Source organism: Schistocerca piceifrons, chromosome 9 (assembly GCF_021461385.2).
Source record: "Schistocerca piceifrons isolate TAMUIC-IGC-003096 chromosome 9, iqSchPice1.1, whole genome shotgun sequence".
In the NCBI taxonomy this organism is placed as follows: Eukaryota; Metazoa; Arthropoda; class Insecta; order Orthoptera; family Acrididae; genus Schistocerca; species Schistocerca piceifrons.
Window position 1 is genome coordinate 57,401,095 of NC_060146.1, and position 144,179 is coordinate 57,545,273.

The window sequence follows — 144,179 nt, forward strand, 5'->3', positions numbered from 1 at the left end:
TCTTGGTCACCTTGCATTGCACTGCCACTTCTGCTCCACTCGACCGTGATGCAGCTGCCAACATCGTCATTTGACCTCGAACCCTGGATGGCTAGCTGACTGCCCAGACTCTTGGCAGCCCTGCACTCGGCCTCCACTGCAAGTACTCTCGCTGGATCAGTACTCCAGAGCTTGATCAAGTTCTAAGGTCTCCCCAGCCGTGGATTGCAGCGGCTCAAGGCAACAAGTCGAAGTCCTTCATCCTCCAGTGTGGAGTTCGGGGCTCTGTGTCGCCTTACCATCTCTTGGCCGCCTTCCCCAGTACAACAGCAGATGCCACGGCCGGATCTGCAATGGGCTCGGTTGCAGTGGACGTCCACGGGGTCTGACGCAACATCAGCAGACTCTCGATACTTGCTGCTGCCGACGACGGCACCGCTGAAAGAACAGCTGCACTGGCAGATGCTGTGGTGCCGTATTTCCCATACTTTATGAGGTCGAAAATCCCAGTTACCAACACCCATCGCCAAGAAGACTGAATAATACAATACTGGCCATTAAAATTGCTACACCAGGAAGAAATGCAGATGTTAAACGGGTATTCATTGGACAAATATACTAGAACTGGCATGTGATTACATTTTCACGGAATTTGGGTGCGTAGATCCTGAGAAATCAGTACCCAGAACCACCACCTCTGGCCCTAATAACGGCCTTGATACGCCTGGGCATTGAGGCAAACAGAGCTTGGATGGCGTGTACAGGTACAGCTGTCCATGCAGCTTCAACACGATACCACAGTTGATCAAGAGTAGTGATTGGCGTATTGTGACGAGCCAGTTGCTCGGTCACCATTGACCAGACGTTTTTAATTGGTGAGGGATCTGGAGAATGTTCTGGCCAGGGCAGCAGTCGAACATTTTCTGTATCCAGAAAGGCCCGTACAACACCTGGAACGAGTGGTCGTGCATTATCCTGCTGAAATGTAGGGTTTATCAGGGATCGAATGAAGGGTAGAGCCACGGGTCATAACACATCTGAAATGTAATGTCCACTGTTCAAGGTGCCGTCAATGCGAACAAGAAGTGACCGAGACGTGTAAACCAATGACATCCCGTACCATCAGGCCGGGTGATGCGCCAGTATGGCGATGACGAATACACGCTTCCAATGTGTGTTCTCCACGATGTCGCCAGACACGGATACGACCATCTTATGCTGTAAACTGAACCTGGATTCATCCGAAAAAATGACGTTTTGCCATTCGTGCACCCAGGGTCGTCGTTGAGTATACCATCGCAGCGTCAAGGGTAACCGCAGCCATGGTCTCCGAGCTGATAGTGCGTACTGCTGCAAACGTCGTCGAACTGTTCGTGCAGTTGGTTGTTGTCTTGCAAACGTCCCCATCTGTTGACTCAGGGATCGAGACGTGGCTGCACGATCAGTCATAGCCATGCGGATAAGATGTCTGTCATCTCGACTGCTAGTGATACGAGGCCGTTGGGATCCAGCACGGCGTTGCGTGTTAGCCTCCTGAACCCACCGATACTATATTCTGCTAACAGTCATTGGATCTTGACCAACGCGAGCAGCAATGTCGCGATACGATAAACCGCAATCGCGATAGGCTGCAATCCGACCTTTATTAAAGTCGGAAACGTGATGGTACGCATTTCTCCTCCTTACACGAGGCATCACAACAAACGTTTCACCAGGCAACGCCGCTCAACTGCTGTTTGTGTATGAGAAATCGGTTGGAAACTTTCCTCATGCCATCACGTTGTAGGTGTCGCCACCGGCGCCAACCTTGTGTGAATGCTCTGAAAAGCTAATCATTTGCATATCACACCATCTTCTTCATGTCGGTTAAATTTCGCGTCTGTAGCACGTCATCTTCGTGGTGTAGCAATTTTAATGGTCAGTAGCGTAGTAAATTATAAACAACGAAGAGCATTTGTATCCACAGGCTGCCTTTTCTGCTCCAACCCAGTACGGAATGTCTCGTCCAGCCGGCAGGTGTGGCCGAGCGGTTCTAGGCGCTTCAGTCTGGAACCTCGCGACCGCTACGGTCGCAGTTTCAAGTCCTGCCTCGGGCATGGATGTGTGTGATGTCCTTAGGTTACTTAGGTTTAAGTAGTTCTAGGGGACTGATGACCTCATGTATTAAGTCGCATAGTGCTCAGAGCCATTTGAGCCATTTATCTCGTCCACTGCAAGTCATCCCAACATCCCGTCACAGTGCTTTCTTCTGTGCGTATGCCCAAATGTTACTGATGCGTGCCCATCGAGCTTCGGGTCGATTTTGCAGGCTTCGATTTCTCTTATCTGCATAGCGCGGCTGCCACGTGATTTAGATGTGTATGTAAGGGGAACGAAAAAAGAAAAATATTACAAGGAGTAAATTGCTTCCTGGCGATGTGGTTCGTGTGGGGCCAGTGGCATTACTATCTGTGGACTGGGCAGGCAAACAGTTGTCTGATAGTACTGTAAGAACGACAGCATTCACTAACATTATTGTGTTTAATGTGATTTATCAGTGTGCTTAGTATCGAGTGTTGCCGATCACGCACGCCATCCTGCTTTCTTATTAAGTAGTGGAGTTAGTATTCTTGTGACCCCTTATGTCAGTAGCTGTTCGTCTAAGGTGGGCCGCTTAGCTGCTCGGCAAATAACGAATATTTAATGTGACTATGTTGCTAATAAGAAGCGTTTGTTGCTAATTTCGGTGTATTAACCTGTACGTTAAATTAGTGTCTCCGCCTGCAGTCGTGGTCGTTTCTAAGGTAGATCCAATCGTTATCCTATTACTGTTTAGGAAGAATACTTGGCAAGCTCGGCCACAATTGTCAGAAGTTGAAAATTAAGCTTCAATATTCAGATTTTGGTGTGCTTGCTCTGTTCAGTATTAAATTTAAAATTTCCTGAAGTCGTTCTTGAGAAACTAATTTAATTCGGCAAGGGACTTAATTCTTATAATTTTATTTTGCTGGTTTCATTCTATTTGTGCTTATACGAGGGCTATTCGGAAAGTAAGGAACGATAAGTCACGAAATGGAAACTACAGTGAAAATCAAAACTGTTTTATTTGCAACAGGTAGTTACAACTTCCAGCTTCTTATCTCCATAGTCGCCGATTAGACGTTTGTCGTAGCGTTAAAACCAACTTTCCAATACCCTCCAATTCTCTACACTGGCCTACAGCTCGTTGTCTGTGCCAAAATGTCGTCTTCATAGCCAGCGGTTCACGTGAGCAGAGATGAAGCTCGGAGGGAGACAATTACCGGCTGTATTGTGGGTAATTAAACATTTCCAATTGAAAACAGCGCAGGAGCATCTCCATCGCCCCTGCAAAATGCGGCTGAGAATTGTCTTGAAGAAGAAACCGCATGACAGTTATATAATGTTGGCTGCATAGCTTCAGACGAAATTCCACACCAGGCCCTCGTACTTGACGGGAGACACTATTGTTCTAGCTATCTTTATGTGCTCCCTGTGAGCCGGCCGCTGTGGCCGAGCGGTTCTAGGCGCTTCAGTCCGGAACCGCGCGACTGCTACGGTCGCAGGTTCGAATTCTGCCTCGGGCATGGATGTTTGTGATGTCCTTAGGTTAGTTAGGTTTAAGTAGTTGTAAGTTCTAGGGGACTGATGGCCTCCGATGTTAAGTGCCATAGTGCTCAGAGTCATTTGGATCATTTGTTCCCTGTGTGCTCAGAACTAAACAGAACGACGTAACGCGATCTCAGACGTACTAGAGACATTGCCCAACACAACTGAGCTAAACTTCATCGGATTTTCACTGTGGTTTCCATTTCGTGACCGAGCGTTCCTTACTTTCCGAATAACCCTCGTATTTCGGTGTGCTTGCTTTGTTCAATATTAAATTTCAAATTTCCTGAAGTCGTCGTTGAAAACCTGGAACAAGCAATAATTTACTTTTGCAGGAGATTTAATTCTTATAATTGCATTTTACTCACCTCGTTCTCTTTGTTCTTGTATTTTGGTGTGCTTGCTCTGTTCTTATCAAATTAAAATTTCCTGACGTCGTTCTTGAGGATGTGGAGCAAGCAGTAACTCAATTCCACAAGAGACTCAATCTTTTTATATTGCCTGTTTTAAATTTTTCATTTTAAATTTGTGATGTAAATTTTAATTTGAAACATTATCTGAACACTATGAGTGTGCCGTGTGTTGGTGGAAGGCATTTTCCTCAGTCATTGTGGCCAAGTGCTAATGTAGTTGCATGTTTTGCTAATAAAAAATGATTTTGTCAAAACATCTTGGCGCTTCCAATCCAGGAACCTTGTTTCCTCTCTCGACCGGCCCTAAGGTCAGTTACCCTTCGCTTTGAGGAAGGGATTTCAATTACTTGCAATTCCAGCTTTAAGAATTGGCCAGGTGCGGGTAGGAGCCTCGCACGGGCAGTTCCGTACAAACTCAATCATGTAAACAGACAGTTCGTCCATTCCGGATTCGAGAATCTCGACAATTTTTGCCTGTTATCGACACTGATTCTGGCAAGATATCGGCCTCAGGGATACCAAGACTTTGGAGAATGTTTTAATTTCAAGCCTGACGTCGGATAACAAACGACAAAAGTAATATGTCTTTCGTGTGACATAATTACAAATTAACAATTTTCTTATTTTTTCCTTGAATTGTACCGTACCGTGAAACCTTTCTCCCTGCCAAATTTCATGATTCTACGTCAATCGGAAGCATCTTATACATTTACACCAGTGAGTATGGCAGTTTCAGAATATGTGACATAAATGCCGCATATTTTGATTTCACTGATTTGTAAGCTCAACGTTTCTCTACGCCACCAAAGGACGATAGGCCTCAGTGACATAAATTTCAGCTCGATACGTTAACCTGCTCATGACAAAAAGTTGTCTTAACAGACGGACTGATAGTCTTATAACAAAGACAAAAAAATTTTTTCACGTGATGTAATTACCAATTTCCTGATTTTTATATTTTATTATTACTGTACTTTACTACTAATACTCACGGTACACTCGTGAAATGGTAGTACGGAAAAATCCCCACTTCATCGCTACCTCGGAGATGCTGTGTTCCATCGCTCGTGCGCCGACTATAACACCACGTTTAAACTCACTTAAATCTTGATAACCTGCTCTTGTAGCGGCAGTACCCGATCTAACAACTGCGCCATACACTTGTTGTCTTATACAGGCGTTGCCGAGCGCAGCGCCGTATTCTGCCCGTTTACATATCTCTGTATTTGAATACGCATGCATATAACAGTTCCTCTGGCGCTTCAGTGTATTTTGCATATTTTCACTGAGTAACGTCTGATGAAATAAAGTTCTGAGATAACTAACCTTAAGAAAGAAAGTGTGCGGCCGGCCGCGGTGGCCGAGCGGTTCTAGGCGCTTCAGTCCGGAACCGCGCGACTACTACGGTCGCAGGTTCGAATCCTGCCTCGGGTATGGATGTGTGTGATGTCCTTAGGTTAGTTAGGTTTAAGTAGTTCTAAGTTCTAGGGGACTGATGACCTCAGAAGTTAAGTCCCATAGTGTTCAGAGCCATTTGAAGAAAGTGTGCATCGCTTAAAAACATGCTGTAAGAATAATATGTGGCCTCACAGGCCGTCAACTTGTAGAAATGTGTTTAAGGAGTTAGGTATTTTGACTATTGCCTCACAATATTATTCAGTCATTGTTGTAAATCATCCACTGCAGTTAAAAAGGAACAATGATTTACATAACTGAAATACCATCAAATCTCCGACATCGCTGCGGCCGGAAATGGATCCTCCACGAACGGGACCAACGACGACTGAAAAGAATCGTTCAACGTGACAGAAGTGCAGCCTTCCTCAAATTGCTGCAGGTTTCAATGCTGGACTATCAACAAGCGTCATCGTGCGAACCATTCAGCGAAACATCATTGATATGGGCTTTCGGAGCTGAAGGTCCACTCGTGTAGCCTTGATGACTGCGCAACACAACGCCTTGCGCCTCGCCAGGGCCCATCAGCATCGACATTGGACTGTTGATGAGTTGCCTGGTCGGGCGAGTCTCGTTCCAAAATGTATCGAGAGCGTGGGCGTGTGCGGGCATGGAGACAACCTCATGATCCACGGACGCAGCATGTCAGCAGAGGACTGTTCAAGCTGGTGGAACTGTTAAGGTTGGTGGAGACTCTGTAATGGTGTGAGCGTGTGCAGTTGAAGTGATGTGGGACGCCTGATACGTGTAGATACGACTCTTGACAGGTGAGACGTACGTAAGCATCCTGTCTGATCACCTGCATCCATTCATGTCTATTGCGCATTCCGATGGACTTGGGCAATTCCAGCAGGAGAATGCGACTCCGCACACTTCCAGAATTGCTACAGAGGGGCTCCAGAAACACACTTATGAATTTAAACGCTTCCGCTGGCCATCAACTCCCCAGACGTGAACATTATAGAGCATATCTGGGATGCCTTGCAACGCGCTGTTCTGAAGAGGTCTCTGTCCCCTCGTAGTCTTACTGTTTCGTGAGCAGCCCTGAGGGATTCATGGTGTCAATGGCAGGTGTACCAGTTTCTTCGGCTCTTCAGTGTATGTCTAACTACTGATTTCTCTGTCCACAAGATTAGCAATTGTCTGAAGTGCAAATGTGAATGAAGTAAGTTGTTTTAGGAATTAAAAGTGTGATTGTTCAAGTTTATATTTTCATTAATACAGACATCTAAAAATTGTTGATTGGACCGTGCACGGCTCGCGTTTATCCCATTTATTATTTGTCGTCTTCTATTGCGGTACGGCCGCTTCGTTTTCTTATTCCATTTTCTGTCGTCACTAACTTCCTGCCTTACTTGCCCGTGAGCAGCAGCAGCAGCGCGTATCGATAAGTGCACTGTCGTACCATCTCTAGAGCGACCGATAGTATTTCTGGGTCGTTGTGTGTCTGGCAGTCTGTTCAGGACAGACCAGCAGTGCAGTCGGGGGACGGAGCGCCGGTGAGGCGCCGACAGCCAGTGCTCGCCGACCGCTGGCGACACACATGAACAGTCCGACGCAGGGACATTGGGGCGGGACGACAGTTGGTTGGTCGTTTGGTTGGCCGTCTCATAGGCCGACGTATATTTGGTCTTTCCACCGTTTCCGGGCCTGGGCAGTCGGTCTGTTGGCGTGGAGCAGCAAGGAATTGTCCTCGGGACGTAGTTTGGCTGGGGCCGCTGGCGGTCACTACGCGGTGTCGAAGTGTGTGGGGCTGTTCCCATTGCTACGATGTTCGTGGCTCCCCAACCCTGGTCGTGAAAGTTGAGTTTTGACTTAATCTACCAGCAAGTCACGACTGTTCACAGTGTGTCGTTTGGAGTTCGTTGTCGGCTGTTGTGATATTCCTGCGAGCAACAACGTGGTTTTCAAGTTGGCAAATTCTAGCCACCCTCCGGTGGAGTTTCACTGTATTTGGTTATTTGAATTGAAGTGCACCAGCGGAATCCTCTGCCTTGTGGCCGTTAACGTTCCGGTTACCTGCCCTGGCCATTGACGTAAGTTTCAGGCAGTGTAGTTTCCTCATCGTGTTGTTGTTGTCCAGCATGGTGTGTAATTTGACAGCTCCATGTATGATTGGTTATGGGGCGCCAATATCTTCTACGTTGTTCCGTTGAACTCCCTGTTGTGACCTGGTCGGGTGAAGTGGAAGTTATCTTGTCGGTAGGTCCGTTGACTGTCGGTCGGTTGGGCTGTCGTCGGATTGTGAATGGTTGGCCGAACTGCCTGTCTCGTCTAAGCGAGCATTAGTGTTTGAATTCCAGGGCGACCCTCGAACATCTGAGCGGCCTTGGGTGTGCTGCCTTTTTTTAAATTTTTTCTTGCTGTTTGTACTTGTATGGCTTCTAAGCCGGCTGGTGTGGCCGAGCGGTTCTAGGCGCTACAGTCTGGAACCGCGCGACCGCTACGGCCGCACGTTCGAATCCTGCCTCGGGCATGGATGTGTATGATGTCCTTCGGTTAGTTAGGTTTAAGTAGTTCTAAGTTCTAGGGGACTGATGACCTCTGATATTAAGTCCTATAGTGCTCAGAGCCATATGAGTTCTAGCCGATTTTTATTTCTAAACTAAGTTTGTTTTGCCCTTAAGGCATAAGATTCTTTAGGCCTTCAGCGTAATTTAAAGAACTGTTTCACGCAAGACCTTTGCATTTTAAAGGTTTTAATGTTGTTGAATTTTAAGTGTTGGGCCTTCTGCCGATTTTGAGGGTGAGTAGTTTTGTTCTTAAGGCCTTCAGCCTAGTTCAAAGAACTGTTTCAGGTAAGGCCTTTGGTATTTAAAAAAAATTAATGTTATGGAGTTTTAAGTGTTATGCCTTCAGCCGATTTGAATTTAATTTGTTTGCTCTTGAAGTGTCTGATTCTTTGGACTTTCGGCCTGCCTAAAGGACTGTTTTAAGATAAGGTTTTGACTTGTAAATTTCTGATTATGCTTGCGTTTTAAGTTATTGTCCTTCAGCTGTTTTTAAATGAAAGTGGCTTTCAGCCGGTAATTAAGTTCCAAAGATTAAAGTTGTGTGTTTAAAAAATTTTTTTGGGTCTTGTACTGTTTGATCAAATAATAAAATTGTATGTTCGAGTGTAACTGACAGCCCCTTATTTTGGCCCCTCTCCACAATGTAAACTACCTGTCCTGTCCCGCAGGTTAAGCTGGGCGTTTCGTTGATGTTTCTCCGTGGTTGTTTCCTCGCCATGAGTTACACTTGCCATTTGCGTACCACCTCCAAACGCGCAGAACTGCATATGTTGTGTCTTTTTGAAACTGAGAGTCAGATCATCCGCAGAAAACCACGCAATAATACTTTTAACGACATTATGTACCATTTCTTCTGTTGCTGTGTGCGTGTTTTTCATTGATGACAATATGTCATCAGCAAGAAGAATTAATTCTGCATGTTGTGTGTTAGACAAAAGGTCGTTTACATATATGAAAATGATGGACGTGAGATAGAGCCGTTTGGAACCCAATAATTCATTTCTCATTGACTGAATTCTTAAGTATAATTTTCTGCATTCTTTTAGTCAGATATGGGCTTATCATTGCTTAACTATACCATCAATCCCATTGAACCTCAGTTTATCCAGTAGAATATTGTGAAAGACACAGTCAAACATCTTAAAAAGTCACAGAAAATAACTAATGTTATTGTCTGTAACATTTGGTGAGTATGCATTGCCAGTTGAGCAACTCTTCTGTAATCCAAAGTATGGCTTACTGAGAATATGTATTGTGGAATACATGACCTCAGGTATTTGGAAAATGAAGTCAGTAGTGAAATGGATCATATCTCCAGTTACCTTTCCTAAAAAGGAGTTTTACAAAGGCATATTTCAGTCTTTCTGAAAAAGCGTACTGAGTTAGTGCTGCCTTGCATATTTCAGAAAAGACTGTGCTTATTTTATGGGAACAAGACTTTAATACTCTTCGACCCCATCAAATCCAGATGACCTCTTATTTTTGATATATCTTAATTTCAGAAGGAGAAATGGGTGAGGCATCCGTATTTTTGAATTGCTCATCATAGCCTTTTGGCCCTTCTCTTGGAATATTTGGCCCCATACATTTGTATTACATTTCAGAAATTCTTATTAAAAACATCTGCTATCCGTGGCTAATAATTATAGCTCTTCAATTTAAATGGGATGGTGATGTTATCCTCTTCCGTGGCTTGTTGTCCTGGCTCTCGATTTACTACATTCCATATAGTCCTACGTCTAGGGGTATCAAGTTGAAATTTATATCAGATAATAAGGTCTGCTGTCCCTTGGCGGTGTAAATAGTGATGCCTCTAAGTCAGTGCAGCCAAAAGATACGGTCCTATATGTCACATCTAGATACTCGCAAACTCGTTCATCGAAATCTGTGGATGAATTATCTAGCAGTAAATATGTGATTGGAAACCAACAGGTGGCGGGATCGAATCTCGGCTGGACTGCGGATTATTCAGTTTTCTTTTTAAACCAGCATTCACCTCTCAGCGATATGAGGTCAAATTAAGGCTTGTGTTTGATACTTCTCTTTGCCATGGATACTCACGAGTATTGCCGAGCCACGAGTATGGTCATTTTCACAAGTATCTCTGAGTTCTAGGTAGAAGAACTGTTCACTAGCATTGAAAAATCAGTACTTAAAGAGTACTGCAACAATGTTTTTCGGTTCTGAAATTATAATAGCTTCACACGCAAAAGTGGAATGTTGTTGTTGTTGTGGTCTTCAGTGCTGAGACTAGTTTGATGCAGCTCTCCATGCTACTCTATCCTGTGCCATCTTCTTCATCTCCCAGTATCTACTGCAGCCTACATTCTTCTGAATCTGCTTAGTGTATTTATTTCTTGGTCTCCCTCTACGATTTTTACCCTCCACGCTGCCCTCCAGTCCTAAATTGGTGATCACTTGATGCCTCAGAACGTGTCCTGCCAACCGATCCCTTCTTCTAGTCGTGCCACAAACTCTTGTCCCCAATTCTATTCAATACCTCCTCATTAGTTATGTGATCTACCCATCTAATCTTGAACATTCTTCTGTAGCACCACATTTCGAAAGCTTCTATTCTCTTCTTGTCTAAACCATTTATCGTCCATGTTTCACTTCCATACATGGCTACGCTCCATACAAATACTTTCAGAAACCACTTCCTTACACTTAGATCTACACTCGACATTAACAAATTTCTTTTCTTCAGAAACGCTTTCCTTGCCATTGCCAGTCTACATTTTAAATCCTCTCTACTTCGACCATCATCAGTTATTTTGCTCCCCAAATAGCAAAACTCATTTACTACTTTAAGTGTCTCATTTCCTAATCTAATTCCCTCAGCATCACCCGACTTAATTCGACTACATTCCATTATTCTCGTTTTGCTTTTGTTGATGTTCATCTTACCCTCCTTTCAAGACACTGTCCATTCCGTTCAACTGCTCTTCCAAGTCCAAGTGCAATATAAGGTTCTATACTAATTAAAATAAAAGAGTGGAAAGTCGAGGATGGAATAGAAAAGTAGATTCTCTGCATAAGTTAGAATAGTGATCTTGTAATTGGTACAATACTTTTGGACAGACTATTAACAACATTTATTACAAAACCAGCCATATTAGACTTATCTTCAAGTGGCCACTATTGAAATGTACCCTTACAGTAATCAACTTACACTTCCTTCTTCTGTAGCACAGCTGGAGCTAGATATAGCTAGAACATCTCTTTACAATTTAAAATTTTAAAAAGCAGTGGCGTACAATTATTCACGAAAAGTATCTGAAAGGTTATCAGTCGCTGCCGCACCTCATAGACGAACTTCAGCTGCCAGGCGACGCTTTATCGAAACCCACCCGATGGCTACCTGCAAGAGGGGGTCTTCACTCCCACAGAGAACTTCTTTGTGATGTCGTCTAGGTCCGCTGTAACATGAAAATCTTGTCGGAATACTTGTGTTTATCAATAACAGAGCATTGGAAAATAATGGAAAAACTCAAGCAGTATGGATGGTAAGCATGCATTAGTCTTGAGTTCATTAACTTAAAAAACCTATGCATGACTCCTTTACACCACATTATAAGCTGAGATTATATAGAGGGGTCACTTCAGCATCCAAGTTTATCAAAAGGCTGCTATTACATGTACTGTATCCCTGTCTTTCTTAACTACATTTGACAGACTCCAAATCACAGTGCAGTTTGGTTACTTTTTATGCACAATTTACTACAACAACATAGCAGGAGTGATCACTGTGCTATGCTGCAATTACCACATGCATAAGTTATGTACATTGACGTTTATTTCTGCAGGTTACTTGCATAATGCTTTATAAAGCTATATTTAATAGCAATGACAGAATAAGTAGTTCAGTTAATAATTATAATGTCCTGTAATTCAATGTTTACAGCTAAATATTGCACTCTGTTTCAGAGATCATTATCTGATGTAATGTGGAAGAAAAATGTATAACACACACACACACACACACACACACACACACACACACACACACACACCTTTCTGATTAGTACATACAGGGTGAAAAGTATTTCAACCGACAAACTCTGGGAGGTCGTAGGGGACAACAAAACAAATATTTTTCCCTAGTGTCATTTCTTCCTGTGAGGATTATTTAAACCGGTGGAGCCGTATTACGTTCTTCAGTTGTAGGCAACTGCTGTCCACCAGTGTAGTAGTGCATTGTCTCTGTTTACTAATGGAGCGATACACCTGGGGTGAGTACACTGATATGGTTGGTGCGTACTACGTAGCGCACCACAGCGGACGAGCTGCACAGCGGGTTTATCAACAACAATATCCTATTCGCCGTATCCCGCATCATACGACCTTTGCTGCTGTGTACCAACGTTTGCGTGAGACCGGGTCATTTAGCAGATTACCTGGACAGCCCATGCCTACCATAGTAGTACATGTTTATATGCCAACTAGTTCCGCAGATGACGAAGACTGATGAAATGTATGATGAGAAAAAAGAAATTATTCAGATAGTGACGGGAGAGGAAAATTTAATAGTCATGGCTGAATGGAATTCGATAGTAGGAAAAGGGAGAGAAGGAAACGTAGTAGGTGAATATCGATTGGGGGGAAGAAACGAAGGAGGAAGCCGCCTGGTAGAATTTTGCACAGAGCATAACTTAATCATAGCTAACACTTGGTTCAAGAATCATAAAAGAATGTTGTATACATGGAAGAATCTTGGAGATACTGACAGGTTTCAGATAGATTATATAATGGTAAGACAGAGATTCAGGAACCAGGTTTTAAATTGTAAGACATTTCCAGGGGCAGATGTGGACTCTGACCACAATCTATTAGTTATAAACTATAGATTAAAACTGAAGAAACTGCAAAAAGGTGGGAATTTAAGGAGGTGGGACCTGGATAAATTAGGAAATGAGACACTTAAAGTAGTAAATGAGTTTTGCTATTTGGGGAGCAAAATAACTAATGGTGGTCGAAGTTGAGAGGATATAAAATGTAGACTGGCACTGTCAAGGAAAGCGTTTCTGAAGAAGAGAAATTTGTTAACATCGAGTACAGATTTACGTGTCAGGATGTCGTTTCTGGAAGTATTTGTATGGAGTGTAGCCATGTATGGAAGTGAAACGTTTGGACAAGAAGAGAATAGAAGCTTTCGAAATGTGGTGCTACAGAAGAAAGATGAAGATTTGATGGGTAAATCACATACCTAATGAGGAAGTATTGACTAGAATTGGGGAGAAGAGGAGGTTTTGGCACAACTTGACTAGAAGAAGCGATCGGTTGGTAGGACATGTTCTGAGGCGTCAAGGGATCACTAATTTAGTATTGGAGGGCAGCGTGGAGGGTAAAAATCGTGGAGGGAGACCAAGAGATGAATACACTAAGCAGTCAGAAGGATGTAGGTTGCGGTAGGTACCGGGAGATGAAGAAGCTTGCACAGGATAGAGTAGCATGGAGAGCTGCATCAAACCAGTCTCAGGACTGAAGACCACTGCAAAAGAAACGCACCAGTTGTATAGAATTTGTCACAATATCGCTCAGGAGAACACCCAACAGCATTATCAGTCAGTGGCAGCCAGGCTAACTAATTGAAAACGGAATGAAGTTGCGACCTTTCGTTTCCTGTTTTCGCGACGTCCTTGAGGACGTCCGCTGCCGTCGACCCTGCTCTAGCTGTCGCGAAACACGCCCTATTTCTTTAGAACACACGACTAGAGACAGAAAGTTAATATTGACAGGACATGTACACTCATGCTCATAAATTGAAGATAATTGCAGAATGTGGTCCAGACAACGTGGCACTACACAAAACTGGCGCTAATAGCATAGCCACATAGGGAACACACACGACACAGATCTGTAAGTCCACGGTATTGGTGATAAGCTGAGAAAACCGTCCAGAAACACACGTGCTACGTAACGCCACTGTTTCCTGCGCGTGTACCCCGTCATCGATATGGGATATGATCACCATGCACACGTACACAGGCTGCACAACGGGTTGGCATACTCTGGATCAGGTGTTCAAGCAGCTGCCGAGGTATAGCCTCCCATTCTTGCACCATTGCCTGTTAGAGCTCCTGAAGTGTCGTAGGGGTTTGAAGACGTGCAGCGATACGTCGACCGAGAGCATTCCAGACGTGCTCGATGGGGTTTAGGTCTGGAGACCAGGCAGGCCACTCCATTCGCCTGATATCTTCTGTTTCAAGGTACTCCTCCACGATGGCAGCTCTGTGAGGCCGCGCGCTATCATCCATCAGGAGGAAGGTGGGACCCACTGCACCCCTGAAAACGCAGGCATACTGGTGCAAAATGACGTCCAGTTACACCTGACCTGTTACAGTTCCTCTGTGAAAGACATACAGGGGTGTACGTGCACCAATCATAACCCCACAGCACACCATCAAACCACGACCTCCATACAGGTCCCGTTCAAGGACATTAATGGGTTGGTATCTGGCTCCTGGTTGACGCCAGATGAAAACCCAGCGAAAATCACTGTTCAGACTACATCTGGACTCGTCCGAGAACATAACCTGGGGCCACTGTTCCAATGACCATGTACTGTGTTCTTGACACCAGACTTTACGGGCTCTCCTGTGACCAGGGGTCAGTGGAATGCACATTTCAGGTCTCCAGGCGAAGAAACCATGTCTGTTCAGTCGTCTGTTGACTGTGTGTCTGGAGACAACTGTTCCAGTGGCTGCATTAAGGTCCCGAGCAAGGCTACCTGCAGTACTTTGTGGCCGTCTGCGGCACTGATGGTGAGATATCGGTCTTCTTGTGGTGTTGTACTCTGTAGCGCCTGGACACGTTTCCTGTCTCCTGGAATAGTTGCCATAATCTTGAGATCACACTTTGTGGCACACGGAGGGCCCGTGCTACGATCTGCTGTGTTTGATCGGCCTCCAGTCGCCCTAGTATTTTACTCCTCATAACGTCATCAATTGTGTTATTTGAGCCATTTTCAACACGCAATCACCATTAGCACGTCTGAAAACGCCTGCACACTTACTCGCTGCACCGTACTCTGACATGCACCAACACACCTCTGCGTATGTGGACTGCTGCCAGCACCACCGTGCGACGACCGCAGGTCAAATGCACCGCATGGTCATACCCCGAGGTTATTTAAACCCGGAAACCGCCCATCAGAGCGTTGTTTCACCATGTGTCAGCATTATCCTTAATTTATGGGCATCAGTGTACATTAGTATATTCTGCAGAAATAATTAGGATTTGAACCATGTCGTCTCGTGGGTTCAAGGGCAACACGGATATCGCGGCGTAACACTACCTACGAGTAAACTGTGTCTGGCGCTCTCGTTGTCGCTATAATCCGAAAATAATGAATCAGTGCGTCTTGAGCAGACATGTAGGATGCCTCGCAGACGCATACGCAAAGCGTACCATCAAATCAGTTAGTTTGGAACAGGGCGCGTTATTGGCATGAGAGGATGTGATGGATCCATCAGGGACCACCCCCCGAGAAGATAGACACGTCAGCCGAATGGCGATGAAGGGCAGATCTGCGTCCTCCTCCGCTCTGACGCAGCAATGGAGCAGCGTAGCAAATAGTACACTGTCAGGGGTCACAGTAATCCCGTTGATAACAGCATGTGTTGTTTGCGCGTCGTCCACTTCTCCGCCTACGTTTGGCGAATTGTCGGAAACGTGCTAGACGGCAGTGGTGTATAGAACGACGTCACTGGGGAGAGGGATGGCATCAGATAGTGTTTTCGGAGGAACCTATATTCTGCTTGTTTAGGTAGGTTTAGGAGTAGGTTTAATAATGAATAAAAAACATAGGCGTGCGGGTAAGCTACTACAAACAGCATAGTGAACGCATTATTGTGGCCAAGATAGACACGAAGCCCACGACTACTACAGTAGTACCAGTTTATATGCCAACTAGCTCTGCAGATGATGAAGAAATTGATGAAATGTATGATGAGATAAAAGAAATTATTCAGGTAGTGAAGGGAGACGAAAATTTAATAGTCATGGGTGACTGGAATTCGAGAGTAGGTAAAGGGAGAGAAGGAAACATACTAGGTGAATATCGATTTGGGATAAGAAATGAAAGAGGAAGCCGTGTGGTAGAATTTTGCACAGAGCATAACCTAATCATAGCTAACACTTGTTTCAAGAATCATAAAAGAAGATTGCATACATGGAAGAATCCTGGAGATACTAGAAGGTATCAGATTGATGATATAATGGTAAGACAGAGATTTAGGAACCAGGTTTTAAATTATAAGACATTTCCAGGGGCAGATGTAGACTCTGACCACAATCTATTGGTTATGAACTGCAGATTAAAATTGAAGAAACTGGAAAAAGGTGGGAATGTAAGGAGATGGAACCTGGATAAACTGACTAAACCAGAGGTTGTACAGAGTTTCAGGGAAAGCATAAGAGAACCATTGACAGGAATGGGGGAAAGAAGTCAGTAGAAGAAGAATGGGTAGCTCTGAAGGATGAAGTAGTGAAGGCAGTCGAGGATCAAGTAGGTAAAAAGACGAGGGCTAATAGAAATCCTTGGGTAACAGAAGAAATATTGAATTTAACTGATGAAAGGAGAAAATATAAAAATGCAGTAAATGAAGCAGGCAAAAGGGAATACAAACGTCTCAAAAATGAGATCGACAGGAAGTGCAAAATGGCTAAGCAGGGATGGCTAGAGGACAAATGTAAGGATGTAGAGGCTTATCTCACTAGGGGTAAGATAGATACTGCCTACATGAAAATTAAAGAGACCTTTGGAGAAAAGAAAGCCACTTGTATGAATATCAAGAGCTCAGATGGAAACCCAGTTCTAAGCAAAGAGGGGAAAGCAGAAAGGTGGAAGGAGTATATAGAGGGTCTATACAAGGGCGATGTATTTGAGGACAATATTATTGAAATGGAAGAAGATGTAGATGAAGATGAAATGGGAGATACGATACTGCGTGAATAGTTTGACAGAGCACTGAAAGACCTGAGTCGAAACAAGGCTGCGGGAGTAGACATCATTCCATTAGAACTACTGACGGCCTTGGGAGAGCCAGTCCTGACAAAACTCTACCATCTGGTGAGCAAGATGTACGAGACAGGCGAAATACCCTCAGACTTCAAGAAGAATATAATAATTCCAATCCCAAAGAAAGCAGGTGTTGACAGATGTGAAAATTGCCGAACTATCAGCTTAATAAGTGACAGCTGCAAAATACTAACGCGAATTCTTTACAGACGGATGGAAAAACTCCGTAGAAATGTTGGAACACGTCGCATTTTGGTTCGCCGAAGACAGGGGGAGCGGCAACACAGTGATTGCTTTCACACAAGACATACAGCGCCAGCTCAACGCCATATGGTGTGGGGTGCCATGTGGTACAACCACGAATCACATCTGGTGCGTGTCCAGCGCATTGTGACCAGTGAATGACATTCTGCGCACCGTAGCCATACCCTTTCTACAAACACCCCACACGCCATTTTTCAGCAAGACAATGCACGACCGCACATCGCTCCAAGAACACGTGCCTTCTTCATGTCACCGTATGTCTATCTTTTGCCCTGGTACGCCAGATCACTAGACTTGTCGCCAATCGAAAAAGTGCGGGATGTGGTGATACGACAACTGAAGCGCAGTGATCCAATGCCAGCCACCACAGATGAACTTTGGAACAAGATGAACGCAGCATGGGTGGTTATATATGAAGACAGTAACTGTTTTCGAAAGAACAGATCCTGGTGATGACCGTACAGCTTTTCCCTGGAATAAATGATGACTAACTGAAACCCTCAGCTGCCGACAGGTGTTGTTGATATACCTCGATGTGGACAGCTGAAAATGTGTTCCCCCTACCGGGACTCGAACTCGGGATCTCCTGCTTGCATGGCAGTTGGAAATGTGGGTCTCACGGGAAGCGTGCAAGGGATAAGTCGCTGCAGTCGCGCTATTCATCTGTGTCCTCGGTGGCTCAGATGGATAGAGCGTTTGCCATGTAAGTAGGAGATCCCGGGTTCGAGTCCGTGTCGGGGCACACATTTTCAGCTGTCCACGTCGAGGTATATCAACAACACCTGTCGGCAGCTGAGGGTTTCAGTTAGTCATCATTTATTCCAGGGAAAAGCTGCATGGTCATCAGCAGGATCTGTTCTTTCGAGAACAGTTACTGTCTTCACATATATTTAGTTAAAGGCTACCCAGCCATTGACCTTCGTCTGTGCGAATGCGCACAGATTGCCCAAACTCTTACGGGAATCGCCAAAGTGTGCGCGAATAATGAGTGGATGGGCAAATGTCTATAAGGTACATTACATATGTAGAATTGTGGACTGTTGGGAATGTGAGTCTCACGGGAAGCGTGCAAGGGATAAGTCCCTGCAGTCGCGCTATTCATCTGTGTCCTCGGTGACTCAGATGGATAGAGCGTCTGCCATGTAAGCAGGAGATCCCGGGTTCTAGGTCCGGTCGGGGTACACATTTTCAGCTGTCCACATCGAGGTATATCAACATCTGTTGGCAGCTGAGGGTTTCAGTTAATCATCATTTATGGGTGGTTATACGACAGGACGCCATTCGCGCCTATGCGTGTACATGGCGTCACGCATGGGGAAGGTTATCAGGAACCATGGTGGGCAACAGAACACATGTTGAACCAAAATGAATGAAATGCTGATAACGTACATGTACCTGTACATGTGAATATGAACATCCTATCCCATGTCGTTGAAGGTGTTCTGTTTTTCTGAACATCAGTGTACATCACGATCGCTAAACGAAACGTTAAGTGAATTTCAATCGACAGTTCTAGACGTATTTAAAGTTTCAATTCAAATTGTTGGAGAAGGATATTCCGTCACCACTATTATGTGACAGATTTTAGTGTTAGCTATACGTGTGTCTAGTTTCTCCACTGAAAACCTTCTCCAATTATCTGTTTCCTCTACGACAATGCACGGCCCCATATTGCTCTAAGAAAACGTGCATTCTTGATGTCTATGGGCAGCGAAAGATAACGACATGATTCAGTTGATACGTAATCACCCATCTCGAACGTCAGGACTGGCAAAATATCTACCATCTGTTCCCCATACCGTGGTGGATGACTACCTGTGCTCTAGATTGTTATTGAGACCTCTACATTTCTAGTCTGGAGGACGTCAGTTTTAGATTAAATGTTTCAGCTAATAAGTGCTGCGGTAACTCATTGACTGGCTTCTGTCCCGGCGTAAGCATCGTCGTCCTCCTCTGTTACTAGTTCTTTCCTCCCTGCTGACAGCACTGTCCTATTTGACATTGCTTTCTGGTGCGGCTGTTCGCTACTGTTATTTTCGTTCTAACATTACGAAAATTTTGTATGTCAAAGTAAGCTCTTGTATGAATGAGGAGTCTCGCGGCGATAACATTGAATAAAATGTTCTCGGGTTTCCAACCGCGTCAATTGCTTAAAACTACACGAGCTTTCGGCCAAGCACTCCTTGGCCATTGTCAAGTGTTATGACTGCCAGTGGACTGGTGGTGCGCCCTTATATACGCTAGCTGCCGGCTGTGACGTCACTGGTGCCCGAGACATTGCCATATATGGGCATGTTTTGAGTCGGCGTTCAAATGGTTCAAATGGGACTCAACATCTGTGGTCATCAGTCCCCTAGAACTTAGAACTACTTAAACCTAACTAACCTAAGGACATCACACACATCCATGCCCGAGGCAGGATTCGAACCTGCGACCGTAGCAATCGCGCTGTTCCGGACTGAGCGCCTAGAACCACGAGACAACCGCGGCCGGCGAGTCGCCGTTCGATGTGCCCTCTTCAACCGCGCGATCGCTGGATCCCACGCAGCGCTGAGCTGCAAACCACCGTCTCTATTCAGGGTGTTTGCGGTAATTTTTATTTCAATAGCTTCCTTTACTAAACTGTCCCAGAAGCCGTTAGTGCGAGCCACGACAGAGGTATCGTCAGATTTTATGTGGTGACCGTTTCCGAACGCATGCTCAGCTAACGCAGATTTCTCTGGATAGCGTAGGCGATAATACCTCTCATGTTCTTTCCTGCGTTGTTCCACAGTGCGCACTGTCTGTCCGATGTACTTCTGGCCACACTGACAAGGTATTTCGTAGACTCCAGGTGTTCTGAGACCTACTGCGTCTTTAACTGATCTCAGTAATTGACGGATTTTCGTTGGAGGCCTGAAGATTGATTTGATCTTGTGTCTTTTCACCAGGCGGCTTATCTTGCCCAACACAGAGCCACAGAATGGCAGCAAAGCAAGTTTCTTTTCCTGCTCTCCATCGGTGGTCTTATTCTGAAATCACTTCTTTCACTTGATGGGTGCTGTAGCCGTTGTTCCTGAAAACCTTGCGTAGGTGGCTCAGTTCATTGGGCAGGTTATCGTCGTCTGATATTACTCTTGCACGATGCACCAATGTTTGCAATACTGTGGGCTTCTGTGAATGCACTGCACTTCCTCGACGTCCTTGTCCACCGTAAACGAAATGGGTGCCTTGGCCACAGGGTCTACAGAAAACCCACCCACACATACTTGTACCTGCACGCCACCAGCCATCATCATCCAGCGCTGCGTGGGATCCAGCGATCGTGCGGTTGAAGAGGGCACATCGAACGCCGACTCTAAACATGCCCATATATGGCAATGTCACGGGCACCAGTGACGTCACAGCCGGCAGCTAGCGTATATAAGGGCGCACCAACAGCCCACTGGCAGTCGTAACACTTGAAAATGGCCAAGGAGTGCTTGCCGAAATCTCGTGTAGTTTTAACCAATTGACGCGGTTGGAAACCCAAGAACATTTTATTCAAGGTAATCCCCTGTGAGTAATGGGATTCTGCTGAATATAACAGCGCCTGGTTTAACAGAATTCAACCCTGTAGCTAGTGGTAAGCCGAAAAGTGGGGCGTGCCTTTCCATACGCAGACTGGATGCACCTCGTGTGATGAACAGTCGAAATATCTACTGACTTCCTGTTGACAAGGAGTTATTTTCGGCATCATATGCGTGAAAGTACTCTCTAAAATTAAATTAGAACAACACAATTTATTGAGCCTATGACTTTCCGTTTCCCTGTAGGTTCTGATGTTACAATTTATTAACTTCTTATAGCATGAATACGTCTATTTTCTTTGTTGAAACTGTCTTAAATATATGATGTTTTTCTTTGCTGTTGCCGACAATTCACACAAATAAATCATATAAATAGTTTTTGCAAACGACTTGTTCAGGGTAACTAAAAGCATGGAAGCCACCAAAAAATTATGCAGGGATAATGAATTAGGCCTATAACGTCCATATCTTCTTTTGACAAGCATTAACGTAATATGGCTACGCATTGTCAAAGCCTGTATTGCTTTTTGCCTAATTGCACAAATAGGCAGCAGCAAATTTAGGTATCGCACCGGGTGACAGAAATTCACGCTGCGCCACTGGATAAGTAAACGCTGAAAAATTATACGTGTTGTCTGTTTTCCCGCCTCTTTTTCCGACGTTGCAGGTATACAAGTTATGTATTTTAATTACCGTCTTTTGCAGCTGTAATGACAGTCTTGTTAAGACCAGACGCGTTTCGCTTTATCCTTGAGCATCTTCAGTGGCCACTGTAAAAACCACATTGTTGGGTCACTGAGGATGGGAAACGCGTCTGATCTTAAGACTTTCATTCCAATTGCAAAAGAAGGTATTAAGCTATACAATTACAAAATTATTTGCATTTATCAAGAAGACACTGTCGCAATATCACCAGTGCAAAAGCTATGTGAACACACTGGGCAGTTTAAGGTCTACATATTGATACATCCAAGTTTCAATAAATGCAAGTTAAAAAAGAGGAGTATATTCATACAAACAGTCACATGAAATTAATAGTACTTACTTTGGCTTGTTTCACCTTCTCATATACATATTCTGAATACACTGGTGTTGGAACAAACTTTCCAAAACCTTGAACAGCCTTCAAAACACCTGCATCAACACACACTCTCCCATTAACTATTACATATTCTGGAACACCATGACATTCCATTCCCTGAAAAAATTATTATTTTTAGTAACACAGTCAATGAGATCTCGCTCTCAAAAGTACTAAATGTAATAAAAATGTGCACAAAATATCTGTTTCTTATTAACTGTGTAAGGACAAGGAGTCTGGTAAGTCTCTTTTACAATTTCATGCCCCTCGACAGGAATATGGAGCATCATTTCATATTCACCTTCCCATTCTGCTTTGCGAAGCATGGCATACTGACAGATGGGAGTGTATGACATAGTTTTTGTATGACATTGTTTGATAGGGCTCCATAGGTGGGAGACATTAGCTAATAGCTCAAAAACAAAGTTTCTGTTTCAAATAACGGACAGCATCATACAGGAAAACGACTTCTTTCAAGAAATGTTAAGTCTTTATTGTGTAAACAATATTTAGGCATACAATCTAAGAAGTTACATCAATATTGAAGAAAGGTAGTAGGAGTAATCCACTAAATTACAGGCCCATATCGTTAACGTCGATATGCAGCAGGATTTTAGAACATATGTTGTGTTCAAACATTATGAATTACCTCGAAGAAAACTGTCTATTGACACACAGTCAACATGGGTTTAGAAAACATCGTTCCTATGAAACACAACTAGCTCTTTATTCACATGAAGAGTGCTATTAACAAGGGATTTCAGATCGACTTCGTATTTCTGGATTTCTGCAAGGCTTTTCGCACTGTACCACACAAGGGGCTTGTAGTGAAATTGCGTGCTTATGGAATGTCGTCTCAGTTATGTGACTGGATTTGTGACTTCCTGTCAGAGAGTTCACAGTTCGTATTAATTGATGGAAAGTCATCGAGTAAAACACAAGTGATTTCTGGCGTTCCTCAAGGTAGTGTTATAGGCCCTTTGCTATATAAACGATTTTGGGGACAGTCTGAGCAGTCATAGGTTGTTCGCGGATGACGCTGTAGTTTATCGACTAATAAAGCCATCAGAAGATCAAAACAAACTGCAAAACGATCTAGAAAAGATATCTGAATGGTACGAAAAGTGGCAGTTGACCCTAAATAACGAAAAGTATGAGGTCATCCACATGAGTGCGAAAAGGAACTCAAACTTCGGTCACACGATAAATCAGTCAAATCTAAATGATGTAAATTCAACTAAATACCCTGGTATTACAATTAAGAACAATTTCAATTGGAAGGAACACATAGAAAATGTTGTGGGGAAGCCTAACCAAAGATTGCGATCTATTGGCAGGACACCTGGAAAATGTAACAGATCTACTAAGGAGACTGCCTACACTACTCTTGTCCGTCCTCGCGGTGTGGGATCCTTAGCAGATAGGACTGACGGAATACATCGAAAAAGTTCAAAGAAGGGCAGCACGTTTTGTATTATCGCGGAATATGGGAGAGTGTCACAGATCTGATACAGGATTTCGGCTGGACATCATTAAAAGAAAGGCGTTTTTCGTTGCGACGGAATCTTCTCACGACATTCCAGTCACCAACTTTCTCCTCCGAATGCGAAAATATTTGTTTGACACCGACCCACATAGGGAGAAACGATCACCACGATAAAATAAGGGAAATCAGAGGTCGTACGGAAAGATACAGGTGTTCATTGTTTCCGCGCGGTATACTAGATTGGTATAACAAAATTGTGAAGGTGGTTGGATGAACCCTCTCCCAGGCACTTAAATATGATTTGCAGAGTCTCCATGTAGATGTAGATGTAGATGAATAAAAACCACCCACCACGAACGAATTATCCGAATGGGACGGAAATCGGTGGATGTGATGTACTGGGTGATCAAAAAGTCAGTATAAATTTGAAAACTGAATAAATCACGGAATAATGTAGATAGAGAGGTACAAATTGACACACATGCTTGGAATGACATGGGGTTTTATTAGAACAAAAAAAAAATTACAAACGTTCAAAAAATTTCCGACAGATGGCGCTTCATCTAATGAGAAGAGCAATAATTAGCATAACAAAGTAATCCAAAACAAAGATTATGTTCTTGACAGTAAATGCTCAATATGGCCACCATCATTCCTCAACAATAGCTGTAGTCGAGGAATAATGTTGTGAACAGCACTGTAAAGCGTGTCCGGAGTTATGGTGAGGCATTGGCGCCGGATGTTGTCTTTCAGCATCGCTAGAGATGTCGGTCGATCACGATACACTTGCGACTCCAGGTAACCCCAAAGCCAATAATCGCACGGACTGAGGTCTGGGGACCTGGGAGGCCAAGCATGACCAAAGTGGCGGCTGAGCAAACGATCATCACCAAACGCGCGCGCAAGAGATCTTTCAAGCGTCTAGCAATATGGGGTGTTTTTTTTTGTTCTAATAAAACCCCATGTCATTCCAAGCATGATTTGTCAATTTTTACCTCTCTATCTACATTATTCCGTGATTTATTCAGTTTTGAAATTTATACTGACTTTTTGATCACCCGGTAAATGTACGCACAAATAACTTATTAGAATTTCAGAACAATTGCATGATTTATTTAAGAGAAAGAGCTTCACAAATTGAGCAAGTTTGTAACGCATTGGTACATCTCTGGCTCTAATGCAAGGAGTTATTCGGATTAGCATTAATTGACAGAGCTGTTGGATCTCCTTTTGAGGGCTGTAGTGCCAAATTCTGTCCGACTGGTGCGTTAGATCGTCAGAATGCAGAGCTGGTTGGAGGGCGCTGCCCGTAATGCTCCAAACGTTAGCAATGGGGAAAGGGCCGGCGGCCGTGCTGGCCGAGGTAGGGTTTGGAAACAGAAACACAGGCAGTAGAATGGCTCTGAGCACTATGGGACTTAACATCTGAGGTCATCAGTCCCCTAGAACGTAGAACTACGTGAACCTAACTAACCTAAGGACATCACACAACACCCAGTCATCACGAGGCAGAGAAAATCCCTGACCCCGCCGGGAATCGAACCCGGGCCAGGCAGTAGAAACACCCATCGTGTGCAGGCGGGCATTATCTTGTGAAATGTAAGCCCCGGACGACTTGCCATAAAGGACAAACGGAGCTGTGCTATAAGGGTGTCGCAGAGGCTCAGAGGGCCGTAGACACGGGCTCACAGGCAGATGCCGTGTTTCTTGACTTCCGCAAGGCGTTCGATACAGTTCCCCACAGTCGTTTAATGAACAAAGTAAGAGCATATGGACTATCAGACCAATTGTGTGATTGGATTGAAGAGTTCCTAGATAATAGAACGCAGCATGTCATTCTCAATGGAGAGAAGTCTTCCGAAGTAAGAGTGATTTCAGGTGTGCCGCAGGGGAGTGTCGTAGGACCGTTGCTATTCACAATATACATAAATAACCTTGTGGTTGACATCGGAAGTTCACTGAGGCTTTTTGCGGATGATGCTGTGGTATGTCGAGAGGTTGTAACAATGGAAAATTGTACTGAAATGCAGGAGGATCTGCAGCCAATTGACGCATGGTGCAGGGTATGGCAATTGAATCTCAATGTAGACAAGTGTAATGTGCTGCGAAAACATAGAAAGAAAGATCCCTTATCATTTAGCTACAATATAGCAGGTCAGCAACTGGAAGCAGTTAATTCCAGAAATTATCAGGGAGTACGCATTAGGAGTGATTTAAAATGGAATGATCATATAAAGTTGATCTCGGTAAAGCAGATGCCAGACTGAGATTCATTGGAAGAATCCTAAGGAAATGCAATTCGAAAACAAAGGAAGCAGGTTATAGTACGCTTGTTCTTCCACTGCTTAAATACTGCTCAGCAGTGTGGGTTCCGTACCAGATAGGGTTGATAGAAGAGATAGAGAAGATCCAACGGAGAACAGCGCGCTTCGTTACAGGATCATTTAGTAATCGCCAAAGCGTTACGGAGATGATAGATAAACTCCAGTGGAAGACTCTGCAGGAGAGACGCTCAGTAGCTCGGTACGGGCTTTTGTTGAAGTTTCGAGAAGATACCTTCACCGAGGAGTCAAGCGGTATATTGCTCCCTCCTACGTATATCTCGCGAAGAGGCCATGAGGATAAAATCAGAGAGATTAGAGCCCACACAGCGGCATACCGACAATCCTTCTTTCCACGAACAATACGAGACTGGAATAGAAGGGAGAACCGATAGAGGTACTCAAGGTACCCTCCGCCACACACCGCCAGGTGGCTTGCGGAGTATGGATGTAGATGTAGATGACAACTAGAGGTGTCCTCCTATGAAATGAAATGACACCCCGGACCATTACTCCTTGTCGGGCGGTACAGTGGGCTACAGGCAGTATGGTATCCCACCAGTGACTCTGCAGTCTCTGGACACGCCTTCGCTCTGAAATCTCATCGACTGGAGTAGAACTGTGTTCAGGGATGACTCCCGCTTCCAACTGAGCTCTCAAGCTGCCCTGGACAGCCGTTGGATTCCAAGCTGACTGTCCACCCGCCATGCGACCTGACAACCAGAAGCGATGTCCTGGAGTGTCATTCGATTTCATAGCAGGATCCCTTTGTTTGTCATCCGCGTCACTCTTACAGCACGACAGTATGTCGAGATATTCTGCACCCTGGTTTGTTGTCCTTCATGGCAAGGTGTTCTGGGATTATGTTTCACAAGACAATGCTCGCCCACACACGACGAGCCAACGCGTAATGGAAATATTTTAGATCTGGTAACCACGAACAGACCAGACCTCATCGACGGTGTCAGTGTTGGGACAGGGATTAGTGATCATGATGTTTCATTACGACTATGATTACGAAAGTTAAAAAGACGGTCAAGAAGGCTAGGAAAGTATTCTTACTTGAAAGAGCAGATAAGCAGTCGTTAGCATCCGACTTAGTAAATGAATCGACTTCATTTACTTCTGGTACGACGGACGTGGAAGAATTATGGATAGATTTTAAACACATTGTAAATGACGCATTGGACAAGTATGCGCCGAAAAAGTGGGTTACGGACGGAAAAGACCTACCGTGGTTTAACAGCGCAATTCGGAGAATGCTCAGGAAGCAAAGACAGTTGCACTCGCGGTACAAGAAAGATCGGGAGAATGAGGACAGGCAAAAGTTAGTAGAGATTCGTGCTGCTGTAAAAAGAGCGATGCGCGAGGCATTCAACCACTACCACCGTCATACCTTAGCAAAGGTCTTGCTGAAAACCCAAGGAAATTCTGGTCTCGGTAAGCGGATCGAAGGCTTCCATCCAGTCACTCACTGATCAGTCTGGCCTGGAAACGGAAGACAGCAAAACGAAAGCTGAAATTTTACATTTAGCATTTGAGAAATCTTTCACGCAGGAGGATCGTACAAACATACCGCCGTTCGAGTCTCGTACAGATTCCCGTATGGAGGACATAGTGATAGACATCCCTGGGGTTGTGAAGCAGCTGAATACGTTGAAAATAAATAAATCGCCAGGTCCTGATGGGATCCCAATTCGGTTTTACAGAGAGTACTCTACTGCATTGGCTCCTTATCTAGCTTGCATTTATCGCGAATCTCTTGCCCAACGTAAAGACCCGAGCGACTGGAAAAAAGCGCAGGTGACGCCTGTACATAAGAAGGATAGAAGGACAGATCCTCAAAATTACAGACGAATATCCTTAACATCGGTTTGTTGCAGGATTCTCGAACATATTCTCAGTTCGAATATAGTGAATTTCCTTGAGACAGAGAAGTTGCTGTCCATGCATCAGCACGGCTTTAGAAAGCATCGCTCCTGCGAAACGCAACTCGCCCTTTTTTCACATGATATCTTGCGAACCATGGATGAAGGGTATCAGACAGATGCCATATTCCTTGACTTCCGGAAAGCGTTTGACTCGATGCCCCACTGCAGACTCCTAACTGAGGTACGAGCATATGGTATTGGTTCCCAAGTATGTGAGTGGCTCGAAGACTTCGTAAGTAATAGAACCCAGTACGTTGACCTCGATGGTGAGTGTTCATCTGAGGTGAGGGTATCATCTGGAGTGCCCCAGGGAAGTGTGGTAGGTCCGCTGTTGTTTTCTATCTACATAAATGATCTTTTGGATAGGGTGGATAGCAATGTGCGGCTGTTTGCTCATGATGCTGTGGTGTACGGGAAGGTGTCGTCGTTGAGTGACTGTAGGAGAATACAAGATGACTTGGACAGGATTTGTGATTGGTGTAAAGAATGGCAGCTAACTCTAAATATAGATAAATGTAAAATAATGCAGATGAATAGGAAAAAGAATCCTGTAATATTTGACTACTCCATTTGTAGTGTAGCTCTTGACACAGTCACGTCGATTAAATATTTGGGCGTAACACTGCAGAGCGATATGAAGTGGGACAAGCATGTAATGGCACTTGTGGCGAAGGTGGATGGTCGTCTTCGGTTCACTGGTAGAATTTTGGGAAGATGAGGTTCATCTGTAAAGGAGACCGCTTATAAAACACTAATACGACATATTCTTGAGTACTGCTCTAGCGTTTGGGATCCCTATCAGGTCGGATTGAGGGAGGACATAGAAGCAATTCAGAGGCGGGCTGCTAGATTTGTTACTGATAGGTTTGATCATCACGCGAGTGTTACGGAAATGCTTCAGGAACTCGGGTGGGGGTCTCTAGAGGAAACGAGGCGTTCTTTTCGAGAATTGCTACTGAGGAAATTTAGAGAACCAGCATTCGAGGCTGACTGCAGTACAGTTTTGCTGCCGCCAACTTACATTTCGCGGAAAGACCACAAAGATAAAATCAGAGAGATTAGGGCTCGTACAGAGGCATATAGGCAGTCATTTTTCCCTCGTTCTGTTTGGGACTGGGAGAGAAAATGATAGTTGTGGTACTAGGTACCCTCCGCCACGCACCGTATGGTGGATTGCGGAGTATGTATGTAGATGTAGGTGTGGTTTCAGGTGCTTGTTTTCATGCTTGCCAAACCCTACCTCGGCTAGCGAGGTCACCAGGTTTCTCACCAACTCAAAACGTCTACAGCATTAACGGGAGGGCCATCCAATGCGCTCCTGATTTTCACGATCTAACGCTCGAGTTGGATAGAATTTTTCACGGTATCGTTCAGGACATGCAACAACTCTCTCAATCAGTACCAAGTCGAATAACTGCTTACATAAGGTCCAGAGGTGGAAGCTTTTTCTCTCGAATGAACCGTACAATTTTTCTGAAATTGTAATCATTTCTTTGTAGATGTACATCACACCTACCGATTTCCCGATAATTCCATCGCGATGTGTCGCTTTTTGTCTTAGATTGAATTTCATGTTGATGGTTTTTGGGACAGCAACGAGCCACAAATTTACTTTCAGTTCCTTTATTCAAAGGGTACCGTTACCGGTTTCGAATCGTTGTGATTCATCTTCCGACGGTTTACACGTTTTCCTTATAACATGTGGCGTGTTTTTTTACAGATTAATTGTCCTAAAATATAAATAACACATAATTATAAGCACTCCACACACAGATGATTGCGTTACAGATTTTCGTTGCATGTGACTTACGTGAGATGTCGGTTTGGAGTGTTTGTTTTCATAACATTCGTCCAACAGATGTGAATACATTCCCACTGCATTCTTATTGTTGCACACGTAAATTTTTCTCACTGAACACTTTAGATTTGTCACAGAGAAGATTTCTACCACGTACCACATGTTTAGATACAAACAAAGAGCTTACAAACATATGAGTAACAGAGATGCTATGATATATCGTAACATTTGAAGATGTCCTATGTTTGGAAAGGATCATATTTTCACTTACGCAACTGAAATGCATTTTACGCTAGTACAGGGACATTGATTTTTTTTGAGTTGATACTGTTACATTAATTATAAAGTTATTCCTTTTTTTTTTGCTGTCCCAACAGCATCAACATTTGTCTTCAAATAACAGCCACGGTCTCGAACCATGTCATCATATGACAAAATTGCATGAATTTCATGTTCTGTGATTAAAAGAAGTCGATAGCCTATACCGTTATTATATTTTTGTAATTCAAATGTGTGTGTATACACACACACACACACACACACACACACACACACACACACACATATATATTCCCGGCAGTCTGTTGCAACAATTATGCTTATAATAAGTTGTTGAAAGTCGTTTGTCGTGGAAAAACTGGCGACTTCGAACATCATTATGTTTTCCGCAAACAAAGTTGTATTTCACAAATGTTATTAATTGTCTTCATAATGTTAACCACGTATAGTTAACGGAAGACGTAGAAACGATATTCCGAAACGAATACGTATAGCGTAAGTCAAACGTTCGAATTAGAATAGAGATCCCACGAACACAAATTTGCTGTGGCAGGTATGAAATATAAACTCCGATACTCGCTCGTTACACTTGAAGGACAGATGTTGAATGGGCCGAAACGAGCCGCCGCATAACAGCGTAGTTGCCTGCTAACTTCGAAAGAAGGTAGATGCGGTCGCTAGCGCAACTTATAACATCGTCGAAAACCAGTACGGACGTGAGAGCTTTGGTACACCCTGTTAAACAAACGGAAAAATGGAGGCGGTACAATTGGAGAGCGATCTGCCTTCACCAACATGCATAAGCAATTCATTAATATATATATATATATATTTGAATTACAAAAAACTAATAGTAAAAAAAAAAAAAGTTGCATGGCGCAAGATTCGATCCAGCGACCTTTGTATTACGAACCCGGGCGCTTACCGCTGCGCCACGACGCTGTAGGAAATTATTATTCGTAAAGAGTATTTCACCGTAACGGTTTCTTTTAACTGTCGATTTTCTCGACAACGACTGAGAAGTGCATCTTGGTGCTTTGCCACATTACACCTCTGGCCATGAGCTTCTATTATGCGCAGTATGAATCGAAACTGAATTTCACAATTGGCGGCCTCCCCTTGTGAGAGGAGTTAGAACACACAATAGAGGCATTAGGGCACTGATAGTCCCCTCATTTCATTTCATTAGGGACGTAAATATGTCAAACAAATTTAGTAAAGCTATTTCTACTGTACACTGCACAGTGCCTTGTAAAGTGGAGATATAAAAGTAATATCTACATATAAAAGACCATATCCAAATTGATTGACTTATTACTCGGCAGCCGGAACCATTAGCGATAGAAACTTGAAATTTGCAGAGAGTGTTGTTCTTATACTATAGGCGTCGTTTTAAGAAGGGATTTTTGAAATTCCATCCCTAGGGTGAAGAAATAGGGGATAAAATGTGTTTCGAAAACCGGTCGATATTAAGGCAATTTTGAAGGTAGACCTACCAAAATAGATATATGGTTTCTTGGCCAGAAATAAAGAAATATGCGTATCAGTATTTCTTGAGATTCAAGCCCTAAGGGGCTAAAATAGTGGAAATAAATGATTATTAAAGACTACTAAAGTAGTTTAAAGCTAGATCTATGAAAATTGGTATTTCACTTCTCTGTTAGAAATAAAAAAGAAACACCTTGCACTTTTTTTTTGCACTCATTCTCTGCGGAGGTGAAGTAGGTGGGGTGGAATGTTGTATGAAAATATTTCATTGTGAAAGCATTTTTAGAGCTACTGGTTTCAACAATATTCGATTCAAATTGTTTCTCCCACATATATGTTCTTTCTCCTTCTACATAATTAAAAAACTGTATACATAACAATGCGCTGTTTTGTTTTCTTCCTCACTATCGATTTTACACAAAATAAGAAAGTTTTATTTGTAGGTTTTCGGCTTATGATCAGAATATTATCTGTAAATGCAAAACTTTATAATCATGCCCATTCACAAACTAAAAATGTGTGAGATATTGTCATTGAAGCTACTGTACTCAAACATCCAGCAGCTGGAGTCTCTCTCATACTTCAGATACCAACGATCAAAACCGATTTAATCATTCATTTTAAGCGACTCCAGTTCCCAGTCAAGGTCTTGCTTGCAAAGTGAATAAGAAAAACTCATGGTGGTAGAGTGGGAAAAGAAAGTGGACAGAGGGGGGGGGGAGGGGCAAGAGGAAACGGACATACAGGGGAGGAGGAGATGAGTAGAGAGAGAGGGGGAGGAGGTGATGTACAGAGAGAGAGGGGATGAGGAGGAGGAGATGGACAGAGAGAGAGGGGGAAGAAGAGGTGGACTGAAAGAGGGGGTGAGGAAAGTACATCCAGTTCCTACATGTATTTGACAATTGAAAAGCATTGCTAGGTTTGCTAGTAACTGCGTATACAAAGGACAGAAAGTGCAATCTCATCCCCTCCCCCCTCATCTGCCCATCATCACCACTGAGAGAGGGAGGGAGGGAGAGGGAGAGGGAGAGGGAGAGGGAGAGGGAGAGGGAGAGGGAGAGGGAGAGGGAGAGGGAGAGGGAGAGGGAGAGGGAGAGGGAGAGGGAGAGGGAGAGGGAGAGGGAGAGGGAGAGGGAGAGGGAGAGGGAGAGGGAGAGGGAGAGGGAGAGGGAGAGGGAGAGGGAGAGGGAGAGGGAGAGGGAGAGGGAGAGGGAGAGGGAGAGGGAGAGGGAGAGGGAGAGGGAGAGGGAGAGGGAGAGGGAGAGGGAGAGGGAGAGGGAGAGGGAGAGGGAGAGGGAGAGGGAGAGGGAGAGGGAGAGGGAGAGGGAGAGGGAGAGGGAGAGGGAGAGGGAGAGGGAGAGGGAGAGGGAGAGGGAGAGGGAGAGGGAGAGGGAGAGGGAGAGGGAGAGGGAGAGGGAGAGGGAGAGGGAGAGGGAGAGGGAGAGGGAGAGGGAGAGGGAGAGGGAGAGGGAGAGGGAGAGGGAGAGGGAGAGGGAGAGGGAGAGGGAGAGGGAGAGGGAGAGGGAGAGGGAGAGGGAGAGGGAGAGGGAGAGGGAGAGGGAGAGGGAGAGGGAGAGGGAGAGGGAGAGGGAGAGGGAGAGGGAGAGGGAGAGGGAGAGGGAGGAGAGGGAGAGGGAGAGGGAGAGGGAGAGGGAGAGGGAGAGGGAGAGGGAGAGGGAGAGGGAGAGGGAGAGGGAGAGGGAGAGGGAGAGGGAGAGGGAGAGGGAGAGGGAGAGGGAGAGGGAGAGGGAGAGGGAGAGGGAGAGGGAGAGGGAGAGGGAGAGGGAGAGGGAGAGGGAGAGGGAGAGGGAGAGGGAGAGGGAGAGGGAGAGGGAGAGGAGAGGGAGAGGGAGAGGGAGAGGGAGAGGGAGAGGGGAGAGGGAGAGGGAGAGGGAGAGGGAGAGGGAGAGGGAGGGAGAGGGAGAGGAGAGGAGAGGGAGAGGGAGAGGGAGAGGGAGAGGGAGAGGGAGAGGGAGAGGGAGAGGGAGAGGGAGAGGGAGAGGGAGAGGGAGAGGGAGAGGGAGAGGGAGAGGGAGAGGGAGAGGGAGAGGGAGAGGGAGAGGGAGAGGGAGAGGGAGAGGGAGAGGGAGAGGGAGAGGGGAGAGGGTGTGGGAGAGGAGAGGGAGAGGGAGAGGGAGAGGGAGAGGGAGAGGGAGTGGGAGAGGGAGAGGGAGAGGGAGAGGGAGAGGAGAGGGAGAGGGAGAGGGAGAGGGAGAGGGAGAGGGAGAGGGAGAGGGAGAGGGAGAGGGAGAGGGAGAGGGAGAGGGAGAGGGAGAGGGAGAGGGAGAGGGAGAGGGAGAGGGAGAGGGAGAGGGAGAGGGAGAGGGAGAGGGAGAGGGAGAGGGAGAGGGAGAGGGAGAGGGAGAGGGAGAGGGAGAGGGAGAGGGAGAGGGAGAGGGAGAGGGAGAAAGGTTAGAGATTAAGTTCAGCTGTACTTTCTCCAAGAACTTTGGAAGTGATAAATGGTCACAAAGATAAATAGTTGAAGTCCTGGCAAAGTATATGGTCTAGTTGTTCCAGTACATGATGACACTGGGTGATGAGGAGGGTTCTCCTTTGTAACTGGTCTGAGGATTAGAGGTGTTGAGGATACAGTGTGGGAAGTTTGGGGGTAGTGCCTGTCTGTGAAGATCTTAGTAAGCAAATTCAGCAAGAGATTTCTTGTCACTTCAAATACTGCACCAACGGAACCACTCCCAAATAATTTGGCCAACCATGGATGGCGCATTTGCAGTGTCGAGAAATCCCTTGCTCAGTAAGCTGAGGATCTTATGAAAGCCTTCTGAGACAGGCACCAACCCCCAAACCTAGTCTGCAGATCGATATCCTGCACCATATCATTACATCGTCTGACCACTCCCAAGAACCACTGCAAAGGAACATCTGCTTCAATAACCGATATCGATACTGCAACATTTGCATATTTGCACATTGCATCTTATTCACCAGGGCTACAAGTATTTATCATTCTGCCCACAAGCGAGGATCATTCTACCCACAGTCCTTCCAATAACTTCCAAAGTTGTATTCAGTTGCTCACCCAGTCTGCAAATATCGTGTCCATCCTTAACCCACATTTATTCCCAAATGCTTGCCAAATTGGTCATACCACTGAGCAGGAGCCCCGTGAAATACCTGTCAGATAGCCCCACTCTAAACGTTCCTCTGCTGTCCTGGTACTGACTCATCGTATTCTGTGCTATCAGAGGAGGGCCACCTGTGGAGGCATTCATGTGATATATCAGCTGTGTTGCAACTTCTGCAGAACACTAAATGTGGGCATGGTCACCAGACAGCTGTCCATCTGAATGAACAGCCACTGCTGAACAGTGGCAAAGGGCAAAGATGACCACACACTAGTGTAACACACTGCTCAGCGCAATATGCTCAGTTTCAATCGCTGCTTCACAAACCTAGCCATCTGGATCCTTCCTCCCAATACCAGCTTTTTTGAGCTACATAGGTGGAATTGGCCTTGCAACACATCTTTCTTTCCTGTAATCCTTCTGGCCGAAATCTCTGGTAGACCCCACCCCACTTTCACCATCACCCTGTCCCAAGACCCTGACTTCACCCATCCTGCAGCCAACTCTCTTGCCCATAGTCTCCCCTTCCTTTGTTCTGTCTACCCTTTCCAAACCCCCCTTTCACATCACTACACGACACACGAGACCACCCAGTGTGGTGCTCATGCAGCACTTCTGTTTGATGTGCACATGCTGGCTCTCCATCCCACTTTTCCCAACCTCTCCCCTCCACTTGACTCAATCCCCTCACACCCCAGATGAGTTGCACAGCCTAGTCAGAGGGCACAATGTGGCCACACAGCGTGTGTGTGTGTGTGTGTGTGTGTGTGTGTGTGTGTGTGTGTGTGTACCCTGAAAAAGGAATAGACTGAAAGCAAGAAAAGGTCTCAGTTTAAAAATTTTGTCTTCTGCAACTAGACAGTGCCAAAGCCTATCACAAATTCGTACACACAACGGACACATGTACCACTCATTCATATAAATCCACCTATTGATTAAGGTTTAAATCTCTGAATCATGTAATACAAATAAAAGAAATTGTGGGTGATAACAGCAAACTTGTAGTTTCAATTGACACACTTAATGCCTCCATTATCCATCGAGTTGTTACCTCTACCCCTCCGATAACGTATAATGTATCTGCAATGTGTAACATGTTCATGTGCAAGTGATACTCTTCCAACAGAAAACTTGTAGTTTCAATCGACTCACTTAATTCCTCCATTATCCATCGAGATGTTACCTCTACCCCTCTGATAACGTATAATGTATCTGCAATGTGTAACATGTTCATGTGCAAGTGATACTCTGTCAACATGGATCCATGAAACGTAAATGTATTATGTATCTGTCATGTGTAACAAGTTCATGTCCAAGGGATATCTTCACAACATGGATCCATGAAACGTAAAATGAATAAATAAATAAAATACCCTTAGTTCTGGAGATCGATGCTGAAATTTAAGCAGTTACAGATGGAATAAGCTACTCACTGCTCTACAAAGGCGAGAAATGTTCAAGTGGAATTTTCTAGAGCTCGTTACCCAGCTGGGAACTCTCCATAACCCATAGGCGCGTCTCCAGCACCTATTCAGTCACAACGCTGCTTGTAACAACAAGATAAACCTTTAGCACCCCGTTTTCCAAGTAGTTTCTGGGAAGACTATCTCTTAATCATCGCTTTAACACCAGAGACAACTTACGATAATTTTATATCATCATCTAAGGTAAGATCTGCAACGCATTTAATCATTTAGCTCATGTATGGTGTTATGAATATATACGTACCTCAAAAATGTTGAATTCAACAGCCTGATTATGAGTTTTAGCAGAAATAACTCTTGTCTTCGCTGGATCCCAAACAACAATGTCAGCATCAGAACCAACAGCGATACATCCCTATATTAAATGTTCAATGAGAAATTAAAAACGTATTGTTTTACGTGTAAGATATTTGTTTAAAGCGAAAAATTATGAGAGGGAATTAAAGTTACTGCTTTTATAAGTCAATACCTATTCTACAGTCTATGTTGTGTAGAAGACGGACTCTCACCTTCTTAGGATAAATGTTAAATATTTTTGCAGCATTTGTGCTGGTGACAGCAACAAAACGTCTTACGTCCATGACACCAGAGTGCACACCCTTCTCCCACACTACCGACATCCTGTCTTCAACACCATTCACACCATTTGGAATTTTGGTGAAATCGTCTTTACCCAGAGCTTTCTGGTCCTCACTGAATGTACAGTTGTCGCTGCCAACAAGCTGCAGTTTGTCTCTGAAATATAAAAATTATTAAGCCGTTCAGATCGTCAAATATGGAAGTATTTGACATCAGCAACGCAGGAAAGCAAAACAAAAGACGACACACAATTGTGCAGTAAAAATTTTTAGAGAGCACAGTCACTGTGTTAAATACATTTTTACAAATCTTTAACATCACGCAGCGCGTCACCAACCGTATATGTATAGAAAATAAACAATTTTTTTCCAGCCTTCAGTTGAAAGGTAATTTTTACTCGTTTACCTAGGTTTCGATTCCAGTAATGGAATCTTCTTCAGAACAAAAAATAAATTATTTTGAGAGCCAAACACTGGCCATGTCACAGATTAAAAATTAAAACAATAAAGACGCATAAGATTTCTGGCCGGCGTAGCTCCGTCTACGTTCGCCTTAATGGTGTTAATCTTGACAGACAATCTTATGATTGTGCGTCTTTATTGTTTTAATTTTTAATCTGTGACATGGCCAGTGTTTGGCTCTCAAGATAATTTAATTTTTTGTTCTGAAGAAGATTCCATTACTGGAATCGAAACCTACGTAAACGAGTAAAAATTACCTTGCAACTGAAGGCTGAAAAAAATTGTTTATTTTTTAAATATATTTATTTTAATCGCTCTCTCTCTCTCTCAACACACACACACACACACACACACACACACACACACACACACACACGGGGAGGGATGGAAGGACGGAGAGAGAGAGACAGAGACAGGGAGAGAGAGAGACAGAGACAGAGACAGAGAGAGAGAGAGAGAGAGAGAGAGAGAGAGAGAGAGAGATCATAACATCCACGTCACAATATACGACGATTGTCGCGCGGGGTAGCCGCGCGGTTAGAGGTGCAATGTCACGGATTGCGCGGCCACTGCCGCCGGAGGTTCGAGTCCTCCCTCGGGAATGCGCGTGTGTGTTGTTCTTAGTTTAAGTTACTTTAAGTAGTGTGTAAGTCTAGGGACCGATGACCTCCGCCGTTTGGTCCCTTGGGAATTCACACAATTTTGAACATACGACGATTATGCAGATTGGTGATGCCAGTTCCTGTAAAGGTTGCTTCGACGGTAAAGAGGACTGCTGACAGAAATACCACGATTGTGATGGTCTGGTGCAAGAAACATCCACAAAACCCTTTCTGTACAGGAAAATTCATTGCTGATAATCCTTGCACTCGTTGCAGGGGATAGTCATAGTAGCGGCTGTCATGAAGGACACACTTGATCGCCCTTTGGCTTAACGGGTCACTTGCCTGGAGCTTGTGCTAGGATCCGTCAGGTATCCTGTAGTAGAGATGGGTAGTTCAAGAACGAACGGGTGCAAAGGAACGGTTCACCAAGATGAACGAAAGGACCGAGGAACGAATTCCAAGGAACGATCGGTTCATAGTTCACTAGTTCACTTCGGTCGCGGCGGTCACTTCGGCAGTTCTCGTTCCAGCCTCGGTCGCGTGCTCGTCTCAGTCTCGGTCTCCCTCGGCCGCACTCGTCGTTCTTCGCATGACCACCTGTCTCAGTTCCACTGCCGACTGCTCCTAGTTAGTTCAGTATCCAGTTGTTCGTTTCGTTCACTGCGCTCGCCCATTTTACACGTGTTCCAAACTGTTCTTGCACTTGGTTCTGGCTATTCAGCGTCCACGACCGGTAATTAAAAAGTATTTTATAGTTACGTAAATTACATAAAAATTACGTTGTATCTAATAGGAACGTCATTTCAGGTAACAAAAGGGCATATCAGCTCACTTCATTACATCGATGAACAGCAGAAAACACTTATATCAAGGCAAGTTTTTTTTGTTACTCATATATTTTTTGGTTTCATCGATTTGATTTAGCAACTAACTTTCAATAATTTGCCTAATTTTTAGTGTAAGAAAATTCATATAAAAAGATTTTCGTGTATCTTTCATATACGGAGCTTTACATTTGGGAAGGCTCTAATTATTTTTGAGTTTGGTTGTTTCCAATTTGCATTACCTGCTAGTTTGGTTTCTTTGAAAAAAAAAAAGTGGGTTGTGGGTCATTTTGGCTCAGTAGGAAAAGCGGTGCCTCTCCATTTCAAAAGACATAGATTGCCGTAAAATCGTATTTACTTATTATCTCAAAAACATTTGTTCAGAAGGAGCTTTCAAACCAAAAACTTTACTACTGCGAACTTAATTATTATTATTATTATTATTATTGCTGCATTAACTTTAATAATGCAACATAAAAACATAATTTTTACGAAGCGTGTGACGCAAGTATGACGAGAAAACCACATTTTATTTTATGCATCCATAAAGTCTCTACTTCGCCTACGAACTCAGAGACAACATGAAGTATATATAGGGTGTAAACGATTATTGTTTACAACGTAGCATAGCTACGTAGTGCAAGTCGAAGAATTTCATACAAGACACTTGTGGTCTATAAAGTTGGGAAACAGGCACCAACAGGTTTACAAGACTGCATGAGCTACAGCCTATGCGCGTCGCGTGAGATTTTCATGTTCTCTTCTCCAGCTCTCTACACATCGTCATCGATTGTTTCGCCATTGTTGCTTGCATTAGCTTGTTATTTCTTCAGTGCCAAATTATTACATGTGTGTCTGTTTGTTGTATCTGCTCGCAACGGGCAACACATGGTCCGTAATTGGCGAGCAGTCTGTACTTGGGGTCGGTTTTCTGTGCGCCACCCTGTATTATTTCCGTGCGGTCAGCCACACAACGCTACAGTTGGCTGAACGAGAGGTACTGCAGAATCACAGAAATTACTTCTAAAAGTGTGTAAGAATTCTGTAATGAATAAAAACTCTATACTCCAGGGGGGAGGCAAGTGCCCACTCTTGGTGCCCTCCATCCTTCAGTCACCTACACTACTAGTTTTCAGTTTTTCATAAGAAACATATACCAAGCACAAATGAACGGTGAACCAGTAAAACTGAACGGTTCCCAAAAAAGAACGATCACCAGTGAACTAGTTCCCAAGGATGAACGAGTTTGGCCATCTCTATCCTGTAGAATCCGCTCCTCCGATTCTGGTGTACGCACAGTCCGCATTTTCCCTGCACGTTCGCCTGTCTGAAAGAACCCACGGTCATACAAACGCTCAAAAAGGGCTTGAAAAGTTGTGTGATGTGATTGGTGTCTGAAGATATTTTTGGTACAGCCGTACCGCCTCTCGGCCGTTTCCATCTTTTTGACCCTACACAAACAAGATGTCGGTTTGTTCCAGTCGTGAATATCGGACGATTCTGCTGCTTACAGTACACTGCGTGTCAATCACACAGCTTTCAACACACAAGGAACCCACGGCACGTGGTCAGAGGAATTTTCATCCGTCAGCTCCACCTACCATGCCAACGCTGCATTTGCGGACACAGGTTCATAGGGCCCATGTTCATAGGATCACATAACCTTGAACTTCCTTTCTTGTTGTTAATACTGAAACATTTAGAATTTATTCTGAAGCAGGGAATGGGTTTCGAGTCCCAGTATGATACAAATTTTCACTGTCGTCATTCGATTATACACCTGATGGTTAGCGATATTCGCAGCTGCTGACACATTTAATGTATTTCGTAACGGCCGTAATCGCCGCAGTGCCTGTTCCTTCGGACATTCATGCATTGTAACATGTAAGCATGCACGGCCGGCGTCTTCATAAATTAAAACTTCCAGGCTCACTTGCCGTGGTCCATATATAAAACTTCTTCTCCTTCCTGACGTTTCGTTGCCTACTGCGGGCAACATCTTCTGAGGTGAGTCGGCGACTGGCTGCTAGGCGCTGGAGGTCCCACTTATATAGAGCGCTTAGCATCACGTGCTTTGGCCTTAAAACTATCTCTGGGTAGTGCCATCTCTCTCGATTACAGGTAATCGATTGTCACTTCGTTGGTACAAAGTCGACCGCCATATCTTGTCTAGTTTTAATCTTTCTCCTTTTCTATTAAAATTATTTCCGTGTTTGTAGATCTCTATAGCTTCTCTATACATGCGAGTATAATAATGTGAGGTCCTAGCTATCACGTTTGTCTCACTAAATTTTATTTCGTGATCACCGTCTTGGAAAACGTGTTCCGCTACAGCTGATTTGTCAATCTGTCCCAGTCTACAGTTCCTTTTGTGTTCCGTTAGGCGGGTGTTAACACTCCTTTTAGTCGTTCCAATATAAACCATGCCACAGCTACACGGAATTTTATACACACCTGGGGTGGCTAAGGGGTATCGTGCGTCTTTCACAGATCTTAAACTTTCAAAAATTTTCTTGGTAGGTCGAAAGATTGTCTCCACTTGAAACTTGGCCAAAACTTTACCAATACGGTCCGTGATGTTATGAATAAATGGAAGAAAAACTTTTCCAGCCGCCGGTTGTTGCTGTCGTGTATTTTCGGACACTTTTCTTCTAGGGTGGAGTGCTCGATCTATTTCCTTGTCAGTGTTCCCATTTCTCTTGAAAGCTGTTCGAAACGTCAGGAAGGAGAAGAAGTTTTATATATGGACCACGGCAATTCAGCCCGTAAGTTTTAATTGATGATTCATTAATTGCATCGTACTTCTGAACAACACAGGGCAGTGCGATATCGTATTTACTAAATTTAGTTTACATTCAGTACGGTGGAAGCACGTCCTTTCAGCCATCTGTCTCTCGGTCTTCCTCTTGGTCTCTTTCCTCTCAATTTCATCTCGTGTATCCTCCATTTTCGTAACGTGTCCATACCATCTCAGCTTTGATTTCTCTATCTCCTCCTGTAATTAGCTCTCTGATCCTCTCATTTCTTCTGCATCTACATCTACATACATACTCCGCAATCCACCATACGGTGCGTGGCGGAGGGTACCTCGTACCACAACTAGCATCTTCTCTCCCTGTTACACTACCAAACAGAACGAGGGAAAAATGACTGCCTATATGCCTCTGTATGAGCCCTAATCTCTCTTATATTTGTGGTCTTTCCGCGAAATGTAAGTTGGCGGCAGTAAAATTGTGCTGCAGTCAGCCTCAAATGCGGGTTCTCTAAATTTCCTCACTAGCGATTCACGAAAAGAACGCTTCCTTTCCTCTAGAGATTCCCGCCCGAGTTCCTGATGCATTTTCGTAACACTCGCGTGATGATCAAACCTACCAGTAACAAATCTAGCAGCCCGCCTCTGAATTGCTTCTATGTCCTCCCTCAATCCGACCTGATAGGGATCCCAAACGCTCGAGCAGTACTCAAGAATAGGTCGTATTAGATGAACAGATGAACCACATCTTCCCAAAATTCTACCAATGAACCGAAGACGACTATCCGCCTTCCCCACAACTGCCACTACATGCTTGTCCCACTTCGTATCGCACTGCAATGTTACGCCCAAATATTTAATCGACGTGACTGTGTCAAGCGCTACACTACTAATGGAGTATTCAAACATTACAGGATTCTTTTTCCTCTTCATCTGCATTAATTTACATTTATCTTTATTTAGAGTTAGCTGCCATTCTTTACACCAATCACAAATCCTGTCCAAGTCATCTTGTATCCTTCTACAGTCACTCAACGATGACACCTTTCTGTACACCACAACATCATCAGCAAACAGCCGCACATTGCTATCCACCCTATCCAAAAGATCATTTACGTAGATAGGAAACAACAGCGGACCTCACCTTCGATTGACACCTACCATCGAGGACAACGTACTGGGTTCTATAACCTGTCTGTCTTTGTCACTCCAATACTGTTTCTCAAAAATGTCGTGTACTTTGTTTTTCTCTCTTGTTTCTCTCTAAACCACAATCCCATGTACAATTATTCCTTTCGCTGGAGAATATTTTTGTTGCATGGTAGTATCTAGCACAATAACTATGTACTCTGTCATACTACTACAAAGCATACTCAGTGGCAAGAAGCAACCACATCAAATGAAAAATGCATACTTATCCCATGACAAGCCGTAATAAAGAGGAAGAGCAACTGTGTGAAAAACTGCTACCTTTAAATGCGAGAAAGTACAACAAAAGATGTGAACTAAAATAAAGTAAAATACGACATATGTATGTACGACACATTTAAACTGAACGGTTCACAGACGGTTTGTAGTGTTTCAAATAATACCAAAATTAATACGGAATTCCATAATTTTTAACATTATTATTAGTTATATTCACAGCCATGTGACCTAGCTATGGGGAGTCCACTTGCATGTATCATGTCTGAAATTTTTATAAATTCTCTGGAATTGGTTTTTTTTCCGAAATTACCCGGAATTAGTGAGTTAGTGAACATCATCATCTTTTATGGGAGATACGTGGATGACATTCTTCTACTGGTTAATAACTCTCCAGAAGGAATAAAGCAAATTTTCGCAACGTCTAACAGTCTACATGAAAAAATAAAATTCACACAAGAAATGGAATGAGCTGATAGATTACTAAATTATCTTGATTTAACGTTGACTATTAAAGATGCTAAAATAGAGTTCAACATATTCCGGAAGGCAACTTATTCAGACAACATCATCCCGGCCGATTCAACCCACCCCCAAGCGCATAAAATGGCGTTTTTCTATTCTAGTATCCAAGGGCGATTTCTATCCCGTTGTCAGATGTCAACCTCGAAAAAGAATTACAAATTCTCGAGAGTATTGCACAGAATAATGGCTATGATCCGAAGATAGTGAGGCAATTATATCATAAGAAAACGCGAAAAAGGACAACGACTTTTGTAAACACAAATACTCAATCCCAAGATCAGACCGAGAAATGGTTGTCGTTTCCTTATATGGGTAATGTCTCCTATAAGATAGGGCTCCTGTTGAAAAATTCAGGTTTTAAAATTTCCTTCTCGATGAGCAATAGTTTAAAGCGAAATTTGGTTCATACCCTTGAGAAAGACTGTGATAAGTCAGCGAAATCAGGCGTATATAAGATTGTGTGTGATGTTTGCCCATGTCATAGGTCAAACAGGCCGAGCTATAGCAGTAAGGTTTAAAGAACATCTTCCAATAAAGGGCGTAGGAACACGGGGGTCAGCCTTTGCGGGAGATCTTGTGCAAGTGGCTCATACACCTAAACCTTTACGTGACATAGAGCTACTACATCATGAAGTTAAGGGCTGTAGACTCGACACGCTTGAGGAACTACAAATTTATGCACACCTAATTACAGATAGAAGCAATCCACTGAACGATCAACTGCATCTAAAAAATAGGGCATACTTCGAAGGCTTCCAGCCTATATTAGGTTTACAATAATTCATAATGCGTGTGACCATTACAGTTTCTGTAATAATAGAACCTTTTCTACGGATGTTCATACGAGATTTGTTGGTCAGTTTATAAGTCAGAATCTAAAACGTAGTCATGCTGGATACTGTAATTAACTTACAGTAGTAAAGTATAAAATTAATTCATATCAAAAATGTTATCTGCGTAATAAGAGTTTGATTCTATACGTCTCGCGCATGCGTGCTGCCCTCTGTGAGGCAGACCGCGAAGCCTGTGCCGGAAATGCGATGTCTCATTTTTTTTTTTTTTTTTTTACTTTATTGTTATTTTAAAACCTGTACAACAGGCAGGCTGTCAGCAGCACACTACGCTGCTCTTCAGCCATAGAATATACAAGGAGCAAGAACAGTGAGAAGACACGTAAGTCACAGAACGGTGGGCAATAAAACAGGAGACACATAGAGACAAACACGGAGCCGTTCACACTCGTCGATAATCCACACTGCTAGCTGATGAGACGACGCACAAACACTGAAGATGACGATGGCACTGGTCAACGATGGAGTGGACGGTGAACACTGAACACTAAACACGACGGCACACACACAAAACACTGATGGCGGTGACCTCCGGCACGCGAATGTCCACGTAACGTGTGCGAGTCCGGGGACCTGCCAAGAGGGGAACAGGGGTGAGGTGGGGGAGAGGGGAGAAAAAGGATGCCAATGGCTGAGGAGTCAGTGGCAGGAGGAGAAGAACAGGGGAGGGGAGGCCCGGGGGAGGAGGGGGGAGAAAAGGAGGAGGGAGGGAAAAGGGAGAGGAGGGAGGGAGGGTGCCCAGAGGAGTAAGTACAGGAGGAGGGCGGGAGGATCAAAGTTGGTAGGAGGGGTAGATGGAGGGGATGTCTCATTACCCCAGCAGCACATTTATACCCTTCTCTCCAGCTACGTCGTGCGTCACCTTACGGCGTTATCGAGAAGCAGGAAAACAACTCCTTCCCTGTTAAGTTCCTTAGTGGTCAGCAGGAAAGGTCGCATTGGACAACGCCGCTTCGAAGGACGAATACGATACGAGAATATGTCTGTGTCTTAAAAACTATTCGCCTAAATAGTATACACATATATGAAACCGCCTTTTTAATCCCATCATGTTCTCCAAAAATGTAACATAGGGTGCCATTTAAAAACACCAAAGATGGCCTCGTATCTCTGTAATAAAAAATAGCACAAACATGAAATGTGATGTATTCAAGTAGCCCCTGTTCCTGCAATTCACTGTCCAAACGGCAACTTTGTATCTGTTACGGTTGGGGAGATGCAAGAGGTGTTATGATTTAGCTGCCTCACCCTGTATATAACCTTTTATAGTAATGAAAGACGATGTGGATGAAGATGAAATGGCAGAGCCAGTCCTGACAAAACTCTACCATCTGGTGAGCAAGATGTATGAGACAGGTGAAATACTCTCAGATTTCAAGAAGAATGTAATAATTCCAATCCCGAAGAAAGCAGGTGTTGACAGATGTGAAAATTACCAAATATCAGCTTAATAAATCACGGCTGCAAAATACTAGCGCGAATTCTTTACAGACGAATGGAAAAACTGGTAGAAGCCGACCTCGGGGAAGATCAGTTTGGATTTCGTAGAAATAAAGGAAGACGTGAGGCAATACTAACCTTACGACTTATCTTAGAAGAAAGATTAAGGAAAGGCAAACCTACGTTTCTAGCATTTGTAGAGAAAGCTTTTGACAATGTTGACTGGAATAGTCTCTTTCAAATGCTGAAGGTGGCAGGGGTAAAATACAGGGAGCGAAAGGCTATTTACAGTTTGTACACAAACCAGATGGCACTTATAAGAGTCGAGGGACATGAAAGGGAAGCAGTGGTTGGGAAGGGAGTGAAACAGGGTTGTGGCCTCTCCCCGACGTTATTCAATCTGAATATTGAGCAAGCAGTAAAGGAAACAAAAGAAAAATTCGGAGTAGGTATTAAAATCCACGGAGAAGAAATAAAAACTTCGAGGTTCGCCGATGACATTGTACTTCTGTCAGAGACAGCAAAGGACTTGGAAGAGGAGTTGAACGGAATGGACAGTGTCTTGAAAGGAGGATATAAGATGAACATCAACAAAAGCAAAACGAGGATAATGGAATGCCGGCCGGGATGGCCGAGCGGTTCTAGGCGCTACAGTCTGGAACCGCTAGACCGCTACGTTCGCAGGTTCGAAACCTTCCTCGGGCATGGATGTGTGTGATGTCCTTAGGCTAGTTAGGTTTAAGTAGTTCTAAGTTCTAGGGGACTGATGACCTCAGATGTTAAGTCCCATAGTGCTCAGAGCCATTTTTGATAATGGAATGTAGTCGAATTAAGTCGGGTGATGCTGAGGGAATTAGATTAGGAAATGAGACACTTAAAGTAGTAAAGGAGTTTTGCTATTTGAGGAGCAAAATAACTGATGATGGTCGAAGTAGAGAACATATAAAATGTAGACTGGCAATAGCAAGGAAAGCGTTTCTGAAGAAGAGAAATTTGTTAACATCGAGTATAGATTTAAGTGTAAGGAAGTCGTTTCTGAAAGTATTTGTATGGAGTGTAGTCATGTATGGAAGCGAAACATGGACGATAAATAATTTGGACAAGAAGAGAATAGAAGCTTTCGAAATGTGGTGCCACAGAAGAATGCTGAAGATTAGATGGGCAGATCACTTAACTAATGAGGAGGTATTGAATAGAATTGGGGAGAAGAGGAGTTTGTGGCACAACTTGACTAGAAGAAGGGATCGTTTGGTAGGACATGTTCTGAGGTATCAAGGTTCTAATGGTTCTGAGCACTATGCGACTTAACTTCTGAGGTCATCAGTCGCCTAGAACTTAGAACTAATTAAACCTAACTAATCTAAGGACATCACACACATCCATGCCCGAGGCAAGATTCGAACCTGCGACCGTAGCAGTCCGGTGGTTCCAGACTGAAGCGCCTTTAACCGCACGGCCACACCGGCCGGCAGGTAGGTATCAAGGGATCACCAATTTAGTATTAGAGGGCAGCGTGGAGGATAAAAATCGTAGAGGGAGACCAAGAGATGAATACACTAAGGAGGAAAATGTAGGCTGCAGTAGGCACTGGGAGAGAAGAAGCTTACACACGATAGAGTAGCATGGAGAGCTGCATCAAACAAGTCTCAGGACTGAAGATCAAAACAACAACAACACAGCGAAAGTCAACAGATTAATTTTATAATTTATGTCAGAGGATGTTGGACATTTTGATGAGTGTACTAAAATGGCGCGTACTTTCGGGTTGTGTAGTTCCTAATTTTGGATAGGGTTATTGCATAAGAAAAATCCAAGATTGCATACCTACAGCAATACTGTTTTATTGCAAACAGTAATGTTGAGCTAATCCCAGTTTTATTATAATAATGATTCACTTGCAACTGCATTGAGACTGTCACTTGCGGTTTTCACATTTGTACGTCTTCCAGTCATGTTTCGCAGTCTAGCACAGGCTTCCAATGCCTTCTTCGTAATGTCACCGGAAAAAACCTTCGTCACTTCTAGAGAAATCATTCCAAAACCGTAACACCGTGTAAATCCGACCCTGGACTTGACAACGGTCCGGACTCGGTTATGACGTGAGTCCACAAGTCATTTAATCGCGCAGTTCCACCAGATTGAGTGGAAGCATGGAGATATCTCATTATGTTTGGGCTCAGAATATGTTCTAAGAGTCTACAACAAATCGATGTCAAGGTGATCGGACGGTAATTTTGTGGGTCACTTCAACAACCCTTCTTGTAAACAAGTATAACTTGAGCTTTCTTGCTCCTACTGGGCATGGTTTCTTGTTCGAGGAATCTACTATAGATTACAGCGAAGAGAGGGCTAACTCAACCGAAAACTCAGTATAGAATCTCATAGGGATTCGATCGGTTTTAGATGTTTCTCAACACTACTGACATTAACACTTATTTCAGTCACCTTTTCAGTGGTAGGTCAATTCTCCTTGGTTTTCCTTTTGTAAAAGAACATTTTAAAAAGGAATAAATCATTTCTGCCATTGCTTTGTCTGTCCGCTGTGTGTATATTTATCATGCCACAATCGATCGCAGAGCTGTTTATTTATGGGAATCCTCTTAATTCTTTGTGACAGGCGGCGGTAATTATCTTTAATCAACAGTTCGATTTTCGCTCGACCGCCATGTCCTATCATTTATTTATGTACTGCAACTATATCGAGAACCACGGACACTTTCCTGTTCATGTTCCCGGAATGCAATCACGTTATCACTTTCACAATGATTTCGTAATATCGCATACGAACCCTCTATGGAACCCTCGAAAGGCGAATACTTTCAGTACTCACAATTTCTCAGCGTTTCGAACCATCTTCCAGTCTGCCATGTTATTTAGTCTACACTTCTTGTCGCTTTGGATTGGCGATCCCGGGCCCATAGCCCGTGAATCATCCTTAGAAAGACGGCAAGGAGCACATACAAAACGCACAGCATATCGCAGTTGAGAGAAAACCTTTATTTTAAAGTATATGCAGATCGATTTTTACAATATCTCATATCAAAAGGACAAACTATGGTTAATTCAGAGTTCACGAGAAAGATAGTCCACATTACTGACAGGTTATTATAAAAAAATCTTTTGAGCAGGGATATTTTTCAGATGTACTGAAATACGAGAGATGTGATCAGTATTCAAAAAGGAATCGACAGAAGATATGGCCGATTACCGCACTGTCTCTTCTCCCGATATTCTCCAAAGGGTTTGCAACGATTTCAGCAAAATAAATTAAAAAAAATTCTGATTACATATCAGTGGATGACATAATTTTTAAACACCACTTTTAAAAGCATAGTAAATGCCGTCAGTGATTTACTCAAAAATATGCCCCACGTTAGATAAGGGTTAGAAGGCCACAGGAATATTCAGTGATCTGACAAAAGCATTCAGTTCGGTGAACCCCTCCTTACTTTGCTACAAATTATAGAGTTATGAAATCAAGGACACTGCTTTACAATCATTCAACTGTCATGTAACAGATAGGAAAAAAAAGTAACTATAACTTCAAATTCAAGCAAATACTCCATAAAACTGAAAAAAATTCCCCAAGAAGTCCCACAAGGTTCTATAATGGGTCCCTATCTGCTACTTTTCTACATAAACGATTTACCAAATGCTATTTATGTTCATTCACTTTTATTTGCTGAAGGATTCCAGAAAGTGTCATAAATACTTTAGAAAAACTTGAATCTTCATTCCCTCAAAATGCACTAAAATTAAACGAAATTAAAATCAGAATGATTGAATCTGAAGTTAATTAAATGGAACAGGATGAATGTATGTTCAAATGTGTGTGAATTCCTAAGTGGCCAAATTGCTGAGTTCATTGGTCCCTAGACTTATACACTACTTAAGCTAACTTATGCTAAGAACAACGCACACACTCATGCCCGAGGGAGGACTCGAACCTCCGGCCGCACAATCCGTGACATGGCGCCTTAAACCACGCGGCCACTCCACGCGGCAATACGATGAAATAAAAATTACTTGCAGTGAACAGGATATCACAGAAACAAGGTATGCAATGTTGTTAGGCCTAAATAACTATACAAATTAAAATTAGAAGGTACACATAGACTACTTAGCAAGTAAACTCAACAGCTTAGGCTTTGCAATGTGTATTTTGTCAGCTGCCGCAAACACAGACAGCAGAAAGATAGTCTGTCATGACTATTTTGAGAGCAATGGGGATAGGCCAAAGGAAAAAAAACAGATGAAATGCCTGTAAAGAGAGGTGTGAGACAAGGTTGCTACATACCTCTAGCTCTGTTTCATATCTGTTGTGACCCACTTTGCTGACGTAGCCTTGAATAATGTACACAGTGTTAGATTACAAGGGCAAGAGAATGCTACTACATATGCAAATGATGAAGCAGCCCCCCCAGAAGGTGAAGATGATTTTCTGAAAATCATGCAAGCAGTAAGAGAAACATCTTCAGAGTGTCTCAGTATTCCCAAGACAGACTTAATGAAAACGACAAACATATATAGCTCAATAAATATAACACTACAGGGTGAAATAATTAAACAAGTGAACTCTTTCACTTAGGCAGTATGCTTAATGCTGATGGAAGCAGTACTAGACGAACAAGTAGGATAAAATACAGCAAGTAATTTTTCAGAGGAATACATGGATTAGAGACAAGAGCAATAGAATTTAACTAAGAGATACTTGCAAATTGCTTAATTTGTGGAATGTTGTCACATACGGAGCCCAAACTTGACCCTGAGGAATACTAGAAGAGAAATCTTTTAAAAGGTTTGAAAACTCTCAGTGGAGTTCGACGAATAATTAAATAGGTACAGTTAAGAACGATGAAGTTCACAAGAGAATAAAGGAAACTGGAACCCTCCTAAAGCACATAAAAAGAAGGATAGTGAGACGAGTAGCAAACAGTGTAAGAAAACGCCGTTAGCAAAAAAGATGTCATTGAAAGAGAAGGAGAAGGGCAAAGACACAGAGGTAAGGTATACTGACAGTTTTGACGTCAGGAATATCATCGCGAAAGCTAAAGGAAAGCGCACTGTTTTGACGTCAGGAATATCATCACGAAAGCTAAAGGAAAGGGCACTGTGGATGAAATAGCTCAGCTGGAACATGTCTTGACAGGTTATATAATAATGATGATTTGAGACTGTGGAAGCCGGCCGGTGTGGCTATGCGGTTCTCGGCGCTTCAGTCTGGAACCGCGTGACCGCTACGGTCGCAGGTTCGGTTCAAATGGCTCTGAGCACTATGGGACTCAACTGCTGAGGTCATTAATCCCCTAGAACTTAGAACTAGTTAAACCTAACTAACCTAAGGACATCACAAACAGCCATGCCCGAGGCAGGATTCGAACCTGCGACCATAGCGGGCTTGCGGTTCCAGACTGCAGCGCCTTTAACCGCACGGCCACTTCGGCCGGCCGCAGGTTCGAATCCTGCCTCGGGCATGAATGTGTGTGATGTCCTTAGGTTAGTTAGGTTTAAGTAGTTCTAAGTTCTAGGCGACTGATGACCACAGATGTTAAGTCCCATAGTGCTCAGAGCCATTTGAACCATTTTTTTGAGACTGTGGAATTTCGCTGAACAAATTCATAAAAATGCTACACAAATCCTAGTTCTCAAAAAGTGAAACTGAAAGGTTTTTGCGGAGTGGCCAAGCGGTTCTAGGTGCTACAGTCTGGAACCGCGCGACCGCTACGGTCGCAGGTTCGAATCCTGCCTCGGGCATGGATGTGTGTGATGTCCTTAGGTTATTTACGTTTAAGTAGTTCTAAGTCCTAGGGGACTGATGACCTCAGAAGTTAAGTCCTATAGTGCTGAGAGCCATTTGAACCATTTTTTTGAAATGTTTTTGTCTCGTCTACAAGGGGTGTATCACTCCAACAAGATGTGTGTCACATCGTTCATTACTCACCGCCTAGGAAAGCAGGTTTTAGAGCTAATCAATTTCAGATCATGCTATTCACATTTTCAGCCTTGGAAAAATGTTCATTACGATTGCTAGGACAAACACTACGAGCCATTAAAATTGCTACACCACGAAGATGACGTGCTACAGACGCGAAACTTAACCGACAGGAAGAAGATGCTGTGATATGCACAAGGTTGGCGCCGGTGGCGACACCTACAACGTGCTGACATAAGGAAAGTTTGCAACCGATTTCTCATACACAAACAGTAGTTGACCGGCAATGCCTGGTGAAACGTTGTTGTGAGGCCTCGTGTAAGGAGGAGAAATGCGTACCATCACATTTCCGACTTTGATAAAAGTTGGATTATAGCCTATCGCGATTGCAGTTTATCGTATCGCGACATTGCTGCTCGCGTTGGTCGGGATCCAATGACTGTTAGCAGAATATGGAATCGGTGGGTTCAGGAGGGTAATACGGAACGCCGTGCTGGATCCCAACATCCTCGTATCAGCAGCAGTCGAGATGACAGGCATCTTATCCGCACGGCTGTAACGGATCGTGCAGCCACATCTCGATCCCTGCGTCAACAGATGGGGACGTTTGGAAGACAACAACCATCTGCACGAACAGTTCGACGACGTTTGCAGTAGCATGAACTATCAGCTCGGAGACCATGGCTGCGGTTACCCTTGACGCTGCATCACAGACAGGAGCGCCTGCGATGGTGTACTCAACGACGAACCTGGGTGCACGAATGGCAAAACGTCATTTTTTCGGATGAATCCAGGTTCTGTTTACAGCATCATGATGGTCGCATCCGTATTTGACGACATCGCGGTGAATGCCCATTGGAAGCGTATATTCATCATCGCCATACTGGCGTATCACCCGGCGTGATGGTATGGAGTGCCATTGGTTACAAGTCTCGGTCACCTCTTGTTCGATTTGACGGCACTTTTAACAGTGGACGTTACATTTCACATTTGTTACGACCCGGAGCTCTACCCTTCATTCAATCCCTGCGAAACCCTACATTTCAGCAGGATAATGCACGGCCGCATGTTGCAGGTCCTGTTCCGACCTTTCTGGATACAGAAAATGTTCGACTGCTGCCCTGGCCAGCACATTCTCCAGATCTCTCACCAATTGAAAACGTCTGGTCAATGGTTGCCGAGCAACTGGCTCGTGACAATACGCCAGTCACTACTCTTGATGAACTGTGGTATCATGTTGAAGCTGCATGGGTAGCTGTACCTGTACACGCAATCCAAGCTCTGTTTGACTCAATGCCCAGGCGTATCAAGGCCGTTATTATGGGCAGAGGTAGTTGTTCTGGGTACTGATTTCTGAGGATCTATGCACCCAAATTGCGTGAAAATGTAATCACATGTCAGTTCTAGTATATTTGTCCAATGAATACCCGTTTATCATCTGCATTCTTCTTGGTGTAGCAATTTTAATGGCCACTAGCGTAAATATCACTTAGTTTGACAATCTGCTGAATGCAGCTAGTCTTGAATGTGCACACAAACCGAACCATCACCGACAGTGAGCCTTTTTCACAAGAGAAAGCCGCGCGCCCTCTGCCGTACTTACTCTGCCAGCAGACGAATGAGGTAGCTCTTGGCAGTGACGTCAGGAGATAGCGGGGGGCTGACGATGTGCGCCGCGGCGTGGTACCAGCACCTGTGGAGGCACTGCTTGCCGTCAGAGCCCAGGGCAGCCGCCAGCGTCTCTCCAAACACTGGGCTCCCCCCGGTAGCAGAGGCGATGCTGCGCGCGTGGGCCAGTGCGTCCGCTGCAGGCTTGCTCATTACGTGCACCACGTACAGCGGGCAGTTCACCTACAGGGGAAAGTGTGTCACACGTATAAAAAATCAAGTTTGACCGTATGACAGAATGAGAAGTCAGGATGTGACTAGTGTAAATTTACAACAAACCACCATACCTTACAGGATAATAATTTGCGCTTTAAGGTAAACAAAAACAACTACAATAACGAGAAGTAGAAATCCACACGTCAAAAAAACTTTTTGTATCACCTCGGTTCCGAGAGTTCCGGAACCTGTACAGGAAATTGGAATAGAGATCAACATAAACATCTTTTTCCGCCCTTTTCATTGCTCATGAAAACCACAAATTGCATGTTGTAGCACCATACAGCGAGATCTTCAGAGGCGATGGTCCAGAATTGCTGTACACACCGGTACCTGTAGTACCCAGTAGCACGTTCTCTTGCATTGATGTATGCCTGTATTCGTCGTCGCATTACCATCCACAAGTTTGAGAGTTGGCAATACTCTCTCAGGATTTAAAGGTTGGCTACAGCGCGCATACACAAGCTCTGGAATCTAAGATATTGTTGTCGCGCGTCGCAGCGCACGGATTAACTAGTGGCAGTTTGGAAGCCAGTGTAGGAGCCCGCCTGCCCGCCTGCTGTGGTGCGCACGTGTGTTGGGCGAGGGGTCGTCGCCGAGCTGCCGTACTGCTGTGTCCGCCAGCAGCGACAAACGATTTGGTATCTAGTTGATATTTTTTATAATTTGCAGCGCGCTTATTAATTTAAAGAAAAGGGTTTGTGTATGTGCGTAGCAGCAGACGGTAATTTTGATAATGATAGGAGTTGAATTCTTAAGGAAAGCCATTGTTAGGCGAATAGATTAAGTATTGATTTTTGTCATTGATATCTTTTGTAATTGTCAGGGAATTCTATTTGTTTAATTGAGAAGTGTTTCAGTCTGTCTCAAGACTTTGAGTAATTTGTAATGCCACTGGCGGCAGATTTACATACGAAGCGATTGTTCGAAGAGCTTCTAGCATTTTGCTAATTGAATGAGGAAGAATCGCTTTCTGAATATAGTTTTTTAAAAAAGGAATTACTTGTTTGGTTTATCATTTATCGAGTTTAGATTTGATCAAACCCTTTATCTTGAATTATGTGTAGTTTTAGTAAGCCGCAGCAACAGCAGCAGCCGCCAGACAGAACATGCATTGCACTCAGCATGAATAATAGGTTTTTTATGTTTCTGTTAAATAATGTAATGCAGCAGATCAAGCAGTGGCAGCAGAAAGACCAAGTAAGTTATTGGTTGCGCACAGGACCAATAAAAAAATAAAGTTTAGGTGATCTCTGTAATAGTAAACTTAACAAGAGTACAAGCACGAGATTTTCAGCAGAAAACACGAGATAAGAAGATAGAGCTCGTGACTTTCAAGTTCATCAAGGCACTGTTGGTCCAGATTGGTCCATTCCTCGACGGCGATTCGGCGTCGATCCCTCAGAGTGGTTGGTAGGTCACGTTGTCCCTAAATAGGCCTTTTCAATCTATCCAAGGCACGCTCGATAGTGTTCATCTCTGAACATGCTGGCCACTAGTCGAGCGATGTTATCCTGAAGGAAGTCATTCACAAGATGTGCACGATGGGGGCGCGAGTTGTCGTCCATGAAGACGAATACCTCACCAATATGCTCGGGTTGCACTATGGGTCTGAGCATGGCGTTCACGTATCGTACAGCCCTTACGACGCCTTCCCTGACCACCAGCGGCGTACGTCGATCCCACATAATGCCACCCCAAAACAGCAGGGAACCTCCACCTTGCTGCACTCGCTGGACAGTGCGTCTAAGGCGGTCAGCCTGACCGGGTTGCCTCCAAACACGTCTCCGACGATTGTTTGGTTGAAGCATATGCGACACTCGTCGGTGAAGAGAACGCGATGTCAATCCTGAGCGGTCCATTAGGCATGTTGTTGGGTACATCTGTATATAACTGCATGGCGTCGTGGTTGCAAAGATGGACCTCGCCATGGACGTCGGGAGTGAAGTTGCGCATCATGCAGCCTATTGCGCAAAGTTTGAGTCATAACATGACGTAGTGGGGCTGCACGAAAAGCATTATTCAACATGGTGGCGTTGCTGTCGGGTTTTCTCTGAGGCATAACATGTAGGTAGCGGTCATCCACTGCAGTAGTAGCCCTTGGGCGACCTGAGCGAGGCATGTCATCGATAGTTCCTGTCTCTCTGTATCTCCTCCATGTCCGAACAACATCGCTTTGGTTCACTGTGAGACGCCTGGACACTTCCCTTGTTGAGAGCACTTCCTGGCAGAAAGTAACAATGCGGATGCTATCGAACCGTGTACATCCTACCTGGTGGATGGAGATTATATATTTGTTAAAACTCGGCAAAAAAACTCTTAACTGTTAAACCGAAAAATAGTTGAATATCCCATCCTTGTGCAAATCAATTGATTAATCTCAAATCTAAGGAACTTCTTTGGCTGAGAAACATAACTTCTCTGAAACCATATAAGCAGAAGGGTAGAGATGATTCATAAAAAATTTGAATAAAAGGAGAAGTTTATTCACTGGAAAAAAGAAACTGAATGTTCTGAATTAATTGAATATTGAAAAATACATGTATATGTTGTAAGATACAACATGATTATTATTATTTTGACCTAAATATGTGAATTTTGTCTGAAAAATGTATATGGAACTCCTCAAAGGAACATACAAAATTAATATGTTATGTGCCCGGTGTGTCGTCTTCTTCTAGGTCCTGCAAATCTATCAAGGCTATTTTTTCTGTCCATACTACCTCTCAAGTATTTGAAAGTTAGTATTACAAATTTATGAATTTTTTTAAATCTTTTGTTACTACCTAGCATTATCAATAATTCATATGTGTTTTACAGGCTGAAGTATTTTGAGTCACCTTCAATATAGTAACAAAACGATTTTCTGAAATTTTATAATTTGTATAGTTATGAATAGTATTATGTTTACATCCTTTTTAAATCTGTATAGAATGATGTATTCATTTTTACATCTTCCTTGGTATCCGAAATAGTGTCTCAGAAAAAATTTCTCAGTGATAAGGTTCTTCACAATGCTGTAAGGCTACTATCACAATCATCCATTTCGCCATTATGTGTTGTGAATTTACATTGGTGGACAGATGCCATTGGATGCTACTCATATATATTTTTTGAGTACACTCATTCATATTCTCACCCTCTTGCCTTGTCACTGTTGCTGTTCTTTCTTAATATTTCTTTTGATGAGGGATGTTTTGACTGAACTCATCCAACATCACTAGACTTTCTGTCTGTCTATCTACCTATCTATATATTTTGAGGCTTTGCTTAAAAAACTTCTCGGGTTTGGGGGCTATTATAATGAAACTCATCAGTGAACTTTCTTTGTCACATACTGGGCATCTGAGGTATACAATAAATTCACAATACAATCCAACAATGTACAAATAGCAATTTTGCATATAGTGTAGATTTGGTGAGATGACAAAGTTAAAATGATCTTATGTATTTGTGAAAAACAAATGTGATGAAACATGAATTTAATGTAAGATTTATTACCTTTCAGAAACATAATTACCTTTTTGTATGTTCTATATATTTCAAAATTATCATTACATTTGAAGTTACTTATGTTGGAATAGGTAATTATGAATTCTGAAAAGGTAATGCAGAAAACACTGTTAATATGTAAGTCATTCGTTAAGTTAAAGAGTTACTTTGATATGCAATATATTCATGCTTCTTGTCAAGTTCGTTGTTGTGAGTTGAATGTGGTTGGAGTTGTGAACCATATAGCAGAATAACATGCTTCAAGGCTGCTGTGACAAAAACTGAAGAAATTAAAATGGACATAAGAAAAGAACTCAGGTTAAAAATCATTTTTGCCATTATTAGTGCAAATAACCTACTAACTCTTCCCTATCATCTCCAGACAGTAGATGAGAAGTTTGTAACATTTCAGTTTTTGAAAATTATTTCATAGTATGAGAGTGAGTGGGGGGGGGGATGGAGGGGCTAAACACTTCAGCATCCTGATGGAACCAATTTTTTTCTAGCACAATGTTTTCATGTTGACTAATTTATTTCACAAAAAATACTTACATAAGGTGAAAATACATCCTCACAAAAGCCATATGTATAATGGAAAGTCTGAGTTAATTACATTTGTTTGCTTCTGAGAGACTGGACAAACTGCTACTACTCATAGAAGTCATATTTATTCTGCATTTGAGTCCTCATGGTTTGACTTTTTACTTCTACAGTGTCTCAACAACATAACTGACTTTGTAGACAGAAAAATGATACGAACAGCAGCAGTACTGTTACTCTTTCTAGGACCTTCTAGAAGAACAATAAAATATGTTTTCATTATTCTTTGCAGGTCCTGAACAACAGTTAAATACCTATAAATACTAACACAGAAAAGCAGACAGTGACAAACATGTATGGTGTTGCCAGTTTTAGATTTGCATAAAATTACTTGTTTCACTTTATACAATTGAAACTCAGTAATAGCTAGCAATCACTGTGTTCTAGTGCTATGCGAAATCTCATATTGGACTAAAATTGTGAGCTTATATTATTTATGTACATGACATCAAAAGTGATAACAATACCTGGTTTGCAATGACACATGCCCTTCCAACGGCTTCTGCTTCAATTGGTTCTGGCCTTGATAGCTGGTGCCCCTCAGGACCAGTAATGCCAGCAGCTAACAACTGTTGTGCTTTCTGTAATGGGTGTGGTCTTCTGTTATTAATCATCAGAGTTGTGCATGTATCACAATCAAAAAATATGATTGTCAGACATCTGCACTTATTAATAACACTCAAAATTATTCACAGAGTTACATTTCATGTAAGCCATTTGGCAATTACCTTTTTCTATGTGATATATTTGTGGCAAAAAAAATCACTGAGGACAGGCTAAAGATTTCAGTATAGAATGTATTAGATGGATATTGCTTCCAAATGGAAATAGTGTAGAGAAATTAAGAAAAGCTGACCTATGAGACAAAGATAGGACTAGGCCATTGGGGGAATATGTTGAAAGAGAAAAGTCTCTATGGTATAATGATTGACAGTATGGATGCCTGATTTGATTCTTGGACTGCTCCAAATTTATTTTGAACATAATAGTATGGTTTGTGTTCTTGATGGCTCATGGCACGATGTATGTGTTGCAGAGCCACTGCAAGTACAAAAACCCAAATCGCTGCTATGTTTAAAGTATGTAGTGCTTTATTGTTTGTGTATATGTGGTGTCTGTTCTTTCAGACATGTCTAAAACAACAGACACCATTTTGATCCTGTAGATACCATAAATCACACATAAAGGAATTAAAAACATTAACTACCAGTGTGCACTGATTTATATCAATGGGGCATGTTGAAAGTTTATGTCAGACCAGTATTCGAACTTAGGTCTCCCACTTACTAGGCAGAAGGCAGATGCGCTAACCACTGTTCCATTTGGACACAGTGGTCACCATAACTGCACAGATTACTCTAGCATGCCACTTGCAAACATGTTCAAAAGAACACACACACACATTATATATATATATATATATATATATATATATATATATATATATATATATATATATATATATATATATATATATATATAGAGAGGTGACGACAGACAATGATCCCCTTGTGCATATGCCCACCAAACTCGAATTATTGTAGTAATTGGCGAGATGCCACATGTAATGAGACTAATAAGAAGAGACACTACATCAGTAATGTGTGATATAAGTTCAGACTCTGGGTCTGATGGAAGGCATCTAGGGTAGTTCATACTGTTGTGGTGACCACTGTGTCCAGATGGTTTAGTGGTCGGCACACCTGGCTAATAAACAGGAGACACGGGTTCGAACCCCATATGGCACAAATTTCAACTCGCCCCTTTCATATAAATGAATTCCCACTTGCAGATAATGGCTTAAACCCTTTGTATATTGCTTTATTTTTTGGTTTTGCGATAGGCCCATTTCAGCTACAATGCCATTTTTAAGCTCTCTGCAATAATACATTACTTTTTTGCCCTTGGTTTCTATTCTTATGCGCCACTATTGATAATTTTGGGTGATTATACAATATAATCTAGTTTTTTGACATCCATGAAACATCGATTGTTGTCACTGTCTGATTATTTTATTGTTATGTCTTATAGGTAGCATGATTATATGATTGTGGCAATTGTACTGCCATATCTCTATCGTTAATACAGTTGTAGATGAGATTTTTTGTTGGCTATAGCATCTTTGTTCTGTTTACTAGCTTTTGTTCTTTTGACAGCTTTATTTAAGGCGACACCAGCGATTTTATAAGGTTAAAATTTCGGTTTAGTGACTTAATCTATGAGTTTTTATGTATTAGATTCCAAGAACACATCAGAAATAGCTACAGAAATCCATTCACTTTTTTCAGTCACATGAAAACAGAAAACAACAAAGTAGAACCAAACAGAACGAGCAATGCAAATATTACACATAATACCGAAAGGGCTAATCATGAATATCTCAGAAGAGATAGAAATTTTTGAGTATGTATATCAACCCTTAGAGCATATTAAATTACCAAACAGGTCGTAAATGGAAACACTATATTGAAAATTTTATTGACATAATAAATATAGAAAATGGATGAAGATACACAATCAAAACCTTTTCAAGAAAAGGTAAAATTAACAGCAAAGATAAATCTCTAATACAAAGAAACTCAGAGATTAATAAATTAAAACAAAATGCTAACTACAGAAAATTGCTGGTGTCCTATCAAGTAAATTCGTCAAAAGTACAAATATAATAAACAGAACGAAAAGGCCTTAGCCAACAAAAAAAACCTTACCTACAAGAATATTAACGATTGGGATATGGCAGTATAGCCACCACAATCAAATAATTAGACAGTGAAAGCACCAATCGAGGTTTTGTGGACGTCAAAAGCAGCAAGACATAAGTAATATTGTGTAATCACATAATATTTTCAGTAATTGTGCAAAGGAATAGAATAAAAAGTTAACAAGTTTATGTATCATTGGCAGGAAGCTAGAAAATGGCGCTGTAGGCAAAATAGGCCTATCACAAACTGAACAATGAAACACTAAATACTTCAAACATAGTAACGATTTGAATTTCTCTACTTACAGTTGTATGGAATTGTGCATATAGAATAATTATGGGAAACAAGGAGCTGCTTGCATCGAGAAACAGAGTGCTTGACATGCATGTTTTAAAGAGTCATTAAATCAAAAGACATATATTAGAATGTGACCTCAAGAGTCCAGACTTCCAGACACAAATCATTGCTCATTTTGAAGTTGCTGACCAAGTAACTACTAGCCTATAGACTATCTTCCATTACAGTTACTGCTCTTAATCTTTGGGGAAAGCTTTCCATTAGTTATGATGCTTTGAAAGCAGTATGTATTTAATTGTAATTTAAGAATAGTGCTTAAATTATAATGGGTTTCTGGGTCCATTGCAATGAAATTAACTGACATTCTGATACTAGTTGAAGATGATCAGTAGAAGTTCCTGGTCAGAGATTTTAGTAGGCTGGTCCATCATATTCACCCAATGTTCATTAGGCCCTTAGGGGATGACTTATTTTGTGACCAGGAGCATCATCATACTGACACAGAAAAGGTTCAGGTCCAAATTGTTGCCACAACATAAAAGTGGTGATGGTCTTTCAAGCGTGTAAATGCCTGCATTCATTTTACTATTAACCAAAGCGAATGGTTCAAGTGGAAATCACAATACACAGTTCCAGAATATCACATCAGTCACTCCGAGTTTCACCGTCACAACACACTCCGGTAAAACCACTATGCATTGCATCTGCTTGTCCAACATGAGCACATCTGAATACCAAACCGATGTATGGTGGCTAATCACTCCATAAATAGTTATTCTGTTGCAACACAGACAAACAATAACGCTCTTTAAGCGGCTAAGTGATATCAAATACTCATTCTCCAAATTACTTACCGAAAACTGAGTTCTATCACATCTTAATATGATCTTTGCTGCTGATAGCCACTGTATCTCGGCTGCAGCACAATTTATCTAAAGGTAATTGACAGAGATACCCAGAAAACTGTTTGTCCAATACAAAATACGCGTTGTCAGTCCACAGCAACTAATTTTTATGCCTAAAAAAGTGATTATTGGCTTTAGTATTTCCTCAATATCTTCACTTCACAGTAACATCTTTAACAGCAGGCACAGACACACTTGGATGCTGTGAAGATTCTCTGAGGAGCAGCTCAAATTCTTGGGGTGTTATAATCACATCTCAATCAAATTACCTATCCCTTTCATTGTTGTGCTTGGACAGAACATGTCTGTGATGTTGACACACTGTGCCTCTTCTTGTATACCCTCCAATGAACAGCTTGTATTCTGTGATGTTTCCAAGGACATTTGGTTACTTCGCATATCTAATAAAAGTTTTGTAATAACAGTTTTGTAATTCCGTTTCTCACACAAATATTTCTATTCAGAGAAAATAAGTAACGGAAAAAAATAAATTTAAACACTAATGTAGATGTGGCTTTGAGTTGTCTAAAGGCACACAGACAGGATAGACATTGTTAGCGAGATTTCGGATAGTGACATTTGTTGGAGCTTACTAATTAACAAAGGCACACACACACACACACACACACACACACACACACATGGCTATATTGTCACAGTGTTACTGCAAAGTAATACTTATCTTATGATATCCTAGCTCTAGGCTGTCTTAAGTGACACATTTTAATGTAAATAAAAAATTGATTCTAAAAAAATTGTTTCAAATAATAACTTTATTTTTCTCACAAGCAACCTATGCTACAGCTACACTTTCATTAATCAGAGTTTCATGTTATAGCAAGAAATTATGACAGCTTTTTTCTGCTACATCATACACTGAATGTTTCTCTATAAAATCCCAGTAAATCAGAATAAATTCATTAGTATGTGTACAGTTCAATAATAAGTGTGTACTATACAGATAAAATCATTATGAAACTCCGTTGGTCATCATATACTATTACCTGTGAAAATTTTTATTACCGCACTGAAACATCCAGAAATATAACCGAAAATTAAAATCATGGAAATAAGTCAGTTACCTTAGCTATGATGGAACCATTTTCGGCGTGAACTAGTGCTACTGCTCCAAGTTCGTTGCATCTTTTGAATATTTCAAATAATTCGGAATCATCCACCATAAAAAAATCTTTGTAAGCCATAAATGTTTTGAAAGAGTTTATTCCATGATGTTTACAAAGAAGTTCCATTTCTTCTCTAACCTGCAATACATGAACACACACGCATTGTGCCACTGATAACATAATATTTTCGAGATTATATTTGTAGGGACTACACTTATACATTACCGTAATTTACACAAATGTGTTGCCCCCTGTAATATGTTACAGAAATGTGGAGAGCTTGAAGAAAGTCAGTACTGTCAAGAAGCCTACTACTATATGTAAATACACTCTAAGAAAAAGAAAATTACGCACAACAAAGGAATTTTTCGAATGGAACGGAAATTGGTAGACGTAATGCAGATGCATAGACAATCAAATGACCACAATTTCAGAAAAATTGGATGATGTACTCAAGAGTAAGAGCTTCAATTCTCGTTCCCTGATGTGTTTAAAGTTTTTAAAACCTTATAAGCTATATGCTGTCTCCCTTGAACATCATTCTTGATATTAGGAATAAATCAGTCCCAATGATCTTGGTGTGCCTCTCTTACTACACATTTAGGAACATTTCTTCTCTCCATGTAAGACTGCATGTTCTCATCTTTTCATCTATGGTGTTGGTTATGAGTTTTATACATGCATCCTGTTTATCTTTAACAGCTTTTCTTGTATGCTCCTTCCAATTTTGAGGCACTTTTTTTTCCTTATTTTTTTTCTTTTTACCGAGAGCTTCTCCTACTGCTGTATGTATCACGTTCTTTAGACTTAGTTATTTTTCTTCTATATTATCTTTAGTTTGAAAGTTAATTAGCTCTTATTCAAACTGCTTTGGGAAAGACGTTTGATGCTGTCCACTTCCAGCAAGTATACTTTATAAACGCTTTGATATCGTTGGTTACTCATTTGTTTTGTCATTTTCTTCCATTTTGATGAAAGATCTATTTTGTAGATTAGTAGAAAATGATCTGGCTCTGTATCTTGACCTCCGTAAACTCTTTTATCCCTTACTTGACTCGCTAGCTAAACATTTACTAAAATGTAGTCAATTACTGAGCTAATACCTCTACTGGCCTAGTATACTTATGCATATCTCTTTCCTTAAAAAGTGATTTCATTATTTTTAGATTATTGTAAGTGGCAAAGTCTTTTTGTATCTTTTCATTTTCATTACATGCCGGTTCTCCCAAATGCCCTATAATCGCTACTGGGATATTTCCTAATCTGGCATTGAAATCCCCCATCATAATAATCTGATCAGTAGCACTGTATTTATTCAGAGTCTCCTGTAGTTCTTCATAGGAGGTTCTAGATTCATGGTTCTAGATTCATCCCTTTTTTCCTTCTTCTGGTGCATACACTTTTATAATGGTAGCGTTGCCTCTTCTCAGCTTCAGTCTGACTAAGAGTATTCTTTCGCCTATGTATGTGCAATCTTTGATTTCTTACGCAAGAGTAATGCCTCACCTTTGCTTGCATTTTGATTTTGTTCGACTCCACTACAGAACACAACGTAATCACCTAGATATTTAGTACTCCTCATTTTTATTTTCTTTTGTGTGATCGCTACAGCATCTGCATTCATGTCTTTGAGTATATTTGCTAGTTCTGTCTCTTTTTGGGAAGTTCCTCTGACATCCCCAGTTGCTAATTTGATATATCCGTTGGCCCATTTTATTTTGTCCTTTTTCAAAAGAAGATACAAATAAGCAATATTGAAGAAGAGGAGGAGTAGTAAATTATTACAAAGCATTATGGTGTCATGATACAGTACACGAAACGGTAATTGAAACAATAGATGGCAAGGGCTTAGCTGAAATACATCCTGACGCAACAACAATCTGCCTTGACATAACTTAAGAACAAAATAGCGACAGGAAGAGATTGTCTTAATGCTGAATTGCTAAAATATAGAGGAATGATGCTACATCTACGACTGTTACGTCTCTTAAACGAATCTTGGCAGAGCAAAATTATCTCCAAAGACTGGAAGATTGCTAGAGTGACATCAGTTTAAAAAAAAAAATTAGACAAAAATCTGTGTAGAAACTATAGAGGAATAAGTATACTAGACTTAGCATTCAAGATGTATGCTAAGATTTTAAATACAAGACTTCAAAACATAGCGGAAGCAGTACCGCATGAGCAACAAATGGGTTTTAGGAAAGGGCGTTCTACGATAGGTGCAGTTTTTATGTTACAACAGAGAATACAAAAAACGCAGAGAATATAATAAAGAAACAGATATTGCTTTTATTGATTTTTAAAAAAGCTTTTGACAATGTTAATAGACATACACTTTGGAAGATAATGAAGAATTTTGGATATGTAAAAGGTCTAATAAATGCGATAAAAAGTATGTACCAGAACAGTATAGATCTCAGCGGAAAGATGACTAATGAGATATCGACTAGCAAAGCAGTACAACAAGGCTGCTGTATCTCCCCAACTTTGTTCAACATTTACGTACATGAAGTAATGCATACATGGAAAACAGTATTTCGGAAAGGTATACCGTACACCTAGACAGGACGACTCTTTTACATATGTTACTATTTGCTGACGATGCAGTGATCACAGCAGATAAGGAAGAAGACCTTCAGAAAGGAATTTACTTACTGAAACAAACAAGTGCGAAATTTGAAATGAAGATCTGAACAGAAAAAACTAAGACTGTGGCCTTCATGGGAAAAGAACATATATTGAAACCAAAATAATCGCATGTCAAAAGATCTTACAGCAAGTAAACCACTTCAGCTCCCTGGAATGTCAAGTGACATATGGTTACAGCAAAGGTATAGAAATTAAGCATAGTAAATTTAGCTGGGTATGTGGAAAAATTAACAGAAACTTTGAAAACGAAACAAGTAAAGATACTCCAATTAAATTCTACAAAACAGTTGCAGTCCCCACACGGAAGCGAAAACTGGGTGGTTAGCAAAAATCAAGAAAGCTGTATTCAGGTGCAAGAAATGAAATTCCAGAAACGAGTTAAAGATTGCACAATAGAAGACATACTAAGGAATAAAGATATTAGAGAACAACAAAAACATTTTAGTCTGATTAATAAAGTTGTAGAGTGTGGAATGAACACCTAGAGAGAATGAAGAGTGACAGAGTCCCTTAAAGGCTAGAAATTATAAGTACCAAGGAAGAAGAGATAAAGGAAGATCTCAGCAACGATGGGCACCGTAACAGGCACTTTTGCCTAAGACCTGGAGAGGAGGAGGAGGAGGAGGAGAAGAAGAAGCAGAGGAAGTAAGAGCTTCACAAAATGAGCAAGTCAATAATGCGTTGCTCGATATCAAGCCCTTATGTAACCAGTTATTTGGTTAGGAACTGAATGAGGGAATTATAATGTCCTCCTGAGGGCTATCGATTCCAAATTTTGTCCAATTGGTGCGTTAGATCGTCAAATCCTGAGCTTGTTGGAGGGCCCTGCCTATAATGCTCCAAACGTTCTCAGCTGGGGAGTGGTCCAGCGACCTTGTTGGCCAAGGTAGGTGACACATACAGTGGTTACGGTTACTACAAGCCACACCACAAGTTGGGAAACGGGGCCACATTTCTAGTAGTTTACTGTCGAGTTGAGATTTTCACACACAAATGTTTTCTTCATATCTTACAGAAACTACCAGTACGGCAATAAACGGCATTTTAAACACGCCGCTAACAGCAATCAAATCATTCATAGCAATACAACAATTTTAAAAAATTAAATAAAAATAGAAGTAAAAGCACGGGAATCAACAAACTTTCAAAACACGGCACTAACGGCAGTCAAATAATTTACAGCAATGCAACTGTTTAAAAATTTCCTTTAAAAATGGCAATCAAGTCATTTATAGAACTACAACAGTTACAAATTTAAAAATAAGCAAACACAGAAGCTAACAGTACGGCAATAACAGCCTTTCAGAACACGCCGCTAACGGGAATCAAATAATTTATAGCAATACAACAGTTTAAAAAAATTTAAAGAACCTTAGTGGACAGGCTACTAAAGTAAATACAGAACTTTGTTAATAAAGTACGGTGAGGTAGTGAAGCTACCAACAGCGCCATTAAAAAAAAACAAAGGTCTCATCAAACACACGATTAATGGCAATAAAGCAATAGTGGAATTTAAAAAAAGTTTTTAAACAAAAGTGTCCTGGAATATAATTAGAACATAACGGATAATTCGGACCTGTGTAAGGCGGCCACAAATCACCCACTCAAGGATGCTCAGGCTAGACAGAATACGGACCATTTTAAATACGCCCGTAAACACAGTTGCCACTCTCAGGCTGGTCACTGCACCGACTTTTAGCCAGCAAAAACTTGTTATAAGATGGCTTAACTTGCTGACAGAATTAGAGCTAACCTCGTGCAAGGAAACATTACACCACACAGTCCTGAATGAGCGACCACATGATCAACCAACAAGAAGCATGAATGTACTCATAGCACACGACAGAATAGCGAAACAATTAAACTGCCAAAACTACACCTCCCATCGGACAGTAACGAGAGGAGGAGGACGAAAGATCACTGTCTTCAATTACACCGGTGCCGTGGACAGGAAACCCGATCGCCGGAGATCACAAGGCAGAAGAGACACTGGTTACACAAAATTGTTACTTAGTGATTAAACCTTGCACTAACTTAACTTGCAATTATGCTCGAACAGGCAGTACACGACCTCCGAATGCCAGGATCCACACATCCGACGGCGCACGCGTCGCCAGCGTACCCGACACACCACGGTCACGCGACAACACGCTCTGTCACCGGAGTTCATGTCTTCTCTGCAACTTTGACGCGAAGTGATCACTACTGCATGTTAGGTGTCTCCTCTTTAAACTCCAGTGTTGAAACGGAGGACTTAAAGAAGCTTGTTAACGTCCCACCAAGGCGAAATGAACAGCAACTACTCGTGGGGCGATTCTGTATACAACCAACCCGCGGGGAGCTCATCCGTCAACTCGACCCGCTCGTTACACACAACCGACATACATCACGTGGCGACTCGGTACAACCGACCACGCCTGCTTCGCGCTGGAGAGCCACACTGCCCTCCCGTGTCCACCACACTCTCTCAGCGCCCCTACTTCCGCGCCACCACACGAGGTTACAACCGGTCAAAGATCTCACTTCCTCCATAGCAGTTTCCCAGAAGCAAAAACGCAGATATCGATAGCAGAGAGAAAAGATAACCAAGCAGCCACTTAATGACAGACAACACATCAAACAAACATGTCAGGGGAAGAAAAGGAAAACCAATGCAATTTAAACACAAGGTGTAGCACGAGTCGACACACGGCTCAGTAGGTCTTGGCAGGCAATAGGACAAGAGGTAGAAACTCTCGTCATGTGCCGGTAGGCATCATCTTGGTGAAAAGTAAGCTCAGGATGGCTTGTCATGAAGTGCAATGTAAAGGGGGATAGAGTATCGTCGACGTACGGTACTGAGGTGGTTGTAATGACACATTCCTATGCAGAGACATACGATATCTTAAAAGCTGCGCCAAAGATAAATTGAGAGGCATGTATATTATAGTCTTTGTAAAGTTCACATTGGATTCTCTTTTGTTTGATACTCCAAGGAGCTAAGGGACACTTTCGATTGTTGCCTTGTGGAGGATGGACGTGATTTTGGACTGTGCGGAAAGGCAGCCATGTGGTTGGTAATTATGGTTTGTGCGATGAGCACAGCAAGTCTTATTGTGTTGTGAATAAAAAATAGTGAAAAGTATCGAAGTGTTACGAAAATTATTTATAGCGACGTAGCATAGTATTCCTTGGTTTCCACCGTCTTCGTGAAGTGAACCGATGCCGACTCATGATGGTACACACGGTCAACAAAGAGAAGAACATCGATGGCGACTAATGAATTAATATTGTGGCAGAAGGACTAATTCTACGTCTAGGGTGAGAACTCTGATTAAATCAACAATGACGTGGAATTTAAAATGTAAAATGTTTTTTATTTATTTCGCCACACTGGCGACCGCTGACAGGGACAGTGCTGGTGGAACAAAGAGTAAGTACTTCATTGTTGTGCTACAAATGTACTTGTACTAATTACTGTTTCTCTGTTACATGACGCACATGGAAAATGACGAATAAAGTGAAACAATATTAACTGTATAAACGGATGGCACAATAACCAGAAGGAACAAGGACAAGGATTTACAAAACTAACGTAATCGTGAGTGACGCAGCTCAGTCGGAATTAAGGTAGGAAAGCGCAAACGCATGCAGTGGCTGCACCTTGGCTTAGCTCCACTTAAAGCAGAACCTTTTCCTGTCCATATTAAAATCCTGGTAGTGTTTGTGGCAACACACAATTACACTTTGATAATTACTTTTTTATGTTCAACAATCGCAGAATTAGAAGACGTAGTGCGCCATCTTGTAAATTTCCGACGCGCAACAAATAACAATCGCGAGATATTTTTATTAATTCAACTGCGAGAGAATTTAAAGATTTAGATTAACAGTAAAGTACAGATAAAAATAATATCTTCACAATGGAATCGAAGAACTTTAATTTGACAAATGTTCATGGACACGTCACCGATTCTGACAATAGTGACGTAAATGATGACGCAATTAGTTTTTCAGCACAACATAATGTAGAAGTAAATACAATTCAATTGCACTCCACAGGGATTAACAATAACGAACCACTTGCAAATGAAACCTTGTGCACAGTCGATGAAGCATCGATTACCAGATCAGATGAAAATATTTCGCGTGAAGTCAGTGAACCTAGCCCGGGTTCGATTCAATCAGACCGTGGCAGAGAAACAATGGCAACAAATAATGGCATAAATACAAACACACAAGCTTCGTCAGTTACGCTTGAGGCATTATATAGTCTGATGTCAAATGTGAGCGAGAAACTGGCGAATCTAGAAATAACGACAAACACAAAATTGTCAAACATGGAAATTGGGTTCCAACAGCAGTTTTCAAGTGTAAACACGCAATTTGAAAACATACACAGACATTTCGATCAACGCTTAAATAAACTCACCAATGAAATCGATCAAAAGATCGAAGACAAAGTCATCAAAACCGTCAATAGTGTATACAATGTATTGGCAAATGACTTAGAAAAGAAATTGTCAGATCTTACAACCAAACAGGAACTGTCAGAAATAGTAGAAACACACAATCAAACACAAACCGTACAAAAAGAAATACATGAAAACGTACAGGCTATTCAATTAAATTTAACAAGAGTACAGTCCGCATGTGAAGAAATACCTGACCAAGTTAATAAAGTTAACGAAGAAGTCGGTTTTCTGAAACAGGAGACTCGACGTATCAACGCGGACATTATCAAAATAAATGAAACTTTAGAAAACGGTAGTGTAAATGAATCAATAACTGACCGGGAAACAAAACTTTTTGAAAAATTAGGTAATGAAATCAAAGTAGCCGAGGACAGAATACGCAAGGAAATTGCTGGTAGACTGAATGTTTCAAATGACTTGCCTACGTCAAGCAACAGGCAGTGCGACACTTATTCGCCCGTGCCAGATTACGATGTCAATAACGCAGAACATCACGCGCCCAGTCCGGCGTATGTGCACGCACCGGCGCAGGCAAACAATGGCTATTCGCCAAACGCGGTGCTGCAACAGGCAGTAGGCGTGTCGCCTTGCATCTCGACGATTCTAGTCGATGAGAGCCTGTTGAAACATAGACAGTTTCCAGTTTTCTCCACAGAATCCAGAAAAACTCATCCAGTCGTATTTGTAAGAGCATTTAAAAATGTCTTACCAAGAAACTGGACTGAGGCACAGAAGATTAGATATGTAGTAGGCTTCACACAAGGCGACGCACTTTTGTGGGCCACAGACATGGCTGAACAGTGCGTCACCTACGAACAATTTGAACGGGCTTTCTTGGAGAAATATTGGTCTGCTGGGGTCCAAGAAAGACTGCGCCGTGAAGTTTTCAATCCACAACCGTTCAACCTCAAAAACGGCGGGTTGAGAAAGTATTTCGAAAAGTACTTGAATAAGACGCGCTATTGGAACAATCCAATACCGCACGTAGATGTTCTCAAAATTCTGAAAAACAAACTACCCGCGAACTTACGCGAAAAATTGGTAACCATACCGGAGAACGACCTTGAATACTTTCCTTCCGTGCTTGACTCAATTGATCTAATATACGAAGAAGAGCCGAGCACAGGTAATCGGAATGAATATTCCGGAACCAATCAAAACAACGGTAACGGATATCATTTTAATGGCAGTGGACAAAACCCACACAGTTGGCATCCGTATGCGACAAGGCCAAATAATGGAACCTGGAATTACGGAAATCGGAGGAATTCGGCGCCACAGAGACGTGAAGACCGAAGGTATAGTACAGATTACGGTCCACGCCGGTATGGAAATGATAGAAATCACGTGAATGATTGGTCAGGCCCGCGTGATGAAAGGCGGCACATAATGAAAATTACAATAGTTACAGTAATAGGAATGATAGACCAAGGAGGAATAGCGACGGCCGGTCGCAAGAAAATGTTGCACGCAGCGGTCCGGAAACTAATTGGCGACAGAATAACCACTCAGTACACTTTGTAGAGGTAACGGACAGTACTGAAGCAACGCCTTTGTCTCCCCTGGTAAACAACAATCGGTCGTAATGAGCCCCCACCGGCCGACCGATTTGACAACAGGGGGCACAAACAAGCACACATTGCATCTTAGACAATTATTTTTAAGATATGATCAGGATGCGACCGTAGAAGATGATCTATGTGAAGAAGAGATGAAAGCACCGGACAAGGTAAGTGACCTCGTGTAGGCTGTAATGACAACAAAAAGATAAGAAAGGTTACAGAATTTAACATTGGACAGGAAGTACTATTACGTACCCACCCAAAATCCTCTAAAATTAAGGCATTAAACAAAAAGTGGCAGTTGTTGTATGATGGACCTTTCATTATAATAGACAAACCTCACCCAGGATGTTATCTGTTAGGTAACACACGAACGGGCAAGGTGAAAGGGTTATACCCCCACAAGGACATCAAGGAATTTTTTCATTAAAGGTTATATGTTATTTTAGTAAAATTGAAATTGTACAACCTTGGATCACATAGTAAAATTGCTGTCATTAACCTAAGAAACTTGCGAACAACTGGGGGCATATGCCAGCTTAAAAGCGCATATTTAACCAAACCTAATGAAACATGTGTTACTGTGAGTCTTAACACTATAAAAATAAACCATACAGTACTTTTGTAGTCTAACTCAGTTATTTAAGAGAGGGGAACAAAGACAAATTAGCGCGACGGTCAGAGTTTGTTCGCTTGAGACGAGCAAGAAACCACGCGTCGAAGTTGCAATCCAATGCTCAGCTCATGAGCACGCGATAGCTGCATGTCAAGACGAGGTCATTGGCCGCGCTGTAGGCAGCGAGCCGGGGAGAAATCTTCCCCCCTTCCATGTCCGATCAGCTGAGCGTATACAAAGCGCGAAGGCGCATGCGCGGTCGAGTCCAGGTGTCACGTGACTATTACACGATGGTGGCTATCACGAATAATGTTCACCAACAATGCAGAGTTTTCCCCGCGCCTACAGTCCAGTCGTGGTACGTAAGCGCGCATGCGCGGAACGTTTAAAAGTTTTGAGACCACTCTTACTATGAGACACAGAGACGAAAGTCATTCAAAAACAAGAAAGGAAAGGGTACACAAGTCTTGTAAATAGTAACTTAGAAAATTTAATTATAAGCTGGTATTACGTAATAAAAGTGAACATGCAAGTACATACTGGTCATGGACGGTATTGTAATATTATATTATACTGAGTAAAATCTTAGCTTGTATGGAAGGAGAAAGAAAATAGAAAAAAAATAAATAGATAAATAATGCAGATATATAACCGGAAGAAAGGCTATGTACACGAGAACAGCACACAATTACATATAGGGAAAAAGCAGCAAAGAGGAAATCAAAGAGATAACGCATACATTTACATTACACAGTAGCTAGCGAATTTCAGAATGAACAACAAGGTAAACGCGGGAATTTTTGTGACTAAGGAAAAGAGTGACACAAGCTTTAAAATAGGGTAATAATAAACAGACCTATGCAGCGTGAGTAATGAACTGAATCGCTCTCAAAACAAATACCTAGGGTTTATAGAGAGAGAGACACACATTAACGTTAGGAAACACCTGAAGCACTCAGCAAACAACTTTGTAGAATATATAAGCTATACACGAGGGTACATGTACGAAAGCTAAAGTGTAAAGGAGGAAAATAGGGAATGTTGCGCATTAATGGACTGTAAGGCAGTTATGTATGTAAGAAGAAATATTTAGTTGTAAGTATTATTAGTATAAGGGACGATGCTCAGCACAACCTGAATTATTTTGGAATATTGAAGGAATGGTGCAGGGTACCGAAAAAGGGCCCCACCAGCAAAGTGTATATTATAGTGGTAGATATTTTTTTTTTGTGTATAAACGTATGTATGAATGTGTGAAAGGCGAAAGAAGCCCTGTACATGTACGGAACTTAAACAACGTAGAAGTGTATAAGGAAAATTAAACTGTAAGACAACCTCGTATAAACAGGTATACCTAACGTCAGGAAACAACTTAATTAAAACTGTAAGACTCTACGAGTGTACGAGAAAAGGTGAAAAACCTGACACAAAGTGCAATATTAGCGATGCTTCACTCATGTATGCAAAAGGAAGGTATGAATTACTTTACCCACTTGAAACATGAAAGGAAAAATCATGTTAAAATTATATCTTTCACACATATAACAATTTACAGTCACAAGGAATGAAAATGATATCGCCGCTATACGAGAAACAGGTAAGTAGTGTGATCGACGACCTGTAAGCAAAGGAATTGCCTATAAAATGAATTATGAACAAAACGTCATAAAGAATTTCATGCTGCACTGAAGCTATGAAAGTCTGATTGTTCGTGTACATAGATTTTTATGACAACCGATGCATTAAAATGTCTGTATTTTTTCTCCCATGATAACACAAGACGCCTATAAGCGCACTTTAATTGAAGATGATACACGCAAACAAGGGCGTGCCGCTATTATGAAACTCTGTACATAGTAATAGTAGTTACACCCTGAACTTCAAAATTTTATGTTTATATGTCCATGTTAAGGTAGGAAGTTTTATTAGGGTTAATGATTTACAAGCACACCAGAATGTGCTTACGCCCAAAACACTGTACATATTAGGGTTATGCTGCATATAAATGATTATTTCGTGCATTTTCAGATTTTATACGCGAAAAACCGTAGCATACACGTAGTCGTTGCCACTACCCTAAGTAGAAGGTAGAAAATTCCCTTCCCAAGCTTCAGTGGAGCGGCTACAGGTGTATTCTCAGCATGCTGATGCATGTCGTTACGTATGAAGAATACGTAACGGAGGTAAACCTTAACTTATACTCGAGTTCAAGAAGGAAAACAAAGGACTTGTTCCTTCTAACAGATTAATGGAAAAAGGCGAGTGTGTGTGTGTCAGTAAAATCCAAGACGAAGAAGCCACTATGAGTGGTCAAAAATTTTTTCAATTTTAGTCGATAGTTTTTTCCTGTAGTTAAGGTAAACAATGTATTGGATGTATTATATGTTATTCCATTGTATGTGATGTATTTTGTATTTCATGCCAAGTCCCGTGACTTACAAATTATGTGCATTGACCAGAAGTATTGAGGGCAATGAATCTCAGTACAATAGGTAAAAGGGGTTAATGCGAAGAAAAAAAAAAAGTGTAGTGAAAAGGAAGTTTCGATCGCAATACTCGCGGTTAAAGTGGTGTGTGTAGAAATTAAAATTGTGCAAAGTAGTGCTACGTTGCGAGTGTCAGCGAGCCTAAACAAGTGACATCGAAAATTGAAGCTTGTATCGTCAAACGACCCATGGCGTCACAGTAGGGAAGGACAATGCCAAACAAGTTTGACATGGTACGCTTCTTACCAGGAGCTGAATCGACGGGATCGACCTCCGCCTCGCACATAGTGTGGTGTGTTCTTCGGGGCACATATTCCAAAGTACCTCGTCGTATCCAGTCTAAGTACTGGAAGGAACTACAAAAAACACACGCATACTGAGGTTCGGAAGTCTTGACGGTACCCGCACGTCGGTGTATATTCAGTGCACTGGCGCACGCATTCAACCAACGTCGCCAGCTAACGGACGACCAAACAATCAGGCGCGCGTATCACCCGCCCATATTCAACACGGGCTAGCGAACAAAGCTCGTCGCCCCAGAATAAATACAGAAAGCAATACAAGGACTTAATTTTCACCTCGGATGAGGAAGGAAACATTTGTATGTAACGTTGTATTCAGTGTATATTTTATTGTACAAACTTTACTACATGATGTCATTTTCTCAGTATTAACCAGAACTTTGTATATTAGGATTAAGGTTTGTAAATATTAGCATAAGTATACCAAAAAACTGACACACACTCAGAAATACCAAAGAATTCACAGTGCCATGAAAATGAGAGAATAAAAATGAAGTTTGTAAATAAAAGACCCCCAAACCTATCAATTGCAAGGTCGACTACTGTATCCTGTCAATCAAATAAAATTTTCTAGTGACAGTATACAGTAGGGGGGCAGTTGTAATGACACATTCCTATGCAGAGACATACGATATCTTAAAAGCTGCGCCAAAGATAAATTGAGAGGCATGTATATTATAATCTTTGTAAAGTTCACATTGGATTCTCTTTTGTTTGATACTCCAAGGAGCTAAGGGACACTTTCGATTGTTGCCTTGTGGAGGATGGACGTGATTTTGGACTGTGCGGAAAGGCAGCCATGTGGTTGGTAATTATGGTTTGTGCGATGAGCACAGCAAGTCTTATTGTGTTGTGAATAAAAAATAGTGAAAAGTATCGAAGTGTTACGAAAATTATTTATAGCGACGTAGCATAGTATTCCTTGGTTTCCACCGTCTTCGTGAAGTGAACCGATGCCGACTCATGATGGTACACACGGTCAACAAAGAGAAGAACATCGATGGCGACTAATGAATTAATATTGTGGCAGAAGGACTAATTCTACGTCTAAGGTGAGAACTCTGATTAAATCAACAATGACGTGGAATTTAAAATGTAAAATGATTTTTATTTATTTCGCCACATGGTGTAAGGGAGTCACGGATGACAATCAGAGAGGTCGCGCAACGAAAAGAAATGGCGTCCCAGACCATCACTCCTAACTGTCGTGCCGTGTGGTGGGCAACAGTCGATTTGGTATTCCACCAGTGTCCTGGGCGTCTGCATACTGTAGTGTCGTGGAATAGTAAAGAGTTGGAAACGTGGAATAGTGTCAAAGTTTCGTTGCCTGTGCCGAGAGCCAGAGGCAGCAGGTTAGCCAAGAGGTAAGAGAATTGCACATGCATGGAATGTGTCGTCACGCAGGGGCAATGTCCTGGTTACACACAACAGGCGAGAGAGAATTGCTTAGCACATGGGGTTGTGTTAGACGAAGACTTTCGTAGAGTGTAAGACAGAAGTATAGCGTCAGCTGTACTGCATTTCACAAGTTCGCATAAGTCTGCCGTAACAACACGTAACTCTGTCGCAAGAACACCACACAAACCCCCGTGCTAAGCATTTCTCTCTCGCCTGTTGTGTGTAACCAGGCCATTGCCCCTGCCTGACGACACATTCCGATACATGTGCAATCCTCTTACCTCTTGGCTAACCTGCTGCCTCTGGCTCTCGGCATAGGCAACGAAACTTTGACAATATTCCACGTTTACAACTCTTTACAACAGATGAATTAGCAGCATAAGTGGAACGAATGCGTTCATTACAAACGAGCATGACGTCAGGACGTCGCTCGTGCTTCCTTTAAATACGCCAGCTTTGACAGCAACAAGGCACTCGCAGTTAGACTTGCAGTTAGATGTGTACTGGGTCGCTGCGTAGCGCTCAGCTCGGTGATCGACACGTTAATCTTTATTAAGGAGATGTTGCAGTAAAGGCAGCCCATCCAGCAGCAGACGTGAGGGGACAGTACCAGCTCTGGTCCACTCTGCTGCCGCTGTCAATCATCGACCCAGGATTAGCAGACATCGCGGCAGACTCGCTCGCCGCCAATGCTGACCACATCAGTGAGCCGTCGTCGAGATCTTGCGGGGCCTAGGCCCTGTGCATCCGCCGTCACAACTGGGTGAGCTGACGACGCTGGGGGACTGCAGCCGTTCCGCCCGTCCACCGCGGACGAGCCACCAGGAGGAGCAGGGAGGAAGACGGGGTGGGATAGAGTACACTCCGCACTACGAGAACGCTTCTAGTGCCAACAGCGCGGGACTCCAGCCCGGAGCCTCCTACGCACAGCTGCCTGCTGTCCACTGGCGAGCCGGCCGGCCAGCCGGGCGCCGCCAGCCATGCGCGGCCGAAGTAAGGGCACTCCAGCGCTACGTCACAGCACGCGGCGCTGCGCTAGCAAGACTGGTGCGGCCCGGAGCTGGTGTCATCGTTCCGAGTCAGCGAGGACTCAGGGAAGGTCGTTGATATCACCAAGCCTGTGTTACGCGGGCCTGTACTCGGCAGGAACAAAGGTGTCATGAATTAATAATGTTTCTTTGGCGTTAGTGACACGTCCACAGTCATTTCCTAGCATCCTGTCAACTGGAGAGGACACCGCTCAGCTTCCAGTCCACCGAAGGCGACCAAGATAACATCTTGGGCCTGGAATCTCATTAACTGGAGTTTAATTACCTTCAGTGGTGAAACCCACCTAGAACTGAGCCCTGGTGACAGGCAAAGACATGTCTGGAGACGCCCAGAACAGCAGTGTTCTGCCACACGGGATCCGTCAGCCAGGAGTGTTGTTCTGGTTGGAATGTCAGTCACCCCCCCCCCCCCCCTTCCTGGGCCTCAGCACCCAAGTCCGAGCTCTACAAACAGTAAGCCCGACAGCGATTCTATGGAACGACTCACACCGGCGTATATCAAAGCACACGCATACAAGAAGTGCACGACCAGCGAGACCACTTCAGAAGCCCAGCGGACGCACCAATAACTCTTTCATTCACACAAGGAACCACCTTAATGAAGGTGGACAAAGATCAGTTGACTGTGACATGCCAAGTGCCATCCGTCGGTGGACAGCCAACTAACAAGCGTGCACAAGTCCTTCTGTCACTGTGTGTGGTGTAGATGTACTGCCACCACACCAAGAAAAAGCCCAGTTATTTCCCACTCACATGGCTGGCAGCGATGCAGCTCGTCGCCATCCACGAAACAACTCCATCACTTCGGCAAATTACCGGACATCAGATCTTCGAAAAGGGAGAGGCTGATACGGCATCATATCGATAGTGAATTGTGATGTCACTCAGTGATCAGAAAACAGAGTCGATGGCTGACTGTCTTTGATTCTTTTTAATGGTTTTAGGGCGCAAAACTGCTACGTTCATTAGCGCCCGTTCTGTGGCTTAGGGAAGGGTAAAAAGAAAAAAACGAATTGGAAATCAGCAGCAATGGGAGCGAAACTCAAAAAGTGGGGAAACTAAAAACGGAAAGAAAGCTTAGAAAACCACTATAGAAGGGGGGAGGGTTGTTTTCCCCAAAAAGAGCTTAGGATGACCGACGTAATCTCACTGACACTGATAAACTCGAGGACGCGGTCGGCTGAGCGCGTGTCATCTGCTAAAATGGAGGTATATCAGGCGACAGCTGTGGACGGGCGCGTAGCGGAGTAAAATAGGGGCACTGAAGTGAAAGCAGTTGAGAGCAGTGGGGACAAAGTGGGGGAGGATCGCCACTTGAAAGCCGTCGATAGCTAAAAAGACAGTGCCCTAGCCGGAGTCTAGTTAAAATTACCTCCTCCCAACGAGTTCGGGAGGAAGATGTCCAAGCACAGGGAAGAGGTTTCACATCCCGCAGTTTATTATTGGGAAGTGTAGACCAATGTGCGTGCCATAAAAGAGCAACACGACCACATAAAACACTCTCTAGAACGACGTAGGGAACCATGCGAACAGCAGGCTGAAGAAGAGAGACTGCAGCCTTGGCCGCTATATCGACCGCCTCGTTACCACGGATACCAACATGTCCTGGGATCCAGAGGAATGGCACAGAGACACCCTCCAAGTAGAGCAAGTGGAGGCAGTTCTGAATTCGGTGGACCAGAGGAAGGACAGGATAAAGAGCTTGGAGGCTGAGGAGAGATCTGAGCGAATCTGGGCATATAATATACTGTATCCGCTGATGGCGATGGATGTATTGAACAGCCTGGAGAACAGCGTAAAGCTCCACAGTATAAACCGAACACTGGTCGGGAAGCCGAAATCGATTTGGGGTGTCGGCAACATTACAGGCACTCCCAACACCAAATGATGTTTTTGAGCCATCAGTGTAAATAAATGTGGCATCCTTTATTTGTGCGCATAGAGCAGCAAATGCCCGACGATAAACGAGAGAAGGGGTACCATTCTTGGGAAGCTGACAAAGGTCTCGGAGCAGGCACGTCCGTGGGCGAAGCCAAGGTGGTGCTGTACCCTCAGTTGTCAAGAAAGTTATAGGAAAGTGGAAGGAAGGAGAACGTAGCAGTTGACGGAAGCGGACTCCCGGTGGTAGTAGGGAGGAGGGGCAGCCTGCATACCCTAAATCCAAGGAGGAGTGCAGAAAAAGGTCATGGAAGACAGATGGCTAGCGTAACGACTCAGAAGGACAGCTCGCCGATTGGTCAGCGGAGGTTCAGCAGTCTCAGCACAAAGGCTTTCCACGGGGTTGGTGTAAAAAGCTCCAGACGCTAAACGCAATCCACGGTGGTGGACAGAGTCGAGACGCCGAAGAACAGACGGCCGAGCAGAGGAGTAAACTTTGCTTCCATAGTCAAATTTCGAGCGCTCAAAGGCGCGATATGGGCGGAGAAGGACCACTCGGTCCGCTCCCCAGGAGGTGCCATTCAAGACACGGAGGGTGTTGAGGGATCGCAGACAGCGAGCCCAAAGATAGGAAACGTGGGAGGACCAGCACAGTTTTCTGTCAAACATAAGTCCCAATAATTTAGTGACGTCCGCGAACGGAAGGTCGACAGGGCCTAGATGTAGGGACGGCGGAAGAAACTCAGTACGACGCCAAAAATTTACACAGACAGTCTTACTGGAAAAAAAGCCGAAGCCGGTTTCGATGCTCCAAGAGTAGAGGCGATCGAGACATCCTTGAAGAAGTCGTTCAAGAAGGCTGGTCCGTTGAGAGCTGTAGTAGATCGCAAAATCGTCGACAAAGAGGGAGCCCGAGACATCGGGAAGGAGACAATCCATAATTAGATTTATGGCGATGGCAAACAGTACAACATTTAGCACGGAGCCCTGGGGTACCCCGTTTTCTTGGGAGGAAGTGCGGTAGAGAGTAGTGTTCACCCGCACTTTAAATGTGCGGTCTGTCATAAATTCATGAATAAAATGGGGAAGCCGACCTCGAAAGCCCCAAGAGAACAGTGTGCGGAGGATGCCTGTCCTCCAACAGGTATTGTATGCTCTCTCCAGATCAAAAAATATTGCTACCGTTTGGCGTTTCCTGAGAAAATTGTTCGTTATATAAGTGGAGAGAGCAACAAGATCGTCAAGTGCAGAACGATGCTTTCGGAAACCGCATTGGGCAAGTGTGAAAAGCCTAAACGGCAATTCACCATACTCTCCAAAACCTTACATATGAGAGATATCGTGTGTAAACAGTATACCATGCAAAGCGTTCGACTGATTAAGTGTATTTGCCAAATACTAATAAATAAAATTCATATCATAAGTGTTGGTTATGTGGACATGCTACCAGTTCTCACAGTCATATAATCCACCTGAAAAAAATGTGGGGCAAAAACAACTAAACTTAAAGGGAAAATTGTAATGGAGCAGAGTGAGGAGGAAAGATTATCCAAAAAGTAAAAGCAATGGTGAAGTACATAATAGGGCAAATAAATGAATGAAGATAATGTATAAATGAAGAGTATAGAAAGAAAATGGGAAAGAGTATACAGTGCGAGTTACGAGGAAAGGTACATGCTTTGAGGTGTGATTCTGAACAAAAAAGTAGTTTGAACATTTGTGCTGTTCTTAATCATTTCCGAGGGAACTAATGAAAACGATGGGGAACAGGATAAATATGATTGATAGTAAATGAAACATTACGGTGTAAGGCGTCGTTCAATTTCCTCGCAAAAGGTGTTCAAAAAGTCCGCCATCAACTGCAATACCTTTTGCAGTTCTTACAGACAGCTGCTGTGTTGTTGATCTGAGCTCATTAGTACAGTGTTTAACTTGAGCACACACGTGTAAAATGCGAGCGATAAGTGCTTCCTTTGTGTCCACCCTTTGCTCGTAGACTTCGCTCTTAAGCCAGGCCCCAGAAAGAAATGTAATGGTGTAAGATCAGGTGACCTCAGTGACCAAGAAATGACTCCACAGTGTCTGATCCAACGCGCAGGATAAATTTCCGTGTCGTGCTGAAAGTACATATGACGTGGTGTTGGCAAAGGTATATCCTTCAAGTATTCTGGTAATGCATGCTGAAGCAAATCAAGGAACCACTAAGTGCAAATGAAGTGTGCATTGAAATGGTCATTAAGGCAACACTACGTAGCCTGATGTTGCTTTAGTTATATTCGTATCTGAGTGCTGGTGAAGGAGGACATGCGAATTATGGCCGCAAAACATATACCTTTTCTCCTGACTCACCTGAATACAATGACAACACTGTAGGATTATCGGATTTTAAGGTTATGAGGATTACGGAAATGCAGTGAAATAGGCAGAATATCGTTCCAGTGGTTCAAGAGAACTGATCTAGATAAGAATTCAGATAGAACAGATAAAGGAAGGGAGGAAGAAAGATCTGGAAGGAAGGAGAAAAGGAAAGCAGGAAGACTAAAAAGAAGGAAGGAAAGAAAGAAGGAAGACTGGAAGGAAGGAAGATTGGAAGGCAGAAAGATTAAAAGGATGGAAAACTGGAAGGAAGGGAAGAAGACTGAAAGGAAGAAAGATTGGAAAATTGGAAAGACGGGAGGAAGGAAGACTGAGGTAGGATATCTGGTGTATTCTTTACAAAGAAACCATTCTGTAATTTTTTTTAACATTTTCTGTCATTGACCTTAATTGATTCAAGGAAAAACTAAATTTGGATGGCTAGGAAGAAATTTGAACTCTGCTCTTCCTGAATGTGAGTCCAGATCTTAACTATAGTGCGCAACATAGGTAAACAATTCAAATCCTGAAACAATATGTGCAATTAGTTAACCATTGTGTTCAGCCATTCATTAGTCCAGAGGCGACTGTTGATATTCGTCGAATGGATAAATAGATTATATAATACCCATTACTGTAAACATGCCTCCGCAAATGTATCACTTTTTTGATCAATTGTGATATACTAATGGAAGCAAAAGAATACGGATACGTGGAACATGCCTTGGATCAACGACAAATATATGACTAATAGGGTAAGCTGGTTCAACTCTGTAGAAGAAAACCCACTAAGTCGTTTTGGTAGCATAGCATAATTATGGAACCAGAATGAATTCGCACTCTTCAGCTGAGTGTGCACTGATTTGAAAGTTATTGGCGGGTTAAAACTCTTTCTGCACTGGGTTGCGAACCTTGGATCATTGACTTCAGTGGGCAAGTGCTTCACTGGCTAAATGATCCAAGTATGACTCATGACCCATCCTCACAGCTTCGCTTCCGCCAGTGTCTCATCTCCTACCTTCCAAGCTTCACACAAGTTCTGTTGAGGAGACTGGATAGCTCAGTAGAGGACTTGCGAAACGAGAAGTCCCAAGTGCAGGACACAGTTTTAATCTGCCAGGAAGTTTCACCATTATGAGACCTTCAACAACTATCTCATGTAAGATATTCCTCATTTTAGGTCAGTTGCTGCTACAGATGAGGATACGATACAAAATATATCACAATTATGCAGTATTACAGTACATAACAATGCGATAAACGCTGAAAGTAAATAGGAGTACTCCACGTTATACCTTGTCCGACCACCAGGTGACTCCGACGTGTAGGCCGTAGTCACAACAGACTTTTCTATCTGCTAACTTTCTGTATTTCTGGTAGATTTCAAGAAGTGACTGGCCTTTCTTGGGCACAGCAAAATCAACTGTAAATACAAAGTGCTTAGTCAGCGCTGTGTTTAAAAATTCACAATGCATAATGAACTGTCAGTTTACTTACTTATCATAGTAGTTCCTCCAGCTATAGCAGCCTTTGTGCCTCGGTAGAAATCATCAACCGTTACTGCATCCATAAACTGAAATTCTAGGTGTGTGTGGGGATCGATGCCACCTGTAAAGCAATAAGAAGTCATATTCTCAAATTCCTGGTATTTGCCTGGTAAGCTCTATTAGAATTTGCAATAATCTCTGTAAGCCAGCCTTTACATTCGCACTCACACTTTCCAGCGGACAGAACACCGAATTTTCTTATCCTAGAAGATGGAGCTGGAAATGTGTTATTTCATATTATAGGCACATGGAACTAAATTGAACCTACAGTAAGAAGCTGGTGATTTTTATGCTGCCTATAGTAGAATGACTGTTCCCTAATTTTTTCATGTGTGGTTCACCATTATTGTCATAATGCTTACCGAAAAGTAGAAATCACAAATCTGATGAACACTAGATGTTTGAGCTTATGATAAAAACCTGTTAACACCATATGGCAAGACTGGCAATGAACAACCACCAACTGAGAGTGGGCGTATATGTTGTGCCCTGGTACATAGTTCCAAACACGTGATGCATTAGAAACAGCGCATGATCTCTCATGAAGGCCGAAGTTAAAGAGTTTGAAACCTTTGCTACATTCAAATGGCTCAGCTGGAACAGCCAAGGGCCCCGGAACTGCTTTGTAAACGGAGAGTCAGCAACTTCCGGATGCAGCCTAGAGTGCTAATTAGATGCAGAGGTGAAAGCTGAGGGAGGTGAGATAGAATCGCCAAGGACCTGGGGAGACACGGATGAAACGAACACTAGTGATGACGTCAACCACTGGCAGAAAAACTACCCATAAGACTAATGAATCCTAGTGTCTTAGATGGCACAGACAATGGGACACCTTAGAAACAAAATTCCAGCACACAGAAGATAAGTGAATTGTCACCTATTCACCTACTTGCCATTTCGCCTCCTATTCGCTTATTTTCTTTGTGAGTCATCTGGATTTCTGTCACTGGTGTTCGCTCACTAATGATCTTTCTGTGCTGACTGACTGACTGAGATAGCCTAGGGAAGACCCTACTTACGAAAGCTTCCATCGATTGAGTAGATGGCGGAATTTCCTTATGATGTGACCACCCGTTACGTACCTCATAGCTGAGATCGACAATGTCCAACCTGGTTATGCAAGATTTTTGGGGCCGCAGTCAGATATTTTTATGATGACTCACGTACTAAGTATTTTCCCAATTGTCTGATGAACTCGTTCCGTCCCTCTTTTAGCTTGAGAATGGAGTGGACTAGTTCTTAACATCTTTACTTCTAACGAATGACTCAACTCCTTCATTATGTCTGACATGAAGCTCGTCCCTTTGTGTGTAATTATTGTGTCTGACCACATGCTGTTCACCTTCTACACAGTTTCTGATGATTCACATCGTTCTTCCTTCCCATCCACCAGTGCTTTTACGCCACTCACTCGTCGCCCTGCATGGCCTCATAAGATGTGACGTGACGTGCATTCCCCGTACTAGTTTTGCTTCAAATCGGCTGCCACAGCCACATTTGGTCATAATTTTGTTTCTCACACACTAAACCGTCACTCATGCTAGTCTGCTGTTGCTTGCTACATAAACACCGTGCGAACAGACTTCGAAGGTCCGACGGTACCTACCGGCCGCCGTGTCATCCTCATCCCTTAGGCGCCACCGGATGTGGATGCAGGAGTGCCATGTCTCAGTCACGTAGCTCCCCAATTGGCTTCACAAGTGCGAGTGCACACTGCTTGCTACTTGGCAGGCCTGGAGCCATCCAAATACTAGCCAAGCCCAGCAGCGCTTAACTTCGGTGATCTGACGGATGTTGCTTGCTATACTCTTCACATTTCTCATCGATGCTCTGTGCTGTTTACTACTCAGCAAGGTGCTGACACAGTGCTTGTACTACTGCTGTATTCCTGCTTCACTCGTCTGCATTTCTACGCTTCTTCCCTGATTTATGGATTATTTGGGACTCGAATTCACTGGTTTTAAATGCCCATTTCGTCTACTGGATGGGTCTTTCAAACCTAGTAACCACTTCAAAGCAACATGGTCCGTCACTACTTTGAAGCTAAGCTAGCATCTCTCTCTCTCCATTGCAGAATAATTCTTCTCTCCTATGTTCAACTGTCTTGACGCAAAGGCAGTAGGATGTTCTTGACATCGATCTTCTGGTTTAAAACGAACCCAAGGGCATGGTTCGAAGCATCACGTGACCACACGAACTCTTTCTGAAAGTCCCAAAACATGAACACAGGACTCGAGTTAAACAACAACTTAAATTCGACAGCGCTCCATGACATTCCTATGACTACACCAACGTTCTTCCCGAACTGTGTAAGCGGTCGTGCAATATCGATAAATCCCTTCATGAACTTTCTATAATAATTTGTCTGAGCCATGAAAGACTGGTTCTTCCTTGCACTAATCTAGGATCAGTTCTTGCACCACACTTGCAAATTACATTGCCTAAATAGTTGATTTCTTACAACGCAAAGCGACATTTTTCAGTAGTTAGTGTTAAATTAGCTGCCTATAACCTTTTGAATATGTCTCTCAGTCAATTCCAATGTCCCTGCAAATCTCTGAAAAAGGCTAGTATGTCATCTAGGGACACCAGACGCTAATGGTTCAAATGGCTCTGAGCACTATGGGACTTAACTGCTGAGGTCATTAGTCCCCTAGAACTTAGAACTAGTTAAACCTAACTAACCTAAGGACATCACAAACATCCATGCCCGAGGCAGGATTCGAACCTGCGACCGTAGCGGTCTTGCGGTTCCAGACTGCAGCGCCTTTAACCGCACGGCCACTGCGGCCGGCTCGCACGCTAATGCTGTTGTAATTCTTTTAGTACTCTGTCCAATAACGGATGGAATTTTTCTAGCGCATTATTAATCCAAATAGTATCCTTCTTCACTGATAGCAACCCCAAGGCGCTGAAAATGCAGTTTTCACTCCTCTGGAGCCGGTTCTGACTGTTGGTATCCACTCTTGACATCTACTGTCAAAATGTTCCGGCATTGCCCCAGATTATCAATCGTTTCTGTGTTTGGTGTAGGGTAGGTGTTTTTCGTAGTTTTAATATTTAAATAGTAATAGTCGCAACAGAATCGGCGTTTCTTCGAACTGTTCGTATTCTTCAGTACTGTTACAATTCCCTCACCCCGTCCCCAGGTTCTACTACTTTCTTCTGCTATACTTTCAACCAATTGTTGATAAATAAATTCCTCTGAAACTGGCTGCAGAGATCATGGTATTCTGTATGGTGTCCAATACATTGGTGCTGCATTCCCTGTCAGAATCCTGTGTCATGTTACTGGTGTAGCAGGCAACGGCCCATGTGGAAAAAACAAGTCTTGAGATTCTAGCAACAGATCCTCCGACTGACCCCTTCACACACTTCAGTTTTTCACGAGATGCAGTCCTAGCAACATTATATGCCCTCCTACTGCCTACACCTCCTGTTTGGCAATGTTGTTCACCCAGAATCTCCAATGTAGCCAACAATGTTTCCTTCACCAGTTTAACCTCCTTGACGCCAAAATTATCGACACTGACGGGTGCTACCATGCCTATGCCCTTCTCCTGCATGTGTGCAGTACTACGTCTCACCAAACAACATGCTGCCTCAAATACTTCACTATTCTCCAGCGGTTCCACTATACACAGTGTATCACTCGGTAAGGCTGGCTACACATTCACCCATAGCCCCGGTGCCACTCGACACGCGATCACACCAGAAGTCTTAACGTTTGTGGTTTACCTGGATTGTCCTGTTCTCTAGACGCTCCTCGCACATCAACATTGACAACGGCTTTCCCTAGCCGGAATATCTGCCCACTAAGCTCCACTACGTGCCATCAGAGGTCAATTATGGCAGAAACTCAATTAGCCCTGGCTTACACCACTTCCACACATTGCCTAAACCTGGTTGTCTCCAACCATAAATTCATCATTAACGATCCCAGTTGTCCTATATCACTGTCCCCTTATGCACGCAGCTTGTAACGTGGTGAGCTCCAATGCCAGCTTCCGACTAGTTCCATCGAGGCCACTGACGCCACCGCGAAGACTGCAGATGCGTTTGTTGGCCTGAGTGCTGGTGGTGAGCGGACAGAGGCTCCAGTGGACGTACCTCTGACACAAGAAATAAAATATTCCGAGCGATTATGCCGTGAGAGCAGATAGGTGGAAAGAATATATTGAAAGCCTCTATGAGGGTGAAGATTTGTCTGATGTGATAGGAGAAGAAACAGGAGTCGATTTAGAAGGAATAGGGGATCCAGTATTAGAATCGGAATTTAAAAGAGCTTTGGAGGACTTACGGTCAAATAAGGCAGAAGGGATGGATAACATTCCATCAGAATTTCTAAAATCATTGGGGGAAGTGGCAACAAAACGACTATTCACGTTGGTGTGTTGAATATATGAGTCTGGCGACATACCATCTGACTTTCAGAAAAGCATCATCCACACAATTCCGAAGACGGCAAGAGCTGACAAGTGCGAGAATTATCGCACAATCAGCTTAACAGCTCATGCATCGAAGCTGCTTACAAGAATAATATACAGGAGAATGGAAAAGAAAATTGAGAATGCGCTAGGTGACGAAGTTTGGCTTTAGGAAAAGTAAAGGGACGAGAGAGGCAATTCTGACGTTACGGCTAGTAATGGTAGCAAGGCTAAAGAAAAATCGAGACACTTTCGTAGGATTTGTCGACCCGGAAAAAGCGTTCGACAATATAAAAAGGTGCAAGCTGTTCGAGATTCTGAAAAAAGTAGGGGGTAAGCTATAGGGAGAGACGGGTCATATACAATATGTACAACAACCAAGAGGGAATAATAAGAATGGACGATCAAGAACGAAGTGCTCGTATTAAGAAGGGTGTAAGACAAGGCTGTAGCCTTTCGCCCCTACTCTTCAATCTGTACATCGAGGAAGCAATGATGGAAATAAAAGAAAGGTTCAGGAGTGGAATTAAAATACAAGGTGAAAGGATATCAATGATACGATTCGCTGATGACATTGCTATCCTGAGTGAAAGTGAAGAAGAATTAAATGCTCTGCTGAATGGAATGAACAGTCTAATGACTACACAGTACGGTTTGAGAGTAAATCGGAGGAAGACGAAGGTAATGAGAAGTAGTAAAAATGAGAACAGCGAGAAACTTAACATCAGGATTGATGGTCACGAAGTCAATGAAATTAAGGAATTCTGCTACCTAGGCAGTAAGAAATAACCAATGACGGATGGAGCAAGGAGGACATCAAAAGCAGACTCGCCATGGCAAAAAAGGCATTTCTGGCCAAGAGAAGTCTACTAATATCAAATACCGGCCTTAATTTGAGGAAGAAATTTCTGAGGATGTACGTCTGGAGTACAGCATTGTATGGTAGTGAAACATGGACTGTGGGAAAACCGGAACAGAAGAGAATCGATGCATTTGCGATGTAGTGCTATAGACGAATGTTGAAAATTAGGTGGACTGATAAGGTAAGGAATGAGGAGATTCTACGCAGAATCGGAGAGGAAAGGAATATGTGGAAAACACTGATAAGGAGAAGGGACAGGATGATAGGACATCTGCTAAGACATGAGGGAATGATTTCCATGGTACTAGAGGGAGCTGTAGAGGGCAAAAACTGTAGAGGAAGACAGAGATTGGAATACGTCAAGCAAATAATTGAGGACGTAGGTTGCAAGTGCTACTCTGAGATGAAGAGGTTAGCACAGGAAAGGAATTCGTGGCGGGCCGCATCAAACCAGTCAGTAGACTGATGACAAAAAAAAAAAAAAATGCCGTGGTCTAAGGGATTTCACTTCAAAACCCGACGTTTCGTCCCCATCTGCGCAGCACATTTTCAAGGGGGATCTTAGCTTCGTTGAACTTTCGATTCACACCCTGTCTCGCTACTGACCAGTTCAACAAAGCTAAGACGCGAATTATTTACAGACGAATGGAAAAACTGATAGAAGCCGACCTCGGGGAAGATCACTTTGGATCCCGTAGAAATGTTGGAAGACCCGAGACAATACTTACCCTACGACTTATCTTAGAAGAAAGATTAAGGAAAGGCAAACCTACGTTTCTAGCATTTGTAGACATAGAGAAAGCTTTTGACAATGTTGACTGGAGTACTCTCTTCCAAAATTCTGAAGGTGGCAGGGGTTAAACACAGGGAGCGAAAGGCTATTTACTATTTGTACAGAAACCAGATGGCAGCTATAAGAGTGGAGGGACATGAAAGGGAAGCAGTGGTTGGGAAGGGAGTGAGACAGGGTTGTAGCCTATCCCCGATGTTATTCAATCTGTATATTGAGCAAGCAATAAAGGAAACAAAAGAAAAGTTCGGAGTAGGTATTAAAATCCAAGGAGAAGAAATAAAATCTTTGAGGTTCGCCGATGACATAGTAATTCTGTCAGAGACAACAAAGGACTTGGAAGAGCAGTTTAACGGAATGGACAGTGTCTTGAAAGGAGGGTACAAGTTGAACATCAACAAAAGCAAAACGAGGATAATGGGATTTAGTCGAATTAAGTCGGGTGATGCTGAGGGAATTAGATTAGGAAATGAGACTCTTAAAGTAGTAAATGAGTTTTGCTATTTCGGGAGCAAAATAACTGATGATGGTCGAAATAGAGAGGATATAAAATGTAGACTGGCAATGGCAAGGAAAGCGTTTCTGAAGAAGAAAAATTTGTTAACATCGAGTATAGATTTAAATGTCAGGAAGTCGTTTCTGAAAGTATTTGTATGGAGTGTAGCCATGTATGGAAGTGAAACGTGGACGATAACTAGTTTGGACAAGAAGAGAATAGAAGCTTTCGATATGTGGTACTACAGAAGAATGCTGAAGATTAGATGGGTAGATCACATAACTAATGAGGAGGTATTGAATAGAATTGGGGAGAAGAGGAGCTTGTGGCATAACTTGACTAGAAGAAGGGATCAGTTGGTAGTACATGTTCTGAGACATCGAGTGATCACCAATTTAGTACTGGAGGGCAGCAGGGAGGGTAAAAATCATAGAGGGAGACCAAGAGATGAATACACTAAGCAGATTCAGAAGGATGTAGGCTGCAGTAGGTACTGGGGGATGAAGAAGCTTGCACAGGATAGAGTAGCATGGAGAGCTGCATCAAACGAGTCTCAGAACTGAAGTGCACAACAACAACAACGACGACCCTCTTGAAAATGTCCTGCGCAAATGGGTGTGAAACGTCGGGTTTTGAAATGAAATCCCTTAGACCACGATATAACAGCATAGAATATTTTATTAATTGTGACAATTCTGGCAGTGAAAGTTTACATTTTATAATATTTCTGACAGTAAAGAATGCATTGCTCAACTCTGGTACAATCTTTGTCGTTGGCGAGTTACGCAAAACACGCTTCACTCTGTTGGCCCAGAGTGCCACATACGTATAGGCGGTGGCTTCCACCCTAGTGCATACCTGCTACGGTCATCACTGTTGCGCGGTGCAGTTTTCAGCTGAGAGCGGCTAGCTTTATCCTGCAATCACCTTAAATGCATGTTTTCGCAACTCATATGTTGCCATACTGTATACCAGCTGCTAAAGCAGTACTTTGCAGTGTCTTTTTTACTACAGTCATGTTCATAGAACACAAAACACCTTGAACGACTAGAGAGTGAACATTCACATTCACAGGACATGTACACTAGTATGTTATGCAGAAATGATTAGCATTTCAGTCACTTCGGTTCAGCATGTGTCCTGTTGCATAGTAGGCACACATTCTGCTACGGGTCCTGATAACTTGTTCCACGCATGATGGCATCGACGCATATAAGGTGCGAGTGGCATCCTGTGGTTAGCCATCCATGCCGCAATCACCTGGTTCCAAAGTTCATCTGTCGTGGTTGACACTGGGTCAAGGCGCTGCACCTGTCATTTCACCATATCTCACATAGTTTGGATTGGTGACATGTCTGGTGATCTGGTGGGCCAGGGCAAAAGGCCAACATCCTGTGACACCAGGAAGGCACGTGTTTGTGCGGCAACATTTGGACATGCATCGTCTTGCAGAATAATTGTTTCTGAAGTGTTGCGCAGAAAGGGTTTGGCTTACGGGTTGCAGGATGTCATTCATATAGGTCACACTGGTCACAGTAGCCTGGACACATACCAGCTGCGATTTGTGGTTGTACCCAATACCACCCCACAACATAAGAATAGTGGAGCAAACTATGTATTAACCCATTTTGTTAGTGTGGGTTCACTACATCAGGGGCAGGTATGCACTCAGCACTCATCAGAACAATAGGTTAAGTACCTGTCAATAAAAGGAGAACAACAGGTTGAGTACCTGTCAATCAAAGGAGAACAATAGTTTAAGTACCTGTCAATCAAAGGAGAGTGCATACCTGCCTCTGATGAAGGCAACCCGCACTAACAAAATGCGCTCGTACATAGTTTGCTCTACTACTCATAAGACCTTGAGTTGGTGCTGTATGTCTGCATGGGTGCAGTCACTGTGATGCCTCTCCCCTGTCTGTGACAGAACCTGGATTCATCTGAAAACACTGTCTGATGCCATTTCTTCCCCAAGTAATGTCATTACATACACCATCGCCATCTAGCATGTCTCTGAACATTCGTCAAAGGTAAGTGGAGAAGTGGACGACATGCCGTAATAAAAAGCGATCGACTGTCACCCCTGATAGTGTGTGATGTGTTACACTGTCCCACAGTTGTACCAGTGGTGAGGAGGACACAGATCTGTCCCACAAAGCCATTCTGATCAGGTGTCGATCTTCTCGAGGGGGGGGGGGGGCAGGGGTATGGGTGGTGTGACCCGATCCATCTCGTCGTGTTCTACGGCCTTCCATGAACCAGTCTGAACACAGGTGTTGCACTGCCAAACATTTCGTCCCAGATGATCATCAGTGTCCCAGATGAATACATCTCAGAGCTTCAGGCGCAGTGTACCGGTAGGTGGTGTTGCACGATGATATTGATGTTGACTTTCAAGCCACACCTCGACATGGCTCAAACGCTAATCATTTCTGCAGAACATACTAGTCTACATGTCCTGTGAATATAAACCTCCTATCTCTAGTTTTTCAAGCTGTTCTGTTTTTTCTGAACATGAGTGCACTCCTTACTACTTTTGCTAAAAGACTGGGTAGTGCCACTACACTGGTGTATCTCAGTACAGAGTCAGCTGTGATGAGTGAATTCTGTTTGAGGAACCACTTGGTGTAGTCGAGGTAAAGCCTGAAGTGTTCCTTAGTGTTAACTGCTGCAGGAGAGCGAAAAGGCAGCGACATACAAAGCTTCCTGGCGGAAGGACACAGGCAAGACTTTCAGGTGGTCCACGTCTTGTAACTGCGAGCTCCTGCCAACAACAAAAGCGCTGCAGAGGGAAGCAACCTGGCATGCTTACATGGCTGCCAGATTGTTTCCTCGTGAACACCCGAATCGTGTAGCTGGTGGGTCGGCAAGACAGCAACCTGTTATGCACTGCTGTATGTTTGGTGCCTGCAATGAAGCCAACAGCCAAGGCCCCAGCAACATCACAGAATTTTTCAGGTAATCCTTAGTTCTTTCCTTGGTCCTGTGGTCTTTGTGAAGAAGAATGATGGCTCATCGTGTTTCTGCCTCGACTACCTTTGACTGAACAAAATCAAGAAAAAAGATGTCTACCTGTTGCCAAGAATTGACAAAGCCCTATACTGTTTGAAAGGAGCAGAATATATCTCAACTATGGACATGCAGATAGCCAACTGGCAAGTTGAGGTTGACAATGCAGTCAAGGAAAAGACTGCCATTATAACATCTGTTGGCGTCCACAAATTCTAAGTTATGTCGTTTGGCTTGTGTAATTGTCCAGTCACTTTCGAACGTTCCATGGCAACCTGCTTTGGCTCTTCGACACTTTGCTATCTGGATGACATTGTCGATTTTCGAAGAAGCCCAAGTGACCTGAGAACAGTGTTGCATTGTGTTCGTACTGCAAGCCTCATCTGAATCTGACAAAGTGCCTCTTCATTGGCCAAGAAAAACTAAACTTGTGTACCTAGTTAGTAGCGATGGGGTCAGTCCTGATCCAAAGAAAATTAGGCCAGTTACACATTCTCCACTGCTCGGTGAGAATGTAATGTGAGATATTTTTCCAGAATGTGCTTATACTATCAGAAATTCATAAAGGTCTTCTGTACTGAGCATTTCCCTTGCAACAGATACTCCAGGGAGACGCAGAATTTTCCTGCAACTAGGTACAAGAAGGTGCAAGCCTCTTCGTCTCCGAGTAACTACTGCAACCTACAATCTGAATCTGCTTACAGTATTCATCTGTCGGTCTCCCTCTACGGTCTACGATTGCTCCAGTACTAAACTGGTGGTCGCTTCACGCCTCAAAATGTGTCCTACCAACCAATCCCTTCTTCTAGTCAGGTTGTTCCACAAATTTCTTCCCAATTCTATTCAGTACCTTCTCATTAGTTATGTGATCTACCCATCTGACCTTCGACATTGTTTTGTAGCGGCACCCGTAAAAAGCTTCTATTATTTTCTTGTCTTAACTGTTTATCGTTCATGTTTCACTTCCATACATGGCTACACTCCATTCAAATACCTTCGGAAAAGACTTCCTAACACTAAAATCTATATTCGATTTTAACAAACTTCTCTTCTTCAGAAATGCTTTTGTTGCCATTGCCAGTCTACTTTTATATCCTCTCTACATCGACCATCATCAGTTATTTTGCTTCCTAACAACAAAACTCATCTACTGATTGAAGTGTCTCCATTCCTGATCTGATTGCCTTAGCTTCACCTGATTTAATTCGACTACATTCCACTATCCTCGTTTTGGTTTTGTTGATGCTCATCTTATATCCTCCTTTCAGGATGCTATCTACTCCGTTCAACTAATTTCCCGAATCCTTTGCTGTCTCTGACGGAATTACAATGACATCGGCACACCTCAAAGTTTTTATTTTTTCTCCTTGAACTTTATGTTCGAAATTTTTCTTTGGTTTCCTTTAGCGCTTGACAATGCACAAATATGGATATAGTGTGTATGAAATTGCGGGATTTGTTGGTCTTTCGCGGCGGGCTGTTCAACGCGTGTAGAAGCAGTGACGTAATACTCATGGTCACGAAACACGACCTCAGAATTGCGGTCGCAAAAAGATACAGACCGAGAGTGTCCGGAGACGCGTTTAACGACTTGAGAATCAAAATCGAGTTGCTGCAAGCAATGATTGATGGTCCATCCCAGCCTGCTAGTTAGAGAACATTTCGATGGGAACTGCATGTAATCAACATTTGGAGTCTGTCACACAAAGCACGACAACAACAAAGTTCAGCGGATTGAAAGAATGTGTCATTGGTTTTCTGAACACTTCCCTACCTTTTTCCATTTCGATTGGCCCACCAAAATCACTTCAGTGGAATCTCACAGAAAATCTATGGGACATGTTGGAATGACGGGTCAGGCGCTGACATCATCATCCCCGAAGTTTGGTGAAATTGTTCGGTCAGATTCTACAGTGAGTGGCTTAAACTGTGTGCGACGTATCTGCACAAGCTTGTAGTGTCGCTTCCTAACGGAATCCAGGCGATTAACAAATACAGGGGCCGAATTATATAGTATTAAACGATGCTCATGATTTCCCTAGGGGCCACAATTTTTTTCGTGTGGTGAGCTTATAAAGTTGGACAGTATTTTTAAAATTTCTGGAGACTAGAAATCTACTCTGTAGGAATCAGCATGGGTTTCGAAAAAGACGATTGTGTGAAACCCAGTTTGCCCTGTTGGTCCACGAGACTCAGAGGGCCATAGACACGGGTTCCCAGATAGATGCCGTATTTCTTGACTTCCGCAAGGCGTTCGATACAGTGCCCCACAGTCGTTTAATGAGCAAAGTAAGAGCATATGGACTATCAGACCAATTGTGTGATTGGATTGAAGAGATCCTAGATAACAGAACGCAGCATGTTATTCTCAATGGAGAGAAGTCTTCCGAAGCAAGAGTGATTTCAGGTGTGCCGCAGTGGAGTGTCGTAGGACCGTTGCTATACATGAATGACCTTGTGGATAACATCGGAAGTTCACTGAGGCTTTTTGCGGATGATGCTGTAGTATATCGAGAGGTTGTAACAATGGAAAATTGTACTGAAATGCCGGAGGATCTGCAACGAATTGACGCATGGTGCAGGGAATGGCAATTGAATCTCAATGTAGACAAGTGTAACGTTCTGCGAGTACATAGAAAAAAAGATGCTTTATCATTTAGCTACAATATAGCAGGTCAGCAACTGGAAGCAGTTAATTCCATAAATTATCTGGGAGTACGCATTAGGAGTGATTTAAAATGGAATGATCATATGAAGTTGATCGTCGGTGAAGCAGATGCCAGACAGATTCATTGGAAGAATCCTAAGGAAATGCAATCCGAAAACAAAGGAAGTAGGTTACAGTACGCTTGTTCGCCCACTGCTTGAATACTGCTCAGCAGTGTGGGATCCGTACCAGATAGGGTTGATAGAAGAGATAGAGAAGACCCAACGGAGAGCAGCGCGCTTCGTTACAGGATCATTTAGTAATCGTGAGAGCGTTACGGATATGATAAATAAACTCCAATGGATGACAGCAACAGAGACGCTCAGTAGTTCGGTACGAGCTTCTGTTGAACTTTCGAGAACATACCTTCACCGAGGAGTCAAGCAGTATATTGCTCCCTCCTATGTATGTCTCGCGAAGACACCATGAGGATAAAATAAGAGAGATTAGAGCCCAGACAGAGGCATACCGACAATCTTTCTTTCCACGAACAATACGAGACTGGAATAGAGGGGAGAACCGGGGGGGGGGGGGGGGGGGGGGAAAGACCTCATCGTCTGGTGCTAGACTTTTGAGGTGACGCCCCTTCGGCGCCTTGCGCGTCGATGGGGATGAAATGAGGATGACCAAGACGACAGAAACAGCCGGTCCCTGAGCGGAGAAAATTTCCAATCCGATTGCGTTTCATAAAATGAAACGACAGTTTCATTTACAACTGAAATTTTAGAATTATTTTATGTGTTTTAAAAATACTGTCAAACTCTGTGGTTACTAACGAAATCAGAATGTGTGCTTTCGGCTATGCAGAGCCAGAACACGCAAACTATGAATTAACATGATTCAAGCCAATAATTCTGCACTCGAAGCATCTCAGTCACTTAAGACACCCAACCACACAATAGCTTCATGCTGTATTTCACCTTATTAAAGCAAAATCTGGGATTGCTCCTTTTCCAATCAAGCTACAGAACGGTTAATGAAAAACTAAATATTAGTCATTAGAAAAATAGCCATGGCCCATGAAGTAAAAATTCCTGATTCTTAGCAAGGAAGGGCTAAGTGTTTTGCTACTTACCAGGTATCACATACTTTCCACGAGCATCAATTATTCTCGTACCACCAGGAACGGTCAGATTGCTGCCAACTTGCCTGCGGAAAACAAACTTTGAACTTCGATGGAGACTTTATGACAGTACTAAGATAATGCACTTCAGATTGACGAAACTCACTTTATTACTCCACCTTCAATGTAAACATCTCCATCTATCACAGAATCCACATTGACAATCTTCCCATGTTTGATAAGTATCCTGTTCTGGGAATTCTGCAAAGAAAGAAAAAGAGTGCAATTAACTTTATTATCAGTCTAACAAACCACTTCCTGACAACTTGAAAATGGGATTTCTTGACACATATCAATTACATGCCGTAATGAGACTTCAGGTTGGATCGTAGAGATTCTGTAGCTAATGCCTCACTATCAAGGTATCTCAGCAGATGAAAAGGTTAACAGTCACATGGTTCTGTAATACACATACAGTGAAGAGCCAAAGTAACTGGTAAACTTCACTAATGTCGTATAGGGCCGCGGCGAGCACGTACAAGTGCCGCAGCGCGACCTGGCATGGCCTCGACTAATGTCCGAAGTAGTGCTGGAGGGAACTGACACCATGAATCCTGCAGGGCTGTCCACAGATGCGCAAGACTACGAGGGGGTGGACCTCTTCAGAACAGCACGTAGCAAGGCATCCCAAATTTGGTCAATAATGTTCATGTCTGGGGAATATGGTGGCCAGCGGAAGTGTTCAAACTCAGAAGAGTGTTCCTGGAGCCAGTTTGTAGCAATTCTGGACTTGTGGGGTGTCGCATTGTTCTGTTACAATTGCACAAGGCCGTTCAAATGCACAATGGACATGAATGGATGCAGGTGACAGGATGCTTAAGTACGTGTTGAAACGTCCCCTTAGAAAAATTTATGAATGACTGTGCTGATAAACCTCTTACATTATTTCATCAGTAAAAACTTACGGGCTAAGTTGCCGTGGTCGATCTGTAGAACTAGGGAGAAGAAGTTCTACAGATCGACCACGGCAACTTAGCCCGGAAGTTTTTACTGATGAAGACGCAGGCCGTGAAAGCCTACATGGGATGATTCTTACATTATTTGATTTTCAAATAGCTGTGCAGTACTGAACGTACTCAGACATTTCGCTCTTTACCTATTCTGATCAACACTAAACTGACACACAATATTTTTAGCGCAACGCAATCTGACTTTCAAAAATCCCTACAAAAGAATGGCCCTGACTAACAATAACGTATACCTTTCATGAATCACTTACCTCACAAAAATCTTCGTTACTCGAATTACTGCAATACAGCGAGCGCCACTACTTCCAGCTAAATAAAAGATTCTAACTACTGAAGGCACTAGCTACTCATAGGCATAGTCAGCAAATGAAAGATTTTGATAGAGAACAAACAATGTATTTACCTTAATAATTTTCCAAAGTCATCATATATATATCAGTTCATGACATCCAATATTACTAATTTACTCTTTCTGATGGACACACGTCCAGATCGTCCGCTCTCAAAACTTCTACCATTTCTCTCTCCACATCCACCACTGCTGGCGGCTCACCTCCAGCTGCGCAACGCTATGCGCTGTTCACATCCAACTGCCCAACACTACAATAGCGAATTCCAACAATGCTAACCAGCCACAGACTGCACACAGCACAGTCAGTGATTTTCATACAGAACGCTACGTGGCGTAACCAACATAAAAACCTAAGCAGCCTACTTACAGTGTCATATGTCAGAGTCGTATCTAGGTGTATCAGGGGTCCCATATCACTCCAACTGCACATGCCCACACCATTACAGAGCCTTCACCAGCTTGACCAGTCAATTGCAGACATGCAGGATCCATGGATTCATGAGGCTGTCTCCGTAAATATACACGTCCATCCACTCGATACAATTTGAAACGAGACTCGTCCGACAAGCCAACATGTTTCCAGTCATCAACAGTCCAATGTCGGTGTCGACGGACCCAAGCGAGGCGTAAAGCTTTGTGTCGTGCAATCGTCAAGGGTACACGGGTAGGCCTTCGCCTCCGAAAGCAGATATCGATGATGTTTCGATGAATGGATGGCTCGTTGACACTTGTTGACATCCCAGGACTGAAATCTGCCATAATCTGCGGAAGGGCTGCGCTTCTGTCACGCTGATCGATTCTCTTCAGCTGTCTGTCCCGTTACTGCAGGATATTTTTTCAGCCGCAGCAATGTCGGAGATGTGATGTTTTACCTGATTCCTGATACTGACGGACACTCGTGAAACGGTCGTACGGGAAAATCCCCACTTCATCGCTACCTCGGAGACGCTGTGTCCCTTGGCTCGTGGGTCGACTACAGCACCACTCACTTAAATCTTGATAACCTGCCACTGTAGCAGCAGTAACCGATCTAACGACTGAACCAGACTCTTCTTGTCCTGTATGGGCGTTGCCGAACACAGTGCCGCATTCTGCTTGCTTACATATCTTCTGCATTTGAATGCAGATGCTCTACCAGTTTCTTTGGCGTTTCAGTGTGCATCATCTTGCTGTTTTGCACTAGCTTCTCACATGAAAATAACACATATTGCTAAAGCACACGCACAGTATAAATACTTCAAGCACTTTAATGTTACAGCAGAAAGGAAACTAATACAAGGCGTGAAAAAAAGAATGGTATTGCCACAAACAGGTTGCCGGGAAATTGTTGGCGTTCAAAAGAGCTTTCAGTCGTCTCCGAAGGCGTGGATACTGTTCCAGTGTGATTTTAAAGGGAAAATTAATAACATTCTTTCTGAAACTTCCTGGCAGATTAAAATTGTGTGCCGGACTGAGACTCGAATTCGGGAACTTTGCCTTTCGCGGGCAAGTGCTCTACCGACTGAGCTACCCAAGCGCGACTCACGCCCCGTCCTCACAGCTTCAATTCCGCCAGTACCTCGTCTCCTACCTTCCAAACTTTACAGAAGCTCTCCTGCGAATCAGCGCACCGCTGCAGAGTGAAAATCTCATTCTGGAAACATCCCCCAGGCTGTGGCTAAGCCATGTCTCCGCAATATCCTTTCTTTCAGGAGTGCTACTTCTGCGAGCTTCGCAGGAGAGCTTCTGTGAAGTTTGGAAGGTAGGAGACGAGGTACTGGCGGAATTGAAGCTGTGAGGACGGGGCGTGAGTCGCGCTTGGGTAGCTCAGTCGGTAGAGCACTTGCCCGCGAAAGGCAAAGATTCCGAGTTCGAGTCTCGGTCCGGCACACAGTTATAATCTGCCAGGAAGTTTTATATGAGCGCACACTCCTCTGTAGAGTGAAAATTTCATTCTATAAACATTCTTTCTGCAATATAGTGGCAAGTTCTGCTAACGATGACCGATGTAGATACCGATCACGTATCTATCTCTCCCACGTCTCAGTAATACTGAGTGGCCAGGGGAGACGCGCCAATACTTCCTGGTGCTCACGAAGCCAGTCCTGGACTATGCGAGCTGCGTGAACAACGCATGGCATCACAACTGAAGAAGAAACAATGTGTTGTAGCTGAGATGGAATGAACCAAAATGGTCGCATAATTCTCGTCAGTAATGCGACCTAGCAGAATGACCATGGCGCCTATGGAATACCAGGAGATGACTGTCCAAACCATCACCTACATCTACATCTATATCTACATTTATACTCCACAAGCCACCCAGCGGTGTGTGGCGGAGGGCACTTTACGTGCCACTGTCATTACCTCCCTTTCCTGTTCCACTCGCGTATGGTTCGCGGGAAGAACGACTGCCGGAAAGCCTCCGTGCGCGCTCGAATCTCTCTAATTTTACATTCGTGATCTCCTCGGGACGTATAAGTAGGGGGAAGCAATATATTCGATACCTCATCCAAAAACGCACCCTCTCGAAACCTGGACAGCAAGCTACACCGCGATGCAGAGCGCCTCTCTTGCAGAATCTGCCACTTGAGTTTGCTGAACATCTCCGTAACGCTATCACGCTTACCAAATAACCCTGTGACGAAACGCGCCGCTCTCCTTTGGATCTTCTCTATCTCCTCCGTCAACCCGACCTGATGAGCAATACTCAAGTATAGGTCGAACGAGTGTTTTGTAAGCCACCTCCTTTGTTGATGGACTACATTTTCTAAGGACTCTCCCAATGAATCTCAACCTGGTACCCGCCTTACCAACAATTAATTTTATATGATCATTCCACTTCAAATCGTTCCGCGCGCATACTCCCAGATATTTTACGGAAGTAACTGCTACCAGTGTTTGTTCCGCTATCATGTAATCATACAATAAAGGATCCTTCTTTCTATGTATTCGCAATACATTACATTTGTCTTTGTTAAGGGTCAGTTACCACTCCCTGTACCAGATACCTATCCGCTGCAGATCTTGCTGCATTTCACTACAATTTTCTAATGCTGCAACTTCTCTGTTCCGCGAAAAGCCGCAGGGAACTTCCGACACTATCTACTAGGTCATTTATATGTATTGTGAAAAGCAATAGTCCCATAACACTCCCCTGTGGCACGCCAGAGGTTATTTTAACGTCTGTAGACGTCTCTCCATTGAGAACAACATGCTGTGTTCTGCTTACTAAAAACTCTTCAATCCAGCGACACAGCTGGTCTGATATTTCGTAGGCTCTTACTTTGTTTATCAGGCGACAGTGCAGAACTGTATCGAACGCCTTGCGGAAGTCAAGGAAAATAGCATCTACCTGGGAGTCAGTATCTAATATTTTGTGGGTCTCACGAACAAATAAAGCGAATTGGGTCTTACACGATCGCTGTTTCCGGAATCCATGTTGATTCCTACAGAATAGATTCTGTCTTTCCAGAAACGACACGATACGCGAGCAGAAAACATGTTCTAAAATTCTGCAACAGATCGACGTCAGAGATACAGGTCTATAGTTTTGCGCATCTGCTCGACGACCCTTCTTGAAGACTGGGACTACCTGTGCTCTTTTCCAATCATTTGGAACCTTCCGTTCTTCTAGAGACTTGCGGTACACGGCTGCTAGAAGAGGGGCAAGTTCTTTCGCGTACTCTGTGTAGAATGGAATTGGTATCCCGTCAGCTCCAGTGGACTTTCCTCTGTTGAGTACCCCTTGGGAAGTAAAGTAGGCCAGGAATTGGAAAAAGTGTGAAAGAGACTCCTTTGATCAAATGATTTCCTTCCATTGCTCCATAGCGCAGGTTTTATGGCTTCGGCACCACGTTACGGAAATTTGTGTCACTGGTGAGTGGTTTTGGAGTTCCAACTCGCGCTGCAGTTCCCTGCTTGTGGAGCTCCTTCGTGTTCTTTCGGTGTCGACAGGGTTTGTGAATGCGACATTCAGTTCCGTATTCACTTCTGCAAAATGTTCAAATGTGTGTGAAATCTTATGGGACTTCTACATCTACATCTACATCCATACTCCGCAAGCCACCTGACGGTGTGTGGCGGAGGGTACCTTGAGTACTTCTATCGGTTCTCCCCTCTATTCCAGTCTCGTATGGTTCCTGGAAAGAAGGAGTGTCGGTATGCCACTGTGTGGGCTCTAATCTCTCTGATTTTATCCTCATGGTCTCTTCGCGAGATATACGTAGGAGGGAGCAATATACTGCTTGACTCCTCGGTGAAGGTATGATCTCGAAAGTTCAACAAAAGCCCGTACCGAGCTACTGAGCGTCTCTCCTGCAGTGTTACACTGGAGTTTATCTACCATCTCCGTAACGCTTTCGCAATTACTAAATGGTCCTGTAACGAAGCGCGCTGCTCTCCGTTGGATCTTCTCTATCTCTTCTATCAACCCTATCTGGTACGGATCCCACACTGCTGAGCAGTATTCAAGCAGTGGGCGAACAAGCGTACTGTAGCCTACTTCTTTTGATTTCGGATTGCATTTCCTTAGGATTCATCCATTGTTAGAACCTCTCGATATACCACAGCATCATCCGCAAAAAGCCTCACTGAACTTCCGATGTCATCCACAAGGTCAGTTATACATATTGTGAATAGCAACGGTCCTACGACACTCCCCTGCGGCACACCTGAAATCACTCTTACTTCGGAAGCCTTCTCTCCATTGAGAATGACATGCTGCGTTCTTTTATCTAGGAACTCTTCAATCCAATCACTCAATTGTTCTGATAGTCCATATGCTCTTACTTTGTTCATTAAACGACTATGGGGAAGTGTATTGAATGCCTTGCGGAAGTCAAGAAATACGGCATCTACCTGGGAACCCGTGTCTATGGCCCTCTGAGTCTCGTGGACGAATAGCGCGAGCTGGGTTTCACGCGATCGTCTTTTTCGAAACCCATGCTGATTCCTACAGAGCACATTTCTAGTCTCCAGAAAAGTCATTATACTCATTATATATCGGGCTATAGTTCTGCACATCTGTTCGACGTCCCTTCTTGAAAACGGGGATGATCTGTGCCCTTTTCCAATCCTTTGGAACGCTACGCTCTTCTAGAGACCTACGGTACACCTCTGCAAGAAGGGGGGCAAGTTCCTTCCCGTACTCTGTGTAAAATCGAGCTGGTATCCCATCAGGTCCAGCGGCCTTCCCTCTTTTGAGCGATTTTAATTGTTTCTCTGTCCCTCTGTCGTCTATTTCGATATCTACCATTTTGTCATCTGTGCAACAATCTAGAGAAGGAACTACAGTGCAGTGTTCCTCTGTGAAACAGCTTTGGAAAAACACATTTAGTATTTCGGCCTTTAGTCTGTCATCCTCTGTTTCAGTACCATTTTGGTCACAGAGTGTCTGGACATTTTGTTTTGATCCACCTACTGCTTTGACATAAGACCAAAATTTCTTAGGATTTTCTGCCAAGTCAGTACATAGAACTTTACTTTCGAATTCATTGAACGCCTCTCGCACTACATTTCTCTTCGCGTAATTTTTGTTTGTCTGGAAGGCTTAGGCTATCTTTATGTTTGCTGTGAAGTCCCCTTTGCTTTCGCAGCAGTTTTCTAACTCGGTTGTTGTACCACGGTGGCTCTTTTCCATCTCTTACGATCTTGCTTGGCACATACTCATCTAACACATATTGTACGATGGTTTTGAACTTTGTCCACTGATCCTCAACACTATCTGTACTTGAGACAAAACTTTTGTATTGAGCCATAAGGTACTCTGAAAACTGCTATGGTGATCAATCCCTAAGCTTACACACTACTTAACCTAAATTATCCTAAGGACAAACACACACACCCGTGCCCGAAGGAGGACTCGAATCTCCGCCGGGACCAGTCGCACAGTCCATTACTGCAACGCCTTAGACCGCTCGCCACTTTTGCGGCTGCTCTTATTTTTCGTCACAGTCCTCTTCAACGACCGTCTGTCAGGATCACTCAACACATACTTTCGCTCGCGCTGTGACGTAGCTGGTGATATTTTTCCACTTTTTTTTCTATGTGGTACAAATCTTGCATACGGTGCTTCTTGAAACACTAAACGCCGGCCGGTGTGGCCGTGCGCTTCTAAGCGCTTCAGTTTGGAACCGCGTGACTGCTACGGTCGCAGGTTCGAATCCTGCCTCGGGTATGGATGTGTGTGATGTCCTTAGGTTAGTTAGGTTTAAGTAGTTCTAAGTTCTAAGGGACTGATGACCTCCGAAGTTAAGTCCCATAGTGCTCAGAGCCATTTTTTTGAAACACTAAACACTTAGCCTTCCTTGGCTAGGGAATCACTCACCGTACGGGGACAAACAATTTACCCACTTTGGAATTGGCTCCGTCGTAATGTACACGCGACGACACAGAATACTGTTGTGACTACGGCTGACTTTTACAATGTATCGAGGATATCACACAGGTGGCGTTCGTGGTCAAATACAACAGCACAACCTGGAGACTTGGCTAGTATTTGCGTTTATTGTCAAGCATACTTTTCTCGTATTGTTGCCACATTTTTATCGGAGGCCTGTATACTGACGCTGCATATTATGTATTTTTATGGGTTCAATTGCGTTACACCACATACGGCACTGAGCCATCCCATTTTTTGAAAATAAACATGAATTATTGTTCTTAGTGAAGTACTAATAGAAACAGATTTCTTACCTCCATTATGAAGTGCAGGACGTTCAGAACCGATCACAGTAAAAACCGATATGTGCCCAAAGCGACACAGAAGCGTTTTATTTAAATATTCTCACGAGCGTGAATTTCCCTCCCCCTCATGCCTAGGGGCGGAGCTACAACAGCCCAATCGAACGAATAAGAGACATCATTAGCGGAAAGTTCACATCTGCACACGCAGACAAAAAAATACTACTTTCTTTTTTCATTATCAGCATTTAAATGTTGATGAGCAAAAAATGCCTGGTCAGACTGGGGTTATCTCCGTGCGGTAATGCTATCGCACCCTCTGTAGCGTAAACGAACTACTTCGATAACCTTTCTAGATTAACTGCCAGCGCTTCAACGAGCCATATCTGGCGCTAAAGGACCGAACTGAAACAAGCGCCGAAAAAGTGGTGGTGACAATGACATTGCCGTATTCATCGTATCTTTGCCGAGATGACATTCAGAAATCAATAGATTATTTTCTGTCGGAGGAATGGTACAATGATGAAACTGTTAGAAAATCCTTAGGCCGGATTTATCTGCCTCTATACTGGAAATGTCTGCCTGGGAGCATCGGATTAGCTCTGTTTTAGTTACTAGACGTTGCTTCCCATCATAGCCGCAAGGGACGGGCAGTAGGGGGGGGGGGGGGGGGAGGATGGAGGTCCAGCAACAAGTTCGAGCACTGCTGGAATATGGGTGCAGCGCTTCTTTTCGTTACAGAATTCTCTCTAACTTCAACAATCATTAACTGCGACCGCATTAACCCGTAGATTTAACAATGCGGATAGTAACGAGAAAGACTTGAGTTTTAGCAATCACTATACATGGTGGTCAGAAACAGTCTGGAAAGCTTGTAAGGTTGTAGAAGGGGAGATTATACCGAGACATAAATGTTAAGAAAATAATTCGATACGTTGTTCCGTTTCCGAATTATTTGGCACTGAAGTTAGCCAATCAGGTGTAAATTGAAACACTTGGGCGCACTATAATGCGGTAATGGAGAGACATCTGCGTGTGCGTGAGTTACCACTTGTTTGAAACGGCCATTACCAGCAGAAATGTCCCTTTTTCGGAAGTCAGAAGTCGGGAACCAAAGCGAAAAATATGTTTGGCCACACTACCTGGCAGGCTGCTCGAATCTGTCCGCACAAATAACTGGTTCGATAACTTCAGTGATAATTAAAACGGAAATGGCGCAACAAATCGAATTTCTTTTTGTTAACAGTTATTTGTCAGCAGAGCCTACAAGTTTTCAGGCTGTCTCTGAACACAGTGTATATCTTGCGTTTTCTTATTCAAATAAATGTTTGTGAATACCTGAGGGACCAAACTGCTGAGGTCATCTATCCCTAGACTTACACACTACTTAAACTAACTTAAACTAATTTATGCTAGAAACAACACACACACCCATGCCCGAGGGAGGACTCGAACCTCCGGCGGGAGGGGCCGCGCAATCCCTAACATGGCGCCTCAAACCGCGCGGCTGAGTTTTCTTAGTTGTCGCTCTGTTCGCGGGGAAATTATGCTCGGTGCTGAGCTAACTAGGGTACGCTCGTGGATGCGTCCCTTTTAACATTTTGAATCTTCAGAGTGGGAAGAAGTTATATTTAATTTATATCAAAAGATAGAAAAATCGTACATCAGTGACGTTATTAGCAAAAGCAGATAATGATATTAAATTTCGTCTATATCTGGGGCATTTGTATACTGATATTCCTTCCAGGTTATATAGTCACTTAGTAAATTTCGTGTTCGATGTATCATTTTGCACGATAAATGGTAAAGATGTGGAACGATTCGTAGCAAACAATCTCACAATCTTTTAGAAACGTGATGAGAATATGTGTCTGGATAATATTTTTGATATCGTTCCACATGTAAATGTTAAGAACCACGGAAACAGATAATAGTTTCATGCGGTCACATGTTAAAATATATTTCAAGAAGACACAGCTTTCACCGTTATGCAGTGATGTCATGACGGCGTTTGTTCACTTCTGTACTCGGTGAAGACGTTTAGGTGAAGTGAGAAATTCCATGAGACTTTTAAAGTCGAAATGAATCTTAATATTTTGCAGCATTTCTCATACCCAGCGAATAAAAACTGTTTGAGAATGACAGAGGTGATGAAAGTAGCAAAAACAGTGGATATGAAATCGTGTGTGCTGAAAATGTGTCACTGACGAGTGGGCCTACTTCTGAACAAAACGTACAAAAGTTGGGACACTGGGACAGAAATAAATAAACAATGATTGAATATTTCGCAACAGTGGTCAATAATTTCAGTGTCATGCTTTTGAGACTGACATCCCCGCGAAGCAAAATGTATAACCAGAAAGGTACCTTTGTGATCAAAAGTATTCGGACACCCCCAAAAACATACGTTTTTCATATTAGGTCCATTGTGCTGCCATATACTGCCAGGTAACTCCATATCAGCGACTTCAGTAGTCATTAGACATTGTGAGAGAGCAGAATGGGGCTCTCCGCGGAACTCAACGGACTTCGAACTTGGTCAGATGATTGGGCGTCACTTGGGTCATACGTCTGTACACGAGATTTCCACACTTTTAAACATACCTAGGATGACTGTTTCCCATGTGATAGTGCTGTGGAAACGTGAAGGGACAGGTACAGCTCAGAAGCGTACAAGCCGACCTCGTCTGTTGACTGACAGAGGCCGCCGACAGTTGAAGAGGGTCGTAATAAGTAATAGGTAGACATCTATCCAGACCATCACACAAGAATTCCAGACTGTATCACGATCCACTGCAAGTACTATGACAGTTAGGCGGGAGGTGAGAAAACTTGGATTTCAGCATCGAGCGGCTGCTCATTGGCCACACATCACGCCGGTAAATGCCAAACGACGCCTCGCCTGGCGTAAGGAGCGTAAAAATTGGACGACTGAACAGTGGAAAGAGGTTGTGTGGAGTGACGAATCACGGTACACAATGTGGCGATCCGATGGCAGGGTGTGGTTATGACAAATGTGCGGTGAACGTCATCTGCCAGCGTGTCTAGTGCCAAAAGTAAAATTCGGAGGCAGTGGTGTTATGGTGTGGCTTGCACCACTTGTTGTTTTGCGTGGCACTATCACAGAACAGGCCTATTTTGATATTTTAAGCACATTCTTGCTTCCCACTGTTGAAGAGCAATTCCGGGATGTCGATTGCATCTTTCAACACGATCGAGCACCTGCTAATAATGCACGGCCTGAGGCGGGTTGGTTACGCTACAATAATGGACTGGCCTGCACAGAGTCCTGACCTCAATCCAATGGAACACCTTTGCGATGTTTTGGAACGCCGACTTCATGCCAGGCCCCACCGACCGACTTCGATACCTCTCCTCAGTGCAGCATTCCGTGAAGAATGGGCTGCCATTCCCAAGAAAACTTTCAGCACCTGGTTGAACGTATGCCTGCGGGAGTGGATGCTGTCATGAAGGCTAAGGGTGAGCCAACACCATACTCAATTCCACCATTACCGATGGAGGGCGCCACGAACTTGTAAGTCATTTTCAGCCAGGTGTCCGGACGCATTTGATCACATAATGCACCTATTTGGAACCTGCTTCAGTGAATCACGTTCACCTGTAAGGTACCTTATTTAACCTTAATTCTAGATATTATATGTTGTTGTTGTGGTCTTCAGTCCTGAGACTGGTTTGGTGCAGCTCTCCACGCTACTCTATCCTGTGCAAGCTTCTTCATCTCCCAGTACCTACTGCAACCTACATCCTTCTGAATCTGCTTAGTATATTCATCTCTTGGTCTCCCTCTACGATTTTTACCCTCCATGCTGCCCTCCAATACTAAATTGGTGATCCCTCGACGTCTCTGAACATGTCCTACCAACCGATCCCTTCTTCTAGTCAAGTTGTGACACAAACTCCTCTTCTCCCTAGTCCTATTCAATACTTCCTCATTAGTTATGTGATCTACCCATCTAATCTTCACCATTCTTCTGTAGCACCATATTTCGAAAGCTTCTATTCTCTTCTTGTCCAAACTATATATCGTGTACGTTTCACTTCCATACATGGCTACACTCCATACAAATACTTTCGGAAACGACTTCCTGACACTGAAATCTATACTCGATTTTAACAAATTTCTCTTCTCCAGAAACGCTTTCCTTGCCATTGCCAGTCTACATTTTATATCCTCTCTACTTCGACCATCATCAGTTATTTTGCTCCCCAAATAGCAAAACTCCTTTACTACTTTAAGTGTCTCATTTCCTAATCTAATTCCCTCAGCATCACCCGACTTAATTCGACCACATTCCATTATCCTCGTTTTGCTTTTGTTGATGTTCATCTTATATCCTCCTTTCAAGACACTATCCGTTCCGTTCAACTGCTCTTCCAAGTCCTTTGCTGTCTCTGACAGAATTACAATCTCATCGGCAAACCTCAAAGTTTTTATTTCTTCTCCATGGATTTTAATACCTACTCCGAATATATAAATCCAAGTTATTTATTTGCTTTGTGGTACGTGTTAAAAGTATAATTTCTTACAGCAATAATTTACACGCATTGGACTTTGGCAACAGGTCACTCAGAGTACCACATAAACTTTTTTCCAGAAAATCAGCGCTGATTGTGCCACTTCCTTGGTGCAGCTGCGGTTTTGGTGCTCACGTGCAGTCAAAGATGGATACAGAAGTGCGCCCTAATATCGTCTTCCATCTTTTTCTGCCGGTTTCTCTTTCAGCTCTTACCGAGCTGCGGATAGGACGCGGTCTGACACCCTGTAGCACATATTCCGTCGCCAGATCCCAACACACGAACGTGGCAGCAATATGCATACCAGTCATGATTCCCCAGTTCCTACACGGGGTCAGCAGTTCGTGGTCTAGTCGTCTGCGTCGCCACCTCTGTGTCCCGGAGACCTGGGTTCGATTCCCGGCGAGTCGGAGATTTTCTGCTGTCGGTGACTGGTATTTGAGTTGCCCCAATCATTTCGAGTCGTCATAATGACAAAAAGACTCGCAAGTCGCCGAAGAGTCTCACACGGGCTCTCCCAACATAAACTGCCGTATCGTTATTTTTTTCCTCCGTAAGGACTCCCACTCCCCTTGATTCACATCGAAACAGTTGTAAGACGTGTATATTTCTACTGTCTATTGTCAAACCACAATTTAGGAAAGATGTTTATATTTTGTTAATAGGATTAAGTAGGGATAATTAATATTTGTCATGTTGGAAATAATTGTGGTAGCAGGGAATGTCTGCACCAAAGTATTGTTGGCAAGAAAGACCGCAAACTGTTATAATTTTAAAAAGGGCGGGAGAGACCGCGATGACGGATGAATAAAGCTACTACTACTACTATGACATGATTGCCCACTCTAGCCGTTATGCAAGCAGTTACCCGAATTTGGAATAGATTTGATGCCCTCAGGATATCGTGCCAAGTTCTGTCCAATCTGCGCGATAGACTGTCAAAATCCCCAACTGGTTGGCGGGCCACACTGCTCCAAGCTTTGTTAACTAGGGAGAGCCCCTGCAACCTCATTGCCCAAGGTAGGGCTTGGTAAGCACGAAGATAAGCAGAAAAAAATTCTCAACGTGTGCTGGCGGCTTATATCTTGCTGAAACAAGACGTGTATGGAGACATAACATCAAAAGGTTTGAATCTTGTCCATTTTCGAAAAAATTCCTGTGGTCGACCATGTTTTCGGTGGAAGTATTGTTCTGTAGTTCCGCTGGAGAATCCAGTTTTTAGTGGCCAATAATACGCTGTCACTTTGACCTGTTGAATAATTCTTCTGCACAGCCCTGGTCCCGTGTAACAGCGGTGATGTAAAATGTGAAAATGTGTCGTCTCTGACCTAGCATCTCGAATTAAAATGGGAAACTGTCACCTAGTTGAAAATGGCGGGACACTTACGCCATGCCGGGACTCGAACCGGGTCAAGGATTAACGTGACCAGTCGCTTAAATATTTAGGCCCTCCGACGTCACCTCTAGTCTTGAATCGAACTTTCATTGTCACTCATGTTTCCTACTATTACTGCTCAACACTGCAGCCGAAGATTCTCCCACGGGGTACGTATGAATAACACCGTTAAATCGGTTTCCTCACCGGTGCGACAGTAGTTTTCGAGATTTACACGAGAAAATATAAGTGACAGTGGAAGTCTGTGTAACTTAATTTCACTGAATTTCCTTCAGTTGTCAGGACGCTGTCAGCAGAGGCCACAGTTTTCCGATCATCGCCATGATCCATAATAATATTATAAATGGGATCCATACTAATATTATAAATGCGAAAGTAACTCTGTTACGCTTTCACGACTAAACCGGTGATGCGAATTTGTTAAAATTTGGCATGCATATGGCTTGAGCGCCGCGGAAGAACATACGTGACTTTAGAAAGTGTGTGGTATAACATATTTATTGATTTGAACAATATAACGCGAAATATGGAGTAATAATTACTCTTTGAAAAAGCTATTTACTGTTTGACTTCTGAACTCTATTATATTTGTCAAAATACTTTTATTGTCTGATATTTTCTACATAATACGATTCAACATAATGAATCCAATGTTAATACAATCATTTCATACTAACTGGGGTGTCACCGGCAGACACCACACTTGCTTGGTGGTAGTCTTTAAATCGGCCGCGGTCCGTTAGTATACGTCGGACCCGCGTATCGCCACTATCAGTGATTGTAGACCGAGCGCCGCCACACGGCAGGTCTAGTCTAGAGAGACTCCCTAGCACTCGCCCCAGTTGTACAGCCGACTTTGCTAGCGATGGTTCACTGTCTACATACGCTCTCATTTGCCGAGACGGCAGTTTAGCATAGCCTTCAGCTACGTCATTTGCTACGGCCAAGCAAGGCGCCATATTCTTCAAGAATGTATTCTGAACAGATAATACTGTGAATCATGTACCGTCAAGAGCGACGCTCATCATTAATGGATTAAAGTTAAGTATCAAACTATTTACGTCCGCTATCTGAATTCTAATTCCTTGTCATGTTCCAAACCTCACGTCAGTATAGTCCTTCCCTTCTCACGCCAGCCTGCGTGAGCTAAAACGGGTGCATTTCGGCCTCCACTAGTAACACGGTGTTGGCTCTTCTGCCAACACAACACTAACATCAGTCACAAACCCGTCACGTTTTAGCCACTGAGCTTCGTGTGTCTCTTATAACTTCTTAGCTTGTGGTCATGCGATCAGCGTTGCGGTTCTCCGATCCTCGGTTCAGTTCCTACCCGGGCCATTTCCTGTTTCTTTTGCTCGCGTCTGGGTGGGTGCATTGTCCTCATCATCCTTTTATCATCACCGTCGTGCAACTCGCCGATTCGACGTCAAAAATAAAAAGACTTGCACCAAGAATCCGAGAATCCTCACCGGGGTCTCCCCGCCAGTAAAACTATGCGCACATTTCATTTCACTTTACTGGTACGCGAGTGCTGGTTGGCAGCTACAATACACTGCTTGTACAATCTTGAATGTATTTAATTCGTACCAATCCATACTTGGATACTAATATGACAAATGCGAAAATCTGTTGTATTTTCATGACTAAACCTCTGAACTTGTGTCCATGACGTATGGCGTGACATAGCTTGCTTGAATCCTAATGTCGGGATGATTCCTTTGAAAGGGTACGCCGGAATTCCTTCGCCATCCTTCCCTTATCCCATGGGATCGACAACCTTGCTGTTTGACCCCCTCCCCCAAAACCACCAATCAACCCTGATGAAGAAGATAGCCTACTTTACAAAGTGTGTATTATTATTATTATTTTTTTTTTTTTTTTGTCATCAGTCTACTGACTGGTTTGATGCGGCCCGCCACGAATTCCTTTCCTGTGCTAACCTCTTCATCTCAGAGTAGCACTTGCAACCTACGTCCTCAATTATTTGCTTGACGTATTCCAATCTCTGTCTTCCTCTACAGTTTTTGCCCTCTACAGCTCCCTCTAGTACCATGGAAGTCATTCCCTCATGTCTTAGCAGATGTCCTATCATCCTGTCCCTTTTACTTATCAGTGTTTTCTACATATTCCTTTCCTCTCCGATTCTGCGTAGAACCTCCTCATTCCTTACCTTATCAGTCCACCTAATTTTCAACATTCGTCTATAGCACCACATCTCAAATGCTTCGATTTTCTTCTGTTCCGGTTTTCCCACAGTCCATGTTTCACTACCATACAATGCTGTACTCCAGACCGCCTAGGTAGCAGAATTCCTTAACTTCATTGACTTCGTGACCATCAATCCTGATGTTAGGTTTCTCGCTGTTCTCATTTCTGCTACTTCTCATTACCTTCGTCTTTCTCCGATTTACTCTCAAACCATACTGTGTACTCATTAGACTGTTCATTCTGTTCAGCAGATCATTTAATTCTTCTTCACTTTCACTCAGGATACCAATGTCATCAGCGAATCGTATCATTGATATCCTTTCACCTTGTATTTTAATTCCACTCGTGAACCTTTCTTTTATTTCCATCATTGCTTCCTCGATGTACAGATTGAAGAGTAGGGGCGAAAGGCTACAGCCTTGTCTTGCACCCTTCTTAATACGAGCACTTCGTTCTTGATCGTCCACTCTTATTATTCCCTCTTGGTTGTTGTACATATTGTATATGACCCGTCTCTCCCTATACCTTATCCCTACTTTTTTCAGAATCTCGAACAGCTTGCACCATTTTATATTGTCGAACGCTTTTTCCAGGTCGATAAATTCTATGAAAGTGTCTTGATTTTTCTTTAGCCTTGCTTCCATTATTAGCCGTAACGTCAGAATTGGCTCTCTCGTCCCTTTACTTTTCCTAAAGCCAAACTGATCGTCACCTAGCGTATTCTCAATTTTCTTTTCCATTCTTCTGTATATTATTCTTGTAAGCAGCTTCGATGCATGAGCTGTTAAGCTGATTGTGCGATAATTCTCGCACTTGTCAGCTCTTACCGTCTTCGGAATTGTGTGGATGATGCTTTTCCGAAAGTCAGATGGTATATCGCCAGACTCATATATTCTACACACCAACGTGAATAGACGTTTTGTTGCCACTTCCTCCAATGATTTTAGAAATTCTGATGGAATGTTATCTATCCCTTCAGCCTTATTTGACCGTAAGTCCTCCAAAGCTCTTTTAAATTCCGATTCTAATAGAGGATCCCCTACCTCTTCTAAATCGACTCCTGTTTCTTCTTCTATCACACCAGACAAATCTTCACCCTCATAGAGGCTTTCAATGTATTCTTTCCACCTATCTGCTCTCTCTTCTGCATTTAACAGTGGAATTCCCGTTGCACTCTTAATGTTACCACCGTTGCTTTTAATGTCACCAAAGGTTGTTTTGACTTTCCTGTATGCTGAGTCTGTCCTTCCGACAATCATATCTTTTTCGATGTCTTCACATTTTTCCTGCAGTCATTTCGTCTTAGCTTCCCTGCACTTCCTATTTATTTCATTCCTCAGCGACTTGTATTTCTGTATTCCTGATTTTCCCGGAACATGTTTGTACTTCCTCCTTTCATCAATCAACTGAAGTATTTCTTCTGTTACCCATGGTTTCCTCGCAGCTACCTTCTTTGTACCTATGTTTTCCCTCCCAACTTTTGTGATGGGCCTTTTTAGAGATGTCCATTCCTCTTCAACTGTAATGCCTGCTGCGCTATTCCTTATTGCTGTATCTATGGCGTTAGAGAACTTCAAACGTATCTCGTCATTCCTTAGTACTTCCGTATCCCACTTCTTTGCGTATTGATTCTTCCTGACTAATGTCTTGAACTTCAGCCTACTCTTCGTCACTACTATATTGTGATCTGGGTCTATATCTGCTCCTGGGTACGCCTTACAATCTAGTATCTGATTTCGGAATCTCTGTCTGACCATGATGTAATCTAATTGAAATCTTCCCGTATCTCCCGGCCTTTTCCAAGTATACCTCCTCCTCTTGTGATTCTTGAACAGGGTATTCGCTTTTACTAGCTGAAACTTGTTGCAGAACTCAATTAGTCTTTCTCCTCTTTCATTCCTTGTCCCAAGCCCATATTCTCCTGTAACCTTTACTTCTACTCCTTCCCCTACTGTAGTGTCGGTAGCTGGACCGACACCGTGATGTTGATTGCTGAAAAGGAATGCTAAACTAACGCTGTGGCCGATAGTGCACGAACGGCAATAAGCAGTCGGGCGTGAAGTCTGGAACATGAGAACTTATGAATGAATAAGAAGAAAAGTATGTAGATGCGTTTTACTTATCTTTTAATAATTCCTTGGAATACATCTCTCTTGAATACTCGTAAGCTATAGGCACTGATATAAATGGCTCCTTGTTAGTTCGTAGCCATTAACTTCTGATGGCTATTCTGTCTCTCGGCTAATGAGAGAGAAAGGCTTCGTACAACTGGGCGATAGCTAGGTTCGCGTACAACTGGGCGGTAGCTTGGTTCTCGTACAACTGGGGGCGAGTCCACTCTCGTATCACGAGACCTGCCTTGGTGGTGGCGCTAGGTCTGCGATTACAGTGGCGACACGCGGGTCCGACATGTACTACATGGACCGCGGCCGATTTAAACTACCACCTAGCAAGTGTGGTGTCTGGCGGTGACACCACATTCCTCCCCCGCAAATCGGCGAACGGTCGTGTAATAAGGCTTCCGCCCGCCGTGGGGAGGACCACATGTTGACGTATGCGATGAGGTGGGGAGCCTAACAACAGGCGAGGCTGTGCCACCCGCACCCGGCCATCCGGTCCGAGGGGAGCTAGGAAACGCCTGCAAAACTAGTCCAGGGTGCACGTCAACATGTGGTGTATGCGCCCGTAATAAGACATGAGGGACCGAAGGGTCGATGTCCATGGCGTCGGGGTAGCCGACGCGCGATGACGTCATGTGGTCCGGAGCGGGCGGGAGTTCCATGGCGGAGGACAGCTGGTCACGGGAAGCGACCGGCGGCGCGTGACCCTGGGAGGCGCCTGGCGGCGGCAACGAAGCGTCGAACGCGGGCGGCGCCGGCGGGAGAACAAGCGGCGGCGGCGGCGGCTGCTGCTGCTGCGGCGGCGGCGGCGCGTCGCCATGGGGCAAAATGGAAGGCATCGTCGGTAACACCTGGGGATGAGGCGAGCCAGTAGATGGGTCCCCAGGGCGCTGACCGGACGGCACCGTCGCTGAAAGCAGACGGGGAGCGGCAGAACCCGAGCGACGACAGAGGCGCAGCTGATTGAGATGCCGACGCACCTCACCAGAGGCCCCCAAAACCAAATACATCGCGCGGCCGAGGCAGCGAAGAATGCGCCCTGCGAGCCAACGCCGTGAACCTCGATAGTTGCGATAAAATACAACGTCGCCTGGAGCAAAAGCATGAGTCTGCCGCTGCGCAGGAACCTGATGCGGCGGATGCAGCAAAGACATCAAGGTGCGATGAGGACGACCGTGGAGCAACTCAGCCGGCGAGCGACCATCTCGGGGCTGAGAGCGATACGAAGACAAAAAGAGCAACAATGCGTTCTCCCGAGAATGCGACTCTTTCAATTTCAACATCTGTGACTTGAAAGTCCGGACCAAACGTTCAGCGGCACCGTTGGACTGAGGCGAAAACGGCGCGGATGTCAGATGTTGAATACCATTGGCCTGGCAGAAAGACTGGAATTCTGCGGACATGAATTGTGGGCCATTGTCGGAAACAATAGTCTGCGGAAGACCTTCAATGCAAAAGATAGCAGACAACGCTTGGATGGTGGCGGAGGACGTCGTGGAAGACATCCGGACAACAAAAGGAAAATTACTGAAGGCGTCGACCAGAACCAACCATCGAGCATTCCAGAATGGACCAGCAAAATCAATGTGCAAGCGTTGCCAAGGGGAAGTGGCTTTTGGCCACGCAAAGACTTTCCGCGGCGGTGCGGACTGTTGTTCGGCACACGCCGGGCACGAAGAACACATATTCGTAATCGCAGCATCGATTCCGAACCAAGGACAGTGCTGACGAGCAAGTTGTTTCGTTCGCACTATACCCCAATGTCCTTGGTGAAGAAGCCGTAAAACAGAGGACTGTAACGAACGTGGGACCACGACTCTGGACTGATCATTATCAGAACGCAACAACAAAACACCACGTCGAACAAAAAGTCTCTCCTTGTGAGCAAAAAATCGGCGAACCAACGGATCCTCGATCCGAGACTTTGACAAAGGCCATTGCGTAGCAACAAAACGTAAAACAGTAGCAAGGACAGGGTCAGCAGCTGTGGCTGTAGCGACACGACGAAAATCAATCGGAAACGATTCGACCACTTCATCGGTTTCCGAATCAATGAACATGCAAGCAAGTTCGGAAGAATCGAATGCTTTATCCTCAGCAACAGGCAAACGGGACAACGCATCGGCGTTTCCGTGCTTAGCAGTGGACCGATACAAGATATCGTAGCGGTACTGCGAGAGGAAAATAGACCAGCGAATGAATTTCTGCGCTGTACGTGGAGGTACAGGCTTGTTCGGATGAAAAAGCGATGTCAAAGGTTTGTGGTCTGTGATGATGGTAAAGTGACGACCATACAAGAAATCATGGAACTTTGTAACACCAAACACGAGAGCCAAAGCTTCTTTCTCTATCTGTGAATAATTTCTTTGCGCAGACGAGAGCAATTTGGACGCAAAGGCAATAGGGCGATCATGGGAGCCAACTTTGTGCGCAAGCACAGCACCGATCCCGAAATCCGAGGCATCTACCATCAACAAAAGGGGTTTCTGGGGATCGAATGGCGTAAGGCAAGTATTAGAAAGCAACGCCGATTTCAACTGGCGAAAGGCGCGTTCACATTCCGTCGTCCAGACGAACGGAACACCTTTACGGCGTAAGCGATGAAGCGGAGCTGAAATGGAAGAGGCATTGCGCACATAATTATGGTAATAATTAATTTTACCCAACACACTCTGTAGCTGTTTGAGATTTTGAGGGGACGGCAAGTCTTGTATGGCACGGAGGTGCTCTGGACTCGGATGTATGCCTTGGGCATTAATGACATGTCCCAGGTATGGTAAGTCACGAGCAAAAAACACACATTTGTCCTTCCTCAAGCGAAGACCATTTTGCCGCAAGACCTGAAATAATGTTCGTAAGTTCGCAAGATGATCTTCTTCCGTCTGTCCGGAGATCACTATATCGTCCAGATAGTTTGCTGCAGTAGGGACCGACGCACAAATAGTTTGTAAATATTGCTGAAACAAGGCAGGGGCGGATGCACACCCGAAAGGCAGTCTTTTGAAGCGGTACAATCCAAGATGCGTGTTAACCACCAATACGCGCTGGGATTCGTCGTCCACCGGTATTTGCAAGTACGCATCGGCTAGGTCCAACTTTGAAAAATATTGTCCCGGGCACAGTTTAGCAAAAAGATCTTCCGGGCGGGGCAAAGGAAAAGTAGCAGTCACTAGCTGTGGATTCACTGTGGCCTTGAAGTCCACGCAAAGTCTCAATTTTCCGGAAGGTTTTGGCAAAATTACTAAGGGTGAGGCCCAGAGAGAAGCTTGCACACGTTCAATTACACCCTGTGATTCGAGATCGTGTAACGTTCTTGCGACCTCATCACGCAATGCGTGGGGAACATTGCGCGCCCTGAAAAATTTCGGTTGCGCGTTTACCTTCAGTTCTAAATGTGCTTCATAGATTTTAGCGCAACCTAAGCCCGGTGCAAAAATGTCTGCAAATTCGTCACACAGCCGAGAAACACTGTCTGTAGGCACAGTCTGATTCACTGATAGGACCTGATTTACAATAGACATGTTAAACAACTTAAATAAATCTAGACCAAATAAGTTCACTGCAGAAGAAGAACGAAGAACGTAAAATGACACAAGTTTTGTTTGTCCCTTGAATGTTGCAAGAAGGCTGCACTGTCCTAACACAGGAATTTTCTGTCCGGAATATGTAGTGAGCTTAACATTTGCGGCACGCAACGGAGGTTTGCCCAGTTGTTTGTACGTGTCGTGATTGAGCAATGAAACTGCAGCTCCGGTATCGAGCTGGAATGGTATCACTTTGCCTTCAAAGTCTAAGTCCACAAAAAGTTTATTGTCCTGCTGACGACAAGAGCGACTGTTTTGTGCAATTGGAACCGACACTGGTACAGAATCACTTGCTAATGGACGTGATTTCCGGCGACGTCGACGCACAGTTTTTGTGGGACGATCACAGTCACTGTTAGAGAAAGTGTCACTGGACGAAGTGGAATTAACGACATGAATGTCCATAGGCGAAGGTCCACGAGCCTGAGAGTCCTTGGGTCGATTCCGGCGCGAAGCAAAGGGCCTGGAATGATTGTGATTGTCTGATCGGAGCTTTTTCTGGCAAACACTTTGAACATGTCCTTTCTTATTGCAGAAAAAGCAAATAGCTTGGCGGGACGGGCAATGTTCACGCGAATGTCTAGTAGCACACCGCGGGCATGATTTCACTACATTTGTGGGCTGGCGCGGCACCTCTGGGTTAGCACGCGGCGGTCGCTGTGTCGCCGTGCGCGAGGCCCGGGTACCGGGCCGCGCAGCGCGTCCAGCGGGCCGGTTAATGTGACACACGGCTGGCGAAGTTTCAAAAGATTCCTGAGCACAGTCCAGTGTGTCCTGTCTATCCAATATGTCTATTACTTGTTGAAGGGAGGGATTAACTAGTTTCAAAATTTGCTCCCGTATGCGAACATCAGAAACGTTCTGTGCAATTGCATCACGCACCATTGTATCTGAATAAGAAAGACCACAGTCACATTCAAAGGCACAGTCCCTAGTAAGTCCTTGCAATGTTGCTACCCACTCCCTATTAGTTTGACCGGCCGTACGTTTTGTACGAAAAAACGTATACCGTTTTGCAACCACATTAACTGTTTCTTTGAAATAGGCATCTAAGGCAGACAAAATTTCCTCGTATGACAAAGTTGCTACGTCGCGGCGGGGAAACAATTTCACTATCACACGGTATGTGGACACACCGACACAAGAAAGCAAAAACGGCTGCCGCTCATTACCTTGAATTCTGTAGGGAGCAAGGTGGAAGGCGAACTGACGAGACCACTCTTGCCAGGTCTCGTGGTTCGGGTCGTAGTGCCTAAAAGGCGGTGCAACGGCAGGTTGTGGCTGCGGTAGCGGTGAAGCGGCTGCGGCCGCATCGGTGTGCAGCGCACGTTGACCCTGGACGAGCTGTCCAAGGGCATCCAGTAACGGCTGCGTCTGCTGATTCTGCAAGCGATAAAATTCGGACAGTACATCTGGAGAATGTGGCGAAGCCATGACACAATGAAATGTAAGCAATCAGAAATAAATGTAAGCAAGCAGAAAAAGGTCCTTTTCCCTCGTCGCCAATAATTGTAGTGTCGGTAGCTGGACCGACACCGTGATGTTGATTGCTGAAAAGGAATGCTAAACTAACGCTGTGGCCGATAGTGCACGAACGGCAATAAGCAGTCGGGCGTGAAGTCTGGAACATGAGAACTTATGAATGAATAAGAAGAAAAGTATGTAGATGCGTTTTACTTATCTTTTAATAATTCCTTGGAATACATCTCTCTTGAATACTCGTAAGCTATAGGCACTGATATAAATGGCTCCTTGCTAGTTCGTAGCCAGTACTTAGCTGATGGCTATTCTGTCTCTCGGCTAATGAGAGAGAAAGGCTTCGTACAACTGGGCGATAGCTAGGTTCGCGTACAACTGGGCGGTAGCTTGGTTCTCGTACAACTGGGGGCGAGTCCACTCTCGTATCACGAGACCTGCCTTGGTGGTGGCGCTAGGTCTGCGATCACAGTGGCGACACGCGGGTCCGACGTATACTACCGGACCGCGGCCGATTTAAAGGCTACCACCTGGCAAGTGTGATGTCTGGCGGTGACACCGCACCTACCACTGCATTCCAGTCGCCCATGTCTATTAGATTTTCGTCCCCCTTTACATACTGCATTACCCTTTCAATATCCTCATACACTTTCTCTATCTGTTCATCTTCAGCTTGCGACGTCGGCATGTATACCTGAACTACCGTTGTCGGTGTTGGTCTGCTGTTGATTCTGATTAGAACAACCCAGTCACTGAACTGTTCACAGTAACACACCCTCTGCCCTACCTTCCTATTCATAACGAATCCTACACCTGTTATTCCATTTTCTGCTGCTGTTGATATTACCCGATACTCATCTGACCAGAAATCCTTGTCTTCATTCCACTTCACTTCACTGACCCCTACTATATCTAGATTGAGCCTTTGCATTTCCCTTTTCAGATTTTCTACTTTCCCTACCACGTTCAAGCTTCTGACATTCCACGCCCCGACTCGTAGAACGTTAGCCTTTCATAGATTATTCAATTTTTTTGTCATGGTAACCTCCCCCTTGGCAGTCCCCTTCCGGAGATCCGAATGGGGGACTATTCCGGAATACGCCGGCCGCGGTGGTCTAGCGGTTCTGGCGCTGCAGTCCGGAACCGCGGGACTGCTACGGTCGCAGGTTCGAATCCTGCCTCGGGCATGGGTGTGTGTGATGTCCTTAGGTTAGCTAGGTTTAAGTAGTTCTAAGTTCTAGGGGACTTATGACCTAAGATGTTGAGTCCCATAGTGCTCAGAGCCATTTTTGAACTATTCCGGAATCTTTTTCCAATGGGGAGATCATCATGACACTTCTTCAATTACAGGCCACATGTCCTGTGGATACACGTTCCATGTCTTTAATGCAGTTGTTTCCATTGCCTTCTGCATCCTCATGTCGTTGATCATTGCTGATTCTTCCGCCTTTAGGGGCAATTTCCCACCCCTAGGACAAGAGAGTGCCCTGAACCTCTACCCGCTCCTCCGCCCTCTTTGACAAGGCCGTTGGCAGAATGAGGCTGACTTCTTATGCCGGAAGTCTTCGGCCGCCAGTGCTGATTATTTACCAAAATTTAGGCAGTGGCGGGGATCGAACCCGGGACCGAAGAAGTTTTGATTATGAATCAAAGACGCTACCCTTTTTTTTTTTAATCTCATTTTGTTCGCTTTCGTTCGTTGTATCTGCTCGGGGCGGACGTCGTAAGACATCCGTTTAATTTCGTTGTTGATCGATTAACACAGTCTTTTTTATAACAGAGGGCTGCTAACCCTCTGACCGGACACGCTGAGTTACCGTGCTGGCTAACCCTTAGACCATTTATTGATTTGAAGAATGTTACGCAAATTTGGGGAAAATATTTACTCTTTGATAAAGCTATTTACTCTTGCACTTCTGTACTTTATCATAATTGTGAAAATGCTATTATTCTTTGATATATTCCACGTAATATGATTCAGTGTAAGCAACACAACGCTGATTCTGGTACACAAAACGTGTCAAAACACTGTTACAGAAACAACGAAACAAACATGCCAAATTTAAACAGACGCAAAATCCCCAAGTTTAGTGGATTTCCATGCGAGATGCTTATAGTAGTTTCCACGACGAAACTTTGTCTCAAAACCTGGCAATAAATCCAAAGAAATTCTAGTCGTATGTGAAGGATGTTAGCGGCAAGAAACAATCAATGCATTCTCTGGGCCGTAGGAATGGAGATACTATTGACGACAGTGCTGGCAAAGCAGAGTTACTAAACACAGCCTTCCGAAATGACTTCACAAAAGAAGACGAAGTAAATATAGTAGTGAATCAGCTTAAATCACTGGTCCACACTGTATATCAATTAGGTTCCTTTCAGAGTATGCGAATGCATTAGCTCCATACTTAACAATCACAAACAACCGTTCGCTCGACGAAAGATCCATACCCAAAGACTGGAAAGTTGCACAGGGCACACCAACATTCAAGAAAGGTAGCAGGAATAATCCAATACAGGTCCATATCGTTAATGTCGAATTGCAACAGGATTTTGGAACATATATTGTGCTCAAACAATATGAACTACTTCGAAGAAAACGGTCTATTGCCGGCCGCGGTGGCCGTGCGGTTCTAGCGCTGCAGTCCGGAACCGCGGGGCCGCTACGGTCGCAGGTTCGAATTCTGCCTCGGGCATGGATGTGTGTGATGTCGTTAGGTTAGTTAGGTTTAAGTAGTTCTACGTTCTAGGGGACTGATGACCTAAGATGTTAAGTCCCATAGTGCTCAGAGCCATTTGAACCATTTTGAAAACGGTCTATTGATACACAGTCAACATGGGTTTAGAAAACATCGTTCCTGTCAAACACAACTATCTCTTTATTCGCATGAAGTGTTGAGTGCTATTGACAAGGGATTTCAGATTGATTCCGTATTTCTGGATTTCCGGAAGGCTTTTGACGCTGTACCACACAACCGGTTCGTAGTGAAATTGCGTGCTTATGGAATATCGTCTCAGTTATGTGAGTCGATTTATGATTTCTGTGTCAGAGAGGTCACAGTTCGTAGTAACTGAGGGAAAGTCATCGGGTGAAACAGAAGTGATTTCTGGCGTTCCCCAAGGTAGCGTTATATGTCCTTTGCTGTTCGTTACGATTTGGGAGACAACCTGAGCAACCGTCTTAGGTTGTTTGCAGATGGCGCTGTCGTTTATCGACTAATGAAGTCATCAGAAAATCGAAACAAATTGCAAAACGATTTAGAAAAGGTATCTAAATGGTGCGAAAATTGGCAATTGACCCCAAATAACGAAAAGTGTGAGGTCATCCACATTAGTGCTCAAAGGAATCCGTTAAACTAAAGGAAGTAAATTCAACTAAATACCTAGGAATTACAGTTACGAACAACTTAATTTGGAAGGAATACATAAGATGTTGTGGGGAAGGTTAACCAAAGGTAGGACACTCAGAAAATGTAACGGATCTGCTAATGAGACTGCCTACACTACGCATGCTCGTCCTCTTTTAGAATACTGCTGCGCGGTGTGGGTTCCTTGCCAGACAGGACTGGCGGAGTATGCGAAAAAGTTGAAAGAAAGGTAGCACTTTTGTATTATCGCGAAATATGGGAGAGAGTGTCACAGAAATGATAGAGGATTTGGGATGGACATCATTAATACAAAGGCGATTTCCCATTGCGACGGAATCTTCTCACGAAATTCCAATCACGAACTTTCTCCTCCGAATGCGAAAATATTTTGTTGACACCGACCCACATAGGGAGAAACGATCACCATGATAAAATAAGGGATATCAGAGCTCGTACGGAAAGGTAGAGGTCTTCATTATTTCCGCGCGCTATACGAGATTGGAATAATAGAGAATTGAGGAGGTGGTTCGATGAACCCTCTGACAGGCACTTAAATGTGATTTGCAGAGTATCTGTGTAGATGTAGATGTAGACTCAATCTCAACGTCTTTAATCTATACTTCCATGAAATGAAATATCGTGTGACGAGGGCCTCCCGTCGGGTAGACAGTACGCCGGGTGCAAGTCTTTCGATTTGACGCCACTTCGGCGACTTGCGCGTCGATGGGGATGAAATGATGATGATTAGAACAACATAACACCCAGTCCCTGAGCGGAGAAAATCTCCGATCCAGCCGGGAAACGAACCCGTCTGCCGCGCTGACCACTCAGCTACCGGGGGCGGACTATACTTCCATACTAACACTGCTATTATTAAATGCGAAAGTAACTCACCCTGTTACGTTTTGACCACTCTACCGTTGAACCAATTCCGATGGTCCTTGGTATGCAGATAGTTTGTACCCCGAGGAACACCATATGGTGCTTTAGAAAGCTGTATCTCTTCGAGTGTTACTAACATTTTTGTATATGGTGTACGTGAGTGGCGTGGGCGCGTTTCTGAAGCGATGATCGGCGGCTCTTTGTGTCTACATATTACTCCGTGGCATCGCTATTAAGGAAAGGCAAACCTACGTTTCTAGCATTTGTAGACTTAGAGATAGCTTTTGACAATGTTGACTGGAATACTCTCTTTCAAATTCTAAAGGTGGCAGGGGTAAAATATAGGGAGCGAAAGGATATTTACAATTTGTACAGAAACCAGATGGCAGTTATAAGAGTCGAGGGACATGAAAGGGAAGCAGTGGTTGGGAAGGGAGTGAGACAGGGTTGTAGCCTCTCCCCGATGTTGTTCAATCTGTATATTGAGCAAGCAATAAAGGAAACAAAAGAAAGGTTCGGAGTAGGTATTAAAATCCATGGAGAAGAAATAAAAACTTTGAGGTTCGCCGAAGACATTGTAATTCTGTCAGAGACAGCAAAGGACTTGGAAGAGCAGTTGAACGGAATGGACAGTGTCTTGAAAGGAGGATATAAGATGAACATCAACAAAAGGAAAACGAGGATAGTGTAATGTAGGCGAATTAAGTCGGGTGATGCTGAGGGAATTAGATTAGGAAATGAGGCACTTAAAGTGGTAAAGGAGTTTTGCTATTTGGGGAGCAAAATAACTGATGATGGTCGAAGTAGAGAGGACATAAAATGTAGACTGGCAATGGCAAGGAAAGCGTTTCTGAAGAAGAGAAATTTGTTAACATCAAGTATAGATTTAAGTGTCAGGAAGTGATTTCTGAAAGTGTTTGTATGGAGTGTAGCCATGCATGGAAGTGAAACATGGGCGATAAACAGTTTGGACAAGAAGAGAATAGAAGCTTTCGAAATGTGGTGCTACAGAAGAATGCTGAAGATTAGATGGGTAGATCACATAACTAATGAGAAGGTATTGAGTAGAATTGGGGAGAACAGGAGTTCGTGGCACAACTTGACAAGAAGAAGGGACCGGGTCGTAGGACATGTTCTGAGGCATCAAGGGATCACCAATTTAGTACTGGAGGGCAGCGTGGAGGGTAAAAATCGTAGAGGGAGACCAAGAGATGAATACACTAAGCAGATTCAGAAGGATGTAGGCTTCAGTAGGTACTGGGAGATGAAGAAGCTTGCACAGGATAGAGTAGCATGGAGAGCTGCATCAAACCAGTCTCAAGACTGAAGACCACAACAAAAACAACAGTGCTATTCCAGTGTTATTGTGGGCGTGGTTGCTGATATTCAGTTCCCACACCAAATGACATAGACTAAGTTTTGGTGAGGACACAAAAATAAAAGCCCGAGAACCATAGTTAAAACTATTACTATAAACCATGCAAACGTCTGATTTAGCTACGACTGTTACTCGAATCCAACAAACCTCAGAGTAATGTCACGTCCTCCAGAACTTGAGAGCTACAGAGACATTAGAACAGTCACAAGCCTGTCGCATTTTAGACGCAGAACGGCGCGGGGCTCGGAGCTTCAAGAACGATTGAAGACTCACACCGACGGCGTCATTTAAAGGCTGTACGGCAAACACAGAGCAGTACGTGTAGTTGTGGAACGTGGGAGGACTTTGGTGAGGTTGTATTTGATTATGCTCTATTAATTGACTACGTTAATCATACATTAGCCATTTAAGAGATGTATCAAAAGTTGTAGGTACCATAACCCATGGGAGAAACGGTTAGTATGTGTTTCTCTGATCTCACATGTAGAACTAGGTGAGCCAGAGGAGCACCTAAAACTCTACTTCTGCACAAATGTAGTGAATCGAGGCATTTTTTAAACATAATTAGATAATATAATGCATACTTTCAGATTCAACATAATGCAAAATAATAGAAACGCATTCATTATTTACCTACATACCGGCACTGCATACATTTTCTATGCATAAGTATCTGCACCACTATACCGGGTGGTCCATTGATCGTGACCGGGCCAAATATCTCACGAAATAAGCATCAAACGAAAAAATTACAAAGAGCGAAACATGTCTAGCTTGAAGGGGGAAACCAGATGGCGCTATTGTTGGCCCGCTAGATGATGCTGCCATACGTCAAACGGATATCAACTGCGTTTTTTTTAAAATAGGAACCCCCATTTTTTATAACATATTAGTGCAGTACTTAAGGAAATATGAATGTTTATTTGGAGCACTTTTTTCGTTTTGTGATAGATGGCGCTGTAATAGTCACAAACATATGGCTCACAATTTTAGTCGAACAGTTGGTAACAGGTATGTTTTTTAAATTAAAAAACAGAACGTAGGTACGTTTTAACATTTTATTTCGGTTCTTCCAATGTGAAACATGTAACTTCGTGAACTTATCATTTCTGAGAACGCATGCTGTTACAGCGTGATTACCTGTAAATACCACATTAATGCAATAATTCCTCAAAATGATGTCCGTCAACCTCAATGCATTTGGTAATACGTGTAACGACATTCCTCTCAACAGCGAGTAGTTCGCTTTCCGTAATGTTCCCACATGCATTGACAATGCGCTGACTCATGTTCTCAGGCGTTGTCGGAGGATCACGATAGCAAATATCCAACTTTCCCCACAGAAAGGAATCCAGGGACGTCAGATCCGGTGAACGTGCGGGCCATGGTATGGTGCTTCGACGACCAATCCACCTGACATGAAGTATGCTATTCAACACCGCTTCAACCGCACACGAGCTATGTGCCGGACGTCCATCACGTTGGAAGTACATCGCCATTCTGTCATGCAGTGAAACATCTTGTAGTAACATCGGTAGAACATTACGTAGGAAATCAGCATACATTGCACCATTTAAAGACCCATCGATAAAATGTGGGCCAATTATCCTTCCTCCCATAATGCCGCACCATACATTAACCCGCGAAGGGCGCTGATGTTCTACTTTCTTCAGGCATCGTGGATCTTCCGTTGCCGAATAGTGCATATTATGCCGGTTTACGTTACCGCTGTTGGTGAATGACGCTTCGTCGCTAAATAGAACGCGTGCAAAAAAATCTGTCAGTGGCAGAACTGTACACGACGTTCAAAGTCGTCGCCATGCAATTCCTGGTGCACAGAAATACGATACGGGTGCAATCGATGTTGATGTAGCATTCTCAACACCGACGTTTTTGAGATTCCCGATTCTCGCGCAGTTTGTTTGCCACTGAAGTGCGGATTAGCCGCAACAGCAGCTAAAACACCTACTTGGGCGTCATCATTTGTTGCAGGTCGTGGTTGACGTTTCACACGTGGCTGAACACTTCCTGTTTTCTTAAATAACGTAACTATCCGTCGAACGGTCTGGACACATGGATGATGTCGTCCAGAATACCGAGCAGCATACATAGCGCACTCCCATTGGGCATTTTGATCACAATACCCATAGACCAACACGACATCTACCTTATCCGCAATTGATAAACGGTCCATTTTAAAACGGGTAATGTATCACAAAGCAAACATCGTCCGCACTGGCGGAATGTTGCGTGGTACCACGTACTTGTACGTTTGCGACTATTACAGTGCCATCTATCACAAAGTGAAAAAAGTGGTCCAACTAAAACATTCATATTTATTTATGTACTACACGAATATGTAATAAAAATGGGGGCTACTATTTTAAAAAACGCAGATGATATCCGTTTGACCTATGGCAGCGGCATCTAGCGGCCAAGCATAGCGCCATCTGGTTTCCCCCTTCAAGCTAGACGAGTTTCGTTGTATGTAGTTTTTTCGTTTGATGCTTATTTTGCGAGATATTTGGCCCGGTGACTATCAATGTACCATACTGTATGCAGAGACGTCCCGTGAGTTTACTAGCTTGCTTACTTACCGTCACTCACCATCACAAAACCACTGATATGCGACAGAAGCAGCGGGTACCAGCGAGTACAACGACAAATTGAAAAGTGTTATGAAAGCTAAAAGACTAACGATCTCCGGCGGTAATCCGGAAGAATACCGCCCTTCGATTGTGCCTTTCCGGTTCAAATCGAAGCGATAGGTCTAATGCGGGTGCCAGCCATACTGCAGCAATCCAGGCAGCAGCCAGCAGCGGATCCAGCCAGCAGCCAGCACCGAGCAGCGGTCCCAGCCATCAGCCAGCAGCCAGCAGCCAGCAGCCAGCAGGCAACAGCGGTTCCTGCCAGCAGCCAGCAGCAGTTCCTGCCAGCAGCCAGCAGCAGTTCCTGCCAGCAGCCAGCAGCAGTTCGTGCCAACAGCCAGCAGCAGTTCCTGCCAACAGCCAGCAGCTGTTCCTGCCAGCAGCCAGCAGCAGTTCCTGCCAGCAGCCAGCAGCGGTTCCTGCCAGCAGCCAGCAGCGGTTCCTGCCAGCAGCCAGCAGCGGTTCCTGCCAGCAGCCAGCAGCGGTTCCTGCCAGCAGCCAGCACCGAGCAGCGGTCCCAGCCATCAGCCAGCAGCCAGCAGCTAGCAGCCAGCAGCAGTTGCGGCCAGCAGCCAGCAGCGGTCCCAGCCAGCAGCCAGCAGCGGACCCAGCCAGCAGCCAGCAGCCAGCAGGCAGCAGCAGTTCCTGCCAGCAGCCAGCAGCGGACCCAGGCAGCAGCAGTTACCGCCAGCAGCCAGCAGCCAGCAGCCGGCAGCCAGCAGTCGGCAGCCAGCAGCCAGCAGTCGGCAGCCAGCAGCCAGCAGCCAGCAGGCAGCAGGCAGCATCAGTTCCTGCCAGCTGCCAGCAGCTGTTCTTGCCAACAGCCAGCAGCGATCCCAGCCAGCAGCTAGCAGCCAGCAGCCAGCAGGCAGCAGCCAGCAGGCAGCAGCGGTTCCTGCCAGCAACCAGCAGCAGTCCCAGCCAGCAGCCAGCATCGGTCCCAGCCAGCAGCCAGCAGGCAGCAGCAGTTCCTGCCAGCAGCCAGCAGCGGTTCCTGCCAGCAGCCAGCACCGAGCAGTGGTCCCAGCCAGCAACCAGCAGCCAGCAGGCGGCAGCCAGCAGGCAGCAGCGGTTCCTGCCAGCAGCCAGCAGCGGTCCCAGCCAGCAGCCAGCAGGCAGCAGCCAGCAGCCAGCAGCGGTTCCTGCAAGCATCCAGCAGCGGTCCCTGCCAGCACCGAGCAGCGGTCCCAGCCAGCAGCCAGCAGCCAGAAATGTAAGGCCTGACCCCCTCCTACCACTCCTGAACTCACCGTTCCTGTCCGCCCTCTGGACGCCCCCACCCCTCCCGGCAATTCCCTTTGTCCACCCCCTACCGCTGAGGACATTATCAGATTCCTCACGAGCAGCCAGCAGCCAGCAGCCAGCAGCAGTTCATGCCAGCAGCCAGCAGCGGTTCCTGCCAGCAGCCAGCACCGATTAGGGGTTCCAGCCAGCAGCCAGCAGGCAGCAGTAGTTCCTGCTAGCAGCCAGCAACGGTTCCTGCCAGCAGCCAGCACCGAGCAGTGGTCCCAGCCAGCAGCAAGCAGTGGTCCCAGCCCACAGCCAGCAGTAGAAGTGGGTCCCCACTGGCCAGCCCGCCAGGTGGCCCCCCCCCCTCCGCCAGCAGTAGTGGGGTCTGCGGCCCCAGTCTCCTTCATCGTTCTCCATTCCTTTTACACTGTGTTTCTCATCGCCTTGCCTGTCACTCATTTTCTTCTTTGTCCTGTCTTGTGTTTTTCCCCTTATCACCATGTCAACCCCCACCACCACCACTACAGCCACCACCACTGCCATAGTATACACATCTCCCTCTGCCACCGCCACCACTAACACATGGTGTGCCCTATCCTCACCCCCCCAATCAGTCCATCCCCCACTCCTCACTCTCCCATCTCGCTCACTTTTTGTCACCCTATCCCCAGCTTCTCCCTGCCTCGCCTCCTCTTACGCCTTCCCTCCACTCCCCCCCCTCTGCTACTTCCTTTTCCGCGGCCCCCGCTAGGGTGGTGGCCCGGAGGGCTACGGCCCATGCTCAACTTTCTCCTTCGCCCACTTCATCGTCTTCATCATCGCCGTCGCCATCGCCCTCACCATCTCCGGCGCCGACTCCAGCACTGGGACCTGACCCTCCACGCCACCTTCCAGTTGGTCCCGTCCCCCAAGCCTCCTCCGCCGACGTCAAATGCCCCAGTGCCACCCTTGACTCCTCTGCATCTAAAAAGGCTCCGCCTCATCCCCCTTCCTCTGTCCACGATGCCATGGATGTCTCGCCACCTGTCCCTGGCCCCTCCTCCTCCTCCTCCCCCTCCCCCTCCTCCTACTGCTACCTCCTCTCCCGTCCTGATCCCTCCACTCTTGAGGCCTGGAACCTCACCCTCTTCCTTCGCCAGCATTTTCCCGGTGCCCCCATCTCCCTCCTCACTCCTCGCCGTGATTCGGTCCTCATCTCCTCCACCAGCCCTACCCTTTCCCTCATCCCTGTCACCTGCTTTGGCCCTAAAGCCTCCCTCACCCCTGCCCCTTCCCCGCCTCCCGCCTGCGAACCCCAACTCCTGCGTCACCCGCCGACTCTCACCGCTGTGATCACTCGGCTTAGTCCAATGATCATGGAGGAGGAGGTTGGCGGAGCTCAAGGCGCAGCCCCATCTGGAGGTGCATGCGGTTCGCCACATCCACAACTCAGCCGGCCCGACCCGCCTTATGTGGGTCTTTTCTGAACACGCCCCCTCCATAGACCAAAGGAGGGTGCCCTTCTTTTTCACCAACACTATCAAGTTGATCCTTCTCGTTCCCCACTCAATCCCTCCGCTGCCAGAGGTGCTTACGGCATAATGCACACCCAACATCTGAGTGCCGCGAGGCCCACACTGTAGGCAAGCCCATTTCTTACGGCAGTGCCCCAATCTCCAGTCCCCCCCCTTCTGTAATACCTGTAACCCCCCTCATCCTACTTACTCCCAGAAATGTAAGGCCTGACCCCCTCCTACCATTCCTGACCTCACCATTCCTGTCCGCCCTCTGGACGCCCTCACCCCTCCCGGCAATTCCCTTTGCCCACCCCCTACCGCTGAGGACATTATCAGATTCCTCACCATCGTCCTTCAGAATGTTCACCCTTTTCAGTGCTTCCACACCCTCCAACAGATATCCATCGCCGCTCGTTCCGTTTTTCACCTCAAAATGTATGCCACCTACTCCAACAACCAGGGCCATTTCACCTTCTCCCGTCTTGACACCCTCGTCTAAATCCCTGTAATGGCGCGACAGCACCGTATCCTTTTCAACAACATCCATTCCCTTCCCACCAACAAGAACCTCTTCCTGCACACCCTTGCCACCCACCGCGTGGATGCCTTCCTCCTCAATGAAACCTTCCTGCAACCCCACCACACCATCCACACATCGCCCTACCTCCTTCACCACTCCGATAATCCCCTCCCGATTGTGCTTGGTGGAGTTGCCATTGGTTACCACCGCCAGATCCCAGTTCGGCTCCAATCTCTCCTTCCCGACCCCACCGAACACCTGATCCTTAGTCTCTTCTTCCCTGGCCTTACCGTCACCTGCGCCACCATCTATGTCCGCCCTAACGCCCCTTTTCCCTTCGACTTCCTCTCGCACATTGACCGTACCTTCTTCTCCTTCGTGATCGCCGCCGACCTCAACATCCATAGTCGTTCCGCCGCCCAGTTACGTCGGTGGCATCGGTTCCTCTCCTTCCTTCAAGGCAACCTCATCCCTATTCCCCAGCACACCCGTCCCAAATCCAAATCCACTCTCGATGTTATCCTTTCCTCCCCTAACCTCCTTGGCCGCATAATGGTGGATGTCCTGGAGCCTATTGGTAGCGACCATCTCCCTGTCCTCCTCACCGTTTCAGACGGACGTCGCCCCCGCCCCGACCCTCGTAATGACCCTCCCCCAAAGTACGTCCATGACTATTCCTGTGCCAACTGGAATGCCTACTGGGATACCCTCTCCACCCAGGTCGATAGCCACCCCTTCACCTACCACCACCCTGACGATGTAACCCGTGCCGCCTCCTTTCTCCAGCAGACCTTGTCTGAGGCCATGGAGGCCCACGTCCCTACTGTCGCCATCCACCCCCACCGTCCTACCTTACCCCCACAGGCCACCCTCCTCCTCCATGAATCCTGCCGTGTCTACTGTGCCTTCCTTCACAGGCGTGACCCGGACACACTACGACGTCACCGGCAACTCCAGCGACACATTCGAAATTTGTTTGCGGCTAAGAAACGCCGGGACTGGCGACAGACATGCACCCGTTTAAATGCTACCCTACGTATACACTCGTCCCAGTTCTGGTCAGCCTTCTGTCGCCTTACCGGAACTAAACCCTCCCCCTATTATCCTCTTCTCCATGATGATCACCCCTTCCCTGACGCCCTTAGTAAGGCCAATCACTTTGTCTCCTACCTCTCCGATGTGTTTTCCATCCCCGATGATCCCCAGTTCGATTACTCCCTCTTCCCGGATGTCCGCGATCGAACTGACACCTCTGTCCCTCACCTCGCTCCTGGTTTCCAGTACTTGGACAATATTGCACACACAGAACTCAATGCCCCTATCACTACACAGGATCTCATTGATACACTCCGCACAAAACGCAACACCGCTCCTGGTCACGATCGTGTCACCTACCGTCACCTTCGTGAAGCTCCTGTCTCTTTCCTCTCCACCCTGGCCAGGCTCTACAATGTAGTCCTGTCCACCGTTTACTACCCCGACCTGTGGAAAACCTCCCGTATCCTGATGTTCCTTAAACCTGGTAAACCGCCATCTGCCATCTCCTCCTACCATCCCATCAGCCTTACCTCGGTCTTCAGCAAGGTCCTGGAATCTATCCTTACCCGCCGCATCCACCAGCGTCTCCACCAGCACCGCCTCCTTCCCGTTACCCAGTGTGGCTTTCGGCCATCCTTCTCTTCCAACGACCTTCTACTTCACCTCACTCATCTCCTTTCTGAACAGCTTAATTCCCGTCGCTCCGCAATCTTCCTCTCCCTAGACCTCGAACGTGCTTATGACCGCGTATGGCATTCCGGCCTCCTCTTCAAGCTCCAAACCTTTGCCCTTCACATTAACTACGTCCGTCTGATCGGCTCCTTTCTCTCCCACCGTCCTTCCTACCTCACCATCCATAACACGGATTCCTAGACCTTTTTTTCCTCTGCCGGTGTGCCCCAAGTCTTCGTCCTCTCCCCCCTTCTGTACCTTTTGTATATGGCGGACATACCGCCGCCGTCACCCCCGTCCACCTTCTCCAGGTTGCCAATGACACCGCCTCCCTTGCCCTTGCCCCCACCCTGCAGCGCTCCCACCACCTTCTCCAATCGCATCTTGACCGGTTCACTGCTTGGTGCAACCAGTGGTTGCTCAAGGTCAATCCCTCCAAAGCCCAGGCGATCATTGTAGGCAATACCACCCCTTTCTTCCGCCTCCTTGATTTCTATCTCACCATCTATGGCCGTCCTATCACTCTCACCCGCACCCTTAAGTACCTTGGCGTCACCCTCGACTGTCGCCTCTCCTGGACCCCCAATCTCCGGACAATCCAAGCCAAGGCACGCTCCCGACTCAGTCTCCTCAACCTCCTTTCCAGCTGCCAGTGGGGTCTGGACCCCGCCACCATACTCCACACCTATAAATCCCTAATCCGCCCTATCCTTTGTTACACCCATCTGGCCTGGATATCCACCCCCCTACCTTTTATAAATCCCTTCATATCCTTGAACGCCATGCTCTCTGCCTCGCCTATTGTGTCCGTCTCCCCCCCCCCCATGCGGATCCTGTACGATCACATTCCGTTCCACCACCTCCTCCTTTTCCTTGAAAGGATCCTGTACACCTCCCATAAACTCGATCCCCCTCACCCGCTTGTCTCGCCCATCCTCTCCCACCCCCGCCCGCTGCCGCGCCTGTATTCCCACGTCCCACCCGGTCTCCATCTCTCCACCCTCCTTACCCTCTCCCAAGGTGGCTTCCGCTCGCTCCCCCTCCCTGATGATGTCCTCCTCCCCTCCATCTACCCCTCCTACCAACTTTGATCCTCCCCTCCCACATCCTGTGTCTTTTCCTTTGGGCACCCTCCCTCCCTTCTCTCTCCTTTTCCCTCCATCCCCCCTTCCTCCACCCCTCCTCCCCCGGGCATTCCCTCCCCCTTCCTCCCTTCCCCCTGTCTCCCCTGCCCGTGGCATCTCTGCTCTCCCCACTCCATCTCCCACACCCCTCCTCCTCTTTTGGCGGGTCCCCGGACTCGTACACGCTTAGTGAACATTCACGCGCCGGAGATCAACGCCTCGTGTTTCTGTGTGTGCCGTCGTTTGTGCTTAAGTGGTTCAGTGTTATTCGTTTTGTGCACCTACGTTCGCGTGTGACAATTTTCGTATGTGTATGTGTCCAAGTGTCTACACAGATTTTATCTTGGACTCTACGCCCGTGAACGGCTCCATGTATTTTAAAAAGTGTTTGTCTCCGTTTATATGTGCACCATATTTTTCTCTAATTGTCTTCATTTGTCTCTTTTGTGTTTCTCTACGGCCAAAGAGCGGCGTAGTATGCTGCTGCTGGCCTGGCTGTAAACAGGTTTAAAAATAACAATAAAGAAAGAAAAAGACTAAAGCATTGTTAGGACTACATCTGTATCTACTACATCTACATACATACTCCTCAAGCCACGGTACGGCGCGTGGCGGAGGGTATCTTGTACCAGTATTAGCCATTTCCCTTCGTGTTCCACACGCAAATAGAGCGAGGATATTCGTTGCCTCCGTATGAGGCCGATTTTTTCTTTTTTAATCTCCGTGATACTTTCGCCGAATGTATGTTGGGGCAGTAAGATGTATCTGCAGCCAGTTTCAGATTTTTTTCTGTAGTGTTTTGTGAAAAAGAATGTGGTCTTTCCTCCATGTATACCTGTCTATGGAGAACAACATACAGGGTTTTATTATTTAAGCAGTCATTCAGCTACTCTCATGTCTGGGAACCTACTCCGTATGCTCGTACCTTCGATAACAGTCTGCAGGCTTTCTGGAAACCTAGGAATTTGGACTCTGCTTCTTGCCCTTTATACTCGTACATGATACGCAGGCATCATGTGAGAAAGAGGCAAACTGAGTTCTTATTTGAGGACAGAAGGAAGTGGTACCGCAAGTTCCCTTTGCACAAACTGTAAGGTAGTTGCATTTCAGTGTTATTCGAACCACGAAGACTTAGATGTAGAAGTGAAGCTAGTAAATCTGATTACAGTCGTATTCTCCCAGTCCTCGCTGGCACGTTTTATCACTTTCATTTCAGTTAGAAAAGACAGCGTGATAAATACCCCAAAAACTCCAGAGAAACTGCACAAGTATCCATTCAGACTGTAAAAACGTCATAGTTGGGACTTGGCTGCCAAAACAAGAAGTTCATCTAGTCAATGGTCATCTAGACGAGCCATCAACAAAGTAGGGAGCTATTCTCAGAAGTGTATACTTGAGCAATAAGTGCAACAGTACGCTTTTCTAAGTATACTGTCGGGTGGATAAAGTTGAAAGATAAGGAAAGAAGCGATAAACTGCACAGAAATTTACTGACGGTGCGGCCAGTATGGCAATAGACGTATTACGCGACGTTTTACTGGCTGTGCGAAATTGAGCACAATATTCCCTAAAACCAGAGTGAAGGAGTAAAACTTCCCACTTACATTGTGTAAAAAGAAAATGTTTCTGGAAGGAGTAAAAGTCTAGGAAAACGCAACGTATTACACAGAAAGCCTTCAGATGTCGTAAATACGTAACGAACGCGCAATGTTGCGTGTCATTAGGCAGTGTGGGACATGGAATTATTAGACCAAAGAAAATTCTGATAGCGTCAACGGTACGAAGGACCAAACACAGAGCGACACTCACAGATTCCTCCGACAACTCTTTTTTTTTCTTATTTTGAGTAATCAGTCTTCTGCCTGTTTTGTTGCGGCCCGCCACGAATTTCTCTCCTGTACCAACCCCTTCGTGTCAGAGAAGCACTTGCAACCTGCGTCCTCAAATATTTGCTGGATGTATTCCAATCTCTGTCTTCCTCCACAGTTTTTACCTCCTACAGCCCACTCTAGCACCATGGAAGTCATTCCTTGGTGTTTAAATAGATGTTCTATCACCCTGTCCCTCCTTACCAGTGTTTTCCATACGTTCCCTTCCTCGTCGATTCAGCCGAGAACCTCCTCATTCCTTACCGTACCAGTCCACCTAATTTTCAACATTCGTCTGTAGCACCACGTATCAAATGCTTCTCTTCTCTGCTGTTCCGGGTTTCCCACAGCCCTTGTTTCACTATCATTGTTGTTGTGGTCTTCAGTCCTGAGACTGGTTTGCTGCAGCTCTCCGTGCTACTTTATCCTGTGCAAGCTTCTTCATCTCCCAGTGCCTACTGCAGCCTACATCCTTCTGAATCTGGTTAGTGTATTCATCTCTTGGTCTCCCTCTACGATTTTTACCCTCCACGCTGCCCTCCAGTACCAAATTGGTGATCCCTTGATGCCCCAGAACACGTCCTACCAACCGATCTCTTCTTCTAGTCAAGTTGTGCCACAAACTCCTCTTCTCCCCAATTCTATTCAATACCTCCTCTTTAGTTATGTGATCTACCCATCTAATCTTCAGCATTCTTCTGTAGCACCACATTTCGAAAGCTTCTATTCTCTTCCTCTCCAAACTGTTTATCATCCATGTTTCACTTCCATACATGGCTACACTCCATAGAAATACTTTCAGAAACGACTTCCTGACACTTAAATCAATACTCGATGTTAACAAATTTCTCTTGTTCAGAAACGCTTTCCTTGCCATTGCCAGTCTACATATTATATCCTCTCCACTTCGACCATGATCAGTTATTTTGCTCCCCAAATAGCAAAACTCCTTTACTACTTTAAGTGTCTCATTTCCTAATCTAATTCCCGCAGCATCCCCCGACTTAATTCGACTACATTCCATTATCCTCGTTTTGCTTTTCATGATGTTCATCTTGTACCCTCCTGTCAAGACACTGTCCATTCCGTTCAACTGCTCTTTCAAGTCCTTTGCTGTCTCTGACACAATTACAAAGTCATCGCCGAACCTCAAAGTTTTTATTTCTTCTCCATGGATTTTAATACCTACTCCGAACTTTTCTTTTGTTTCCTTTACTGCTTGCTCAATATACAGATTGAATACCATCGGGGAGAGGCTACAGCCCTGCCTCACTCCCTTCCCAACCACTGCTTCCCTTTCATGCCCCTCGACTCTCGTAAGTGCCATCTGGTTTCTGTACAAATTGTAAATAGCCTTTCGCTCCCTGTATTTTACCCCTGCCACCTTCAGAATTTGAAAGAGAGTATTCCAGTCAACATTGTCAAAACCTTTCTCTAAGTATACAAATGCTAGAAACGTGGGTTTGCCTTTCCTTAATCTTTCTTCTAAGACAAGTCGTAGGGTCAGTATTGCCTCACGTGTTCCAACATTTCTACGGAATCCAAACTGATCTTCCCCGAGGTCGGCTTCTATCAGTTTTTCCATTCGTCTGTAAAGAATTCGCGTCAGTATTTTGCAGCTGTGGCTTATTAAACTGATAGTTTGGTAATTTTCACATCTGTCAACACCTCGTTTCTTTGGGATTTGGATTATTATATTGTTCTTGAAGGCTGAGGGTATTTCGCCTGTCTCATACGTCTTGCTCACCAGATGGTAGAGTTTTGTCAGGACTGGCTCTCCCAAGGCTGTAAGTAGTTCTAATGGAATGTCTACTCCGGGGGCCTTCCACGATACCTGCGGCTAACCAACGGTTAGTTTTATTCAGCAACCGAACACTATACCTACAGCACGTGTTACATGAGAATAAAATTTTTAAAATCAGTATATTCCGTTTACTCATAGACCGACAATTTTTATAGAAAGCTTACACATACAATGCTGTGCTCCAAATGCACATTTTAAGAAATTTCTTCCTCAAAAAGAGGCCTTTGTTTGCTACTTAAAGACTTCTCTTGGCCAGGAATGGCCTTCTTGCGAGTGCTAGTCTGCATATTTTACACTGCATTTATTCCTCGTTTCGCTGTTCCACTACTCCTACACCTTCAGTTACGCAAAATATGAGGGATTCTTAGAAAGACTTTCGATGTGGCGTACAGGATGGTCCGTTTTTGCTGTGAAATGACCTGAAAAGTAAGAAAAATACTTCTTGGACGTCTGCAACCTATGGCATCGCCACAAATCGGTATTCTTAGGCCTTCAACGGTCAACTGACCATCCCAAGAACAGACAGAAGAAGGGGAAAATAAGTTGAAGGTGCGAATTGAAGTTTTTGTTAGGGTAGGCATTGGACTAGCTATGTTAGCTCTAGTGCTCGTTATGGTTGTCGTACCTGCCTAGTAAGCCAGAAGACACGGATTCAAGTCAAGGCCATGGCAAGATTTTAATCATTTATTCGGCTTCCATCATTATCATAGATAAAATAAGGTTATGACAACAAAAAATACATCCTTTCAGAAACAAACTGATCTAGCCTAAAGAGATGCTGCATAAACAGCAACTGCTATACGTTGAAAACATTGTTTCTGTCGCAGCCATAGTTGCGCTTTCCCGAAATATGGGAAAAAAGGTTACTAGGGCTACATCATAATTGCGTGTAAATTCTTCTATCAGTCACATGAATAAGCTAAAATAAAATGCAAAATTTACTGCGACGTTTAGAAAAACAAGTGAGTGGACGAAAGGGGATGAGGTACTTTTAAGGCTAGGTTCTCATTAAAATGAGCAAAAAAATAGACAAAGTTTGGAGATTGTTTCTGAGATGACGAAAAGATATACAAAGGATCTGTTTGGGAATTGTGACTGATCGTACTTTGAACTTTATTTTAGATTTTCAATAAGAAAACGAAATGGCGCCCGTAATTATGGTTTGATCAAGGGCCCGCGAGTTTGACGTACGCAATGCTGCCGTTCAGGAGTTATCTAAAATCAAAAATGGATAACATCAGTCTACACTACACTAAATTTATGAGAGCTTATATCTAATCACAATGAAATGACGTTAAATTTAACAATATGGTGCTAACTCGAACATTCAGTTCTATTTTTGGGATTCTTTCACTTTTTTATGGCTTTACAAAAAATAGTTAGTGTAAACAAATTTCATATATTGTAGGTATAAACTCCAAAGAAAAGTGTTTACTTTTCCGGGGGTCAAAGATAGAAGTTAATAGGGTGAACAGTTTTTATTTTATGCTGCACGCAGTTTTGAAAAAATAGTTTTTCGAGAAATAACTTTTTAAAGTTTAAGGAAAAACTTCTATGTGTATTATTAGTTCAATTTGCATAGAAACTACGTGTTACAAATTTTTGATGTCGCTGAACATAAATCTGAAGTTGTAGTAGTAGTAGTAGTTGTTGTTGTTGTTGTGGTCTTCAGTCCTGACACTGGTTTGATGCAGCTCTCCATGCTACTCTATCCTGTGCAAGCTTCTTCATGTCTCAGCAGCCTACATCCTTCTGGATCTGTTTAGTGTATTCATCTCTTGGTCTCCCTCTACGATTTTTACCCTCCATGCTGCCCGCCAGTACTAAATTGGTGATCCATTGATGCCTCAGAACATGTCCTACCAACCGATCCCTTCTTCTACTCAAGTTGTGCCACAAACTCCTCTTCTCCCCAATTCTATTCAATACCTCCTCATTAGTTATGTGATCTACCCATCTAATCTTCAGCATTCTTCTGTAGCACCACATTTCAAAAGCTTCTATGCTCTTCTAAACTATTTGTCGCCCATGTTTCACTTCCATACATGGCTACACTCCATACAAATACTTTCAGAAACCACTTCCTAACACTTAAATCTATACTCGATGTTAACAAATTTCTCTTCTTCAGAAACGCTTTCCTTGTCATTGCCAGTCTACATTTTAAATCCTCTCTACTTCGACCATGATCAGTTATTTTGCTCCCCAAATGGCATAACTCCTTTACTACTTTAAGTGTCTCATTTCCTAATCTAATTCGCTCAGCATCACCCGACTTAATTCGACTAAATCCCATTATCCTCGTTTGCTTTTGTTGATGTTCATCTTATACCCTCCTTTCAAGACACTGTCCATTCCGTTCAACTGCTCTTCCAATCCCTTTGCTGTCTATGACAGAATTACAATGTCATCGGCGAACCTCAAAGTTTTTATTTCTTCTCCATGGATTTTAATATCTACTCCGAACTTTTCTTTTGTTTCCTTTACTGCTTGCTCAATATACAGATTGAATAGCATCGGGGACAGGTTACAACCCTGTCTCACTCCCTTCCCAACCACTGCTTCTGTTTCATGTTCCTCGACTCTTATAACAGCCGATTTTCAAAATTCAGAATGGCCAATCCAGTATGACGAGAGATTTTGTTTTGACTAATTTTGACCAACATTTTACCAAAGAGAAGTGTTTTCGTTACTTACGTCTAGTCTCTAATTACAGGACCGTATATCAATTCTACCTCCAATTCGAATTGTTCCTGGGGAGCAATTCCTTCATTCTTATTGGCGGGAGAACCTGATCTCGCTGAGCTGATATGCTGCATTTAGCAGCACGTGGACACTTTATTAGTGAGTTGTTTCGGCGAATATGTCTGCATGCGTACCGCAGTATAAATCATTTTGTGAACGTGCGTCACAGCACGAGGTGTTTCCTATCTGCGGCGGCTGTGGGCCTGCCTTGGCCCTGCTCCCAAGAATGAGCCGTAGAAACTTTTGTAACGCAGGGACTAAAAAAAAAAAAAAAAACCTTTTCGTACCAACATTCGGGACACGTAAATTTCGACCACTTTGAATTAGAACCTGGGCTTAATGAAGCTATAAGATAATGAAACGTGTAACTGCCCTTGCGAGCATGCTTGAACTTTTTCAGAGAGCGAGATGAAATCACTTAAGTTCATTTAAAAATAACTGAGGCTTTGTGTGATAAGGATGACTGGAGACACTCTCTTAAGCCATAAGCGAGTGGACGTATGACATCATCTTGACTCTCTCTCTCTCTCTCTCTCTCTCTCTCTCTCTCTCTCTCTCTCTCTCTCTCCCCCGGCTTTCTCGTGTCCACCCTTACATCTACATCTACTTACATAATCCGCAATCCACCATACGGTGGGTGGCGGACGGTACCTCGTACCACAACTAGCATCTTCTCTCTCTGTTCCGCTCCGAAGCAGAACGAGGGAAAAATGACTGCCTATATGCCTCTGTACGAGCCCTAATCTCTCTTATCTTATCTTTGTGGTGTTTCCGCGAAATGTAAGTTGACGGCAGTAAGACTGTACTGCAGTCAGCCTCGAATGCTGGTTCTCTAAATTTCCTCAGTAGCGATTCACGAAAAGAACGCCTCGTTTCCTATAGAGACTCCCACCCGAGTTCCTGAAGCATTTCCGTAACACTCGCGTGATGATCAAACCTAACAGTAACAAATCTAGCAGCCCGCCTCTGAATTGCTTCTATGTCCTCCTTCAATCCGACCTGATAGGGATCCCAAACGCTCGAGCATTACTCAGGCATAGGTCGCATTAGTGTTTTATAAGCGGTCTCCCTTACAGGTGAACCTCATCTTCCCAAAATTCTACTAACGAATCGAAGACGACTATCCGCCTTCCCCACAACTGCCATTACATGCTTGTCCCATTTCATATCGCTCTGCAATGTTACACCCAAATATTTAATCGACGTGACTGTGTCAAGCGCTACACTACTAATGGAGAATTCAAACATTACAGGGTTCTTTTTCCTATTCATCTGCATTAATTTACATTTATCTATATTTAGAGTTATCTGCCATTCTTTACACCAATCACAAATCCTGTCCAAGTCATCTTGTATCCTCCTACAGCCACTCAACGACGACACCTTCCCGTACACCACAGCATCATCAGCAAACAGCCGCACATTGCTATCCACCCTATCCAAAAGATCATTTATATAGATAGAAAACAACAGCGGACCTACCACACTTCCCTGGGGGACTCCAGATGATACCCTCACCTCCGATGAACACTCACCATCGAGGACAACGTACTGGGTTCTATTACTTAAGAAGTCTTCGAGCCAATCACATACTTGGGAACCAATCCCATATGCTCGTACCTTAGTTAGGAGTCTGCAGTGGGGCACCGAGTCAAACGCTTTCCGGAGGTAGGAATATGGCATCCGTCTGATACCCTTCATCCATGGTTCGCAAGATATCATGTGAAAAAAGGGCGAGTTGCGTTTCGCAGGAGCGATGCTTTCTAAAGCCGTGCTGATGCATGGACAGCAACTTCTCTGTCTCAAGGAAATTCATTATATTCGAACTGAGGATATGTTCGAGAATCCTGCAACAAACCGATGTTTACATCCTTTCCTTCTTAGCTTTGGTTGTTAATAATCTTCCGTTCGAAGTGACTCTTGATGTCGTCACTGTCCACAGTCTTCAGTTTTATCATTCACGGCAAAGAGCTCCATTTCTTTTTGGACTGTCAGTTTTGTGGCCTGGTGTATTCCTTAACGAAATGATTTCTTCGACTAAAAGGTGCCACGAGAAGTGTCGTATTCTGAAAAGAAATCTCGACCCAAACAAAAAACAATGGCTTTAATTGCAATGATTTTCAAAGCAAGGACGCAGGTTATACGAGGGTGTGTCAAATGGTAACCTTGCATATTTAAAAAAAAATATTTATTGTGCAAAAGTGGTACAAAGCTGTATCACTTTTCAACATAATCTCCCCCACGATCAATGCCTCCAGCGCTTACAAAGTGCATAAAATCCTTTAGAACAAAATTCTTTTGGTAGTCCGCACAACCACTCGTGCACCGCGTGCCGTACCTCTTCATCAGAACGGAACTTCTTTCCTCCCATTGCGTCTTTGAGTGGTCCAAACATATGGAAATCACTTGGGACAAGGTCTGGTGAGTGGATGAGGAAGACACTCAAAATGCAGGTTGCAACTGTTGTACGGGCAGTGTGGGGCCTTGCATTGTCATGTTGCAAAAGGACACCCGCTGACAGCAATCCACGACGGTTTGATTTGCCTGCAGGACGCAGATGATTTTTTTAGGATATGTGTGTATGATGCACTGGTGACAGTGCGTGTAATGTTCCAAAATGCCGCCTGTTTTCGTCCCAAAAGAGAGTCAGCATAACCTTCCCTGCTGATGGTTCTATTCGAAACTTCTTTGATTTTGGTGATGAGGAATGGCGCCATTCCTTGCTCGCCTTCTGCGTTTCCGGTTGGTGGAAGTGAACCCAGGTTTCGTCCCCAGTAACGATTCTTGCAAGGAAGCCGTCACCTTCTCGTTGAAAGCGCCGAAGAAGTTCTTCACAAGCATCAACACGTCGTTCTCTCATTTCAGGAGTCAGCTGCCGTGGCACCCATCTTGCAGACACTTTGTGAAACTGGAGCACATCATGCACCATGTGGTGCGCTGACCCATGACTAATCTGTAAACATGCTGCAGCGTCATTCAGTGTCACTCGGCGGTTTTCCTTCACTATGGCTTCAACTGCTGCAATGTTCTGTTGAGTCACAACTCGTTGTGCCTGACCTGGACGAGGAACATCTTCCTCGTCACACCATTTGCCAACTTCCTACTCCATTCGTAGACTTGCTGCTGTAACAGACATGCATCACCGTACTGAACCTCCATTCGTCGATGAATTTCAATAGGTTTCACACCTTCACGACGCAAAAACCGAATAACAGAACGCTGTTCTTCCCTGGTGCAAGTCGCAAGTGGGGCGGCCATCTTTATACTGACACTGCGACGGTATGTGTGCATCTGCACTATGCTGCCACCTACAGGCCATTCTGCACGCTGTTTGTAGCATGCTTACCAACTTACAGGATAACGGCGCGAAATTTCGATTTGTGTTACAAATTTAAGGTTTTCATTTGACTCACCCTCGTAGTTTAACTCACAGTCGATGTCTAACTACAATTCTGTGGTGTACAAGCGAGAAGGATGGACGGCTGGTTGAAGGAAGCAGCAGCACGTGCAGTTCACACAGGTATCTGAGAGCACACGTCTAACATTCTACGTCGTGTCTGTTTGTTCTAACTCGTGTCTCCCTACCACTTTCGCGCAAAGACGCTCTGAGCGTGTTTTTGTAGGGAATTGACTAGTTTGAACCTGGGACCTGTTGCTGGTAAGGAGACGCCAGACCATACATGACATGTAGAGTTGAGAAGAGTTCAGTGAGACTAGCGATGATATAATCAAGTACTTAATGATTTCAGCGTCAGCTCCACTGCACTCCCTGTAAAAGAATCTTAATACTAACTAAATTTAGTGGAAGGGGTTCAAGGCTTTCCTATTTTTAGGTAGCTGGTAAAATAACGTCGAAAAAGCAGTTCAGTTTACCATTGGAAATTTTATTCTACTCACAAAACATTGTTTATAAATTGCACTATTGATAAAAGGAAATGTTTTAATACAGGATGATAAAAACCAACTGCGTTCAACAATAATGTGAACGAATATTCCCTGAATGGGTTTCCAAGTTCTACAATGGATCGAAGGATGAGCTATGCCATATCACATCTATAATCTAGGTTTAAGTTAAGTTTCATAAAAAGAGAAAACTATCAAAATGGTCTACAGTGACCCTCAATTATCTTTAATTACTTATTTAACTTGCCTTAAATTACAATGGCTGATGTGGCATCTCAGTAATTATATAACAGAAAAATCGTCGCGTTTTAGGTTTTAACTTACGTAGCAAATGT

General features: G+C 44.1%; 1 protein-coding gene across 1 annotated transcript; it reads right to left on the reverse strand.

Annotated features, from left to right (window-relative positions):
- Nucleotides 1-11,001: 11,001 nt before the first annotated feature.
- Nucleotides 11,002-103,925, reverse strand: LOC124717122 (dihydropyrimidinase-like). Its single transcript, XM_047243854.1, has 12 exons — nt 103,861-103,925; nt 95,972-96,066; nt 95,818-95,891; nt 82,402-82,512; nt 82,200-82,327; nt 62,111-62,290; nt 57,592-57,705; nt 52,752-52,999; nt 36,264-36,489; nt 35,999-36,109; nt 21,846-21,998; nt 11,002-11,385 (listed from the first exon to the last, which is right to left on the reverse strand). The coding sequence occupies exons 1-12, from the start codon at nt 103,864-103,866 to the stop codon at nt 11,377-11,379; spliced, it is 1,455 nt and encodes a 484-aa protein (XP_047099810.1). The 5' UTR covers nt 103,867-103,925; the 3' UTR covers nt 11,002-11,376.
- Nucleotides 103,926-144,179: the final 40,254 nt, after the last annotated feature.

Coding starts and splice junctions, on each gene's coding strand:
- LOC124717122 (XM_047243854.1), bottom strand. Junction 95,892..95,971: donor ATTGAAGGTGGAGTAATAAA/GTGAGTTTCGTC, acceptor TGTTTTCCGCAG/GCAAGTTGGCAGCAATCTGA. Junction 82,513..95,817: donor TGGAAAGTATGTGATACCTG/GTAAGTAGCAAA, acceptor ATTGCTTTACAG/GTGGCATCGATCCCCACACA.